Raw genomic sequence first — 121896 nt, forward strand, 5'->3', positions numbered from 1 at the left:
ATTTGTGGAAAAGAGGGGGAGGTTATTGAGGCCAGCATCCAACGTGTTCGCACTCAAGTCTGCTGAAGCCCACAAGATGATCCATTTGGGGAAACCAGGGCTGGTAGCAGCTGTTGAGTAAGCCTTGCTCATTTTAGGATTATGAGAGAGCTGAGGAAGCCTTGATAAGCCGCTAAGAGCAAAGTCTATCTTTGGAATCCTGCATAATTTTCCTGCAGACTTGATCCATGGGGAGCTAGAGCTAGGGTTAGTTAAAATTTAATGCCTATAGGTAGTCAAAATATATTTTAAAATTTTATTTCATCATTTTTTGGCTTTTTTTTCTTTTTGTGGAGAACAAGCCGTCGCTATGTTGCCCAGGCAGGTCTCAAACTCCTGGGCTCAAGCTATCCTCTCCCCTCTACTTCCCTAAGTGCTGGGATTACAGGCATGAGCCACCACCAGGACCTATTTCATCATTATTTATACTGGAAATAAGTAAATAAAGAGTTAAATAAATAAATAAGAAAAACCTAAATATCTACAGTGAACTGCATAAAAATTATGGCACATAGTCCGGGCGAGGTGGTTCACGCCTGTAATCCCAGCACTTTGGGAGGTTGAGGCGGGTGGATCATGAGGTCAGGAGATCGAGACCATCCTGGCTAACATGGTGAAACCCGTCTCTACTAAAAATACAAAAAATTAGCCAGGCATGGTGGCAAGTGCCTGTAGTTCCAGCTATTTGGGAGGCTGAGACAGTAGAATGTTGTGAACCCAGGAGGCGGAACTTGCAGTGACCCGAGATCGCACCACTGCACTCCAGCCTGGGTGACAGAGAGAGACTCTGTCTTAAAAAAAAAAAAAAAAAAGGAAAAGAAAAGAAAAAAAAATGGCACATCAATATTATGGAATAGTATGCAACCAACAGCTATGGGATACTTGAGTTTTTCAAAGGTTATGTATAGAATAATATGTATGGTATTGTTCCTTTTTTGGTTAAAGCAAATAAAGAAAAGAAGGAAGGAAATAAAAACTTATGTGAATATATTTGTCAGAGTAAACATATGTGTGAGTATGTATGTCGAATAGGTTTAGAGAAAAAAATCTGGAAAGCTACATACCAAACCATTAACAATAGTACATCTGGGGATAGTTTTTATTTTTGTTGAATATACTTTGGCATTTCATTTTGTTACAATAAGCAAGAAGTCATTTTGTAAATTTTAAAAGTGAATATATAAAGAAAATATTTAGTCCTTATCAGATCAACTCATTAATTCATTAACTCATTAACTTAGCACCTACTGTGATTCCACAACTGTGCTATATGCCATCAAAAATAAAGAAGAAAAAACTTCTGTCTTAAGCATCATAATCCAGTAGAGGAGCCTATATATACGGATAGTTTACAAATATTTTTCAAACTCAAGTAGTCAAGTCCTTTCTTTTTCATAAGTCAAAAAGAACTGTCATTATTCTTATGTTATAGATGAAGGAAGGTGACATGCAGAGAAAGTGATGTCAGCAAGTGAGAGAACTGGATTGCGATTCCAAATCCAGGAGTTTCTCTACCAAATGCTGATGGGTAAGTGTCTTCTTTCAGGTTTTCTGTTTCTCAGAGTGCCATCGCTAGGAAAAGAAAATATATTTCAATAATAACTAAGTATTAAGAAGCACTTACAAGTGCCTGGGCAGAGATGACATACCGAAGTTTTCTAGTGTAATTTTCAAATGAGATTTGTCAGCTTATTATTACTCATCTTTCTTCTTATTTATTTCTTTAAACAGAATCTACTCCAAAGATTGACCAAAAATCATGGACAAGACCCAGCTATCTTTCATGGAACATTAGAGATGGCAAAGACCTTAGAAATCACCTTGTTTGACACCTCTATTTTAAAGACAGGAAACCGAAGCCCAGAAAAGCCTGAAGGCTGTCATAACCGGTGATTAGTGGCAGAGCTGGGACGTGAATCTACTACTCTTTCAGCCCATCCATGCCATGCTTATCGTTATGAATGACCCAGTGAAACACCCAGCTAGCATTCCTGGGTGCCCCAGTTTACCAGGAAGGTGCTCTCATCAATTGCAATCTGACCTAAGTAAAAGTCTCACTGGTTTAATGGTTCTGCAGATTGGCATTAATGGAATAGGCAGTCTTGCTAATCTAATCATGTCTTTCTTTAAATAGCTTGGGCTGACATGTTGTTTTCTGTCCAGAAGATAGATGGGCAAACACCAGCACAACTAGCATTTATCAAGTATCTAGTATACAGCCCTCAATGAGATTAGCGTTTTTGGTTGCATTATTTTAACATTATCTTTAATAGTCTAGGAGGCATTGATGTCTATCTTATAGCTAATAAATAATGCAACCAAGGCTAAAACCCAGGCCTTAAAAACAAACAAACAAAAAAAACTAGGTCTAGAGCTCTTTCTATGTGTTTCGCCTTCCAGAGTATAGCAGAAAAACCACTGAATTTATCCCAAGGATTGTAGCTTCTTTAGAAGCAAAACATGCCAGTAAAATCTCGGTTTCCAGGGGGGAGTCAAAGGAAATCAAATAAGAATGTATTTCATTCTGTCATCTCCTGACCTATAAAACAGAGTTAGAAGACCAGACTGCTGGAGAGTTGCTGCCATTAGGCCTTACAGGAGGCCGTGCTCACTTCTCATTGTTCCAGATTTTTTAATCTTGTCTTCAGGCCAGTTTCTTTATCTCTTCTCATCACAGTAGCACTCCATCCTGTCCAAGCATAGGAAATCTGTGCTGTATTGAATACATGACAGAACTTGGACTTTAAGCCACTGAGTTTTTTGTGGTGGGCAATTAGGAGTGCTAAAGCCAAAAATGGATACTCATTTAAATCTAAGGGTTACTCTCCCATCCTCCCACCTCCATCTTAATGTCACCTAGTTCTAATCAGGGTCTACTGCTTAATGCAGTAGGAGAAAGATGAAGTTTTGTTTACAATAGGAGGTCCCATTGTGACTGTGTTCTTGTAGTGCAACTCTTTTCAAAGCAACATATAGTGAGCTGAAATTAATATATATCCCCTACTGTTGATTCTTCTTTTAATTTTTTCTCTAAACAGAAAGGACTGTGTCATTGAAAGCATAAAATGCACCTAAAAAAATATTCTTCAGTGAAGCCCAATAGAATCAAGGTGTGACATCCCCAAGAACAGCCAAGTCACAAAAGAGCTAGTCATGCTGAAGGCCAAGTTAAATAACTCATAATTTTGGATCTCTCGGTCCCGCTAGCACCCTTGAGTGTGGGCTTATAAAATTCCTGAACAGGCAAGACGGCCCCTGTTGAATCTTGCTTGACTTGGCCCCTTCATGGGTAACTCTTCTGTGATTTGGCTTTCCCAACACATCTCACACCTTCCCACAAGTGACCTTTTCACTCTGTACTTGGCTTTTCTGTGGTGGGTTAAGTGCCTGCACACATTCACATCATCATGTTCCTGGTGTGAAGATGACGTGGTCATATACGTGCTATTGATCTCCAAATACGCAAAGGACATTGAAGCTCTGCTCAGGCTCCTGCAGTCTTTTCTGGGATAAGTATGGATATAAGGATATGGCAAGATGATGAATGCCCTACGTATACCTATTGTTCTGATTTGTGTAGCCCCTTGTGCTGCACAGCTCTTTTTATGAAAGTGAGCTTCCACATACCTAATGGTGCCTAGTCCCTTAGACTCTAAATCTTAGACCATGTGTTGTTATTTCATACCACCCCAGAGCTCTTTCCTCTTATATAAAATTTCCAGAAATCCATAGGCATACTGCCTCATGTGGCAGTGGGCTTCTGCATTTCCTTGGAGCCTTACGACAGGCCACCCTAATTATAATCACTGGTTCTCAGCTTACCGTCAGTCTGTGTTAAGCAGTCTCACTTTCAACTACTCATCGTCATCTCCAGAAAGCCTCCCCTGAACTTTGGACTGACCCAACTGCTCCCATAGTATCCATGTTTACCTCTATCATAGCATTTCCTCACTACAGTAATTGTTTCTGTTTTCAGTCTGTCACGACACTAGACACATTAGAGCTCCTAAGTTGTATGGACTAGTTGTCATTTATCTGCATATTATCAATGCTTAGGACTATGTCCTGCACAAAATACACATTCAGTACATACTGGTGAGCCACTGTTGAAGGTTTAGTTGAATGGCTTAAGGTAAAAATTGTTTCCAGGTCTGTGAATTAATTCTATTCCAGTGACTCTTTCTGTTGCCAATATTACTGTCATGAAATATTAAGTATGACTTGTTTTGACACTCAGACAGAAGGACATACAGCCCACTCGAGTTATCACTGCAAAAAGGCTAATTAGTTTAACTCTCAAAGAGTAACTTTATTTACCATGCCTTTGTTGGAGGGGAGGTGTTGAAAGGATGACTGACTTCCCCATGATTTCACCTTGTAGGAGACAAGGAATTTAGCAGCCACCTGGGTTGGCCTTCGGTTTTGTCTATACCTCAGTATCCTTCAGTGTTATCTTCCTTAAATCTTCCCAAAAGTCTGTGTAAGGTTTCATGGGCATCACCAAACTAAACTGCCTGATAAGACATATGGACCCCTCAACCTCTGTTTCAACTTTTTATCTATGGTCTTCCCACCCTCCACTGACACACAAGCATGCCTTTGTCTCAGATATAGACGGGGAGCCCCAGAGATAATCTTTACCAACCTCGATATCTCCAGTTTTCTCTGTTCAGGAACATGATAAAGACGTCCCTGAGGGGGATTTTCTATCCCAGAGGTTTGAGCAGAAAACTGAGATTTTCCAACTCTGGATCCTTTGGCTTTGGCCCTGATTATTTTACTAGGGCCTTAATCTTCTCTAATTCTTAACAGTTTAAAAAAGTATTTCCCTTGCCATGGTTGAGAAGAATGAGCCCTTGTTAGGATGAGATTTGGAGAGCTTTAATGAGAAGATGTGTGTAAGCACACGTTGCAAAGAGACAAAACCAGAGTATAGAAACAAGGCTCTGTTGATGAAGCAAAAACCTTCCTGAGACCAGCAGACTCTGGTAATGGAAAATGGAACCAGTGGCATTTTGCTTATTTGTTCTGGGCATCATTCTGGATGAATGGATAGCTAATTTTTCTCTGTAAAGATTAATCAGTGACAGGACCCAAGATAGTTGTTGTTGTTGTAGAGGGTACCTCACCCTGTGAGCTTCCTTTCTGAGGAACACTACCAGCAACATCCTTAGGTCAAAGGCCTGAGCATTGCCACAGGGTTAGACAAAGCCTAATTCCAGAAGCTTAGTATAGAAGCTATGTATGAATATAGTTTCCAAACAAACTGAATCTTTGGGGACTGCAAATAACGTCACATGATCGGGCCTTCCACACTCCTGCCTTGAAGTAGGAAGTGTTAGGCAACGACCTGCAAAAACTACAGGCTGAGCGGAGTGTGATCCTGACACTCTAGAGATGACTTCCATATGCAAGTCATACTTGAGCTCTTTCTGAATGAAACCAAACAAGAGGTGATTCCTATTATACTGTAAGCTTATTTAAGCCAGGGAACATGGCTTGTGTGGCATTCTCAGAATTTTGCCCAAGAAAAGAAATATTTTCTAAAAGCCTGCCTTATCAAATATTAATGACGCTAATGTCAGATTGCCTGAGTGTGACCTTTGGCAAGATTCTTAGTCTTTCTGCATTTTTCTCTCACCTATAATGTGGGTATAATAATAATACTACAGCTTCATAAAGTTGTTGGAAATTAAATAAGACACTGTACTATCTAAGGCACTTAAGCTGGCATGAATAAGCACTTGAAAAATGTTTCTTGTTTTATACTTACCACTTGAGAAAAGCTCACTCTGCATTTTATAAATCCTCGAGATGTTTTAGGAGAATGGGAAGGAATCCTACTAAAAGATATATCTCACAGATGAACTGAACCCCAGTGGGGCAAAGTTAACTGTTCCAGATTGCTTTGCAAAGCATCTGAGAAGCTGGGACTAGAAATTAGCCTTATCTTTGCCTGCTGGGTTTATATAAAGGAAAAGTAGATTGAGATTGGCTCAGGCTAGGTTGGCTCAGGGGCTGGCAGAAACTCCCTGATGCCTAACAAATCTGTTTCCTCTTCTTCCTATGAATTCAGCTAGACTATATTGCCCAGTTTCCCTTGCAGTTAGGTGTGGTCATTGGAGTTCTAACCGTTAGAATAGAGAGGAAGTCATGCACCAACACCAGACTCGGCTTATGAGTATCTCCCATGTACAAGTTTTTATTCTTTCTCCTCATCTGCTAGCTGAATGGAGAGGTACTGAGCTAAGGGCTGAAGATATTGAAGCCATTAAATGGAAGATGATTGTTTTCCTAAATCATTGCTTGGAGAAGAGCCGCTCAATGAGAAACTCCATATTGGGTTGTGAGATGAGTGAGAAATGAACATTATTATGTTAAGATTTGGAAGTTTATCTGTTACCTCATCTAGACACAGCCTAAGAAGGGGCTCTACCTGCCCACGTGTAGAAGGATGCATGGTGTGGGCAAGATGAAGAGAACTCCAAGAATCTTCTTCATGGAGTTCAAAAGCTTCCCTGAGAACGAGAGCTACCAGAGGTTGACTTGGCAATCCTTTGGCAGCCCCCTTTGTCCACTTTGGCTTCACTAGGTGAAAATACTAAAAATGACTCAAAACCCCTTTGGTTTTCTGTGCCTCTGCAGGGCCTGCAGTAAAGTGTAATAAAAGCAGAAACTGTTAGTAGGAAGCATCTGAAGTGGGAAATGCCGTTAGGCTGGCCCATAAAAGATGAGTGCTATGAGCAGTAAAATGAGCTAAGAAGGAAAACATGATGAATGTTTTCTCGGCTTTAAGCAGCAAGATCCCATTTCACCATCCCACGTGGCACTGTGTGCCTGACTGGAAAAAGCAAGGGCCTCTGTGCAGAGCCTGACTCAGGGAGTGTGGCAGCTGAGCTTATCCCTGGGGCCCCAGCTGGGGGAGTGGAGTGGGGTGGAGGTTTTGGGGGGTTTGGGGGGGTGCAGCTTGATTTCTTCGTCACCTCCCAGGCCCTACTGATGCTTTCCAGGTTGAAGGTTCCCATTGAGACACTGGAGGAAATCCTGAATTGCCCAAGTTCCAGAGCAAGGACATCTCACACAGGGAAAGGGAACCCAGAGGTCATGGTGCCAGGAACAGCAGGGAGAACTTCATGAGATTTGACTTAAGAAAATGAATATCCTCTGTTTCAATCCCACTACCATAGCTCATTATACCACACAGAGAACATGCATCTTTACTGTGCTGGCCCCACCCTCACACTAGGACACCATCCTCCTCCTCAGTTTAGGCAGTTTCCATGAATTCTTCGAAGTACGATTCAAGTTCAACTTTCTCCATAAGCCTACCACTTTTTATTATAGTCCCTATAAATCTCATTTTTGGAGAAATATAGTAGTGGAAAGGTCTGGGTTGGAGCCCCGCCTTTGTTACTTGCAAGCTATATGATTTTGTGCACATTGCTAACCTCTGTAAGTTTCAGTTTCCCTATCTATAAAATAGGGATTGAAATATAAATCCTATAGGGTGGCTGCAAGGATTACAGGATATTACCTTGCATAATGTGTAAGACGTAATAAACACTCAATAAAAAATTAGTTTTCTTCTGAAATTTTGCAGCATATATGGTCTTTACCACCAATTTAATACTTTTATTGTTTTGTATGCATGTAGCTTGACTCCTCAACCAGGGTAAAATCTCCTTCTAGAACAGAATGTCTCAGATCATTATAGACTACCAAGTCATATTTAATATTTTTGCTTATTAATTACTGTTCATCATTAATCTGATTGATATGAATTGGTTGGTTGATCACTAGTTTTAACCTTGCACAACGTTAGATAGAAAGGTGTCTCTCATCCTCTAAGAACGTCATAAAATATTATTTTACTCGGGCTGTGTAGAAGATAGATTCACATTTTGAAGAGTCTCTAAATTACTCCAGTCCCAAGAAGACTTCAAAAAATTAGTATCAATACTACAAAGCTATTGTAAAGACAAAAATGCCTGGCCTCCGCTGATACAAGACCAGCTGAGCACATCTTCCAGTGAGGCATGGCTGCCCTCAGCACAACTTACAGTAAGCCAATTCTAAGAAAATGGCTATATTTATACTAGCTCAAACATCACCCTCTGAGAGCAGCCCTCTTAGAAACTCCTATCTAAATAAACCTTCATTTTCATTGCCCAGTCATTCTCCATCATTTTATTATTTTTAATTTCCTCAAAGTCATCATTGCAATCTGAAATTATTCATTTACTTGCTAGTGTATTCAATATCAGTCTCCCACCAGACCATGAGTTCCTTAAAGGCAAGAACATATCTGGTTGTTCATTGCTACATTCTCAGTGCCTAGAGCAGCGCTTAACAAAGAGCATTATATATTTATTGAACTGAACCTGATGAACCTTGACATAGTTGTGGGGAACAAATCTCCAGTTGATGATCATAAGCAAAAAAGCTTTTGTGAAATGCATCTTTGCGGCTGGGTTTCCTTGGGAAGACAACTCTCCGTTAGCTTACTGAATGCAAATTGGTACAACAGAGCTTCTCTGAAATCCTCAAAGTACTAAGCAATGAATTAAACACTTGGCATCAACCAAACAGCTCTGCTCTTGGATCTCAGCTCTCAAAACTCTCACTAATGAAAAAATATTCCATAGAAAAAGATACTAATCTATTGGCTGTAAGAAAGTTCTGGATATCTCTATCTTTATTAAATTGCTCCTTGAATTGTAATGCTATTATTTTTCCTCCAATGTTTATTCATTGTACTGTCTTTTAAAATCTTATTTTGTTCTCAGCTCACCATTTCTTATTTCTATAAAAATTCTGAGCATCCTTAAAAGTTCAATAGAAGTTCTGCCTCACCAATGAAAACCATTAACCTCTCCTTCTTACCCTAAACGTCGTCTTTGAATTTCCAGAGCCTTTTATATCATTAACCTCATTGTGAATGGCTGCCTAAAAAGCAAGCCCTTTCAAGAAAGAAACCATGGTGTGTTTTTTACTCTTCATTCTCTTCATTCTGTATAATGGATGCTTGCTAGCTACTATTTAAATTTATACTAATCTACCACAGAATACTATATGAAAAACAATAAACCTTTGTTAACTTAGGTAGCTTTAACTTGGAGTAAATAATATTATTTAGCCATGCAACCATTTTTTACCATCCTTAAAAAAAAGGCTTTGGTCAACAAATTAAACAGTAAGTATGTATTGAGATTCTATAATAGATCAGGAACTGTCCTAGCTATTGAGGATGCAAAGATGAACAAGATAGCCTTTCCCCTAGAAAAATGAGCAATTGTAGAGCACCTTAGCCTATAGAAGAAGAATCCTTCCAGTAAACACCCCTTTGTGTAATCACTATGCCAATTCCAATAAATGCTCACTATTTCATGAAAGAGAATTGCATAGAGCATATTCTTCACAATTCTTTATCCAGTTTGTTTTTTAAAAAACATTTTTATTACTTCTTCAGGTACACATAGAAACATATGCCATAATTCAATGTAACTAACTTGGATTATTCTAATTAACCCAAATTACAAAAATGTTCTGTATTTAATATTCTAAATGATTACTGAAATTATGATTCTTACTATTGGATGAAAATATGGAGATTTCTATGTCAAGTTTTCTGATTGGCATACTATGATTATCTACCACCCCAAACCTCAAAGGGTGTTAGATCAGTGAACAATGTTTGGTATGCTGCTAAATTAAAAAATAATAATAATAACCATAAGCTTCACATGTAGTTGTTTTTGTTATACCATTATGAAACCAAGGGGTGATGCAAGGTTTCCAAATAGGAGTGGTTTTCTAAGTTTTGAGGCATGTCATGCCCAGAGAGCCTACAATCTGTAGAGGTACTCAGTCAGTCATTGTCCAGCTATTTTGGCAATGATCTGATGGCTAATGGAATTAACTAGCATGCCACCCTCTGCAGTTATTTATAAAACCAGAGCAATGTATGAGGTTTTTGCTCTCCCAAACCAACCTCCATTTCCAGTGAATGGCTGTGGTGGTTGGCAACCTGAGCCCACCAAATCAAACCCTGGTGAAATGGGTCAGTGAGCAACCAGTGTAACAGTCCACCAGGAAACAGTCTGGAGTAAGGGCAAGAGGAGGAGGTTTCAAGTCCTGGCTCTGCTACTTCCCAGCCACTTAAGAATGGGCAGGTCACAGAGTTTATCTTTTACTTCTCCATTTGCAAAACAATACTTCCTGGCCTGTCCACCTTTCATGGTTATTGTGAGGCTCCAATGAAATAATATACAGAAGTTCTTGTAAATGGCATAGTCCTAGCCTCTTTATTAGTCTAACTTGTCAGTTGGTGCATGACAACTCCAAACCACTCTCCTCATGCTGCAGTGATGCATTCAAGGAGGATAGTGTATGCTTATTGTTCAATACACCAAACAAAATCCAGCCTCAGAGGCACTCTCACCTCAGTGCCTTAAGATGTGTCTTATTTCCTGACTGTCCAAGTGCCTCGTGGTACTGCTGAATGACAGTGCTAATTGACCATAGGGTCAGATTGCCAGCTCCACCACTTGGTCAAATATTTAACATTCTATAAGCTCGTTTCTGGATCTATAAAATGATGATTCAAATATTACTTATCTCACAGAATTGTGGGAGGATAAGATAATCATGTAAAATACATGGTATAGTATCAGGTGACACACAGTAATGATGACAATTACTATTAGCCTCACACAGGTTTCTGCAGCTAACACGAAGGCAAAAATCCCATTAGAGTCAAAAGATCTGGTTTCATGTCCTCATTCCCTCTGTGACAGGCTGGATAATGCTGCCAAATTCATTCAATCTCTCTGGAATGCAGTTACTACATATAAAAGGATGCTAATATTCACTTCATGGGGTCTATATAAAGATCACATAGAGTAACATATATAAAACTTCTATACTCACTGTAACGCACGATGAAGATGCACAAGGCTGTTATTTGATTTTTCTGTATGAACAAACATGCAGAAAACAATTGCAAAGATTTTATTTAGCGGCTTTCTGTGCTTGGCACTTAGAAACAGAGTTCCGTGCATAAGGGCAAATTTTTATACACCTTTTCTTCATACATATTTTACATACCCTTTTATTGCCCCCTTTTTCATATTCATAATATTGGATTCCCCACTAGGCACATAAATACATTTATCTACAACACCTCAAAACCAGAAATCTTAATAATATCTGTATTATTTTACTTGGTATTATTTGCATTTCCACACCATTTAAAAATTTTAGCTTGCACCAAGCTTCACTTGCTTTCTTACCATTAAAAGATTTGAAGGGAAAGGGAAAGATGAAGGAAAAAACCCAAAACTTCAAAATGCAATGAACTATTTGATAAAAATGGAGATCTAAGGGCAGGTAGAAGGTATAGAAGACCCATCTGCAATTGCCTGGGACATGAGGGGATTTTTCCTGCCACAGGGGTAGCGGGCAGGCATTCTAGGTTAGGTGTCTGGATCCGGCACTTGGAGGTCAGGCCTCTATTTGTTGCCTCTGCTCTTGGTATCATCTTCCGAGATTGTAAAACTCTTCCTTCTTCACTCCCTTCTATTTCCCTTCCCCTACCAGGCTGCATGCTGTGGAATCAGCACTTCCCACGTAGTGCACCTCTCTTCTGGATCACAGTGGTCAGAGCTGTAGGCTCAGGATGCATTCCTTGCTCTGTCCCTCTGACCAATGCCCTGACCATGCTCAATGTGCCAGAGATGTTTACTCCTCAGTAATGCCATGATTCTTTCTATAGCCTGTAGTGGGGCAGGCGGCATTTGGGGGGACAAACCAAAAACACATCTCCTTGGTGAATTAAAACTCTCATCATTGCTCACACTTTCTTTGTCACTCTTGCTCTCCACCTCTCTCCTGTTCTCTGTTCTTCCTGTTTGTCTTTCTCCTGTTCAGCTGTTCTTTTTCCCTCTTTCCACGGGCACCACTGGGAATATCAATGATAGCACACAAGTGAAGAGAGCCAAAGTTCAAAAGCAATCTTTTTCCGGAAGCCAAGTCCAGTTGTACTGACGTCTTTCCACTCTCATCCATGGGGAGGGTCTCCAGAATACATGGTTCATTCCAGAAGCAGAGGAAGCTGCAGGGAAGAGAGACTGGCAGCTACTGCTGGCCCACTCCATCTAGAGTTGTACATAGACAAATTCTTGGTGAAAGCACCCATTCTGGGCCTCCCTCCACAGAGTTCACCCAGTTCAGAGTCCGTGTGCATGTATGACTGCATGTGTATGAACTGTGTATGAATATATATGTGTGTGCGCATGTATGTATTGGTAGGTCTGTCTGTATGTGGGTGTGTATGTGTAACTTTTCATGGCTGCCACACACTAACATCTCCCTTAACATTATGACGAAGTGATTATTCAGTCTCTTCAAAGGACACGCTGGAACAGACAATGCTTTATAAAACTAAGGTCTGGGAAGGCAGGAGAATGGCCACTGAGTTGTGGATGATTCTACCACAAGTATCCCTCACTGGCTTAAAGGTGTCTCTAGTTCTTGGGGATATGTCATCCTCCAGGAAAAAAAAAAAAAAAAAAAAAACACAGTTCCTGTTTTCTGAAGGCACTGGACTCCCAAAGAGGAGGATCTGACCACGGAGACTCTGGGGCCTTGATTGCCAAATGCTCCGTGGTGTTTGGACTGGCCTTTAAACCATGTGCACGGACATCTGGGAGGAGGAGCCTGGAACTGCCCCATATTGCCGGCCATCACAAGTGTTGGTTGCCTGTTGGTTATTGGGTGAAGGGCTAATCATGTGCATGCTGTGCTCCATCCCTGACGGCAGGTACTGCCTCTCTCCAAAGGCCCCGTTGGAAGGAGAAGAACAGAGTAAAGTGCTTTGAGAGGCGCTCAGTTTTTCTGGGCTTGCAGCTAGTCTAGGGGAAGTGGGGAAATTGTATCCATACAGGTTGTAAGGGTTGTGAAGGGAGAAGGCATTGTAGGAGCTCTGCTGCATGTGGCTGCCCCCGAACATGTGTGGTGATGAGGAGCTGGAGGCAGCATTGCCTGCCTGCATGACATACTGAAACTGGGAAGTGGGGAAGGACCCCAGCTGGCCACCATAGGCTTCCATCTTGCTGTTGCCAGGCAATGAGGGAGGAGTTGGTATTCCGGATATCAGGGATGGAGTCCTCTGAGGCATGAAGGTTTCAGAGGGCTGAGTGGCTGAAGTGGTGCCACTCTGAAGCCTGTTGTAGCCACTGTCACTCAGCCCTGGGTAGCTCTGCAAGGCAGCCATGTTGCTTCGGGCACATGGTGGATAATCAGAGAGGTTTAGATTACACAGCTGGCTCTCTCGGCAGCCCACATTGAAAGTGTTGGGGGCCAGATGAAAAGTTGGAGGAGAACAGGATGGAGATAAAAGATGAGAAGAAGCCGAAGGGGATGGTGTCCCAGTGCTGGAGGTGGTTGGGGAAGTGCCTGTGCTGCCTCCTGAAAAATAAAATGTGAATACTATTGAGACAGAGTCTTTTAAGATGAGTCTGCCTAAGTCATATGCAAGCCATACTGGAGGTGCCTTGAAATGTCCAAGATAAGCCTGATTTTTACAGAACCATTTTTCCTCTTAACTCAGCAGACCTATGCTAAGTGATTCCACCTGTGGACCCATACACAGTCATACAGTCATACACACACACACACTCACACACACATACATACACATTCCAGAAGACCGTGATCAAAAACAACACTAAATTCTTTTGTTTGTTTCTCTTTGTAAGAGCCTTAGTAAGTCCTTTGTATAAAAATAACAATAAACCTTCCAAGATTCACGTTGCCATTTCTCACCATCAAATTCACTTTCTAAGAGACCTCTGATGTCAGCATTAAAATCCACTAGCTCAGCTCTTCCCATTCTTAATGGAAATGCATTAAATATGTATTTTATTCAAGGGCTGTTGCCTGCTTTGCCATTTTTATTCTTCTAGCCAAACATGCAGGACACCAAAGCAGGACCCTAATCTCAGAGGAAATGGGGTAATGGAAGAGAGTGCCAAGTCAAAATTGAGGCCTGGGGGTGCACAGCAGTGGAGCCTGGGGTATGAGATTGAAGTTGCATCACATGAAAGACATTTGGGAACACAATTATAAGGGCTAGATTAGAATAAAGCAAGGCCAACCCAAAACAAAATCATTATGAACCAGAGGCTCTGCTGATCTCCTTTTATGAGATCATGCCCATTCTCAGAGACTGGAAGAAAGACTGTAAATGGAGTCTTTGGAGTTTTGATATTTATGAGAACAAGAAGCTAAACAGGCTTTAAACTGACCTGAAAGTCAGGAGATCTGGGTCTGCTCACAACTCTGCTACACTAACTGCCCAGGTAACCCTGGGCACATCACTTACCCTCTGCAGGTTACAGTTTCTTCATCTAGAGATGAGGAATTAACTTAGATCAGTGGTTCTCAGGCATAGAGGACCTGGCAGCTTTTAAAAATGCTGGTGTTCCAGGATCCTGCCTCGGATGAACCAAAGGAGAGTTTCTGGGCATGGGACCTCCATATCAGTATTGTTTTAAAAGCTCCCCCAGATGTGTAGTGTGGCTTAAGAACCAATCATACAACCCGAATTCCTCATTTCTAAGTACTCAGAATAGTCCTTCCTAAACTTGAGTGTGTATGAGAATCAGCTAGATGGCTTGTTAAAGCATAGATTGCTGACTCCATCCCTAGAGTCTGATTCTGTAGGTCTGGGGTGGGGCCTACGAATCTGCATTTCCAACAAGTTTTCAGGTGATGGTCCAGAGACCACACTTTGGGTTAGAGGAACTCCAGATTCCTTTCATTTCCAAAAGTTCCTGAATCTGTGTTTGAACGAGTTGATCTTACGACGTGTGAATGTTAGAGCTAGACAGGTGGATGACACACCAACAGACTGAGGACCAGTTCAATCCAAGCTACTTCAGTGTGTTCTCAGATAGTTTAAGAAGGCCAAAAATGACCTTTACGAGCCTCCTCTTTCCCAAAGTCAGGAAGGAGCAGTGTAGCATCCGCCTCCTGTCTCATCCAATGGAAGTTAAAGACATGGGTGAGTGCTAGGGCTGCAGGGCCCTTTATTTGAATTCTGGAAAGAGCAGTTGCTTTGTCTTCCATAGAGAATCTTCCATGATGTAACTTCCTCCTTCACAGCAAGGTTAGGAGTTTCCCAGCATTGTCAAGAGCTGTGATTCCCCCAAGGAATGTAATATCCTTTAGATCACCTACGGACTCATGTTGGGACTCTTAGAAGATGAGCATTATAAAAGGGTAAGGAGCATTTTAGGTAGAAAAGAGCAGGAATAAGGTTTTTCTCAGTGAAGAGAATGTTATAAAAACTAGCAGGGGCTCGGCGCACTGGCTCATGCCTGTAATCCTAGCACTGTGGGAGGCCGAGGCAGGTGGATCTCTTGAGGTCAGGAGTTCAAAACCAGCCTGGCCAACATGGTGAAACCCTGTCTCTACTAAAAACACAAAAATCAGCCAGGTGTGGTGGTGGGCGCATGTAATACCAGCTACTTGGGAGGTTGAGGCAGGAGAACCTCTTGAGCCCAGGAGGCAGATGTTGCAGTAAGCCAAGATAGCGCCATTGCACTCTGGTCTGGGCAAAAGAGCAAAACTCTGTCTCAAAAAAAAAAAAAAAAAAGCAGGATTCCAGAGACATTGAAATACAAAGAAACCATCCACAGTGTGCTAAGGACTCAGGGGTCCCAGATGTGTCAATTAAGAGACAGATGCTCTCAAAGAGGAACCTAAGGTTAATTTTTAGCAGGAAAAAAAAAAAAGCATTCAGCTTACAGCCATGGACATAGGTAGTAGTGCTGGCTATAGAAGTACAAATTTGGCTCTTGTTGTTATAATAGTTTATTCAGAGGTAAATTTTGACAAAGCCTAACTAACAACAAAAGAATTTCAAAAGAATTTCCCCCAATGAACTTTCAAGGAAGAATTGTATTTAATAGAGTCATTTCAGAAACTTCTCCTTCCTCATTTCTAATACTCAACTTAATGTAACAAACCTGCACGTTATGCACATGCACCCTAGAACTCAAAGTATAATAATAAAATAAAAAATAAAAAATCCCTTAAAAAAAAAAGTAAAACGATTTTTATTCCACAATTTGAGACAAAGCCAACATTGTAAATACCACTGGGAGAAGGAAGCCAGCAGCTGGCCTTGTTGGAAAGAGCCCTGAGTCTGATTCTAGGCTTATTAACCTCTGTCCAGTGCAGGCCACCTCTTCATTCTCATTAGCTGTGAAATCAGGGACTTGAACCAGTGGGCCTCAGTTTCTGTCCTTCTCAGCATATCTGTAACTGAGGTTTCAAGTAATATAAAGCGTGAATTACCAACAAGTACTTTCCATGGAATTATTTTAATATAATGAAGGATGTCTGGCAGGAGAAGATTCTAGAAGGAGGGGGAAGAACATCTCATCTGTCTTGTTTCTATACAGCTGAATGGCCAGACCTTCTGTGCCTTGCAGAAATCTCAAAGATTTATTTCAAGTGTGTAGTTCTTCTTTGAGGCATCCTACACATTTTCCTTATTTTCCACTCTAAATGCCATGAGCTTCTCTGAAATAAATGCTATGGCACAAATGGAGAAACCTGACTCCAGCTGTAAAGAGATATGTGTTTTATGCGATAAGTATCTGATCACTTCTCTTTGAAAGTTCATCCTTGCTCTCCCTGATCTGGTGTTTATGTGGTCCCTGAGGAGACCACCTGTTCAGCATGCCGTACTGTCCTGTTATAGGTATATTCCATCAAGCACCTGGTTCTAGCCCTGCAGCAGGAAGCATAAGGTGGAACAGACGACTTCCTACAACTCTAAATGGTTTTCTCTGATGGCCCAAGATGGAACGAGTGGTACTGATTTGAGGCCTCAATTGGTTTCACTACAAAAAAAAAAAAAAAAAAAAGGTGGGGGGAGGGTGGAACTATTAACAAGTTACAGGGATTTCTGCTGAGCAGATGAAAGACACATGTTAAAAAGTTTGTAGTCAGCTTGCTTGGGCTTTTAAATGACATTCACTGGAATTGAGACTTGGTGGCCTGCTGAGCTTGAGTGGGTGAAGCCTCCATGTGAACTATTGTTTGAAGGAGGCAGGGGCAAGCCTGTCCAAGAGAAGGTCACCTTGCTTCCATGCACTTTGAAGAAATGCTTTTGGCCGGGCGCGGTGGCTCAAGTCTGTAATCCCAGCACTTTGGGAGGCCGAGACGGGCGGATCACAAGGTCAGGAGATTGAGACCATCCTGGCTAACCCAGTGAAACCCCATCTCTAAAATAATACAAAAAACTAGCCGGGCGAGGTGGCGGGCGTCTGTAGTCACAGCTACTCGGGAGGCTGAGGCAGGAGAATGGCGTAAACCGGGAGGCGGAGCTTGCAGTGAGCTGAGATCCGGCCACTGCACTCCGGATGACAGCCTGGGTGACAGAGCAAGACTCCGTCTCAAAAAAAAACAAAAAAACAAAAAATGCTCTTGTGCACATAAAGTACTCAATACAGATAACAGCTATTTTTCAAAGTCCCCATAGAAAGAGAAGACTATGGTATTCATTTTACAGAGAAGCAAACCAAGATACTGACAAGTCTTTCTCCTCCTATGATCTAACAGCTTGTTAACTGTTAAATAAGACTGGAATTTCCAGCCAAGAGCAAAATGAGCACAAAGAGGAAGCCCATCCTCCTTGTTCATTTTCAACACTTGGCTGACTAGAGATTCTCATCACAGAAAAGCTAGGGCAGGGCGGGAGGCCAGGCCAGGCCACACTGATATAGGAGGGTAAGAGCTGCCGCTCAGAGCAAAGCATGCCTTTCTTCCCTGTGCCCTCCTCGCCTCTGTACCTGCCAGGTCCTAAGTGCTCTGAGCATCTTGACAGAAATTTTATTTAATGGGTGAGTGTGGTCTATAGGGTCAAACAAACCCAGTTCCAATCCAAGCTGTCTTACTGATTAAGGACAGAACCGTAGCAAGTTAGCATCTCCAAGCCTTTTACACTATTAAGGAATTGCTGATATCTACTTTGTAGAGATGTTTTGAGAAATAGATAAGATATAATAACATATGTTACAAAGTGCTCATAACTGTATTTAGCACATAGGCATTAATTTTTTTAAAAATAATTTTTAGTAGAGATGGGGCCTCACTATGTTGCTCAGGCTGGTCTTAAACTCCTGGGCTCAAGCAATCCTCCTATCTCAGCCTCAAAGCATTGGGATTACAGGCGTGAGCCACTGCACCTAGCTCAGCACATAAGCATTAACTATTCTCTTCTATGAGAGAAGAGTGAAGGAAAGAGAAAGGAACTTCGGTTCTAATGTGAATGGCTCTGCAGTGTTGGACTCTGTCTGTGGAGCTAAGCATCTTGGCCTCTCCCCACCCTGATGAGCATTATGTCCCAACAGCTACATGTTTGTTGTAACATGCTACAGGAACCTCCATTGCTGTGAATGATGGAACACTAGGCCAGGTAGCAGCTATGGCCCTACCTGTGCCACATTTCCAAAGGCTAACCTAACTCTGGTTTCTCTCTGAATTATCTGTCCATCCTCCCTCACTTCCAGTTCAGGACAAGAATGGCTGCCCGTGTCTCCATCTTTCCTCAAATGAAGCAAAGTGGAATTGAGAGAACACAAATAGCTGGACTGTTGTCATTCCCACTATCCTTAGAGGTCTTAATTCACTTCTGAGCAGTGATTAAAATATAATGCCCTAAGTAGTTTAAAACTTTCAGGAGTTCGGTAGCATCTGTAGGATCTGTAGGTCCTGTAGGATCTGTAGGGTCTGTAGGATCAATCTCCTACAGCCCCAGCTCCCTTCATCCTATTTTACCCATGGGCCAACATGAGGCGGCACACATGAAAATTCATATATGACATTAACTTGCTCCAATATCCAAGGCTAATGGCCAAAACAACCAAAAAGGATACGTTTAGCAGTAATTCTGTATGAGGACAATAATGTAGAATACACTTCATTTTACCATAAAGACAAGTTAAATGTGACCATGAAAATCCTGAATACTAAACCTGCTGACTTTTGCATCTCTAAATTGATCATTTCCAGATTGTAATATGAGGGCTTTCACATACAGTTTCTTTTTCAATTTATTTTGTTGTGCTTTTCTTCCTCCTCCCCCCAAATTGAAAAACAGTAAGGCGAAACTCCATCTGGGCTAGTAAAGAATAAATTTCCATGTAATTACTTGGTTCCATGAGCCAGACTCTTCTCTCGTATAATTCAATGGCATCTGTCTCTGAGGAGTGCTGATTCACTGTGTATCCCTGAGAAGTCTTCTTTGAGGCTTTCAAACAGGTAAGAGGTAAAATATCAGCACCCTATAGACTGATCCCAGAGAATAAACCTAGAGATCATAAAGTTTAATGAGCACAGCACTGTTCATCTCAACAAAAGAATTACTTAGTTGAGATGAGTACCATCCTCATAATGCAAATGTGAACATTAGAGTGCTAATAGGAAGCGTGTGGTTTCAATCTTAGAAAGATTCCTAATGAATCGTTCTCCATAAAAGTCAAAGGAATGCACAGACCTAAACTCCTTCTCTTTAAAATAGCTTTGAATATATTCATCCAATCCTCATTTTGCACATTGGTCCTCTGTGTTCTGCTTCTTAGATGGTCCTATTTTATACCTACCACATTCCTTAGGTGGACTGCAGCATTTCTTCATTTTCCATTAACTTAATTGTTTTCTCCGCTACTTGTTTTACTGCCTTCCTTGCCGCAGCATGCATCTGTTATCTTCATTTAGAATTAATCTGCTTCTTTCTGGCAACAGTATCTAGTTTTCCCACCACTGCACACTTTCTCCCACTCTCACTGCTTCACCCTTACCTTCAGGGAAGGCACGTGACTCAGGCCTGGACAATCAAAGCATCATTTTCACCCCCACCATAGTAATTAAAATTGAGATGACTCGATTAAAGGCAATTAGACTCAATGAGATTTTGGTAGAAATCTTAGGAGAAAGGTACATGCCTTTTCTCATCAGATTTAAACCTCAAAATATGTAGGTCCAGGGGTTCTGGTAAGCATGTTCATATCATGGGGAACCTGAGAACAAAGTCAGGATGATAGCAAAGTTGAGAAATGGAGTTGATGATCTTTTATGGGTGCCTACATTAAGCTTTGCCTAAAACTGGCTATTTGAGTCATTTCAGTTTCATGACCCAATGAGTTTCTTTTTTGCTTTGCCATTTGGGTTTTATATTATTTACAACAGTAAGAATCCTCATTGATATACCTCCATAATTCTATAGGTAATTCCACTATGAAACTGAAGGGGTAGGAATATTAAGATAAAGTTGGAAGAGACAGAAATAAAAATGACAACGGTAGGACTAGACTGTGAACCACTTTGTCAAATGGAGGCTATGGATGATTCCTTCCTAAGACATGATAAATCACCTATGAGTAGAAACAAGGTATTTTAGCTATGTAAATAGATATCTAGCTCTGTAAAAAATATCTAATAAGATAGTGCCTTTACTTTAAAAATATATATAATCTCTTAAATGGTTGCTGGCCTCATTCTGATCAATAAGAACAGGCTAAACAATGAAGTGAAAATGCTGGCAACTTTTCAAGATGATTTTTTCATATTAGTGTTCATGACAAATAAGGAATATAATGTACAGAATAGAAAAACAACAGCTGCTGTTTTTTTTTAATTTTTCTAAAAGTTCAGTAGAAAGAAATGCACAAATCTAAACAAAAAGGCAATTTCAAAAACCAATTATAACCCCACAAATGGTGAGAAGATAAAAGAGGAGCGTCTAAAGACATCAAAGTGACCATTCTCTGATAGGTTTGTGAAATGCAGTTAGATAAGACATAAAAGGAAGAATATATAAATAAAAGCAGGAAAAACAATGGTGTGATCTTGTGGGAATAACATTAGGATGCCTAAAATTAAGTGAAGTTTGTAGTCTTCCCTAACAGTAATACTCATATTTTTTCTTGCACTGGGTTTCTTTCTTTCAAAGTATATCACTTTAATTAACTATTCTTGTCATTATTTCTATCCCGAGAAGACTTAACATTACCCACAACAGCATAAGAAACACTAATGTTAATCGACTGCATGAGTGAACAAGTGACTCTTACTTCTTAGTACTAAAGCTTCAAGGTCATTTTACTCACTCCCCATATTATACATACTGACAGACGGATTCCTGAGACCATCAATAATTTTTCCCAACTTACTATCTTGTTATTTTCACTTAAGAATTTTGGGGGCCAGGTGTGGTGACTCATGCCTGTAATCCCAGCACTTTGGGAGGCCAAAGTGAGCAAATCATTTCAGGTCAGGAGTTTGAGACCAGCATGGCCAGCATGGTGAAACCCCATCTCTACAAAAAATACAAAAATTAGCCAGGCATGGTGGTGTGTGCACCTGTAGTCCCAGTTACTCGGGAGGCTAAGGCAGGAGAATCGCTTGAACCCAGGAGGCAGAGGTTGCAGTGAGCCGAGATGGTACCACTGCACTCCAGCCTGGGTGACAGGGCAAAACTCTCGTCTCAAAAAAAAAAGAAAAGAAAAGAATTTAGAGTAATTTCTTCATTTATTTTCTTCTTTTTTCTTTTCTAATCATCATGCCCTTCAAATTTTATCCCAAAGTTGTCTCTGGTTAAGTTTTGCCGAACACATTGACATTAGTCCCTATGATATAAAACCTAGCAGAGTTTATTCACTTATTCAATAACTATTTGAGTACTGAATATACACTCAACCAACTGGGAGCGTCTGGACTCAGGGATTTAATCATGTGGGGAAAAAATAGTGAGAAAAATGTGGATAAGAGACATTAATGAAAGAATGACACAAATAAACAAGAGTTTACCTTAAGGAGACGTGGCCTACTCTAGATGGCAGGGAATTTCCCCAAGGAAATCCTATTTAAGCTGTGATCTCAAAGACAGATAGCACTAAGAAGGCAAGTGGGTAGCAAAGAGACTTCCAGGGAAAGAAAACAACGTGGCAGGAAAGAGCACACCATGTTTGAGAAAGGGAAGTAAGATGAGTGATGCTGAAACAACAGAGAGAATGAGGGGAGGTGATATAGGCTGAAACTAGAGTAGTAATAATAGCAATAATAAGGATGATCATAGAGAACATTTTTGAACACTCAGTAAATCCTAGGCTCTTTCCTAAGCACTTTACATTCATTAATTCTCATTGTTGTTATCTCTATTTTAGAGGTGAGGCAGCAAAAGCCAGAACATGCAAGGTCTAGAGACAATGTTAAGGAATATGTCTTTCATAGGTGCAAGTAAACTGTGGCCATTGAGCAGCTTTAAGCAGACTGGAGATAGAAGGTTGAGGCACAAAGATGTGTGTTTTGAAAAAATGACTCTCATTTCTACATGAGGAATGGCTTGGAAGAAAATGTAGAGACTATGGAGGACATTACGGTCATGCAGTGAGAGGCGACATCAGTGCAGAGTGGTATGGTAGCAAGGAAGGTTAGAGATGTGGACAGATTTAAGAACTTAGTAATGGTTGGGCATGGGGGTAAGGCAGGGAGGGAAAATTCCAGGATATCGAGTGTTCTCCTTCCCCGTGGAGAGGGCACCAGGCTGTGAGGTAGATGCTGACTCAGTTTTGGACATGCTGAGCATAAGGAACTTTGGAGACAAAATAAAATATGAAATCAATTACTGTTTGTTTTAATGGATTGAATTGAGATACTCTCTACCCCCTATCAGGAACTCTTCATGATTATAGTGCAGAATTAGGATATTGCTCTTCTATAGCTAAAAATGGAGTGCTTTAAAAAAATTCTATGTGATTATTCACTGGTAAGCTGTACATATGGCCATTATTCCTCACCTCAGCGATAAATAAGATCTGTGTAAATCGGCTATGTTGTGATCATTACAGTGACGTCACAGTTCAATGGCTCACGTCCACCTAATTGTCCTTCTTTCCCAGTATCTTACTTGTATGACTTGATCAGTAGCTGATCCCTCTCACTAACCAACCTCAACTAATACAAGTCAAACTGATGAAAATTCACTCACCAACAGAGATACTCATAATCCTGACCCTTTAACTGCCTGACAAACACTGAAACACCCAATGGTACTGAGCTCTGTAGTGATGTCTGCCAACTCTCTTGGAGAATGGAGAGCTTTTGTAAATGGCAGGTCCCCTCATGTCCACAGATGGAAAGTTGGCAGTTCTGGTGTCATTGGTCCGGAATGATTCCTTTTAGAACAACAGTTATTAAACAGCTTGAAGTCACTGCTGACAAAGCTCTCAGTTTTGCCTACTCAAATAGCTCCATTATATACATGAGGAAGTTGAGGCACATATTTTATTCAAGGATATCCATCAGAACAACAACAGCATTGCACTTAGCTATAACTGACCTGGACTTTTATTTCCTTTTCCTTCTATGTTTATATTGCCTCAGTCACTTTCTCCAAGCATAACTTGCCTGGTTAGTTCCTTTCCCCTTGTCACTAGCAGTGTTCAGGCAAAAGCCATTCCTGAGTTAGAATCTTCATCTCCAGAACCTCCAGCCTCTCTAGACTCTCCAAACACATAAACGTCCTTGAGTCTAACTGAAGACATCTGAAGACCATATACTTAACTTATAAAAAAATAAAATATTGACCTATTGAGAGTTAATGCTCAAGTTGTTGAACAATAAAAACCATTAATAGGAAGAGCAAACTAAAATCTTTGTGGAAAATTAAAGCTGTAGTAACAAAGAAAAAGAAAAATAACGTAATCTGGTGGAAAGGAAACTGTCCTGTCAAATAAGAGATCTGTGTTGATACTCTCAACTTAGTTCTGCCACCGCTTAACTATCGATATGATACTAGACCAGACTCATCCAACCCATGGCCCAAGGGCTGCATGCAGCCAAGAATAGCTTTGAATGCAGCTCAAAACAAATTTGTAAACTTTCTTAAAACATTATGATATTTTTTGTAGTTTTTTTAAGCTCCTCAGCTATCATTAGTTTTAGTATATTTCATGTGTGGCCCAAGATGATTTTTCATCTTCCAATGTGGTGCAAGGAAGCCAAAACATTGGACACCCCTGTATTAGACTGCATCATGCTTCAGTTTCTTTTTTGTGTCAAAGGCAGAAGATAATTAATCTCATGCATTCTTCTCTCTAAAACAACTATTTAAAATACTCTATTCAATGTGATTTTAAAAATAAAAAGATTTGAATTTTTGCAAAACTGTGGAGAATTTACCAAGTGCTTTCCTCGAAGTTTTATCAGCAGATGAGTCTTAATGACAAGAGAAATAAAAGATGGCAGCAAAGCCAGGACGAAAAAAGCATCCTTAACCTCATGTATGCAGAAAGACAGATCCACCCTCACCAGTAGCAGCACAAAACTGTCTAGGACTGCTATGTGACATGACAGATATTCATGTGCTTGAAACAATGAGGTGATATGGACAGTTGGATAAGTCAGTTAATATTTGGCACCAATCTTAGGTTTGGTGCAAACACTGCCAATACTCACCTCATTAAAAGGGAATTACTGTAAAAAATAGACTACCACTGCAGTTTCCACTAGAAGTTCATTCCTCTCTATTCCTTCTAAGATGCAAAGCAGTTCAGCACGCACGGTTGTGTCTCTTCTCTTCATTTTATGAGTGATACTGTCCAGAGTCACTGAAACTCTTAGTTCTTAAGGGAAGAGCGGATGGTGTTGTTGGGTTTACATCCTTTGTTAACGTCAAGAAACCAAGCCACATATTTTTTAATAATGAGAATCTGGATCAACTTCAATGGATATTTCAAAAATATATTCCAATTAAACTATTTAATAGAGTCCTGGCTTTTTCTCTAGCCCCATCCCATCACCATATGTATCCAATAATTCAAGTTCTTTCTTCTCTTCCGATAAAAATGAGGGTCACTGAAGTGTTTTGAAAGTTCAGTTTATCTGAAACCATTGTTTTCAAAATGTCAATAATAACCTTTCATACTGGCAAATTTTTAGTATAAGTACCAAAAAACCTACTATGCTGCACATCTAAGTAACCCATGCAGGCTTCCTGTGTCTGTGCCTGCCCAACGATCACCCTCAATGATTACTCCATATCCATGTATATATACACATTAGGTGATTGTGCTCCAAGATGAAGGCTGAGAGTGGCTCTGCACACCTGAGTCACAGTGCCACCAAGTGATCCCATTCAATATTCACTGGGTACGTACTGGGTGCCAGGCCCTGTGGTAGATCTTGGGGATACAGCATTGAACACAATTGTTGCCATTAATGCCTGCCCTCTGAAACCGGCAATATCACTGCCAACCTTCTCCGACCAACCTCCATGATACAAACTCCTGCTTAGCTAGAGCTTGGAAAGGCAATGAGTAAAGCAAGGGCAGATAAGCAAAGAAGCCATCTCAGAACTAAATCAAATCAATGACACATTTTTGTCTACACAGCATGTTTATATAAATTTCCTCACACACACACAAAAATTATCCCTCTTTTGTAGGTGAGAAAGCTGGAATGCAGGAATAGAATTAAATTGCTTCAAATTTAGAGAATTTGTGACCATCAAAGATAAGGGCCTAGATTTTCCTGAGTCCCTTTAAGCCCCTGCCTCTTAATGGCCATCCATGAGGGCTTCAAACCCGTGACGACACCTTGAACAACTATTGACTCTGCTTCTAATCACAGGTTTGTAGGGAGGAATACATAAAAGAGATGGAAATTCTGGATCACTTACTTCACCAGATCCCTGTGAAAATGAACAGTCTAATCATGTTTTAAATAATTAATTATCAGAAAGGCAATATTCCCTGGTCCTGACACAACTTTGCTTAAGTGTCTACATACAGGGACATAAGGGCCTTGAAGGTGAAGATAATGAGGATGATGAAGACGATAACAAGTAGTATTAAATGCTTACTATGATTTTAAATGGACGATCTCATTTAATTCAAGACTTCTATTTGTTTCTACTTTTCCATATAATGCAGAAGATAAAACTGGGTGTCAGAAAAGTTGAGGGACTTGACCAAGGTCACAAAGCTAGAAAGGATCAGTGATAAGAGCCTAGCCTAGACCTAGTCTGACTCCAGAGTCTATGCTTTTAATCACTATGCTCATCTTAAAACCTGACAGATTTCAGCAATTTAGGTTACAAATCTAATTCAGTGTGCAAAATGTTAGAAGCTCCTCTGAAAAGAGAATGTAATATAATACATGGGTGCTATGCCTGGGGAAGCTACAGACTAAACTAAGAAAATCTGAAATAAGTCACGACCCATCTGGCCACAGGTTTCCCAACCTGAGCTGCAAGGAAAGAAAAACTATAAATTGGATAAAAAGCACAAAGTTCAAAGCAGTAGAGGGGGACGTCTATTTAGTCCACCAGCTGAGGGGGGTGTTGTTTTATATAAGCAAAAAAGGAAAGAACACAAGTTGCAAGATTCAGATAGGCTTGCAGCAGCCCACTCCTCACCTTGAGACCTGATACAATTTATTCCCATTGCCCAGAGCGAAGATTTTGCTCATCACAAAACTTTTCTTATTCTAGGGAAAACTGAGAAGGCTACCATGAGGAATAAATGAAGTTATTAAGAAAATCTCTTCAAATACCAAGGCATATGTGAATGCTTAGCAATATTAATAATAATATCATCATTATCATAATAATATATCATGTAATGATGATATTATAAATACATAACCGCACTGTCAGGAAGGGTGAGAGCATTTTGAGTGCCAGATGAAATGCTGCCTTTGGACCCAGCTTGTTTACCCAAGTGGTGATGCTTTGGTTATTTACAGAGCTCCTGAGTTCTCTTCATTCCAGGAGAATTGGTATAACCCATATCTTGGCCTGAGGCCAGATGTGCTATATTCAGTTGAGCTCCCCACTCTGTCCCTGGCCCTGTCACTAAGCAGAGGCCTTGCTCCAGGGCTTTACCTTGCTGCTTCTGCATGGTGGTGAAGTCTTCAAAGGTGAGTGTGCGCACAGGAGGTCTCCAGAATGCATAAGTCTCCATGATGGCTTCAAGTCCAGTTCTGACGAGAGAAAAGCCAGCAAGGGAAGTCATAAATAATCTCAAGAAATGCAATGACTTTTCAAAGATCCAGAGGTAGACTGTTAAACAGGTAATAAAAACATAGGTACTAAGATCTACCACCATCAGGGTAAATTAGGGTGAAAAAAACTCAAGGTACGATGATACTGGACTGCAGGGGGAATAACAAATTAACCCAATTCAGATAATTTGCAAGCAAATCTACAACTATGATGGAATTTTATTCTGACCCTCCTTTAAAGGAGGCTTGGTCTGCAGGGGAAAAAAAAGCATGGTAAGTGTTAAAGGTTAAGGCCACTAAAATCATGAGTACAGTTGTGGAGAAAGTAACATTGACTGTTTCTCTAGCACAGAACAATGTCGTCATCATTACCACCGTGCACTGACACAGCCTGACTGAGCGTCAGCTGCTCACCTTGGGTATGTACAGAATGAATGGAACTGTCAAACTGCTGTGGTTTTAATGTCTTCTTAAATCAACAGAGATGAGTAGAGCAACAGAAATAAAAGGAGAGGTAAGCAATGAAATAGAGTTGGGTTTCTGCTGTAGTAAGAAACACCTACCTGAAGATAAAGAAAGGGCTTGGTCTCAGAAATTATGGCTCAGGCAAAAAGACTAATACATTTCTCTAAACATTCATCTGCATTTTAGTAACCTAATAATCAACCTAGTCTTTGGTCATCACAAACTGTCAGAGTTCAGGAAGTATATAGTATTTTACAAGTACATTCTTTTAAGGCTCCTGGTTCATTTATATTGGAAATTCCATAAATTGGACCATGTATATACTGTCTTTTTACCCTTCAATTAACTATACCTCTAATACATATGCAAGTGTTGATATACATCATTTTCACATGATTATTGAGGTTATCTCAGATATATTCTTGCTGATATCCATACCCTCAAAACAAAATATCAGCTGGGGCTTTGTTTGAAGCTTTGAACACAGCTTCTAATTACTGATTTTTCTTTTTAAAAAAACTGCTTCACTTAACTAAATAGAGGGAGGAGAAGTGTGGGACTTGTGAGAAAGGTGGGAGGAGAATGGGAAAGAGCAGATGGCATAAATCTTTTCATTGCAAAGTCACTGGAAGGTGGGTGGTATGGCGTCCCTTCCTGAAATGGATTAGCTTTCCCTTTTGAGATGAAACTTCTGCTGCCTGTGCTTCTTTCTTGGTAATGTATTTCCAGAGTTCTCTTCAGCCTTACATAACAAGAATAAAGACATTTTATTTTAGGTGAGAACAAATATCCTTTACTTAACAACAACTATGGGAAACCCTGAGGTTCTTCTCAGATGAACTGTTGATACGCTGATTGACTCTTTGTGTTGGAAAATTTCCTCTCTGAATAGGCCTCACTTGCACAGTTAACTTTCTAAAGTCTTCCCTGGAATCTTGGAGGCTTTAAATACACCAATGTTGGCAAACCAAACTCTGTATTTTAAGAAGAGGTTCAGACAAGAGAGTGTTGCATGGTGTTTATTAGCTGTTAATCTGTTAGAAGTAGGAATAGGAGACATCTCCACATAGTCACTCTACGTTAATGTTGAATACAGTACATGAAACTATTTGTGGAGAGAAAGAGCCCAGGCAATTAGGGAGTTCAGAATAATAAGGGGATAGGCAGATAAAGCCACACTGAGCCTGGATGGATAGAAGAAATAGATAGGCCAGGCTTAGGTCTTACTGCTTTGTTTTGGAATGTTGGCCACCCACCAGAATATCTTAGGATTCCCTTTAATGGCACAGGAGGCTCACTGAAAATGGCAGGGTCTTTATTGTTCCACCTCCTAGTTCATTCTTCCCAGGAACATGTACTGATGATGAGGAAAAAGTATTAGCTCAAGGACAAAGAACAGTCCCTTCTCAGTTCATAATAAAGTACTAGAAGACTATGAAATTGCAATAATATACTGATACACTGCCAATGTTTTATTTGTTGAGTAAATAGAAAATGAACTTCATTTTCTATCCTAGTTCATTTTGTGCTGCTATAACCTACCATATGCTAGGTAATTTATAAACAATAAAGTTTATTTGGCTCACAGTTCTGGAGGCTGAGAAGTCCAAGAGCATAGTGCTGGCACTTGGTAGGGGCCTTTGTGCTGAGTCATACATGGTGAAAGATGGAAGGTCAAGAGAGGGCAAGAGCAAAAGAGAAAGGGTCCAAACTCATTCTTTCATCAGGAACACACTCCTATGTTAATTAGCCATTCATGGGGCACAGCTCTCAGAACCTAATCACCTCTCACCAGCTCTCAACACTGTTGTATTGCAGATTAAGTTTGGAACATATAAACTTGGGGAAACATGTTCAAACCACAGCAGTTTCATTTTCATAATAGGCAAGAAGACTGTGACAAAAGTGTTAACAGTTTTATTTTATTTAAGCGGTTAACTCTATATAGAATAGTGACCATTTATTCATTAATTCAAATCTAAAATCCAACTAAAAGAACTGAGTTGTAAAAGCACAGATTTTAAATCTGGGAAGAATCTTGGATGCCATCTACTATACCTCTTATGATATCATCTTGAATGGTTATCCACCTCTGTTGGTATACATATCCCCAGGAAAATTTTCAGTTTTTTGATAGATCTGATATAACTTTCACCCTCTGGTTCCATTACCAATAAGTAAATAGTAAGAGGACAGGCATTTCCCACAAGGAGTCCACCTGCCACATCCTCAGCAGGGAGACCTTCCTTAGCTAAAGAACGTAATGTACAACATGCCACATATGGACACATATGTAATCCATCCAGGGGTCTGTCACAACAAGGATCAATTTGGTAGTGGAATTGTGTGGGGAGGGTTATGGCTCCCAAAAAAGTAATGGCTAAGACCACACATGCCTAACCATCTTATTAATCCACAGTGGATGTATGTCTCATAAATATATCCTACATAGCATATATATATAAATTATTCTATAATAGAAATGATCCTATAATATATATTATCCTACGGAGAATAATATTGGTCTCATAGATTTATATTATTGATTTTATTTATGTATTCAGTGTGTATTGCTTTTTAGAAAAATTAATCCTATTCATTTACCATATTCCACCTCTTTTATTTGTCCTCAACCCTATTATGCTTCATTGGATAGATCTAATTATTAGAAGGTACTAGTTCTATAAATCAATATTTGGTGTAGTGCCATGCCAAGATTAAACAATTCACCTCTCTCCACCACTAGTATGTTCGCATCTCAAGGGCTTGGGTCCCATGTTCTTCTATGCCCAGTTTTCTAGCACAGTGCTGGTTACAGGGTAAGATCTCAAATGATATGCATTGAATTAATAAGTAGAGGAATTAATGCTTTATTGCTGAGTCATTCTTACACTTTAACAAGCATTCACTGTTCTAAGTCTAAAACTTAGGAACACAACTTGGTGTAAAATAAAGTCTCTGAAGACAGAAAAGATCCTCCAGTATTAGAGATTTGAGAATTGTTTCTATAGCTTATTGTGATTGTGCCTTTATTAACTTCAGGCTCAGAGAGGTTTGCATTTTCATTGTATTTTTTCCATTCCAGTCATAGAACTTCTGAGCTTCAGCAGAGTCTGAGTTCCCTTGCAGGGGCATCTTTTCTTATAAGAGTTCTTGCCAACCACCTACTAACATCTTCAGTCAGTTGGATGTCTAGTCAAAATTTACCCTGTGCTACATATTGTTTATCCATTTGTCATCATTTTACCCTAGTTTTGTAAAATTTTACTCCAAGTTTTTAAAAGTGAATTCATTGTCTCACAGGTGAAAAAAGCAGTCTTAGGTAATGGTATGCCATTAACGTGTTCCACATGGTGAGCCTCTCAGGTCTGCTGAACACCAGAGACCTGATGTCATCTCTGAGATTTCCAATCAGAGAGAGTCAAATTGGCAAGTGTCCCCCTCTTGCTCATTTCTCCCTGTTAGCTCCAGTGACAACACAGGCCGTATCAAAACCACCTTTGTTCAGTGCTTTGGCTATAATAACCTCTCTGGTTTCCAGACCTCTTCTCTTTAGGCTTTTCAGGCTGCTCACTGGCCAAGCCAACAGAATGTGCTGAAGAGAAGGGGAAAGAGGAAGAAAAGAAAGCAAGCCAAGGACCTCTTTTGCAAATTGATGATGCCTTGAAATCAATTTATTTGGAAAAATAGTCAGACTACAGAAAAAAAAAATCCTTCCAACATTTTCAGTTCAAAAAAGATGGCAGGATCATTCCTTCAAAGTTCAACAAATATTTGATAAGTACAACAATAATTATAATAACTTTCATGACCCTACTTGGTAGCACTCCAATACATATTTCTGCTTTTCATTTGTCTTGAGATAGGGAGTTGCTTTTTAATTTTTCCTTTGTTTATTTTCTCTTTAGTTCTGACTTCCTTAATTTTTACTCTTCCCCATACTATTTGCTGGTGACACTGGTAACAAAGGGAACATATGCTATGGGTTGATAAGGTCATTGGTCGTCTCTCAGTGGAAGATAGAAAAAGACTAAGGGAAGCCTACTGAGACAGAGGTCTTGAAGTAATAAAAGAGTTATCCAACCAGAAAAAAATACTTATATGCTAAGTTCAGGAAATGTAAAGACAGAAAAGACACAGGGTCTCTACTCTTTACAACTGTCTTGTTTTTTTAAAAAAGGAACAAGATATAAATGACTAGTTTCTGAACTATGCAGTAAATGTTACACTGAAGATACGTATGCCAAGATGCCATGGAGTATTGAGCAATAATCACTTAATACACCTGAAAAACTCAAGGAAGATTCCACAAAAGGTCAGTTATTTAAGCTTACTATTAAAGAGTACTCAGCCATTTTCCATCTAGAAAAGAGGCAGGAAAAGTTTTTCTAGTAGACTTAACAGTATGTGCAAAGACTTGGAGGTATGCAAGAGAAAGTATGTTTTCAGGACATAGTTCAGGGTGACTGGAGCCTAGGGTACAGAATGGGAGAGGAGCAGTAGACATCATGAACATTTATTCCATGTTAGGTGCTTACATTTTATCCCATGGGTGGTGCTGTGCCTCTGATCCCCTTTATTTTCCCTTCTAGTATTTGAAAGGACATATAACTAGAATATACTGTTCCTTCAGATATAATTATCACATCTCAACATTCATAGATTTTCTTGCTTGGTTGAGGTAAGACCAAACCTTCCATACTTCCTTCTCCTTCACTGGATCTGAAATAGAATTACTCAGATCAAAATATCCAGATTACTCAGGAATTTTATTGTCCAGGGATATTCTAAAAGACCTCCCAGCAGAAGTGTGCAAATTGACTAAAAACCTAACAATCATTCAAAACTTGGCATTAAATAGTACCATAAGTACATCTACATGAGGAAGTAGCTGTCATTAACGTGCCTTGCAATGGCTTGGGAGAACAAGTGTCCAATGGACAGATGCTTGGAGTTGAGTTAAAATTGTTCCTTACCAAGTGATTCCCAACTTGAGAACCCTGTCCTCCCTTGGCATATGAATCAGTAGCAATGGCAGTCCATAAACAGTTTTCACTGACTCAAGAAGTGTAGTAATAACCCATGATCGCACAAAGTTGGTTAACTAGAATATTAAGTTTCTTTGCATTTGACTGAAATTGTCTAACTTTAATTCAGTAATGCTAAAATCACATAAGGGACAAATTAGCATCACGGTTAAGAGCACAGGCTCTGGGGCTAGATTACCTGGCTTCAAACTGCAACCCTGCTGACTATTAATGCAAACTTGGCCAAGTTATATAACCTCTTCATTTCTAAGTCTGCCTATCTATAAAACGGAGATAGTCATAATACTTCCTCCTAACTGTGATTTAATAAATGCAGACTGATTAAAGACAAAATGTATCAAAACAAGAGAGAAAACATAATGAAAGTTTGAGGACCATTGGTCTAACTCAAGTGAAAGAATTCCAACCATTCTGCTCAGATTGTGACCTATAATAGAAGAATATATTCTTACTTCACTGAAATCCAAAGTTCTGTCAGCCGTCTGGCTCTGGATTAAATGTGGAGGGAGCTATACGGTACCTAATTCCATTTTTCATTGTCTTCTCAAAGAAACAAAAACGTGTCCCTCAAGTCCCTGTAGGCCTCATTATCTTGCAGAGATTTCAGACTCCAATATGTTGGCCATTAAAAAGACGTCCCTCTGTTCGATGACACCATCCCTGGGCAAAAGCCACATATAACAAAATGATTGCCAATTTTCTCTGGCAAGTTCACACAGCCAGGAGGACAATGGTGGAAAAGGCTCATGACAAGGGAGGGAGAACAAATAAGGCAGAAAAAAATGTTAAGTACTGGCTAAAAGACCACAGGCCAAGGAATATGATAAACAGCTATGGCCTGCATGAAAAGCAGGAGTCCAGCTGGATCATCTGCCAGAATCCAGCACAGGGCCAGCTATCTTGAACTGTAGATGTGGTAGAACCTGATGTAGCGTCCAGCACGTATTGCTTCCTTAGATCTGCTAAATGGAAGAAGGCACCCATGCCAGGGATAACAAAAGGGTATGCAAAATTTGTGGGGGCTGGTAAGATTGCCAGGAAAGAGCAGAAAGAGATTGGCTGGAAAAATATACCCAATGGCTTTAAGGAAACCAAATGAAAATATAGAAATTGAAAGTGAGATAGACACTTGAGATGTCATGCTGGTTAAATTAAAGACAAGTGGTCAGTTTACTGACTCTAAGCTCACTATATGAGCCTTCAGGAGTGACAGGGAGCCAGAGGTGGACAAAGATACAATTTCTGTTGATGAGCAAGCTATGTCTAGCAGAAGAGAGTTAAATCATTCTCTGTAGGTTGTCATTAGCTGGATTTACAAATTCTTAAAGCTAATACCTCATCGTGTTCAGTCTTACCATCAGTAAAATGGGAAATGGTGCATTGACATCATCAACTTGGAGATTAAAATGGACAATTTGGACCACAGATACTCTATGAAATAATTATTACTATTGTTTGTATACTTATTATTTGAATGGCTAAAAATAAATATATGAGGTTAAACTGTATGAAATTGCTAGCATTTTGCCATTTTAGACCTATAAATACAGTATTTTTTATGTTTAACTTAACTGATAAAGGTATAGATAAGATTTGAGTTACTTGGTATAATAGAGAACTCTATCAGCAAATTTTAACTGAGATCCTCTGTATACCCTTTCTCCTCCCACCCTCAAAGACAAGTTGTTTCAGATTTCAGCAAAAATAAACTGGCCCTGGGATTAATTTCTAGCTGACTTTTCCTTGTCCCTTCTTTTCCTCCTGTTAATATTAGGCACTTTGATTCCTCACCTTACCTTCCACCTTCTATTATTGGATGTTGTGAGGAGGGGCTGGCCCTCCAACAGGGGACTCCTATTTGTGCCCAAGAGAAGTGGTTCTTTATAAACATAGCCATGGGACAGCAGCTGCTGAAGAGGTGATCATGGGAAAGTTCTTTGCTCCCAGATATTTTCTCCACCACCATTAGAGAGAAATTATTTCTCGCAGGTTAAGTATCAACCTCATTAAACATCCTTTTTCAGTGAGCAAATATATCCATTCCCGTAATGCAATGAGTGGCTCCATTTTTAGATCAGCATCCTCTGACACGTTATGTAAAAGGACACTAGGCACCAAGAAGAACTGCCACCAGCCACATTCCCAGCAAACAGCACTGCTGGCTGCAAACACTCTAAGAATATAAGCTCAGACTCAGATGTCTTCTTGCGCCTCATCCTGCAAGCCCTATTGTTTCTTCAGTGAGGGGCAATGCATTAAAACTACTTACCCATTAAAAAAAACAAACAAACAAAAAAAAACTTCCTTGTGATACAGAGCCTGCCACTGACTCCTTTGTGATAGGTTCTAAGTTATAGAATTTGAGTGTTCTGGCTCAGGCCTCCAATGGTGGATTTCAAAGAGAAAAACATACCCTCCTAAGAAGTTGTACCAATTCCCTGGGCTAGAGAAGGGCCATTCCACTTGGGCCCTATTGTGGGACCAACAGCAGTGGCTTTGGGGTATCATGCCAGCTGGAAATATCTGGAGGAAACTGTGTCAGATGGGACAGTCCTGCCTGCAGCCCTACTAGATGCAATGGAGGCTAGGAGTAAGGGTAAAACCCAAGGTCACAGACAGGATGAAGGCTCTGTCAGAGGAAATCCCAGAGTCTTTCACTCCATAGCACGTTTAAGACAAGTTCATAGAACCTTTCACTAACCAGACAGACCACAATCTTAATCATCTTATTTTTATGTATGTGTTTGCTTTGAAGGAAGTCCCTGAGAATTATATAAAATTTCCCAAGCTGACTTGTGCTTTCTGTAAAATCTTGGCAGCCGCCCCATCAAGGACAAAGCTTTCACATCAGATGTGGGATGAAAGATGCAAAGTAGTCTCTTTCCTTCCACTTCTTTGGTTATCTCTTTCATGTGCAGGGTCTTGGCAGTTGTCATGCTCCCTCTAGCTGAGCACGGTGGACTCTCCAGGTATGCGTGCACATGCACTTCCCAGGGGTGCTTCTCGAAAATTAGACCCAGCGCAAAGACTCTTGCCCCTCTTCAGCTTCAGGATCTTTGTCTTCTCCTTGGTGCAGGTTCCCCATTGGGGTGGCCATCCTCAAAGACATAATTTTACCTCTTGGTTCACTACTGCATGGCCTTTCTCAACCAAACTTCATTTTGCTTTAACTCAGTCTCTGGGAACCACTTCTTTTCTGAAGCTCGCAGGCACTGAAAATTGCTAGGTATCCTTCTCCAGGGAGCCAGAACACACAGACATGCTCCAGCTATCCAGAGCCAGATCAGAGGGCCTCAAGGGTATGTGTGTCTAATCTGCAGTTAGGCTAAATCAATGTCTTACAGCAGCAATCAGTCTCTGACTTTCATCAAAATTGTCATTCATTTTAAAGCTAAGCCTATTTAGAGATTTGCTCTTTCTTCCCTCCTTATGTGGTATTCAAAACTAGCTCCTCACTGCTGCTCTACCTGATTTCCCCCTGGTTGGGATAGGGCTTTCTCTCTCTAATGCTTCTGGTTTTTATATTCTGTGCCACTCATCAACACCTTTTTACTGTTTTGTGGCTAATTGAAAAATTATTATTTTATTCTGTATTCCTGGCACCATGAAAAACAAAAATATAAGAACAGAAACCTGGAATAGGTACAGTCCCAGTCTTCCAGGAGCTTATAGTGTAGTAGAGGGGAGAGCCCAGGAACACAGAGCACAAGATCAAAAAAAACAAAAACAAAAAACAAAAACAAACAAACAAAACTCAAGCTGAGAAAAGCTATTTTTTCCTGAAAATGGTCAAGTGTTACTGTCTCCCCCAGTAGGAGAAGTCTCCCAGAGGCAACCCTGGATATTGTGTCTGAGAGCTATAGGCCTGATAACAGGTGAACACTGCCCCCTCCCACACACACACCCAAAGCCAGATTCAGGCCACACAATTTCTAAGAAATCTAGAAGTAGAAACGACTTAGAAAAAAATAAAAAAAAAACAATTTCCCTCCCATTGCAGACACAATGCCTGGAAGCAAAATCTGTCAGTGATTTCACTCCAGAAGAAATGGCCATCTGCTATTCTTCCCCACAATGTGAACACACACATACACCCACTCTTCTCTCTCTCTCTCTCTCTCACACACACACACACACACACAGTCATATACAGTTATACTTATACATGCACACATTCACACACATATTCACACATATATGAATACTTACAATACTTATACAAACACACATAGACACACACTCACACATATACAGGTTTACTTACACACATGCACACTCAACATTCACACACATACACATGCATGCATGCTCCCAGTGAAGACTTCTCATCAGAGGCTTAATTACTTGGTAATGGAAAGTAGCAGTTCCATAAGTCAAGTCTGAAGGGTGGAGCCCTTCCCATGCTTCTCACCTGACACTTCCTAAAGGAGCAGGGAGAACTACAACAGGCTCTAATGACGGTGGCACCACAGGGCTGAAACGTGAACTCACTGGGGCTCCCACTGGGGTCTTACACAGTCCAATGAATATCACCTCTTATTTCACCCAAGCTCAGAATCTATTCTGTGGAAGGCACAGGAGCCTAATGCCATGGAGACCAGAATACCATTTTCACTATAGATAAAGGTGTTTGGGGGTTGTGGCATAGGTGAGAAGGCTGAATGACCTGGCTAGAACTCCCCTGAAATAAGCCGATGCCCCAGAAATGTAGGCCTCCTCTGCTAGACTTTCCACATAGTGGAAAGACAGCTGGGAATGTATGTTCTGCAGGTAAGCAGGCAAGAATCTGGGAAGTTCCTTCTTCCAGACTCACCAATCAGATCTGGTTCCCATTTAGAGGAATGAGAAAGTGATGGGGCTAGAAGCCAGGAGGACTTCTTCATGGATATCCCTGGTTTGTTTTTGTTGTTGTGGTTGTTGTTGTTGTTTTCTTCTTTGAGATAGAGTCTCGCTCTGTTGCCCAGGCTGAAGTGCAGTGGCATGATCTCGGCTCACTGTAACCTCCACCTCTCAGGTTCAAGCGATCCTCCTGTCTCAGCACTCCTAGTAGCTGGGATCACAGGCACACGCCATCATGCCCGTCTAATTTTTGTATTTTTACTAGAGACGAGGTTTCACCAGGTTGGCCAGGCTGGTCTCAAACTCCTGACCTCAGGTGATCCACCCGCCTCGGCCTCCCAAAGTGCTGGGATTACAGATATGAGCCACCTCACCCGGCCGGATGTCTCTTTACATCAACATATGAAAAATGGGAAGCTAGTATGCTCAGCCACAGGTCCCTCAAGCACTCTTTTCTATACTTCAGAGGACATAGCTGTCAGCCAGGGGGCCACACTCGGATGGTTCTGAGTGTGAGAGGCTTATGGGCTGAGAGAGACTCTCACAGGCATTTGAGGAGAGTGTTGTGGGTAGCTGCGTCCTCCCCATCTTTCTTCTCATTCCTCTTTCTTGAGCCTCTGGATTGTACTAGGATGTATTGAGATTGACAAACCTGAACATGTTTTGGTTTGAGGTTTGGCAAACTCTGTAACTCCAAAGTCTTCCACAAATGTTTTGTGTTCTGCAAAACCAAAAAACATTGGACAAGCACTTTCCCCCCTAATTTTTAAGCCCATGTGTTTTTATAGGAAATACAATCCGTATGTTTTGGGTACATTTATATGCAACTCATCAACCGTGCTCCTCTGCATGAGTCACTTGATGTCTAAAATGCATGGGGGAGATCTTAGATTTAAAATTTAAAAATTAGAATTTTTTTTTTTTTTACCACGGAAGGGCAATAGATGAGGTGCTGGATGGAAGGTGGTGAACTGGGTCCTGATTCTGGCGCAGAACCACAAGTTCCCAGAAGATTTGCAAATAATTCTCTATATCCTCATCTATCAATATTTCCCACCTACAAAGTGGCATTAATAATTGTTGCCCTCATCAGATCCTGTGGGTAGCCAGTGAGAATTAAAGTGTGATTATCAGGTAATTTTGAGATATTTAAAGAGAAAAATACAAGGACCCCCTTACTTGCCTTAACAATTTATTTTAATACAGTTTTCCAGAATGCTAAAGGACAAAAATGGCTTCTATCTTTAGTAATTCATCCTTGCCCCATCATGAGACACATGACTTCAATGTTATAGTTTCATCTGCTAGGGAAGGTCAGGCTGGCTTCCCATTGTCTACTAGGAAAACACTTATTTACACGGGGATAGAAAGTTGATAATGAAGTCACGGGGAGTAGACTACGAAGACAAACTAAGAATATACAGTTTGTGTTACTTGGAAAAGCAAATGTTCTAGGTGACTTGAATAGTGTTTTTACACAGATTAAAAGGTAGGATTCTGCCTTTTAGAGTTGGGATTCTGTTCTCAATATCTGTTGAAGATAAGCCAAGTGTAAACTGTTAGCATGATAAAGCACAAAGCATTCAGGCTTTGAAGTCAGGCAGAGTCGGCTTTAATACCTGCTCCAGCTTTACTATGTGACAGTAGGAAAACTGCCCAACCTCTCTGAGCCTCAATTGCTTCATTTGTAAAATACGAGTTGTTTTCAAGATTAGAGAAAACATAATTAAAGGTCTGGAACACAGTAAATTAACTGATAAGATTTCTGATAGTACTTAAAGTAGCCCTCAGATTTTGATGGAACATAATGAAGAATTCCCATGCTATCAGAAAAGAATAAATAAATAAAGCAGGGAAATGAGCTAATGAGGATCCATAGTTCTGCTTTCCTGGAGCCCTTAGAGAGAATAGAGCTCATTAGGAAGGACACACACATAACTGTCCACCCTGAACAGTAAGACAGTCACCAGCCTTCAGGCCAGTAGAAGAATGAGGGCCTCAGTACTTGAACTGAGATGTCATCACAATTCCTAGCCAACAGCAAATTCTTCAAGATACAACAGTCTAATTCTCAAAGTTAAAGAGTGGCTCTATTTCCTACAACATAGATCTAATGCTGGTCAACACTCGCTTATCTAGCCTACTTTTCTGCTATAAATCATGCCTCAGCACCTTCATTCTCATGATGCTCAGTCATGTTCCTGTGCAGGGGTCATGCTTTGTAGTCACAGGGCCTCCTTGATGTATCATAGACATGCCTGGCACACATCTGTCTTTGCACTCGCTGTTTCCACTGCCCCAGAGTACATAGCTGGCAGTTTCTTTTGCAACATTCATGGCATCTTATCAGAGACACCATCCCTATTCACCCTGTAAAAATGTCTCCACCTCTCACTCTACCTCTTAATCTGATTTATTTTTCTTCTTCGCATTTATCAACAATTGACCTACATATTTCTCGATGCCTTTGCAGTGCAGACAACAAATGGTCCAAGTACATTCAGATGGCAATTTCCAAGGAATGGGTGACTGTTCATAGGAAAGTACTTATTTAGAAATCAAATTCAACTTTAGAAAAATGAACAAAAACTCTGAAAAACACGGACTCAAATGGGAGAAAAAAAGCAAAGAAAATAAAATATTTCAAGTGCCAAGAATAAAATAAGCAAATACTAAATGCTATTGGAGATACAGAAGGAAGGAAAAAGAAAGAAGTAGTTTAATAACTAACACCAGGCTGGAACCCTTAAGAGAGAGAGAAAGTTGTATCTAGAGCAGAAATTCTTAACTTTAAGACTTTTTTGAAAATCTGAAGAAAGGTATAGACCTCTCTCCGGGAAAAATGTACATCTATTCATCCAAACACAACCTTACCTACAATATCTGAAACTCCTGAAAAATCTATCCATGTACTCCAAGCTAAGGTCTTAAAAGCCCTTGCATACCATGGCCTGCCTCCAGAAATAGCCTGTCATGAAAGTCCTGCCCCAAAGAATCACCACCAAGACAGGTCTAGGGGCTTCTCTACAAAAGGCCAGCTTCTATTTCTGATCTCCTTATCACTAACAAGGTCTTCAGTTAGCCCACAGTGCAGAACACCTTGGAAAAAAGGCAACAGGAAATGGCTTGCAAGCACATTCTGCTGACCTGGACATGTAAAATAAGCTAATGGGATGGAAGAGGACGGGCCATCTGAAATGAAAGTAATAGGTATTCATTCCTCACTGGCTAAATTTTGAAAATGAGGGCCTCTGTCTTGTTATAAACAACGAATGATCGAAAGGAAAAAGCATTTGGCATGTAGTCCACATGCCTGAGTTCTACTGTGCTCTGCCACTAATTGGTAGTTGCTTGACCAAAAATATATTGCTCAATTTTGTCGTCCACAAGCTGGAAGTTTAAGTGATTTTTACTTTTCTCAGTACATATAATTTTTTAAAATTCTGAGGTAAATACAATTTTATTCAAATCTAAATATATTTTAAACATACATACGTGTAGTAGAGAAGTGATTCATAAATCATTTTGTAAAGAAAATGATTGCCATAACAGATTTTTAGCATAAATCTGGATTCTAATATAATGCACTGCACATTTCACAAAATGTTTTTAAATAAAAGTTTTTGGTTGATTTGAAAACTCTTACAGAGAGAATACTGAAGATAACTCCTGGTAATCTGTCATTTGAATGTAAATAAATGCCCTCAAATTATGGGAAAAAATCTATTAAAATAAACAGTCATTGCAAAGTCTACGCACTTTATGGGACAGATGTGTCACACTTGTGAATTCAATATTGTATATATAAGATGAAATTTTCTGATTGAATAATCTTAGATACAGCTGGTTTCCCTACCCATTTTGATTCTCTCCTAACTTTCCATAGGTAACAGCTTTTAATTTTACATAGGAGGAGTGAGAAAGAATTTAGAGAACAGAAAGAAGTATCATCCAGAGAAATGACACAGTCTGTAAGGACATTTATAGCAGGAGCAAATAGTCCTATAAACTTCAGCAATTCTTAAGAGATTCACTATATAATAACCTAGTTATAATGACTGAGACTAAGTCATCAAGAAAGGGGGGTTCTATAAACTCTCTTTTCTAAAGCAGGAAGCATCTGATATATTTTGGAACTATTTCCCAGGAGAAAAGCAGCTACATTTTTTTTCACACAGTTTTAGCTCTTAAGGGAGTAATTTTCTGAAAAAAATGTTATTTGTCTACAACTCCTTGTTTCCTGGTAATGTGAAATAGATGAGATATCACTGCAGGTGCTGAAGCCACCTACAAATACATATCAGAGAAAAAATGGCAATCTTTTAATGATAATAAATTACCATAAAACTTGTTTTAAGTGACTCAGTTACTAAATATGATACAGGGAAGAAAACAGCATGAGGGATCTGATGTGGTGATTTAGGCTATGCAACAAAGAATTTGATTCTTATGTTAGCTATCCATTTCTCTTTGCTGAAGTGTACACAGTGGCGGAGCATACAGGTGTTTTCTAAAAGGCAGGAATCATCAGCCATCAGCAGGATGTGAAGGAAGTAATGTCACATAGAAAAGAAGTGCCTCTTCCCCGGTGATTCTTACCTGTTTCTCCCAGAATCTCTGAATCCTTTAGCAAAAGGGTTTCGGTCAATTTTTAATCTGGTAATCTAGAAACAAACAAATAAGTATGAATTGCTTTTATATTAACTGATTTCTTTTTTAGTACTCCTAGAAAATTACAAAAATCACTTTTTTAATAACAGCTGTTGCTTTTACTTAATTTCCTTTCAGCTTGAGATTTAATTTGAAGCTGGATATAGAACTTGGCCTGGCACACAGATGTCTGACCCACCTGACTCACTTCTCTATAAAAACTAAAGTTTGCCCAGTATGTGACTCTATAAACTCTCTTCTACTCACCTTCCTTGCCCCAGAGTGGTGATAAATCACTTGCCTAGACAGATATTGAAATGGAAAACTGGTCAATGGTCATATCCATAGTACATGACACACAGGAGGCACTTAAAAAATGCTCGTTGAATGAATTAGTAAACAAATTATGTGCAAGTGAGTTAATAATTAATAATGGACTCAGTCAATTCAGTTAGGTGCAATCAGACCACCAGACAATCTGCCTCAGCCTGAAAGACTCCAAAACTTGACTGCATTTGCCATTTCACTGAAGGCATGCCTTTCCTACCACTAGAAATTATTCATTTAATGACCTGAAATGTTCATGTAAAGGACAGAAAAAGCAGATTTTTTCCGGGTCTTAGCCAAAGGAAAATCCACAATGTGAGACTGAACGGGGCAGGATGCAGTGCATGTCATCCAGTCTCCAAGAATCACAAGCAAATCAGAAATAAAGAGCCAGTTTCATAAGGCTGACCAACCTAGCACATCCAATTGTGTCACCAGCTTGGTCCTCAGGGGACATGTGGTTCAACCTCCACTTAACACATAAGTCCCCATCCATTGCATCCTATCTTAGTTCTGGCAACCCCTGCCATGGTTGTATACATTGCCCTCATGCCTGTAGACTAGAACAAGCCTGAACAACATATTCCATATGCACTCTAGTGTTTCCACTTTCAGTCTTGGTACCTTTGTGTCTGCACCAATTGTTAATGACTCACTACATTCGAGCAATGGAGACTTAGGGATAGGTGCTAGGGAGCTCAGGAAAGAAGGAAGGCACTCTCAGTGCAAGGTGATTCTAAAAATAAGGGAATCTCATTATTTAAGATCATCTTCATATTTTTGATAATTGCAGAACTCATCACTAAGACAGTTCAAGTTGTTTCCTACATTGCAAATCTTTCCTAGTTCTCTTTCACCTCATTTTATCCGAGTGGAATTTCCCAAGACCGCAGTCTTTAAAGGTCTTTTAAAGCAATGTGAGATTCTGACGAACAGACTCTGACTTGAAAGAGTCTTCAAGGCTTCAAAGTTATTTTTCTCCCTAAATATTCCTTGCCTTTAAAATTGCACACTAATTATGCAGCACTAATAATGTAGCAAAGCAATTTTGCATGTATTTTATAGACCAGAGCAGGACCCTAAAGGTTTGACTTTCTAAAGTTGAGTGTCTGCCATATGAATACTGTATTGAGTTTAAAGAGTGTCACTGCTTTTCTGTGTTGACTTAAAATCAGTTCTTTCTTCCTCCATAATCCACAGCAATAAACCATGCACCATATTTTCTTTTCAAGTTTGGGTTATAATATTTTATTTTCTCTTTCAAGTTGGTTTATCCTGTCCAACTCATTTATGATAGGGATTTCTGACACATGACTGTGATGCCATGTTTTGGGGGTCTCCACAGACCCCTGTAAATATAACAGCACTCAACTTCATGGGCCTGGGAGAAATGGTTGAAAATATATTTCCCACAGCTCATTGGATCCCAGGTCAATGGGTATGCATGGAAATTTAATAGCAAATGCCTCGAATGTTAGAAAAAACAGTATCTGTGCACTTGTTTTAAAGCTTTTAATGTGAGAATTAGAGAGCTTTATGAAGAGCATGGTTGTGCCACTTATCATTTATCATCAAGTGCCTTCTGTGTGCAAAGCAGTGTGACAAGCAACACAGGTGACAGAGGGGTGTACAGCCAGTGTATAGCTATGTGTCATCCATTCTTCCTCAAGGAGCTTATAATCTAGAAGAAAGAAGCAGACGTGCACTAACAATTACAATATAAAAAAGAAGGTCATAAAGTTCACAATAAAGGCAAAGTAGCCTGAGAGCTTAGACGAAGTAGGAATTACTCCATGTTGAAGGGCTCTGGGGTTTCATGTTAGAGACAGCATGTGAGTCAGGCCTTGAAAGATGTGTAGGATTTTAATGAAAACACAAGAGAAGAAAAAGGAACAAAGGAAGCATTTCTTAAGAAAGGTACTCTGTAACACAGGATATGATCAGACACTTCTCAAAAGAAGACATGTATGTGGCCAACAAACACATGAAAAAAAATTCAGCATCACTGATCATTAGAGAAATGCAAGTCAACACAATGAGATGCCATCTCACGCCAGTCAGAAATGGTGATTATTAAAAAGTCAAGAGGCCAAGCATGGTGGCTCACGCCTGTAATCCTCGTACTTTGGGAGGCTGAGGCAGGTGGATTGCCTGAGCTCAGGAGTTTGAGACCAGCCTGGGAAACATACTGAAACCCCATCTCTACTTTAAAATACAAAAAATTAGCTAGGCATGGTGGCGTGCACCTGTAGTCCCAGCTACTTGGGAGGCTGGGGCGGGAGAATTGCTTGAACCCAGGAGGTAGGGGCTATAGTGAGCTGAGATTGCACCACTGCACTGCAGCCTGGATGACAGCATGAGACTCTGTCTCCAAAAAAAAAGAATAAAGAAATAAACAATAAAAATAAATAAAAATCAAGAAACAACAGATGCTGGCAAGGCTGTGGAGAAATAGGAACACTTTTCACTGTCAGTGGAAATACAAATTAGTTCAATCATTGTGGAAGACAGTGTGGCGATTCCTCAACTACCTAGAACCAGAAATAGCATTTAACCCAGCAATCTCATTACCGGGTATATACCCAAATAAATAGAAATCATTCTATTATAAAGATATATGCATGCGTATGTTCACTGTAGCACTATTCACAATAACAAAGACGTGGAATCAATCAAAATGTCCATCAATAATAGACCGGATAAAGAAAATGTAATACATATACATCCTGGAATACTACATAGCCATAAAAAGGAATGAGATCATGTCCTTGGAAGGAACATGGATGGAGCTGGAAGTCAATATCCTAAGCAAATGAACACAGGAACAGAAAACCAAACACCACATGTTCTCTCTTATAAGTGGGAGCCGAATGATGAGAACACATAGACACAGGGAAGGGAACAATACACACTGAGGCCTGTCAGGGAGTGGAAGAGGAAGAGCATCAGGATAAATAGCTAATACATGTGGTGCTTACTACCTAGGTGATGGGTTGATAGGTGCAGCAAACTACCATGGCATACGTTTAGCTATGAAACAAACCTGCACATCCTGCATATGTATCCTGGAACTTAAAATCAAATTTAATTTAAATTTTTTTTAAAGAAAGGCCCTATGGAAGCATGAATATCAAAGTGGGAAAGAATGACACATATTCCAGAAACTTTAGCCCATGTCATCATCTCTTGACTGAACTATTCTATGCGGCATTAGAACTGAACATCTTTCTTCCATTCTCGTCCCTGTACAACCTCTTCCCTACCCAGCACCCCAATTGGTCTTTGTTAACATGTAACTGGACCATGTCATTCTGTTTAGTGGCCACTGCCACTCAGAATTTAATTCAAATTCCTTGCCCAGCCTTGCAGAGCCAGCAGGCCCTTACTCTGGCCTGCCTCTCCAACCCATTCACACTCCCTTGCCTTGATCCACAGGCTCAGGGCAGACTGAGCAACTCAGCCAGACTGAGATGCTCCCAGTGCTGGACTGTGCCCAGCCCTTTCTGTGTTCAGACTACTCACATTTGCACTACAACCAGATTTGAAATGCGCATTTCTCTACTTTGCACATACCTGACTCCTCGTCCTAAGTCTCAGTCAAAATGTTATCTCCTGAGAGAGATCTCTGATCATCTCTCCAAAATAGGATAATTCTGCTACTCTTCTTAACTGCACCCTTTTAAATTCCATCTTTGCTCTTAGCCCAATTGGTAATTACACATGCATTTTTGTATTTATATGTTGATTAAATGTAACTCCCCCTGGACCACAGGTAGGAACCATGTCTATTTTGTATACCATTTAATTAAGCAGAATCTAGGGTGACATGCTCAATGAATATTTATTCAATGAGCGAGTGAATGAGTAAATGATGATTTGACAGCTAGGGATCAAGAATCCCAAAACCATGATAAGTTTTAGAGAATGTAGACCAAACAATGCTCTTGATTCTATTTGCTTTCACTAGAGGCATTAGAGACAAAAATCCTATACTAAGAGAACAAGGTCTATTAGTACTACCTCCTGTGTGACTAAAACAAGCCTACTAATCTACATGTCCAAACTTTGCCCAATGATAATGAGAAGACAAGGAAAATACAGAGGTTGTAAAAGCATTTTACTTTACAGATTTTATTTCCATAACCTTATACTAATTTGTATAGTTTGAATTATAGAACACTGAGGCACATAAGGGGGTGGTTGCTGACTTGCCACCATTAATGTTAATCATTGTCACAGACTTCTTGCCTAGTAACATGGAGGCAGTTAATAAATGAGGTATACTTCACAGTGCACCAGGCAGACATAAATAGCACAACCTGAAAAGGAAATGAAACTTGAATATCCTGAGTATGGTTTTACAGTACCAAGGCTGAAAGGGCCTTCTCTTATTAACACTCTACATTATTTTTATTTCATACTATATTGCTTGAAAGGTTTTCCACAAGGGGGAAAACAAAACAAAACAAAAAACCTTAGCCCATATGAAAAAAATTCCACACTGATTTGAGCCAGCAAAACGGCTCTCTAGTTTAGACCATAATGAGGGGCTCAGAAATCCTATTGGATTTGCTCGCACAAACCTGGATGTGGTTTCCGACTTCCTATCTGGTTCATGTAGCCAATTCTCATCAAGAAATAAGACTGTGTTACCTGGGGAGAACAAGGCCATGTCTTTTTGAAATCTAGTTTCCTGTTTGAAAACAAAAATCAACGTTCAGCATTCTTTTTCCCTTAGAGAAGACAAAGGCTTTGCAATGGAAATTTCTTGCTAATTCTGTGAGGATGTGTTGGCGTCAGATTCTTCTCCGAAAAAGCATGAAGTGTTGAGTCACCTTTATTCCCACATCTACCACTTTATTCCCCATGAAGAGATTCTGGGCATGCTGCACCTTTCTCTCTGCCACAGGTCTGCCAAATTGGCACATAGAGAGCAAATAATAGTAATAATAACTTCAGTATGCTAGCAGCCCTAAGAGTCTATCGGTCAGTAAGCAAGGATGAAAGGAAGGAATGGAAAATGGGGAAAGAAAAGCATAACATATTCCATGAAAATAGAAAAGCTCTCTTCACTACTACTTACATCCAAAGAAAAAGAACCCCAGATATATAAAGGAACCAGTGGTAGAGTCGTGTTGGCTAATCATTCATTCAGTTTCCTTTCAGTCATTTGCCAACCACATATATTCAGTGCTATGCAATATAGGTCAGACACAAATATCTTAGAATCATGGAGATGTGCTTCAGAATTTTTTAGGCCAATTCTAATCCCCCTCCCATCATTTGAGGAATCAACATTACATCCCAATTTTTCATTCTACCAAATGGAGACAGTTAACACCTATCTACTCTCTCCTGTCTCATAATTTCATAAAATAGTGACATTTTTATATCTAAAAAGTAGGAAAGACAAAATAAAATAAAGTCTATTAAATTGAGAGTCTACATTCATAAAAGTCTCTATATTTGTATATTTTTCTCATTTTTCAGTGGACCATAAAACCTTCTCCATAGACTAGTACTGATTCAGACCAAATCATCAATTTGTAAATGAGAATACTAAGGTAGAGTGATTTGTCAAAAGTAGTACCATCTGTCAACTGCAGAGTTGGGTCTAGAACTCAAGTCTCCTAACTCCCAACTTCAGGTTTTCTACATCATACTCTTTATTTGTAAAAGGTACAACTTTTGTTCTTAAAAAGCTCAAAATATCAAGAGGAAGAGTGGGGATGCACGCCAAAGTTACAATGTGATGAGGTCGTGAGAGAGTGCAGCCCCCTAACAGTTCTAACTGGGGAGAGCTCATTTGCAGCTGAAAAAAAGGAAGGAAGTGGTAGGGGATGGTATTTTCACTGAATTTTTGAAGAGTAGAAGGAATCAAGACAGATAAAAATGAAAGTGAAGGGCATTCCCAGAAAAGAAAAAGGGACATACAAAGGCAAGGATGCAACAAAGTTCAGGCAACAGTAAAAATCTGACCAGATTGCAACTCTCTTGTAGATGTGTGAGGAGGAATAACAGAAATTGAGCCTAGAAATGTAGTTGGTTTTTAGCTACAGAGGACACTATCGGAAAGACTCGGGGTCCAGGACTTGACTCCCTAGGCACTGAGGAGTCATTGACAATTTTTGGCATAGAAATGGTGCAATTATCGCTGTGCTTTACAATGATGTATAGGATGTCTTGTGAGACATTAAGCTTGCAGTCCAGGTGACCTAACTGGAAGCTATCATAAGAACCCAAGGTCGGGGGCAAGGCAGGAACAGAACAAGGGCAAAATCAATTAGATTAGAAAGAAGAAAATATTCTATCAGTAGAAGCAAAATACATTAGTGGCAGACTGGATGTTGTGACAGCCAGGTGTTCAACCTGGGTGACAAGATGGAAGTTAGCAGGAACACGGTGTTTAACAACGGAAGGCTCACACTCGTAATCCCAACATTTTGGGAGGCCGAGGTGGGAGAATCGCTTGAGCCCAGGAGTTCAAGACTAGCCTGGGCAACAAAATGAGATCCCATCTCTAAAAAAAAAAATCAAAATAATTAGATGTGCATGGTGATACCCGCCTGTGGTCCCAGCTACACAGAAAGCTGACGCAGGAGGACGGCTTGATCCCAGGAGGCCAGGGCTGCAGTGAGCCATGTTCACACCACTGCACTCCAGCCTGGGTTGACAGAGCGAGACCCTATCCCAAAAAACAAACAAACAAAAAATAAAAACAGCAAGAGAACTGAAAAGAGTCACAAATAAACAGTATATTGGGGAATATCTTATTTACAAAACACCATGTTCATACCTTTCAAGTGTAGACGTATTAAAAATGTATTGGTATAGATTATCTGGTGAATAAAAACAATTTTCAGACATAAACATTGTAATAATTTTCAGTAGCTGAAAATCGTGTTGATTGTATTGGTTTGAGAACAATTGCTCCCAATCCTCATTAAAAATCATGCAGAAAAAAAGAGGGATAAATTAGAATTCCTGAGCTAGCAGGGACCTTGTAAAGCACAGGCCAATTCCTCATTTTCTAAGAGAAGAAACTGAAGTGTGATGATTGTAAAAAAAAACACAACTTGCTCAGAGCAACGTGTGTAGCTAGTAGAAAATTTAAGACTAAAACCCAGGTCTCCGAATGTCTAGTTCATTGCTGTCTGTGAAGCAGAACACTGCTTTTCATTAGAAAGTCAGGGTAATGTTCCATTTCCATTACATTCCCTCTATTGTCTTTTCTTCAGTGTTTCCCCAAACAAGTTCCTGAGAACACTAAGGACCTACCACTAAATTTTTTTCTCTTTACTGTTTCACAGGCCTACTAACCATTTCCTTAAAAAGAAATAGATGAAGTAAATAATTTTGCCGTATTGGTTGTTCTCATTCCAGAAGGTTATGAAGAATAAAAACACAGTAATAGGTGAAAATAGCTCACAAAAGAGAACAATTTATGCTACCTGGCATCTTCAGAACAAGTCTGAAAAGTATAGTTAGGTAACAGCTCTGACCTACAGGATGCAAACTTCAGGATCCCTGGGGGAAAGACTCAAGGTTATTTTGTATTACTAGAAGTTACTGTATTATATTAAATCATATCTGCACAGCCAAAGGGAATGTTAAATAAGCATGCTTGTTGATTTATCCAGGGATTAGAGGCTTGTTAAACAGGCAAAAGCTGTCATCTTGATCCCAAATGGGCAGAATTGAGTATGACTCATCTATTTTGAATGTCAGCACATCATGAATTCAACAATATGACATGACGACAGAGAGATCAAAGTAGTTACCTATGGATTATAATTCCTTTGAGAGCCATTGCAGCTCCTCCAATTTCCAACAATGCACTTTTTCCTTAATAAGCAATTTATTCTTTAAAATTGCTTCTATGCCCCACTTTTCATGCCTGTTCAGACCCAGCCACAGAGCAACGTAGGCTGACTACTATTAATTAGATGTCAGGTTTGTATCTGTGAATTTACACACGTTCCCTTATGTAGTCCTCATAGCTCTAAGAGGCAGGCACATTTTCAAGACCGGAAACGCAAGTTGAAAGGAATTAATGCCACACAGTGTCAATGAAAGGATCAGAAATCAAACCTAGTTTATCTGCTGCCAAATTTCATGATCTTAACCATGGTATCCTGCTCCCACTTCAGCCCAGATGTAAACAAAATATTTCTATGATAAAATGTACTCATGTACTAGAACACTATCTGTGAAAGAAGGTAAAGGATGTGAAGAGGCTGTCAGAAATCCATGCTTGGTCCTCTTTCATTGTCAAAGTGAGTTGTAGCTTTCTAGTTTCAACTTGGGTTACAATACTGGCTCTCCTGGTCTCTATAACTGATCTCAATCAGGCAGTAGAATGTTTGTTCTTCAGTGTTCTACAAAGTAAATGCTGATGTTGAAATATTTATTGTCACATCACTGCCTTCATCAGAAACTAACTATTTTAAATGGTGGCTGGAGTACTCTTAGAAAAGTCTAATCAGTTATCCAGAGAACTCAGACTCTTACTCCCCTTCTTCTGAGCCAGAACTAATCCCAAAGTTCCGGTTGCTCCAAAGTCCATGTCTATATTGATGCTATATCTTGTATCAGAGCTTGAAAAATCTTAATTATTACAGTTTTCTGTATGGATCCTCCATGGCTTCTGCATTTTTACTATCTAAGGAATTTGAGACAGTTTAATAGTTTCTTAAATAGCACCCAAACCAAACTAAAGCTCTTCTTCTATTTTTGATGAAATGTAGCATTCACTAGGAAAATCTGAAGTTGGAAACACTTTACAGCTGCTGAGAAGTCTAACACTGTATAGTACTTAACATTTAGTGGACTAAAGGTTGTTGTATGTCAAATTCCTCTGAAAGTAAATAATACCTAAGGAACCTTATGCAGAAGGACCATGAAAGATAGAAATACCCTTTTTATCTGAGTCAATACTTACATAATTCACCTTCAGCTGCCTGGCACATAATAATCACTTGATAAAGAATTAGTAAATGAATGCTTTTCTATATATTGCTTTCACTGTTAGAGCACAAAGCAGAGTATCCAACACAAAAGGTATTGAGTATAACAGTGTACATTCACTTTGCTTCCATAGGCCCCAAATAAAAGTAAGCACAGTTTCAAGCAAGATAAACAAAAAATTTCTTTGTTTTGGAAAGGTTCACTGCAGAGTCTTTGTAATTACATATTTTGACAAATAATTAAATATCATCCAATTAATAAAAATGGCATTCTTATGCAACTTTTAGGGAGTTGTGTAAAGTGAGACCACTTGTAAGTCCACCTAGCCACCTTCCTCCAAAAAAAAATATAAAAACAAAAACAAAAACAAAAAACATGTTTAGAATAACCACAGTAATTCCAGACTTGACTTCTCCTTCCCCCTCTCCTACACATATTTCTTCTGCATTCTTCTGGCTAGTGTGTGTGTGTGTGTGTGTGTGTGTGTGTGTACATCAGAAAAGTGTCAACTCTTCCAGGAAAACTTACCTTATTCCACAAACCAAGAAACATTCTGCCTACATCTCTGTTATTGAGTTAATTCATTTTCCTATCATTATGTATTTACACGTCTTTCATTCAACAAAAATTCTTCTTTTCTTGAACAAAAAATACATCTTAATCAGCTCTATTTCTCTGTTAAACTTGGAACATAGTATGTTCTCAATAAATATTTATGGAATGAATGAATGTATTACAGATATAAACTTACAGATGTTACGATGTGGCTGGTGGTCACACAGAAGTAAATTTAATCTGAAAGTGTAAGTGGAAGTGGTGAGTCTTAAATAGACCCACAATAGCCTGATGACTTTGATGTAGCCTGGTGGAAGGATACACAGAAAATTGTGTATAAGAGAGAAGGCATGACTCAAACCTCAGTACTTGTAAAGGAATTCCAAACTATGAGGATCATTTGCCAGGATGTAGTAGAGATCATGAACACAGGTGCAAGTACAGAGAGACATAAAAATAATTTAATAGGTTTGGTCTTCTCAGTCAAGATCTTGTCTCTGATCTAAACCTAGATGGTGTAAGCTGTTACTAGGCACTACCATATTGTTATCACCAATGCCTTGTGTGTACTGAAAAACTCTTTTCTCTCATACTAACTCTTCAGTGCCATGCAGGACTAAGCATTTCTTGCCTTAAAAAGAGATGTTGCAGAAGACTCTCAAGGGCCACCTCTTACCTGCTGGTTCTGATAGGCCGTAACTGTGGTGAACACAGTCTCAGGAAAGTTGAACGTTTTCACTCCATCCCCAACAGGAACAGGCTTAGTGGGTGAAAGGTCGCTGCTGAAGTCTTTGCGAATCACATGAACTCGAGGCTGGTATTTGTGCATAGAGTGCAGAATGATCTGAAATAAAAAGGGGACTTGTACCAGGCTTGACTTTAAGGAACCCACATTTTGCTCTCATGCAAAATACATCACTAAGTAGAAGCACTAGGAAAAGGACAGATTGGAGGTGAGATGTACAGAAAACTAGAAATCAGTATACTTGCCAGGAAGAACTAAGCGATTAAATAGCATTACATGGAACCAAATAGCAGGACATCCTTATCATGGATGGTAAAAGTAATATGTTTGCTTCAATTGGATAATGCCGAATGACTTCTCTAGTATCAATGGACAACATATCACTAAAAGGTCTCAGAACCTCTGCCATGTGACTAGTTATTCCCTCCAGCTTCAAATTTTCAGCATGTATTCATGCTGTCTTTAAATTTCTACATTCTATTATTTGCATTCATTATTGAATATGTGAACATTATTTTGTTATGTGAGAGCGAATGGTAGATATGGGTTTTCACTCTTTCAGAAAATTGTTATTTCCTTGAAGATGGAAGCAATGGTTTTAACTTATTCAATCTTCCCATAGCACCCAGTATGGGTCCTGCCATTCAGTGAAAATTCAATATGTGTTTCACTGCCAAAGATATATTAATAGCATCACATGCTCCAGTTATACCTGGAAAACCTTAAGATTTAGTCTTCCCTATAAAAAAAAAAATTCTTGACAAATTAGTTGAAACTGTCATTCACTTGTTTCTCTTGTTTTATGGCCTTTGGGTTATTCTACTGAATGTTGTGATTTCTTTTACCACTGGTTAATTTGTCTTGTTTTTCTGTCTTGCCTCCTCGACTAGACTGTAAGCCTCTGGAGCACAAGGACTTTGTCTGGTAAACACAACTTGATGTATAACAGATGTTTGCTAAATGTTAGATTTGTAATAAATGGAATTTAACTGGAAAAAAAAAACACTTTTATGCTTACTTACTTAAAATGACTTAAAGTGGCACAGAGATTCCTTATTTTACCTATTTGAAAAAGACAGGGGCTAGCCAGCTCTAAAACAAACAGGGGAAGAGAGAAAGAAAGGGGAGACAGGATTCTTTGACTCACATGTCCTTGATCATCCAATTCATTGTTGGTGAGCTTGAGTTTGTCAAAACTGACCACCTGTCTCATCCAGGTGTCTCCAGAAGCCAGAGAATCGGGGTGTATATAAACTCTTGGGGGCACAGGGGAATCAGCATTGCCAGCCACCATCCACTTGGAGCTATGATACACATATCTGAGATAAAGAGAAAAAGAGGAAATTCAGAGACAGAGGCAGAGAAGGGACAGAGGTCCAGGAAACAAGTTGAGACAGGGGAAAGGAGAGAAAAACAAAGAGATTACAGGAATGGAGAAGTAATGGGAAAGAAACAGAGAATCAAAGGAGGAAAAGAGAAGGGCAGATAAGCAGGGAAACGAAATAGAGATAGAAATGGACAAAAAGATGGAGTGGGGAGGGCAGAGAAGTGTTGTGGTTAATGATCAAATCTACAGCCCTCGCAAGGAAAACATTCTCACAGCCCCCTTCCTTTCTTCCCTCTCTCCATGCCATGCACCCCTGTGTGCACACAGGCATCCTGAACTCACATGTCTAGCTATAGAAAAGGCATTTTACTGCAACCTTTCACCTTTCAAATGCAAACCATATAATCCCTTGGCCATTTGTTCAGGATTTTGTTCCTTATTAAAAACATCTTCCATATTGTCCTATAAAATGCAGCCATGTGCAGAGCCCTTCCAAGTCTCTCACTGGTTAACCATTTCCTTGCTAAGAATCTGGACTTTGAGGAATTTCTACGACGGGCCTTTGCCTCACTGCAACCTTTTCAGAAACACCACGAAATACTCGCAGTTCACATTGTCTTTGATGAACCTGTTTTGAACATCATCTTCTACACTATTTTCCCACAAAGTCACTGGAAACAAGACGTTTGGTAGCAAAGGAAGTCAGTTTTCCCAACTTTGCCAATTTTCTCGTAGTTCAGAAGAAACATCTTCATGGATCTGGCACTTTCCTGCTTCTCAGTTCTAAAGGACCACATGGGACCTGGACCCTGAGAAATAGAGGCACCCAGTCCAAATCACAGCTCCCAAGATTCCCTAACACAAGCTGGAAGCATCTTTTCTCCTAAGTGCTGAAAGTCAGACCGTGTCTCTCTCAGCCAGCTCTCTCCCTGCTTGCCATACTAGTCCTGGCCTTTTTCATCAACACTTGCCTCCCTATTCATGGGTTTAGGGCCAAGTTCTTAGACTTTAGATATTTCAAAAATGAGTAATGATTTACTGATTTGAGTGAGACCTCAAGAGAACAAATAAGCCACAACTTTTTTTTCTGGCAAGAACTATGTATAAGCCATCCAAGAGACATGGAGATTACATTGGCTTTTAATCAGTTTGAGGGAAAATTACTTAACAATCTCACTCACAATCCATATCAATGAATAATAATTCTCCCTAAGTAGATATTCTTCCTGAAATTTTACCCAGTTCTCCTGTTCTTCCTCTCCATCATCTATGGGGTAATCCATCAAATATACATTTTAATATGCTTTATTGTTCCACCTCTCCTTCCTCTTTCCAAAATAAATCACCCCAATTTATTTAGCATTTCACAAACCAAATTATTCAATATGTTAATCACTTCCAATATTAATTAAATTAAATTTAGACTTAAGATCCACTTGATTTTTGCTACCTTGGGAGACACTATACAGTCCCATTCTATCCAGAGACATGGCAGGGAATCCCAGGTCAAAGCTAACACTTTTTCCACCTGGTGCTCTGCCACAGGCCATTGACATAGTCTCCATTCCTTGTTCCCTGTACAGTATGCATTGTTAAAATATTTCCTCTAAGGAGTTTGAAGAATTGTCTTGGAATGCTGGTGATACCCACATTTCCACATCCCAGTTATTGTTACCTGTATCTCTTATTGTCCACAGGCACAATGTCCATTGCTATGTAGTACTGCTGATGTGGATCTAGGCCAGTGATTTTCACTCTCATGGCAGGAAACATCCTCCTATATAGATGAATAAAACAGAAAGCTCAGAAATCAGAATGGGAGAAGTAGCAGGGGTAAAAGCTAAAACAATGTTTTTTGTTTTTGTTGTTGTTGTTGTTGCTGTTTTTTGATATGGAGTCTCGCTCTGTCACCCAGGCTGGAGTGCAGTGGCACAATCTTGGCTCACTGCAACCTCCACCTCCCGGGTTCAAGGGATTCTTCTGCCTTAGCTTCCCGAGTAGCTGGGACTACAGGCATGAGCCACCACGCTCAACTAATTTGTGTGTGTGTATGTGTATGTTTAGTAGAGACGGGGTTTCACCATATTGGTCAGGCTGGTCTCAAACTCCTGACCTCGTGATCTGCCCGCCTCGGCCTCCCATAGTGCTGAGATTACAGGTGTGAGCCAATGTGCCCGGCCTAAACAATGTATTCTTATTAGATACTCTAAGCACATCAAATTCTAATGTCCTCTAATTCTCAAAGTTGGCCAATTTTTTTCACTTTGGAAATTATCACTACGAAATATACTGGAGACTTATACTACTGAACTAGTATCTCTTCTTAACTTAAATTGACCTATTTGATGATTCATACTCTCCAAGGGTTCAACCCTGCTTTGTATTTTTAGTTAATCTTTGTTGTGATATATATGTATACATAGGCATGTGTGTGGATGTGTGTAGCCAGGCATACATTTCCTATTAGCTATAATCTTTTCTTTTTTTTGTATACTTTAAGTTCTAGGGTACATGTGCACAACGTGCAGGTTTGTTACATATGTATACTTGTGCCATGTTGGTGTGCTACACCCATCAACTCGTCAGCACCCATCAACTCATCATTTGCATCAGGTATAGCTATAATCTTTTTAAAGGTTAGTACAGCAACTTACACTCTTCTTATAATCCAAAGAGCTTTTCAGTTTATTGCAAGTTGCCATAAAATATTTTCAGCTGAGTTTATTTGAAAATGACCACTCTAAAAATAGTCTCTCAAGTAAAAAAGAAAAAAGGAAGGTGTGACCAGTCTCCAAACAAAGAGCCACCAAGATTTTTTAATGCGTAAAACTGTAGAAAATTTTCTGCAAGTTCTCAGGCTGTCAACGTGTGTGTCAGAAGAAGGACCCTGTGGAATTGGAAGCAAATACCAAATGAATTCTCGTGGCCTCTGGGCAATACCTTGTTTCTACCACAATGGCTTGTTAAACTTGCCAAAGCAAGTGAGGTCAGGATATAGCACTTTACAACTTCTCTCATAATTGAAGAGAGGAGGAGACAGAGCAGCCCAAAAGAGGTATTGAGTTTCAATAAGTCTAGAATAAAGTTCACCATTCTTCTTTAACCATAAGAAAGAAGAAAAACATCAAGCTCAAGCTCTTTTGTATCAAGCCGGACATAAAAAGTCCTCAGTTCAAAAATTTGGATTGACCTGAATGTGCTCGAGGCTACTTGTATGCAAAATGTTGCATTAAGCTTAACCATCTGGGGCTAGTTAGTCAAGCTGGGCAGAGCACAGTGCTAATGAGGTCAAGGTCACAGGCTTGATCCACATATGGCCTAATTGGCTTTGCTCCATTTCATGGCCATAGACCATACCCTGACCTCAGACAGCCATCTTGCAAATAGGTACTGGTTGGTCACAGGAGAGGCTCTCTGTGCTAGTTAAACACTCACTACTCATCCAGGAAAAGCAACCCAAAAGGCTAATATCCCCTGGCAGTAGGTCAGTGACATCATAATCATATCTGAGGGAAAGCACAAGAAGGATCACAGTCCTGTAATAGAGATGGTGGCTAATTGTTATATAGTTACAAAATTAATATGTAACTATTTCATCTTTCTCACCTTATTACTCTTCAGAAGCTTCTATGGGTATATCATTTTAAAAATATCATTTCTCCCCCTACCCTCACAATTTTTATTTAAAAGCCTCATACTTTTGTCTTATGGTGGGCTAATGAAATTTGATGATGGGATACTCATATTGACTAAATCTAACATTCACTATAGGTTAGGCACTTTAATTTGCATTAATTAATTCCAAAAATTTGGCAACCTTAATCTATACATTTAAATACAGATAAGTAATTCCCTTCTTAATAACACTGATTTATAGCTTCCCTCTATATGTAAATGTTTGGAGGGCATCTTGCCAGAGATAGGGCAAAAGTCCTCTCACTTATTACCTGAGATAAGAAAATATGGTTTCCCCCAGTCACCTAGAGAGGCTGTATTACATGAAAAAGAGAGACTTCTTTTCTTCATAACTTTACAAAGAAAAATGTTAGATTTTTAAATTCAGTATCTGTTTTGTCTGGAACAGTTATATGACCTTCAATGGAGAAGCTACCCATCTCTTTCCAGTATCCAGCTTCTAAAATGAATGAACTATGTGACTTTGGATAAGTCATTTAACCCCATCACCTATAAAACAAAGGAAATCAACTAGATAATCTCCATGGTGCCCCCCCTGCTTTAAAATTCTGTGACTACCTTTGAATTCTCTTCTTAAAATCTTTGCAAGTCTTTTTTTTCTTTTTGTCACATTTTAGCATAGAATATCAAGTGAAGTCACAACATTCTAAAGGAAAGTTAATCTTTCATGTTTTATAAAAAGAGATGTGTTTGGTTTTAATTTTATGGCTAAATTTAGGACAGTTCTTTTGTCTTCTAAACCCATTAATCCTTGCAAGCACCTCTGTCCATGGTGCTGATTATGCAGGTTGGGTTGGTACACTCAAAGACTAAGGGCTCTATAGACTTCAGTAGCTCTGAATCAATAGGATCACAGTTCGGGGTGTGGGAGGAGGTAGATGTTGACTAAGATCATCTAAGTGAGAAAAAGGAGAGAAAGCCATATATAACTAACATAACTAAGAAGATGGAGTTTGGAATTAAAATGGAAAATAATACTGACAATACTGTACAGGAAGAAAAATGAGTGAGAAGCAAGAAATCAACCAGGGGAATGAGAAGGAATTAAGAAAATTCACAGAAGAGAAAGCCTTATTTGTATGATTCTGAGTTGTTTCAGAATTACCTGAAAAGAATTAGATGTAGTAACAACAGTTGAGACAACTGAATGCATTGATGTAGTTTCTAAACTTAAACACATGATTTCAATTATTACTAAAGAACAAACTATGTGTCTGTCTTGGGGAATATGTAGAGTATCCAGATATTAAGGTGAATTTGTGAAATCAGAGATACTGAAATGAAAATACTGCAGAAGAAATTACAAAATGAGTCACAAGAGGGTTGTCAAAGAGATGCTCAAATGAACTCAATTCACTGAAGGACAGGGAATAAAGGAGTGATGCCAGGAACAAACATGACTGGAATGCACAGACCCAAGAGTAATAAAGTAAAAACCCAAAAAGAAAACTGGAAAATCTTACAGACAAAAAAAAAAAAATGTAATATTTCTCCTCTCTCCAAACCAACTCTTCTACCAAAACCTTAAAAAAATTTTCCTTGAGTTACTTTGTTTCTTCCAAGGCTTTACACCCCAAAATGTGGAACAGAAGTACACTGAGACCCAAGCAACAAAAAAGAGATGGTATTGAACACAATTATCCAGCCCAGCTGCTCCCCCTAGGAAGCCTTTAATGGTTTTATTCACTACTGAGAGGAGGAAGAGAGTTCCAGAAGAGAAAGAAGATAAACAAAATTTCAGCTTTATTTTAACTTCATGTTTTTGTCATATCTTATTGTATTGGGAGGTTTCCTTATATACTTGTAGATAAACTGGACCCAATCAAAATATTATTTTACTTTAAATGGCTATGTTCATGAAAACAGCTCATAATCAGTAAGATGGGATTTTTGTTCCCCATGACATGTAAGATTATATACACTGGCTTTGAAAACACAAAAGTAGCATAATTGTTTTGCTTAATTTCAATGAACTATTCCTATATGCTGAAAAGCTTAGTCCAAAATTTATTTATTTTTTTATTTTTGAGACAGAGTCTTGCTCTGTCACCCAGGCTGGAGTGCAATGGCATGATCTCGGCTCACTGCAACCTCTGCCTCCTGGCTTCAAGCAATTCTCCTGCCTCAGCCTCCCAAGTGGCTAGGATTACAGGCACCCATCACCACGTCCAGGTAATTTCTGTAATTTTAAAAGAGACGGGGTTTTGCCATGTTGGCCAGGCTGGTCTCGAACTCCTGACCTTAGGTGATCCACCCGCCTTGGCCTCCCAAAGTGCTGGGATCACAGGCGTGAGCCACCATGCCTGGCCCAAATTTAATTTTATCTAAACAGTTTCATTTTGAATCCAAGGGGCAAGAACTACAACCATTTCTTAACAGTTCAGAGTTGAGACCACTGTTTTAGAGCCACACAGGTTTATGCAGAATTCTGGAACTGCCTCTTAGTACCCATGTGCCTCAGACAAGCTAATTAATGTCTTTCATCCTCTGCATCCTAATCCATATATGGGATGATTATGTCCAACCTCATAGGATTCCTGTAAGTTTCAAAGATGTGTGTTGAGTGTCCAGCACAAAATAGATACTTAACTATGGAAAGCTGAAACACACCAATAAAGGAGTAAACACACTTAACTAAAAGTGTCTATATCAAGAGAAGCTGTGTTTTTAAAACTTTGTAATCCTAGAAAACCAGTTTTGCAAGAAATTCCATAGGTCACCAATAAAGTTGTGTGATAATTTCAAGTCAATGATAAAACACAATGGACCATCAACAGGGCTCAGAACATGCATCAAGCCAATTCTTTTTTTTTTTTTTTTTTTGAGGCCGAGTCTCGCTCTGTCACCCAGGCTGGAGTGCAGTGGCCGGATCTCAGCGCACTGCAAGCTCCGCCTCCCGGGTTTACGCCATTCTCCTGCCTCAGCCTCCCGAGTAGCTGGGACTACAGGCGCCCGCCACCTCACCCGGCTAGTTTTTTGTATTTTTTAGTAGAGACGGGGTTTCATTGTGTTAGCCAGGATGGTCTCGATCTCCTGACCTCGTGATCCGCCCGTCTCGGCCTCCCAAAGTGCTGGGATTACAGGCTTGAGCCACCGCGCCCGGCCAAGCCAATTCTTTTTTAAAAAATTATTACAAAAGCATTGTTTCTTTAAATACTTTAAAAGATGCAAGTTGTTATTTGGGAAGCAAACTTCTTGAAAGTATTTAATGGTGAAGTAAACACTTGCTTTGGAAATATCTTATTATATTGGGAGGTTTCCTTATATACTTGTAGATAAACTGGACCCAATCAAAATATTATTTTACTTTAAATGGCTATGTTCATGAAAACAGCTCATAATCAGTAAGATGGGATTTTTGTTCCCCATGACATGTAAGATTATGTACACTGGCTTTGAAAACACAAAAGTAGCATAATTGTTTATATTTTGGCTGTTAAGATACCATGGACTTTCAGTATTAGCTGAAATACATTTGTAGGTGGAAAATGTTTGTGATTTACATGACTTACATTTGAATGGCCCTTGGAGGAACATAATACAATCACAGCAAACACAACAGAACCACTTTACCAAGATGTCCAAATGCAGAAAAGTGAGCGCAAGCTGCTTTGGTTTTATTGATGCCATCACAAATAAATAAGAATGGAAGAATGTAATGGCTCCTACTTCTGCAAATTCTTTGAATCTGGCCACTCAAAGGAATTTGTCCTTACCTGCCTGCTTTGGTGATGATCATTTCAGTTCCAATATCATGGAACCGCTTCCAGAGGTCAGCACATTGCAGCTCCACCTGAATCTCCTCCATGGAAGACATGGCAGCAGGCACAGGGCCTGCAGTGCCAGAGGCCAGGTCAGTGTGAGTGCTGAAGGAGCAGGAAGTCCGCTCAGTGAGTACCTCAGAATCTGAACCAGTGCTCTGCTCAGAATCTGCAAAATAAACAATCAAGCCTTAGGTGAGAAACTGCTGAGATCCCCTCACCCCTGGCCCTAAAAGATGGGGGTGGGAAACGCAGTGAAGTGGGGAGAGGGGTAAACAAAAGGAGACTTAAAGCTGGGAAGCTCCAGAGCACAGCACTCAGGGTATTTTATTATTTTTTATGGTTTGTTTTTGTGATTTATGACCTTCTTTCAGGTTTCGTGTTTCCAACATGACATCTGGCATTTTAGTAAGTTTTAGCAACAGCTGAAGAAAATTGGTCCACAACAGGCAATATAAATAGTACTAATGTCACCATGTTGAAGGGAATGAGGCCAAACTGGGTCAACAAAATAAATGCCAAATTAAACTAAAATAATTATAAATTATAGGTCCAAACCTAGATTAGACTACTTCATTTGTGCGAGTAAAGATTCAGTGCTAACAATATGTTCTTCAATTCCATACCACTCAGCGTCGCTGCCTGTCAGCTATTTTAAACACAGAAATTTTCCCTCTACTTACATAAGCTATGGCCATCAAAAGTAATGAAAAGCTGCTTGGGATCTTTAGAAGTACTTTGTCATATATTTGAGTAAATGGTTTTTCCTAAGAGTCTAATCAGGCCATTTTGGATGGGAAAAAAACCTCTGTTGTGAGTCAAGGATGTAAGCATATGGAAAAAGTTACCCAAAAAGGCAGTTGAAACAAAGGGAATAAATGAGTTCAGGAGACACCTTGATTGGTTTCTGAAGTATGGGCAGAGGGGAGGGGTGATCCAAACAGGAAGGTGGGATTGAGAGCAACCAAATAAAAAGTTGGCATGCTGGGCCAGATGGTCCTTTCCTGTGTCTTCTGTACTCCTGAAGACAAGTGGGGCTGGGGGGCAGGGGAAGTTGACTGATGGAGAAGGCTAGAGCCAGATTTACCAGGGAAGATTTTCTAGAATTTAAAATATTTACCTTTAGGAGCTTAATGCCAAGAATTGTATGTCCTAAAATTTTTCAAATTCAGACTATCTAGTATAATTTTCTTAGGTCAAATGATGCTGCAAGTCAAGCCTAAGAATTCATTTCTTTAACCCACCCTTAAATCTAGAATTCTGATTGCTTTCCTTGGATTTAAATATATACATGAGTAAAGGCTGGAATCAAGTGCTGTACTCTGACAAGTGACTTTTCAATGGTGTCAAGGGTCAGAGCTTCTTGAGCATCAGTCCTTGGCACTAGTAAGATGGAAAAAGAACGGGACAGAATGCCAAATCATGTTGCTGCCAACCTCACTTACCTGCAGCAGGTTTACAGCCCTGTGAAAAATACATCCCATGGTTCCTTTACTTTTCTTTCCTTTTGTCACTGACTTTTTTCTCTTGCAACCCCAGGCAGCATTTCTGGCAAGAATATCTAACAGCTGTGTCAAAGCCCACAGAGAATAAAGTGTCCACAGGGGAAAAAAATGTCATTTCTCTCTATCTCCCCAATTCCTCACCTGTCACTTGTGAAGATATTCAGGTTGTTAAAGAACCAAACCAAACTTCTAAATAAAGGGGAAGTTTCTGACCAAAAACTTCAGTTTACCCATAATCACTACTGTAGTCACTTCATTCTCCCTCCTCCTCTGCTCCCCCCAACAAAAAACAACTATAAAGTTTTATAACTAGGTTTTATATGTCTAAGCACATAATTTTATACCTAGGACTAAACAGCAGCTATTTTTTGGTCTTCTCCAAGCACTGAAAAGTAGAACTACTTATCTAAGATGACAGCTGTTGCTGAGTGACAAATCTATATCCTAGCCTGATTCTATACGCCTTTCAGTGGCAGAGCCATTATATCATCACACATTCAGCCAAACACACTAATTCATGTCCCCTGAGACATAGATTCCCAAATCCTATTTTGTTTCCGGGATATTTTAAGAGCTCCTCACTTATCATGAATAGTGTACATTTTTCAAAAAATTCCTCAAAACAAGATTTTTAAAATATATTATTGTCCTAGCTTTGGAAGTGAAGAGCTATGAAATCCACCATAAAGTGCCACAATTACAAAAAAAAAATGAAAACATACACCTTAAGTAGGACCCAGCAGAAATTTTGGACATACGATTTCTCCAATGTATGTTTAGGAAGTGGGAAAGGGAAGGAAAGGTATCACTACACTAAGAGATAAGTATTTAATGGTAGCTAAATTGAGGTTGAGATTGGAATTGGGACTACGGCTAGAGAAGTATGAAATAAGAGACTTTACCCTTAACTCAGTATGTCATCTGGAACAAAACAGGGACTCAAAATGTAACATCAGATGAATTAATGAATAACCTTAGACACGCCATTTAACCACAGGGGGGCCTAGGTCCTCAATGTGCAATGAGAAAGAATGAACTTAAGGATTCCACCTCTAATGACCGGTATGTAAGAATCCTCCCCAGTGCAAGTGCTAACCCAGGTAACCTCAATTAGAAACATCAAATTTAAAATTCTTTGAACAAGACGAGTTTAAATAAGCAAAAAGACTGGGGGCTCAGATTCACATTACCATAGGAGTTAAATAATTGATTGGGTATTCTATAAGGGTTTATAGCTTCAATCAAATCAATCAATAAGCACCTATCAGCATATGGCCTTAGATGAAGTACCATGCAGATAATTAGAAACAGAATCCAAGACCTTAAGAAATTTCCCAGTTAGTGTTGATTAATTATGTGTTTATTGAGTGCTTACTATGTGCCCAGCTCTGTGCTAGATTCTGGGAAATAACGAAGTACACAATGGGACCCCTCTTCAAGTACAGTACAGTGGAGACTAGGAGCATTCAAAAATAATCAGAGAGCAACACAAATAACTGCCACACAGTTTTCCTGTCCCAGACGTCTCTTAGGAGTCCAGAAGAGAAAGAGATCCAAGAGGGCAAGAACACTCCTGGGGAACCCAGGGTTCATAGAAAGGAAATGGGTAAGTCTGTGAAGGCATAGGCAGTATTTGTCCATGGAGAGGATTTTCAAAGACATTTATTTAATTGGAAATACCCTGAACTTCTGAATTTTCACTCTCTCACAAAATAGGATCCAGTGACTTTTATATCAAGAATGTAAGCAACAGCACACATGTGCAATAACGTGAATGTACATGCAATCTTCTATTCGTAATAGTTTCTTAAATATTATAATCTTGAAATAAAGTTACTGTTACTTTTATAGAGGCTTTGTTTAAAAAGCTTCTTGAAGAGTTAGGGGTAAGCAACCCTACAAAACCCTTAAAATAGTAACCTCAGAGTCAAGATTAACAGGCTAGGCAAAAATAAAATTTAATCTTTTGTAAAATACATTTCTAAATCATAGTTACAGAAAATATTTTGGCTAACCAGATCAAAATTTTTAACTGTTAATTAGGATGTATAATCAAGTTATCTAAGTCATGAAGAAACACACGGCTGGTTATTTTAATCAAATTAAATCATCCATTTAGAAATATAATCAGTCAGTCCCTTAAAGATCAAAAAACACCTCTGTATTTTCAAGTTCATTTATTCTTGGCAATTTATGACTTCCTGTCCACAAAAAATAACTATTAGGAACTCATATGAATGATGCAGAATTTCTTGGCTATCAGATACTGTCAGAATAATATTTCAACAGAAGTTTAAGTAAATCAGGAGCATAAAATGTTACACATAACCAAGGCAGCTAAAGAAGAAAACTTAAGTAACCTGCGCTGAGCCAGTTACAAATCACTAGAGAACATTTTGCGACTCACAGGGCCAAAGCAACATATCTATTTTCATCCCCCAAAAAAATCCTTTAAAAAGAGATTTTAACCATCATTTTACTTTCTATCTCTGACCTATTTCACTTTGATAAAATGCATACTGTAACACTAAGTTCCCACAGAAAGTTGAGTTTAGCTTAGAGTAAGTTCAATTCTCACTCTAGCAATAATAATGAAATAACTTTTAATTTATATTTTACACGTTACCTAATATTGTATTCCCATTGATAAGGTAGACATAGCATGTATTTTTACGTCTATTTTGTGGACAAGGACATTGAAACAAGAGAAATTGAAAACTAACATGTACTAGAATGTAGGTCTTCTCCATCCTGATCCAACGGTCAGATCTCCCCAAAAGCATACTAGGTTCAACCCAGCCAAAACAGCTGGAAATTCTGTAACACCCCTTAACTATTTTAACCATCCTCACAACTAAGGTGGCTTAAATATGTTTGATTTTGGCCAAGTCACATGACTATTCTGGTCCCCAATTTCATTAATCTTTATGGCACAGCACATGCACATTTAATTAGAAGTGCTATAAAGTCCCTTTTAACTTGAATGTTTAATGAGTGGATTAGTAGTACAGCTTAGAGACCACCAAGTCTAACAAAAGCAAACCAACTACAATAGGTTTATTTGTTTACCATATATAGAAAATGCCTAAATTGCATACACTTTTATTCTAATAAAAACTTAATATCAAAATTAGACATTTTAAAAGCATATTTTACAGTCCTGGCATCTCCACTTAACAGTTAATTTTGAGGAATTATTCGTTACTACAGTGAACAAAGCACATATACTCCTGTGGCTCTGCTACTGATCAGCAGTGGGATCTTTAAAGTTTCTTTGGTTCACTTGGCCTCAGTTTCCTTATCTTTACCATGGGGGTAGGGGTATAAGATACCTTTCTGCTAAAAAAATAGTTATATATTTATGATAAAGCATAGTGTAATGGTTCTATTGATAATAATATTATTGACTTTGGACAGGGAGATGAATATAAGCTCACAAGAACTAACACAAAGAGTTAATGGCCAACATTATTGAGCTCTTACTATTTGTCAGGCATTCTGCCAAGACTGTACATGCATAACGTCACTTAGTACAGGCAAGCCTAAGAGTTATTATTATTATCTCCATTTTATACATTATTGATGCCAGAGTCCAGGTTACATCCATTCTATTGCCTAAGGATTTCCAGCACAGAAGACTACATTTAATTTCATTTTTATGTCACCAAATATTTCTGCTTTGCCTTGACTAGATTACATATTAATGGACCAAGACAAATAAAATGGGTTCTTGCTCTGAAGGAGCTCACAATTTGGTAGAAAGGACATGGAAACTGTTAAAGAAGGCTGACTGTGACAGGTACTCCAGCAAAGGTGGGGAAAAGTGGTGAGGAGCTTCGAAGTGGAAGCAAGTCAACGATAAGATGATTGAGAAGACTTTATGAGCTAACATTTGAATATGGTCTTGAAATAGAAATTTGAAACCAATAAGCAACAAAATGATAGGGAAAGAATTTCAGATAGTGGGAATAACAATGATTAAGGATTTGGAGTTTTAGAGAATTACAAACAAACTGGTATGTCAGAGTTTAGATTATGTAAAGGGAGAGAGGAAGTAAGATAAATGATGAAGGTGGAAGGTCAGGTTCAACTCAACTAAATGACTGCATATTGAACATTTACTATGTGCCAGTCACTCTTCTAAACTCTTGGGACGTCAGGGAACAAACACAAACTTATGGCCGAGGATCTTGGGTGTCAGGATATGGAGTTTAGACTTTATCATCTACATACTAATGTTTTCTTTTACTTGCAGGTAGTAATAGTTCTGTCTTCTATTCAGACCATGAATTCCATAAGCTCAGTTTAATGCTTTGCCACACCTCCTGTGTGAATGATGTAAGATAGCCTGGTTTCTATGTGAAATGTGTAAGCTGGCCGTAGAGTCAGATAAGAGATGTAGAATGCTCTGAGATTGGATGCACAGTGTCACTTCTGTAAGACTGCAGCTCAGCTGTCATATTTTCCCCAAGGAAGAAAATAGTTTGAAATAATTAAAGGAGAAAAACCCAACCCAGATGATAGACAATTCATCTTACTTTCTTTTCTGCCAAATACTGGTACACAACCACATTGAATGGTGTTTCCTATCTGATATTGGTAGGACAGCCACTTCTTGATCTAGTTTATAAATCCCAAAGCCTGTAAAACCAAAACTCTCATGACTATCTCAGTGCTCCCATTCATAAAAGGGCAGATACCAGAATCTTAAAACCCAGGCAGCCCTCTCTGTACCAGAAGCAAGTAAGTTCCTATTTCCAGAGGACTTCTGCAGTGGAAATTGGTTGTGGGCTATCAGATTTTATCAGGTAGCTTAGAGAATGCTGGTGATGAAACTTTTCACAGAGTAACTCTAAATATGGCAGAAGCGGAGCATTTGGCACTGACCTGAGTACGAACTGAGCCCAAATTTGATACTCAGTCCAGAGCTTCAAGGGAATGAACTATAACCCAGGTTGGATTAAACTAAAATTATGATGATAGCAAACACTCAAATGAGCCTGTTAGATGGCTTTAGTAATGGAATGGTGTCTCTGAGCTCTCCATGCCCTCCAAGTTCTATTTGGGAAAAGGGAGTAACCTGAAGCCTGCAATTTCCATGCCAATAAGCCAATTAAGGAGACTAAGGGCACATCATATCTCACCAGCTGCCTACAGCACTCTCCACTTAACAAGCAGCACCTCTCTCAGCGATACATAGAACCATAGCAAGGACTCAAAGTCATCCCTGAGATCAAAGCCTTTGAGAGAGTCTTTGCAAAGAAGTGGTAGTAGTAATTTTTTATATCTATTTCTTGGTGAGCTGGCAAAGCCTCAATGCCATTAAAGGTTCAACCTCTGTTTTAAGTTACTTGAAAAAGCTTCAGATTGCTCTCCACAGTGGCTGGACTAATTTGCATTCCCACAAACAGTGTATAAGTATTTCTTTTTCTCCACAGCCTTGCTAGCATTTGTTGTTCTTTTCTCTTTTTAATAATAGCCATTCTGACTGGTGTGAAATAGTACCTCATAGTGATTTTGAGTTGCATTTCTCTGTTGATTAGTGATGCTCAGGATTTTTTCCTATGTTTATTGTCCACTTGTATGTCTTCTTTTGAGAAGTGTCTGTTCATGTCCTTTGCCCATTTTTAATGGGGTTGTTTTTTGCTTATTGATTTAAGTTCCCCATAGATTCTGTATATTAGGCATTTAACCAAAAAGATACATGCATTTGTATGTTCATTGCTGTACTATTAAAAATAGCAAAGACATGATATCAACCCAGGTGCCTACCAATAGTAGATTGGAAAAAGAAAATGTGGTACATATATACCATGGCATACTATGCGACCATAAAAAAGAATGAAATTATGTCCTTTGCAGCAACATGGATGCAGCTGGAGGCCATAATCCTAAGTGAATTAACACAGGAGCAGGCCAGGCCTAGAGGCTCATGCCTGTAATCTTAGCACTTTGGAAAGCTGACGCAGGCAGATCGCTTGAGCCCAGGAGTTTGAGACCAGCCTGGGCAACATGGCAAAGCCCTATCCCTACTAAAAATTCAACAATTAGCCAAGCATGATGGCACGTGCCTGTAGTCCCAGCTACTTGGAAGACTGAGATGGGAGGATCACCTGAGCCTGGGAAGGTCGAGGCTGCGGCCAGCTGTGATAGCATCACTGTACTCCAGCCTGGGCAACAGAATGAGATCTAGCCTCAAAAAAATAAAATAAAATAAAATAAAAACAGGAATAGAAAACCAATTATCTCATGTTCTTTTATAAGTGAGAGCTAAACATTTAGCACACATGGACATAAATATGGGAACAACAGACACTGAAGACTGCTACATGGTGGAAGAGGGAGGCATGGGTTGAAAAAGTACCTATAGGATACTGTGCTCACTGCCTGGATGATGGGATTCGTACCCTAAACCTCAGCGTCAAGCAATATTCCCATGTAACAAGGATATCTAGAGGATAGCACAGATATCCTCTAGATCTAAAACAAAAGTTAAAATTGTTTAAAGTTGAAATTTTAAATAAAAGTTGAAATTATAAAAAACTTTGCTTTAGCCTAGAACAATATGCAAAAGTTTCAACCTCTAGTGATCCAGCATGCTTTGAAGCTGGAAATGAACAAAAAGGAAGAGAAGTAGCAAGTACTGTATTAGGCACTTTATATACATTATTATCTCATATAATTTTCACAGAAACCTTTAAAGTAGGCATTATTGCTGCCATTTTATATATAAGAAAACTGAGGCATGACATGAATAAAAGGCTTCTCTCACAGTATATAAATGGGGGGTGTCAGAGTGGGAATTGAATTAGTCTGACACTAGAGTTGATGCTCTTTTCACTATACTCTGTTGCCCATTTTTCAGAACTAGAACTGCAGAGTTGTGCACATTCTACTCTGAACTCAGAAATGCAGAGTTAATGCTCAGGCTGATCAATCAGAAGTTAGCTCTATGGAAATTAAAACTGTCGGTTTTTTGAGAAGGGAAAATTCAAACGAAGGTCTGACGGGAATTTTCCCCTGTCAGTAAGAGGGCAGTTACATTCAGGAATATTTTAGCTCTCTTCATCAACTTAACATTATTAATAAGCAAGTACAAGTATAAAAGGCCTCTTTTTCTGTATTTCACTTCCTATCCCCAATCCAACCTAGGTAAAAGATCCAAATGTGATAGACACTGAAGATCACTCTCAATGTCAAATCACCCTTTTGCTTTAGCCTAGACCAATAAGTAAAACATAACAAGGTACTTGGAAAATGTTTGGACTTTGAGAAATTTTTAATGGAAGCATTGAAAGACAGAAGGCAACTGAAGTGGATCCTACTTGTGCAGAATTTGGTTTATTTAGGCTTAACTTAAGTCAGAGTGTAGGACCCAAACGTTTTTGATGGTCCTAAGTGGATATCTACTCTTGAAGAGAATTCAGCTGATAATAATGTATGTGAAAGCACTTCATAAACAATAAAGTGTCAAATCAACATATAAGATTCTACGCCAATGACCAAGCATATCAGAAAGACAAAAAGAAAGAAAGAAAGAAAGAAAGAAAGAAAGAAAGAAAGAAAGAAAGAAAGAAAGAAAGAAAGAAAGAAAGAAAGAAGAAAGGAAGGAAGGAAGGAAGGAAGGAAAGAAAGAAAGAAAAAGAAAGAAAGAAAGAAAGAAAGAAAGAAAGAAAGAAAGAAAGAAATATGGGTACTGAATTTTCTAAAACAGTCCTAATTTCAAATATTTTATTTTATTCTTCCCACAAAATTAATGTTTATGAGACCAACTTTTGGTTTAGAAAATATTCCTCATGAACACACAGACAGTGTGTTCATCACACTGTTTGCTTATTTTGATGGAATAATCAAAAATTGGCCACAAGTCACATGGAAATGTTCAACCTAAGTATCTCTTGCACCAAAGGTCCTTCAAAAGTTCATTCTGATAAACTGGGTGGTCTTCAAGATTTACCAGTCAATTTCAAGTGAGCGGCTATCAACACAGGCCCCTTCCTAAGGCTCTTCGCATTTTTCCTGGGTGAAGCAATACATTGTCTCATCCCCAAGTCAATGTTTATTTGCTCTTTGCAACCACTACTTCCAACCTCCCACCACCACCTCCGACACCAGCCACTGTCATAGCACCATTATATATCTGCCATAGCGATCTTTTAATTTCTGTGATGTGAAAAGTGGGCCTTTCTCCAAAGGCCCTACAAGCATTTGCTGTATACTTTGTTAGAATGTTCCCACTGAGCACCAATAAATAAACAAATTCATGATGATGAGCTAAAGGGGAAGAACTAAGCAGCCAGTTTCTAAACAAGTATAATTTAACTGTGACTTCTGGAGAGAGTGCCCCTGGTGGTGGCAGTTTCAAAGACGTAAGTAGGATAAACATTTGAGTACAGCCAGGAATGCCCTTCAGATGATCCCAGGAGACCATCAACTACTCCAAGTTTAAAATCTACTCAACTCACCCTGCAAACACAGAAAACCATCCTCTTTAGTAAATATAACATGGCTGACAACAATGTAACAACCTCTTCAGTAATCAAAATTCATCCATTCAATGAATCATTCATTTGTTCAGCAACTAATATTCATTTTCTGGGCTGGGCCTGGCAATGTACTTGGTGCTATTAGGGGCACAAAATTGAATAAGAGATGATCCATGTCCTCAGGAGCTTATACAATCATTTAGGGAGAGAGGATACATCCATAAATAAGTCTAATAAAAGTAGAATAGTCAAAATCCACCATAGCAGACAGCATGCTGGGGCTTAGGATCCAAAAGACTGAGTTCTTGAGCTCATCTCTCCTCTTTCCAGCCATCTAACCTTAAGCAAGTCACTTAACTCTTAAGCCTTTGTTTTATCATTTGTAAAATGAGGATACCATTTGTATCTACTTTGTGAAACTTTTATGAACTATTAACAAGGTGCCTATGTATGTGTATTTGCACTAATACTTTATCAGCAAAAAAGATCCAGACATATGAATGCTAATTTTCAGGTACTATTATCTAAGAGAAATAGCAACAAAATCCTATGGGAATTTAGAGGTGAGAGAAATCTCTCCCAGTCCAGGGATTTTTTTCTGGGCCTAATGAAGATATGTCTGTGAGATGCAAAGGCAGAAATGGGGAAGAAAGAGAGGAGTCTTCTAGGAAAAGGGAATTTTCTGGCAGAGGCATGGCAATAAAATCTACCAAACGTATTTAGAGAGCAGCAATCTATGTCATTCTGACCACATCAGTGTTATTCCTCTTATATCCTCAGCACCTGGAACAGTGTCTGGCACCTATTATGCACTCAATAAAGTGTTTTTGTTGAATGAATTAATGAATGAAATGCTGTAGGTTTAGCAAAGTAAGAGAAGAGATATAGCCAGAGAAGATCTGGGAGGGTAGGCTGGAGCCAGATGAAGAATCTTGCATACCATTCTTCTCATCTTCTTCCAGGAGATAAATATATCCCTAGTAATGAGGTGTCTTAATTGCATGATATGTTCCCAATGAAATCCCTATTAAATCCCAGGGTCACCTCCTGACATTATAACCTGAACTACTGGAATCCTACCAGCTTTTCCTTGCATGACTGTGAGCTGTGTCAAACTGATTGGCGAGGTCTGACCCGAAATCTTTCAGGGGTTTCAACTGAGTTCAAAGAGTTCAGTCACTTCTGTGAGTAGCAGTCAGTCAAACACCTAGAAAATACTCAGATACTAACTCTCCTCCACATTAACCCAAGAAGAGAAGGCGCTTACAGTCATGAGGATAAAATAAGGAAAGGATCAAGTTATTCTACAAATGCTAGAGCTAGTAATGCTAAGGGAGAGGTAGTGAGACAGAGATACCCTTCTCCTTCAGGAACAGAATGACTGCTGTGCTCACCAGGTCCCCTACACATCCAGCGTCTCTGTTGTCTGCAATGAAGTGGGGTTTCCAGAGTGGCTGAGAAGTAAGGGAAAAGATTACAAACCTCCTTTAGAATTCCACAGACCCAGATTATGACTGGGCAAGCTACTTAGCCTTTCTGAGCCAATTTCTTCATCTAAAATGGAGATAGTGGTTACCATGTGTCTCAGTGAAGCCCCTGGCGCACAATAGGAATATACTTAATATAAATGCTTTCCATCATTTGGAACAGAAAATGATCATATGGGTTAAGTCTTTTCCCAGTCACTTTCCTGTCCCTATCAGAGAGGCAGAAAGACGACTTTGAAATGAATAAATGCAAACCTCACTAAAGAAAATGTAAAATATAGAGTGGGAAAAGATCGCATGATGAAGAAAATATTTCAGGGTCTAGAGCAAAACTATCAAAATTGAACGGTGTTAGGAGAAATGGTGGAAAGGCAGAAAAAGGGAAAAGCAGAAGAAACGATGAAAATGCCATGTAAGGAAGCCTGCTTTTGTGTGGGTCTGCTTGAGTGATGCTCTCTTGGTCCACAATGGCTGGCACAATATCTGAGAAGGAAAGTGTCTAAAAGAAGAGAGAAAAGAGAAAAAAAGGTAGATCACTACCTTTTTCTAAAAGAAGAGAGAAAAAGGTAGATCACTACCTTTTTCTAAAAGAAGAGAGAAAAAAGAGAAAAAGATCACTACCTTTTTCTAGAGAAGCAGAGAGAGCAATTGAGGCTGAAGAAGCTGCTCAAAGGCATTGTTCCATGAGAGGTGGAAAGGACAGGGCAGAGCTTAGAAGCTGCAGGAAGCCCTGACTCCAGATGGACAGCCTTGTCAGAAACACTCACCTGGCTCAGGATAAGGAAAACACACTGGGAAGGCAGAAAAAAAATCTAGTACCTAAGTGAGGCTCCCAGGGAGCATGAGCAGGAGGCCTGAAACGTAGGCATTTTAACCCTATTTTGAGACTTCTACAAGGGAATACGCCCACTGTCACCCACCCAGAAGTATCAGAGAGAACAAATTGACCCAAGTCTCTCCCATTTCAAAACTTCACCTCATCCACCATCCCACACCACCTTCAGAAACCCTAAAATCAAATGTTTTGATGGCAGAAAGAAATTCACTTTCGGGGCACAAGGCAATCATTGAGAATGAAATCACTGAGTGTCTTTATATTTACAACGCAACAAACCCAGATTAAGATGCTTGCAAAACTTAGAATCTCACCCTCACATCCCAAGTTCCCAGACCCTCCAGGAAAAGTCTTCCTCCCAAGTCTCTCCTGTCTTTCTTTTTCCTCTAAAGTTCTTCCCAAAGGGGAATGAGTCATCAAAGGATGCTAACCCCAGGGTGGATTTTTTATGATGGCCAAGAAAAGGAGGGTGGGGTGAGGTAAGCAATTGCCTTACACTGTCTTCTGTGTAGAAGGCTGATTTGGGAATCGCAAAGTGAACATGTTATTCTTAACTCCATTCCCGACTCCTTGAGTCATTCTGACCATGTCACTTAATTCCACTCATTCCATGGTCAACACCCTGGCTTCAGCAAGCCTCTGTTTTTCCCCAGGCCTACCTACCTTGAAGGGTCAGAATGACCCTTGAAGAGACAGTGTCCTTCAAGTGTGTCAGCAATTCAGAAACAGACAGCTTCCAAAATAGCTGGTGTGTTGTTGAGTGTCTGTTGCCTTCTGAAAGAGTGGCAGTGTCGCCGAGACAGCAGGATTTCCTTGCCAAAGTTGCTCCTACCCTCCTCCCCACAAGACTTTGCCCTGCCTCTCCCTGTCCCTGCCTAGGAAGACTTTGAGCCCAGGGGCCATGGCATTTAAGCACTGTCAGAGTTCCCACTTCAATTCCCACAGTGGTGCCAGTTCAGCATCTGTCATGATGACCCAGCCTGAACTGTATTTAGAAGCTTGGACATGGCACCATGTTCCAGCCCATCTCAGAGTGACAGGAGATTTCCTGGGCACCTGGGCTTGCGATTCAAGCACTCCTCCTCCCAGGGAATTGGGGTCAAAATGACTTTCCTCTGATGTTCTGTTTCCTTCTTAGGATGGCGTCCTTCTGTTGGAGGCCTCTTCTCAGAGTCAATCTCCATCAATGCTATTACACAATGCTGTTTAAAAATCCATACTTTTTATAAAGTTTGCAACACATAGCAGGGGAAAGACAGGAGAATAGGAAAGTCAATCTGAAAATGAGTTTAGTACTCTGTTCATGGACTATTCTTACAAAGATAAATTTCCCAGAAAACATAGCCTGGGAGTATTCAGAACCTACCAGATATTGCCAGTGAATTGAGAGAGCCTATTTCACAACTAAGTGGGACAGTGTACAAGAATTCACTTCATCTTCTTAGCAGCATTTATACCAGTCTTTGAAGCAGCATACTAGAGTCCCCCCAAAATTGTAAGTTAATTCTGGTTAGTGGTTAAAAATTAAGTCCACTTATTTACATATTCACATTAATCTCCACCCACACAGGCAGACTGATAATTGTATAACACTAATCAGGTGGGCTATAAGTTTTGAGGGTTACTGCACACAGAGCAGGTCTAGGTCCTCAATCTGATAGATCACAGGAGAAAGAAAGGCTTTTTCTCAATTCACCCCAAACTCTCTACCCCACTTTCCCTAACCAGAGTTCCCTGGAGACACCCTGTCATTTAAAAGGCATCAGTGTTTGGCCTCTCCCATTCCTGGGCAAGAACCCAACACTCAGAGAATGTGGTTTTAGGATCATGGCATCTAATCCATTCAAGGATTATTTTCCCCCCCTACTGTTCAGATGGGTGTGTTAATCATCACCTCTCTTTGTTCTGTAATAAATTCAACCCTGGCTAATTCCAAGCCTCTATGCATCACTGGAGTTTAAAGATGGCATTTTGACAGGTCAGATATTCAGAGTCAAGGACCACCAACCAGTCAAAAATCTTTAAGTACTTTTAGGAACATGTGGAAGTAATTTTTTCCAAGAATTTACAAGTCTGGAGGATGAGATCTTATTGACGGTGTATGAGCTGTTGTATATATTAAAGTATTACTTTATATACCATATTCTACATATAATCAACATTGATTTATGAGTAAAGGCAGATTTTCTTTTTTATACCAAGTACTACATGAGTGTTATCAAATGCAAATTACAATAAAGTATACAATATATAGCATCTTTTAAAAAATAAGACTAGAGTAAAACTATAAGTGAATGTGCAATGAGTACAAGTTTGAAATGCAAATGCTATAGGCTAGGAAATTTCATAGATATCAGAATATTTTATATGACACTTGCTATACATGTCCATTTTAACTACAGCCATAGTTAGAGATGAATCTTTTTATAAAGAAAAAATATATATAAAACACTGACTTTTAATTATTTAAATGAAGAGGTTATTAACCTAAAGTCAATGGACAGGCTTTGGAGGTTTACAAGTCACCTAAAATGGTAAGTTCCATTTGCAAAAGCTTGTGTGCTTTTCTGGGGTGAGGATGTATGGGATTTATGAGATTCTCAAAGGAATCTATGACTTTAAAAGGCCTTAAGGACTACACTGGTTTGAAAGGTTTTCTTCAAGTGTAATAAACATCCAACTTTCCAAGCTCTCTTCTGCTGTAACAAAATGCATTTTCCCTCAGCCAGATACTTACAATGAAAGAAAGCTTCAAAAGAATATGGCACAGAATACTAATGCTGCATCTTAATAAAATATATTTTTATCTGTATTATGAAGATGAAGGGGTTGTGTTTCTCTATGTAGTAGTGAGTATTAAAATGACCACCTGAGACCATCTTACTTTCTCTGTATGGTTCCTTATTTTCCATTGACCTTTATTTTAACCACACATACACATATGTATAAGTTGGATAAATTATAATCCATATTCATCTACTTACTTGGGGAAAGCAGATGAGTTGTAAATTATTTTTGAGTGAATGAAAACATGGCTTTTCCTTTGGCCTTGCTGCTTTTACTCTGGTTCTCTTTTCCCCTGTCTCCCAGGAAAACATTAGCGGCACAGGAACCCCAAGCTCACCAGGTTCTTTCTCTTTATGTGTGCCAAAAGTCTGCACAGCAAGTCTGCTGTTGTGGGACTTGCACTCCCATCTCCTCACTGGGGATGTGCTCTTAGTCAATGGTCCCTGTATCTCAGAAGAAATTCCTCCACCTCATGTCCTCTAAGGCAATGTCTGCATCTGGCAGTGGGGTTGAGAGGCAGCTCCCCAGAGGAAGCTGGACACAGTGAGTCAGTGAGGCTGCCCCCGGTAGGCCTGCCAAGGCTTTCCTAAAGGCCATGGCAACAGAGCCTGCCCATGAGAAGAACATTTTGGTGAGCTCAGATTGTTTGCTACCAAGAACCTCCTTGTCCTCACAGCTAAACATCTATTTTTACCGCACTGTGACACTGAAAACTCTCTGCTGTCATTAAAGTGAATAGTAAACACAGTCAACTCTGCATTGTTTGTCATTTTATGGTGAAAGGAACTCTGGGTTCAGAATCAGAAGGTAGGAGTGTTAGTCCTGGCTTGGAATCAGAAAGCAGGAGTGTGAGTCCTGATTTTGACTCTACCTAGAGATATGATCTTGAGGAGCCATTGAACCCTGTGGCACCTCAGTTGACACATCTGTGAAAAGTGGAGAAGGAAACGTACTACTTTCCCAACTCAATGAGGCACGAGCAAAATAAAATAGTGCAGAGGAAAGCACTTTGTAAATTATAAAGTGCCTTATAAAATGTAAGTTATCATTACTACATTTAATCATTTACCCTGCAGAGATTTCTCAGTGTGCTCCAAATACCATGCTTAATCTATACTTGCTAAATCCATGCAGTGCCCATTAGAGATGAGGAAACTGAGACTCGGTGAAGCAAAGTGGTGAAGTGAGAAGACCTGTTTGGTGAGATCCTGGGTTGTCTCCTCAATCTTGTCCCTATCTCCCCCAGCAGCAGTACTTCACTTACTCTTGCTGAGCAACCTTTGCCTCATTTTTAAAATGGTGATGTTAACTGCATGCTCCTATGAGACAAAGATCTAAACAAAATGACCTCCCCAGCATCTTGTTCCATGATCTGTGATTCTGCAAGATGTGAGCAAGGTCATGAGTTATCTTGTGGTGCGGGGGAACTAGCAGCTAAGTGTGCTGACCAATGGACCCCATTTTTTCCTTCGGTTTCTGAAGCATAGCACCTGGCCATCTCCCCAGTGGTGACTCAATGAAGAATCAATACAGTCAGGGTCTCCATCATGCTAAGTGCCTTTTCCTATATTCTGATTCTCTGTTAAGAAACATATGTAGCAACTTTTCACTGATCAAGCAAAATAACCCATTTTATAATGGGGGGAGGCAGATAACATCTTTAAAAGGTCAGTTTACAGTCCACACCAAGAGATTAGCTCTATAATATATCCTCTTATACCAAGGCCTCTAGGCTGCAGGATAATTAGTATAGCCAAATTGCTCTAATTATTTTCAGCAAAAGGCGGCTTTGCTCAATCCAATGGCAAAATGTTCCAGGGACTGACCCTATGGGATTCTGAGACCAGCAACAGAGCTGGCCTTCTGCTCCCTCCTAAAACAAAAGTTAGTCCCAAAGAAACCTCAGGTTTCACATAAAGTTGCGCAACTTCTCTAGGGTCCAACCTGCCTGTCTCTTTTCCCCTCTGGGCCTCAGTGCTGTTCTTCTCTCAAAACATACCTCACTTTGCCTTTACCTCACAGAGTCACTGTGGTGGCAGGACTCAATGTTTACAACTGTTTTTCAACTCCACAAAGAAACACCTAATGAAAGATCTTACTATTGACTCTCATTTCTCAAAATGATCCTCTGAAACATGCTGCTTGTTGCCTCAGAGGAAGTGACTTTCCTTCCCTCTGCAAAGACCCTACCATGGTTTGAGTTGTGATTACACATCTTAATTCAGTTCACACAAGATAAATATTACTATTTAGAGATAAATGTTCTGCTAACTCAGTCCTTAGAAGAAAGAATGTAACATGTTTCTTGTCATGCTCCTAATCTACCTGTGAAAGACCTCCTTCTTGTCATTATTTACAATTTAACTATGAGTCAGTGTGGACCAGGATAAAATACAACCTCTTAGTAAGGGAGAGCAAATGAGTTTCAACACACGTCAACTCTAGCCATTTGAATGTGGCATTTGAGAGCTTGAAATTCAGAAGCATGAGGCCCAATCCAAGCTCAAAGGGAAGAGTACCAGATTGATTAGTGATGTCTTTCATGAACACAGGAGTAGGGAATAGCAGCATATGCATTACATATTTATTATCATATTATTTCTAAGGTCTCTACTGGGATGCTGCTGTGCATGAATTGTCACAATATCCTTCTTAACTGCCTTCAGGAAATAAAAGCTATTGTGTCATTGTTCATCTTTTATGTTATTCTTTCCAAGTGGCCCAGATTTTCCAGAGGCATCTGAGAGGCCACTAATCTCTCCCCTCTAGAAATAAGGTCATCATGTTAGCAAACTTCCTCTGCTCTGACACAGTTGTGGTTTTAATGGAGAACTAATGTCTTCATCAGTATCTGTGCTATTTCACACTTCATTTCCTCCCCAACTCTTGGATGAAAACCATCCAGTCCTGGTGATTTACTTTGCGGGAGTTTCTTTCAAGTTTGTTTCCTTCTCCAAAGATGTCACACAAGCATTTTCAGGCTCCAGCTGGGGAGCACCCAGCCTTGAAACATCAGTGTGTGATAAAGTCACTCAAGAAACCCAATGTCCTTGGCAGGGACCTGGCTGTGAGGCCTCTTAGCCGAGGCCCTTGAGTCTGAGGATAAGAGAAGCAGCTGCTACTTTTCCTGCTTTTCCGTCAGCACTAGTTCAATGGCTTAAGATGGTCCAGATTGCCAGGACCCCAGAACTGGGAGAAAATGGGAGAAAAACACAGACACCTTGAACTCATGATCCACTATTCAGGTTGTCTCCAGATCGCTCAGTGAGTTTCACAAAAATCTCAAAACAACCTTGAAGAAAGAATAGTCTTAAAGTTCTTTTATATGATCCATAGTTGTAGCCATCCCCCGATCCAGATTCTCCAAGACAGTACTTATTTCCCTTCTGTGGTCTTCGAGATACATTTGCATTTAAAATAATCTCCCACTATCTGGCTTGAAAAACCATGGGCACACAATAAATACCTTGCTTTTAACTTGATAAAATTCTGGCTACATGACACAGCTCAGAGAAGCAAATAGGGAGGGTGAAGGAAGAAATTGTAAAAGACTGATTTTCAGTGGCAGAAGGCATCCCCTCTTCATGTTAATAGTCATATACTCTCGGGGTCTAGGCATATGTGGCTTGTAGAGGAGAGATTTCTCTGCTGCTTTGAGGCCTCTGGCTTCATCGGCACAGGCTCTTGTCTGACTTGTGCTTCACTGAGAGTGGACAAAGACAGGATTGAGGATGCAGAACCCAAGATGAAGCCAGCTCATGCTGAGCCAAGACTCACTGACATAAAGAGGAGCTCTTTCTTCATGTATCCTTGGGGCAGAGGCCACATGATGTGGTCTCATCTTTGGCCTTAAACATAGTTTAAATGAGGACAAGAGCCATGTTGGACCATTAAAATATCTCCTAATATCAGCTGAAGAAAATATATAAGCACCTTCCCTGAGAGCAAACTCCAAGCACAGGGCCAAGCTGCGGCCTTCCCAGAAAAGCCTGTTGAAGTGGTAGTGGACTGAGCTGCCTGACCTCTCATGTAGTTTGGTTGTTGTTCTTCTGTTTCTTAAATGAACATCTGATATTCACACCTTGATAAGTATGGGCCTTTATTATTCTCTGATAGGAAAGCTTAACTCAGAATGTCAGCTATATTTCAAAGACCATCACAAAAAAAGGAAGAAAAAAAAACAGCTTCAGTTCTCAAGCTTGCCTCATAGTTCTCATTGGAGGATCAGGTGGGTCAGTCCAAACATCAGCATGTGGTCTTGGTTCCTTACCAAATGAGGCAGTGGTGATAAAAGAAAAAAGTCCAACATGCCACTGTGCACTCTGAAAAGACACTAGCATCTACTGCCCCCCAAAGAGCAATGCACAAGAACAATTTTCATACTGCAACAAATTTAAAGTTTTAAGAAAAGATAGAATCATTACACCATTCAGATGCCATGTAGCTAGCTATAAAAAGAATAGGATACTACAGAAAACAAACTACAAACTATGACTACATCTTTAATGTCACAAAATACCTGGCTTGAAATAAATTTCTTTGACAGGAGAAAAAAGATTCCTTTTATCCAGAGACCAGAAATGTTCAAACTCCAACTGTCATAAGGATAACAAAATCATGAGAAAGGAGTTTACCTCCCAATGGAGAAGACATTTCCCTAATTGGCTTGGCATTCTAAATTCTTGGAATACACAGGTAGCAGCTAACATGCAATTCCCAGAATAAGAAGCAACGACAACTCTCTCCTAAGAAATAGAGGTAACCTGTGCCACCCCTACCTCTGCCAGCTGGAGAAAGTCCAGTGGAGGGGTTTTGAGTAACAATAATAACACTCATCGGCTGTGAGCCCAGGGCAGGAGAGGCAGGAGATCTGTGAAGTCCCAGAACCCTGGTCCTTCCTCTCTTATTGGCAAGGTCTCCAAATGGTTCCTGAGCTCTTCTTGGCAATCACTAAAGGTCACCTGCCGCAACCACAGGTGCCTTTTTCTACTTTGCTTCATGCCCTCGGTTGCAACATCTCATTGTTCCTGATTCCAGGTGGCAAAACCTAAAGGTCACCATTAACCTGAGCCAAAATTGCTTCCTGCTCCCATTATCTGCCAATTCGCACCACACACTCAAAAGGTCACCAACTTGATGTTAGTGTCCCAGCCCTATCTGGGCCTCACTGCTTCTCCACAGCTACAGCCCTAACAAGGTTATGTCTCTTCCCTGTGCCATCCCTGGGTAAGGGTGGGAGGGCTCTGCTTCTGCCAGTGTTCAAAATCTGAATGTGACTCTCTATCCGTGCCTTCAGCTTGCAGGAATGTAGGGCTGCAGTGGAAGTTGATATAAGTACAGTTGACCCTTGAACATCAAGGGTTTGAACTGTGCAGGTCCACTTATATGTAGAACTTCTTTTGCCTTTGCCACCCCTGAGACAGCAAAACCAACCCCTCCTCTTTCTCCTCCTCTTCAACTACTTAATGTGAAGACAATAAGGATGAAGACCTGTGATAATCCACTGCCACTTAATGAACAGTAAATATATTTTCTCTTTCATGAGGTTTTCTTAACATTTTCTTCTCTCTAGCTTACCCTATTGTAAAAATATAGTATACAATACATGTACAATATATGTGTTAACCAGCTGTTTATGTTATTGGTAAGGCTTCCAGTCAACAATAGTCTATAGCAACTAAGTTTTGGGAAAATTGAAAGTTATATCGAGATTTTTGGCTACACAGGGAGTCGGCATCACAACCTTCACATTTTACAAGGGTCAATAATATAGAAATAAAAATTTAGAAAAAAATAATTTTCTGTCCTTAAATTCAACCATGTCTTTAGATTCAAACCAAGACTCTAAATTCTCAGTTATTTTAAATGTGGGTTCCCATCTCTCTCAGTGCCCTCACTGAGTGTCAACAGTCTTATGCCCTTTTTTTTATAAGACATTTTACAATCCTGGGCCAACCATCAGTTTCTGATGTCTAATCTCTCCTTCTCCTAGGCACTCTGCCCTTACCTAGCCCTAAATACCTATAGATGCCCAGACTAGGCACCTGCATAAAGTATGGCTAAACTTCCCAAGTGGGCTAGCCATAGTAGTTTTGACCAATAAAATAATAGTAACTCTTTGGCTCAGAAAGGTAATAAGGACTTTTTCCTTGGCCAAGAAACTACACTAGGAGCCACAAGAGACAGAAATCAAGTATTTACTTTACTTGAAATTCTGCTATCTCGGAAAACAAGTACAGGAAACCACCAGGAAAAACTGTCATCAGCCAAGTGTCTTTAGCACTTGAAGGAATGGTACATCCCATATTTAGATCCACCCACAGCTCAGGCTTCTTAAAGCAGAATAGAAATAGGAAAATATGGCCTGAGGAAAGAGAGGCACTTCACGTTTTTTAAATGTATAAACCCAATACTGACATTTTTCCATGCTGCCAAGGACTAGTTTCTGAAAAAAATAAAAAATACACCTGTGGCCAACTAACCATATTCTCTTTAAGATTTGCTTTTGTGACTAAATTAATTAAGGCCACTGGTATTTTTTTAGACTAGTGATTTTTTTGGTTGTCCTCTGAACCTAACCCTCATAAATGAGTCACTGGAATTTAACTCATTCTAAGTGCTACTTTTTATTTTAACCCTTATAACACCTGACTTAGCCAACCAAACATAAAATACAAGATATAGAATAAATACAAAATAGAATGTACATATGAGAAGAGATAAAATAGAATCTTGGCGAATTCCAACTGCTCCACATCCCCAAGAGAAACATTTGGTCTCCGCTGTTTCACTCATTCCCAACCTCCCACTCTGGGCCTTGGGACCCTTAGAGCCTCATTCCAATTAGAAAGAAAGGTAAGAATGACCCTCAAAATTCCAATTATAAAACACATTTTGAAGTGAAATTTCATTATTTCACAACTCATACAATAATATTTCAGATGGGAATGGAAGTGAGATGAGAAGGGCCATGTGCCTATAATATGTTTGATGTTACACATATGGGAATTATCTGAAACCCATGTCTTCCTAACCCACCACCAACAGTTTATACACAGGGTTGTTCCAGGTTTTTTCTTTTTTTAAGCTTATTGGTTTTCACTCTCAAGAAAGTCAACAATTCTCTTCACTACGTGAAATTTTTTGATGAATGTTCTTTTTCCCCCTACAAAGGTAGATATTATTTCAGCAGATCTGAATTAGTTTTAATAAACAGTCTGAAATGAACAGTCAAGTTGTCTTTATTTGCAGAGGGAGTGAACTGAACGAGAATATTGTAAGCTATCTATAGTGTCCTTTGCCTACCCTTCTAAGTTCTTATAACCAGACAAGACCTAATAAAGCCAAGGTTCTATCCCTCAAGATTTGTCACATGACATCCAGGTGATCATGGGAGAAACATTAATCTTCACGTGGACACTTAGAAGAGCATCATTCTAAATAGCTATTTTCCAGAGGCTGTCAAATCCTTCTTCTTCCCCAACATGTAATCAAATCAAACTCTAATAGGAAGACTAAATATCACAAACCAACAGTCAGATGGACCTCTGGAGACCAAGGAAAGCTAAGGAGTTTCCCTGCTTGGCTAGGCAAAGCAAGGATCAAAGGAAGCTTGGAGTGGTTGGAATATCACAGCCCTGGAACAGAGGTCAGGTATTTGGCCTTTTCCTGGCTTCCAGTGATATTGAATACAACAGATAAATTAAGATCAAGGCACAAGGCAGTTCTAAAAGCACCAGCCTGTCCCCAGGAGATCCCAGGAAAAGAGTCATCATCTACCACGAGCCAGATCTTATCTTTACTTGGAGGAATGCCTGTCTACTTGAGAGTGGATTACATACAACAATGTCTAATCAGAAACCCTACAACATGATCACAGAAGGAGGCAAACTCATCAAGAGCATTCACTTGGCCAAGGAGGAGATCCTAATTCAGGCACAGGACAAAGTCAATGAAGTTCACTATACTCCAGCTCCTGATTAACCATATGTGTGTGGAGAGGTGATTACCCAAAATAGCAAGGGAACTCAACTGTTTACAGGAAAATCTGATCCTTTAAGTTAAGGCAAGAATGGCCTTCCAGCAAATCTCAAAGACAGGAAATATTTCTGGGATTAATAACTCAAACCAATATTCATTTCAGGTTGGGGGAATTCCCCAATCCAACTGTTGGTTTCCACAACTGATGCACACAGGCATCTCAGCTGGAAGCACTGCATGATTTTATAGGCCTTTGTTGAGCATACCCCTCAAGTTCCTTCAGAGCCTATCCCCATCATAAAGAGGGAAGAGTCCCAAGCACCACCTTGGCTAGAAGAATTACAATATATCAAGCTTCAGGCTTCATCAGGCCCAAGAGTGAGACCCACAAAGGGAGTGTGAAGAAGGTAAGCCACCTTTCCAGAATCCCTCTTCATGGGCAGCATAGGAGTCACCTACATGGCATCACTTTAGGGTTGCCAAGAAGGCCTCCCTTGCCCTGTTTGCCTATACCTCACCATGGAAGATCAGTTAGCCCACAGGTTTATTTTTATCTAAAAGGGGCTTTTAAATATGTAGAAACTCCCTTCTTTTAAAAGGCTATCTTCTCTTTAAACATGAACAATGTGATTTTTAAAAAAGGGATGTTTAGGAAAAGTGAAGTCTGGAACTGCTATAGTGATTTTGCCTGTACAAGGGAAACTCCAGAACCACCCAGGGTTATAAAATTAAGCTAACACAGAAAAACTTTATACTGATATACAAGTCAGCATCTCACTATATCTCCCATCTCACATATCCCAAAGCAGTTGGGGTTGTTCCAGAAAACCAATCAATCCATGAATAATGGGAGATGCAAATAAGAATGATTCAGGGCCCTGCTCCCAAGGCTCTTGCAATCTAGTGTGTAGTTAGTGTGGAAATACAAAACTATTCAGCCAGAAAAAAACCTTGGCCTGCTTTTCTGCGAGGCAAGACGTTTTCTGCTACAGTCTAGAAAAAGAGCTCTCAGAGCCATTTTACAAAGAGTAAGAACTCCCTGCTCTAGAGCCATTAGAAAGTGAAAAAAGGCAGAGAATCACATAAGGTCATCCTCTTCTGTTTCAATTCCCTGACACTATTCTAGACTTTATGGAATGCTTGTGTATGGAAATTTAGTAAAACCCAAGGATTAGTTACAACAGCCCACTCTTCCCTATGTGTGCCTCATGGAGATTTATAGTTCAAGTATAAAAGATCATCTACCAAATAGTTATCCTTCCAGGCCAGGTAAATGAGCACAGAGTTTATCCTAGGTCTTCAAAGACCTCTCATCTTAACGGTTATGAGCTGTGGGTCATGCCTGGCTTCTCCATCCATAACCTCCTTGAAGATCTCTAATTAATAGGATTAGTGCCCCTTATAAAAGAGACCCCAGAAAGTGGCCCTACCCCTTCTACCACATGGAGACACAGCTAGAAGGTGCTATCTATGAATCAGGAAGCAGGCACTCACCAGACACCAAATCCCAAATCTTCCAGCACCTTGATCTTGGACTTCCCAGCCTCCAGAACTGTCAGAAATAAATTTCTGTTTATAAGCTACTCAGTTCATGGTATTTTTTCCTAGCAGTCTGAACAGACTAAGACAATAATCTTGAATTAGCTCTTAGATTAGGTAAAAAAGAATACTAGTAATGGATATTAGGACAAATGGTAAAATGTGAATGCCAACTGGGTTAAATAACAGATTGTATCAATGCATGAGTCTCCAATTTACTAACAAATAGTTCAGAAAAAAATTTGGTATTTATGTATAAATGTTTATACAAAAACACACACTCACAGAGAGGGCAAATGGAGCAAAATATAAACAATTTGTGAAACTATGTAAAGGGTATACATGCAGGAGTTCCTTCTAATAGTTACTGTACATTTTCTGTAAACTTAAAATTACATCAGGATTAGAAGTTCAAGAATGTTTAATCATTTTGGAAAATCATCCCAAAAATTTTGAAAAAATAACCACATCATCAGAGAGCTGAAAAATATTCACAGCCTTTAAAAAATAGATTAAATCCACTAACATATCAAGATTGCAGAAGTCACAATAAAAGAACATTCAACCTAACAAAGCTGAAGGTTCTGAATGGGTTCTCTAGTTCCTGCCTACCTCCATTCCTATGAGAAATTTAGAAAATTATACTTGGCTACTGAATGTTATATTTAACTAATTACTGTAATGTTGAATAAAATTCAAACTATTGTGGAACAATGAAAATAACTGAGCATTGAAAACACAACCATGCACTTGACAATAATCAAGGAAGAAAAAGGAAATGAAGAATTTGGTCAGAGTCAGACCAATCCAATGAGGGTCAGACCTTGCCCCTTTGACTTAGAGTAATGCCTCAGCCCCTTGCTCTACTCCAAATCTAAGAGGTGGGTTTCTCTAGGGCAGGACCAGGACTGGAGTGAGGGGGGCAATGCACTGCCCTAGAGTGAAAAATCTGAGGGGCACCAAAAAATTCAGCAATCAAGATAAATAATATTTCAATGCAATATTTTTAAAAATTAAAATTAATGCAAAAATTTGCCATGAATGAAGTTATCACAAAATATTTAATAAAATAAAGATAGTGCTATGGACTGAATGTTTGTGTCCCCACAAAATTCTTATGTCAAAACCCTGACTTCCAATGTGGCAGTTTTTGGAGACAGGGCTTTGGGGAGGTAATTAGGATTAAATGAAGTCGTAAGGGTAGGAGCTGGTCCAGTGGGATTAGTGGCCCTATAAGAAGAGGCAGCAGAGAGTTCGTTCTTTCTCTCTACCATGTGGATGGACACCTGCAAATCAGGAAGAGAGCTCTCACCAGAGCCCAGCCCTGCTGTACCTTGACCTGGGACTTTTAGCCTTCAGAGCAGTGAGAAATAAATTTCTGTTGTTTAAGTCTCCCAGTCTATGGTATTTTGTTGTGGCAACCTGAGCAGACTGAAACACACAGGATCAGTATTCCTGATTTTTCCTTTTGCTTCAGGTTCCAATATCACTTCGATATTTTGATGTTTAGTTCAACATAGTTTCTTTTACATTAATTCTGAATTTTTAAAATACTGCACTAAATATTATTTAACTTGATTAGTGATATAATTTTTGCCTCACCGTAGTCCTGGCCCTACCCTAACACAGTCTAGCACTCCATTCCCACTGCAATATCCTTCCATATTCCCACGAGCCCCACCTCCCACCTCCCAGAGAAGTAGCTAAATCCTCATGGTTCCTGGGACTGCATTTCACCAATGTCTTGCCTTATTAGGCATGTTGAGATGCTCACCAATTAATACCAACTCTACCTGGCCACTACCTCCTCTGCTTTCTGATGGCCTAGTTCAAAAGAAGAAAAATATTAAACAGCTGTCTCACCCTAGAAGGAGCAAAAACAGAGGCTGGAATAGTAAACAAGAAGGAAGATTGGTAAAAGATGGGTAGAAGACCATTCTTAGTGTTTCAGTGTTATAAATACTAATTAATAGGGAGGCTCTCTAATTTGGGAAGAAAATATCTTAGTGGTCATCAGAAAGTATATCTATCTATCTATATATATATATATGTATATATATATAGAAAGAGAGAGAGAGAGAATGTGCGTGTGAAGTTAAACATATACTCTGCTAACATTCCTTGTGGGAGAGGGTAGAAATTAAGAACAAAGGAGAAAAGGGAATGTGGAATAGAGTGGGAAAGGTCAACAATTAAGGCCTCCTCTGCACCAGGAACTGTGCTAGATACTTCCCACATTACCTCACTGAATCCTCCCAACTATGAATGCTGGGCTGTGGAGGATACACTCTGATCCATGCCAGAAAGCCTTCAGGCGAATAAGAATATGTATTTATAGACATCTGCAAGAGAGACCATCAGCTCTCCTTTGGAAGGCAGACAGCTGTGTTCTGCCAGGTGTTCAAGGCTTCTGCATCTGAACATGAAATGTACAAGGTGTTTCAGGCCTGAGAGATGATGGTCCTTGATATTTCCAGTACCTAACCTCTGTCAGCACTGTAGGGGCTCCAGTCTCTGTAGCTGGAAAAAACACAACAGCCCTGCCAAGCTGAGCTGAGCCTTCCCTGGAGTTACTGCCACTGCAGCACCTGTTTCACTGCTATTGTGTTTTCCCTAAAACCACCTTAACACTCTGAGCATCAGCAAAATAGAGAACTTTGTTCTCCAGAACAGTGTCAGTCGTACTCCAGCCCCCTAATTCATCATTGTTAAATACTGAATGAGCTCAGTTCAGTGAGCAAGGGGAGCTACATATAGACCAAATGAGAAAGAGATGAAATCTGACTTCAAAATCAGAATAAGCACAAATGTCTGCAATAAATTCAGTACACCCAAAGATGCTCTGATTGCAACTAGAGTTAGGAGGCAATTTCTTCTCCTTGTACAGACACCTGAAATATAGTACCTTGGGGTGGAGCAGAGAGGCATGTTTCCTGTGGCTTCCCAGAGAAAAGTCCTAGACCGAGACCAGCTTCTCTGAAACTCTCCTGCACTCCAAGAAAAGGCCCAGCAACTTAGAGATTGGCAAGACAACTGCAGGACTAGCTGAAGAATCACTGGAGCAAAACAAAACTTGAAGAGAAAGAGAAAAAAAAAAAAGAAGAAGAAGAAAAAAAGGGAAGGCAGAGCAAGGGAGAAGAATGTCTGGCAGGAGCCTGTGGTTTGAGTGAGGCAGGATGGGGGACCCCTTGGCTATTTCTGCCTCTGCTTTTGGCGGCCTCTCCATCTTGCTGTGTTTATGGGCCTGACGTGACTTTCCACCCAAGTACACCCGCTAGGCTCGCACTGGAAAACTTGCCACCTTCCGCTCAGTTCAGGTTTCATCTGATTCACACCAGGAAGCTCTAGTTTCCAAAGCCCCATGCATTTTTTGCAGCTGAATGGAAACAACTGGATACAAATCAGACCTAGAGAACACCTACAGCTCTTCACTGCCCTTGCACCTCCATCTAACCTTTGAGGCGAATGGCTTGGGTGGCCAGACTCAGTGACTGAGCTTCTCCAAGCTTTGACATCCACAGCTGCCAGCTTCCCAGGACCCAGAAGAGGAGGTCAGTTCTAAAAAGTACCAAAGTTTACACAACAAAATTAAGCAACCAGGAGGCCAAACTGGACAATGAGAGGAAGGGCTGCAGGGAAGGCCTGCCAGGGTAGAAAGCACAAGGTTTAATTTATAGAAGATGACACAGCCTCCCAAGCAGGCTACTGAGTGAGCCGGCAGAGTCTCCCTCAGGATGAGGGCTTCATGTTCCAAAGTCCAGCTGGTGTGAGGAAATAGGGACAAGCGGCCACTCTGACTCAATCATCCCCAGTGTTTGCTACTTGTTGCTTTGAAGGGAGGAGGGAGGGCAGAGCCGAGGTCTGGTCAACACAGCAGTGGCTCAAAGTGCAATTTAATCATCCTGGACTTGGCTCAACCCATCCTCTTGGTGTGAGGGAGAAGCAATTTGTTATTGCTGCTGTCATCAACACTGGGTAGCCATGGATAGAGATCTGCAGGCAGCAGCAGTAGCAGGAAAGGCTGGGGAGCAAAAGAAGGGGGTGGCAGTTGTGTTGAGCTACAGGAACCGCAGGAGAGTGGTGGCCCCCAAGGACAGGGAATTCATGCAAGTTCCTTCTTCATCCAGACCCTGCTGTAGGAAACCTGTTGGGAATCAAGAGACTATAAACGATTTCCTGGCTCCCCCTTCCTAACTCAGGCTCTGTGCTCCATACTCTGTGCATATTCTGTCGAGACACTCATCACCCTGTGTTTCATTTGTCTGATTATGTATGTCTTCTTAAGAGCAGAGAATGGTGCTTATTCATCTTTATACCTCCCAGCACCTAGTACCATGTTTGTTGAATAAGTGAATCAACTATTGCTATGATGAGAGTGTGATTCATTCTCTCCAATGAAATTGAGCATGTACTCTTGTACAGTCTCAGTGTTTGCAAAATACTGCTGGGAATAAGGAAGCCATCTTCCCTGGGGAGAAGGAGCATTACTCAAAGTGCATGGAGGGAAGGGAGATGTCAGAAGAATGCCCCAATTACTATGTAAAATTCAGGTTCCTAGAACCTTCCTCTGACTCTCTGAAGCAGAAGCTTGATGATGGAGGTCAAATAAGGACGAGAAGTTTCATCTCACTAGATCCCCATATTAAGTGTGAATCCTGAGGCCTAGGGAAGAAAAGTGATTTGCCCAAAATTTCCCATCCAGTACTTGCAGATCTGGGAGTATCATCTGTGTAACCTCATTCTTTCCCACTACAAGCTGAATCACTTCCATGAATATCTCCTTGGTACCTGCTACCTGGGGGACTCTCTGGTGAGCTCTGAGGGGTATGCAAAGATGATTAAGGCACTATCCCTGTCCTCAAGGTATGTACAGTATAAGTGCTGAGATAAGACCCTCTCCTATAATCAAGACAGACTATGGTACCCATGCTGAAGCAAATGACAATGGCTTTGGTCTTCCTACAACCCAATATATGGATGTTTACAGAAGAACTTTTTAAGTTACAGTCAACTTCTACTTTCCAGAAGAACTACAAGAAGCCAGGATTAACATTTATATCATGAGGATATGCCAATTTTTCAAAAGTTCTAGTACATCAGGGCCAAATCCTAGCGAACAAAATTTCTTTTTTCTATGAGGACAGTGTTACACAAAAGGCACATTCATTTTTTGCAGAACTCTAAGGAAAACTCTGTAAGGGTCAATTACTACAGACCAGCACTGATAAAATGTTTGGCTATGTGAGGTTAAAATTTGTTCCAATATCAGATAAATAAAAAATTGACTATAGCTTTTTTAGACAAACCCTAAAAACAGCCTTCAACTTATGGTTGCCTACATAACCCCAAATCATGCCTACATTTCCTCGATGCATAATGACAATTCAGCTGATGATAAGGGTAACCATCATCACTTCTCCCAAAAGTAAAACAGGCTACTTACTCTTGTCTCTGTGGCCAAAAGCAACCAACAACATTCCCTTCTGTATTTAAATGACAGTGATGCTCATCCCAAAACCTCAAAATATCCTAGATGGACAAGTGGAAAACTGATAAGTCTTCATGAACTTCAGTGAGCCACCTCGCTACCTCTAATCAGTAATGAAATACTGGTGCATTATATCAAAGTGCTCTCAAAAATGGCCAAACCAAGTGCTAAACTAAAGTTTTCATGTCCCCAAAAAGTGTAACCTCTAGGATTTAAGGGACTCTCTCTACCCCTTTACACAGTTTCCTCACTCTATTGGTTTATTTAGCTATACAATGAAGCCTTCAGTCGGAATCTAGAAAATTGATGGCAATGATGATCTTTGGAAAATATCCATCATGAACACTGCCACTTAGGTAACTGAATTAATTTAGAAATGGTTATTACATAATTAAATTACAAGTTGGTAGGAGAGATCTCAAAAGCAGAAATAGTTCATGACAACCCCTCAGTTCCATTAAAACTAAAACTTTCTAGAAAAGGGAAGAATTAAACTTTTAAGGAATTTGCTTTTCAGGAAGATGGCATATTTGGAAAATGGAGATAAGAAACAAGTCACTTTTAAAAGTTTATCCTTCAGGTTTATCATTACATTGTCTAATCTCTGAAAGTCTTTCTAACCTTTATGCTGTAAAGCCTAACATTCTTGTTGAAAAAGAAAAGTAGAGAACATACATCTAAGTAAATAAAATAATCCATGACAGGACCTCACATCCTTAGAGCAAAATCAGCTATAATATTAACTCACAGAAATAAAGAAAACATGTGTTTTTATGAGGTTAAAAAATACAGCAGAAAGTTGATTTAGGATATCATTTAATCTAAACTATTACTAACCAGGTATTTGAAGCGCTCTTTCATTGAATCGATCCTCTCCTTTATAATGTCTTCCTAAACGCTTTGTTTCAGACCTGCATTTCTGCTTACCTGGACCACCACAGGCATCTTCCCTAGTGACAATAGAAAAGATTTCTAGTTTCATTCTTACTTGTTTCCCTCTCCTGAGCATCAGAATACATCGTTAAGGCCTTCTGTACTTAGACAGAGCTATGATTAGCTTTGGACTGCGACATATTTAACTTACAGGCTAAGGCCCCAGTGTAACCCTCTTCCCTAGCCATGGCGATATTGGAAGCCATGTGTTGAGATGGCGAAACTATAAAATGAAAGCAAACTGGGTCCCTGAGTCATCACTCAGAAGAGAGCCATGCTGGAAGATGTCCAGATTTCTCACAGTATTACAGACTATTACATCAGTGGGTCTAAATTAATGAACTCTTCTTCTCAGTATTTGTACTGTTGTACAATCACCTTCCACACTGACGCTGAGTTTAGTAACATGACTTGCTTCAGCCAAGTGGACTTTTGTAAGCATGATGCAAGGGTTGATACATGTTTGCACACTGGAGCCTGTCCTCTTAGAATACATCCTCTTAGAGTCCAGCTTACATGCAGTGACGAAATCCAAGCTAGCAACATACAGAAGCCACATGGAGGAGAAAGAGGAGACCGTCTGACAGCCAAAATGGAGACTATAGTCATACATCCCCTATTAGGTCATCTCTGCCAGCCATTTAAGCCACCCCAGCTGAGGCCCCATGTATCATGGAGCAAAGATGAACCATCCTGCTGTGCCCTGAATACCTGACCCACAGAATCAGGAGCAAACGAAATGGTGTCACTAAGGGTTTTAAGACACTAAGTGCGGAAACTGATAACTGAAACAGTGAGCAAGAAATAAACTTGTCTATATTAAGCCACTAAGACTTCAGGGTTTGTCACTGCCATGGGGCCTAACCTATCCTGACTAAACTGATATCTCCCCATTTCTTATCTTTCCCCATTCCATGCTTTAGCATCCTATTTACTACTGTGACATGAATCTTCCTAAGGCATAGCCCTGATTATGTAATAGTTACTGACATTAATAGATCACTAATTGTTGATGACTTTAATTCTTATAACAAAACCTTTATAGATAAGTAAATGGAGGTCAAGAGAAATTAAGAAACTTACCCATGTTTTCAGAGCTAATAAGGATTAGAGTCACAATTCAAACCCAGCCTAAGCTCATAACCACTCTCCTCCTTGAAAAATTCCAGGGGCTCCAAACATCTACTCAATTATCCTTTCTGCCTAGATTGTAAAGTTTTTAGGGCAGGGACTATTCTTTACTCATCTACATATTGCAAGTGTTCAATAAATAGTTGTCAAATTTAATTGAATGGGCTATTTGTCTCAGGCCTCTTGTAAAAACAACCTGAAGGCTGTGCATGGTGAAAGAAGGCATATGCACTGGGTCAGATCAGCCACATGGCTCATAGCTGCTTGCAGCCACTCTTTGGAGAAAGGTGGGAATAGCCAGCTGGAGTCATGGTTTGGGTCCCCCTCCAGGCTTTTCCAGTGGTTCCAATTCTTTCCTACTACAGGAAGAGATAAACACCCTTCATATATTTCCTCTCACCCCCAACTGCAAGGAAAACAGTAACACTAATTAGTTGTAACAGGGTGTTCATTTCACACAGGTCTCAGCAGGTTGCCCTGCCGTTCTTTGAAATGGTCTGGAAACAGCCTTTATTTTAAACATCTGAAGATAATTGAACCAAAGTTGCACCCAGAAACCCTGAGTGACATGCCTTTTATTCTCTCCCTCGCTAACAAGAAATGCTTGCTGCCATTTCTTATTTACTCAACACCTTGAAAGCCTCCGGCACTGAAGACTTGCACTCCAGGATCCTAAAAGAATAAGTTAAAATAATGATCAGTAATAAATGGAGGAACAGGGAAGCCTGAGATATTAAACAAAACCCTATGCCTGTTTAAAGGGAAGAAGGAATTACTCTACAAATCTATAAACTTAAGCTCTGTACCTGGAAAAAATGGGAAGGTTGGCGGGGAGAACAGAAGAGAATTTATGATGAAATCAATTTGCAAGCATTATACCCTTCAAATACAAGGGTATTAGGTAGCAAAGACAAAAATATTTTCTAATATATTGTTGGCAAATGGATAGGAAAATGGGCTGTCATACACTGTGGGTGGAAGTGTAAATTGAACAACCTTTCAGGAGGGTAATCTGGAATATCCATCAAAATTGTAAATGCCATGACTTCAACTGTACAACTCTACTTCTAGAATTTATTCTATAAGTGCTATCACAAGAATGCCCAAAAATAATCATGGAACCTTATTTAAAGAAGGAAATGACCAGAAACAACCTGAAGGCTCATCAAAATAGGTTCAATAAACATTACGATAGATCCACACGACGGAATTCTATGAGACTTTAAAAGAGGGGGAAGTGGAGAACCTGCAAGAATGACTATTTGACAGTCTCCAACACAAGTTCAAAACTAGAAGTATAAAGTCTAAAGTACTATATGTATTATGCCACAATTTCTCTTTTCATTTTAAAGGTTTGTACATATACATATGTGTGTATGTGTACATAAGGACTCATATATATCATACATGTATCTGGAATGATGCAAAAGGAAACTGGTAACAGTAGTTATCCTGGGAGAAGCTCAGAAACTAGGGATGGGAGATTCCTCTTTACTTTATGCTTCTCACTGTTCATTTTGGGCTATTTGGATTTTTAAAAGTATACAAATTATCTGAGTTATTTAATTTATAAGTAAAAAAGGAGAAGAAGTAAAAAGTATCACAGCCTATTAGAGAATAGAAACTGGGTCCAACACAATCTTCTCAGGCACAGCGGTGCACCTGGTACTTTAAGATGAAAAGAATAGAACCAATGTTGTGACTCTAAGGTTTTGATTCAGTCTTTCAGGGAAAACCGGAGGCCCATGCACTGAAGAAGATACCTAATGGGCTGTCACCCAGCAGCGATTTCACAAATCGTAAAGAGCAGGTGCTCCTCGGTCTGCTGGGCAGCAGCTAAGGAAACACAAAGGTAGGCATTCTGGGCTTAGAAACACGCGATCCTCAAAAAAAAAGTGAAGGAACCCCTCCATATCACTACTATGTACCTCTAGGCCTGGCCCTCAACCCAATTCCTAGGACCAATAGGAGAAGACCCATTGCACATTCAGAGGCCCTTAGAATGTAAAATGGTATTCGGCCTGCCTCCAGCACATCCTCTAAAGTTCCACCCACACTGCCCAGGGTAAGAAAAGGAGGTACGGAAAGGAGGAGAGTATACTGAGGAAAGGAAGGTATACTGAGGCTGGGCATTTTAACAGGAAAGCAACAGATCTATCCCAACAGCTCTGCTCATACCTGGCTGTGATCTTGCTTAAGCTGTCTTCATTTCCTTTCCCAATTCTAAGATAAGACTAGTAGTTTCATCTTCTATGTTTTAGAGAGAATGAAATAAAATTGTCAACATGATTTTCCATCTTGGGACAGACAGTACTTTGAGAAAATAAACTAATATACAAATACAAAATATTAGCAGTATTATGCAAGTGATCTTTTTGGAGAAAAGCCAGTGATTTGACTAAATTTTCTAGCCAGCTAGTTCAGTCAAAACAGTTAATCTGATAGCTCAGCACAGACAAAACCCAAAACTATGATTATTCATTAATTGCCACACGTTAATTAATAGAGCACTTATTGCAAGCCAAGGATGGTGTGAAGACTAGACATACAGAGATAAAGACAGACTCCTGACCTGTAGGAAATACCAGATCGAGTGAAGAAGACAGATGTAAACAAATAATTGTACTCCAATACCATCACTGCGGTATACTATTAGAGGTACAAGCAAAGTGCCAAAAGAGAAAAAGAAAAGGGTTGACCTCATGACACCTACATTATTGACCTTCACAAGCAGACTCACCAAATCTTTATTTTTTATTTATTGCTTTGTATTGTTTTCACTTAGTCGAGCACCTAAGTGAATAATTTCAAAAATGAAAGACTAAAATTGTCAAGATTTCACAGTGGTCAAAATGCTATATAAAAATCATAAAAATGACCTATAAGTAGCAGCATAATTAGGCAATATTTCAAATGAAATGATTTAAAACAATGTGTTTGCCACCACTGAGCTAAGATTTTGTGTTCTCTTTATGCCTGAAAAAGATAGCTATATTCCATAGAAACTGCACCTCATCTGCCAACTCAACAAATCAAATCCATCAGTTAAGCGAAGGAAAAGGACAAGTAGAAGATAAAACAGTCAAAGCAGTTGTTTAAAGCCATGTAGACAAAAGAAGAGGTTACCCAAATGTTTCACTTTTAAACTTGTGTTTTATTCGATTTGGTGTTTCATTCAGGTCTAAATATCATGCTAAGAGTTGCAAATGTTGAGCATAGCTCCCAGAGTTAACCTGCATAAAATTAAATTTAATTCTAATTTAATTCATTTCCAGAAGGGTATTCTGTTGTCAATGTTAAAATCCTGAAGGAGTTTCATTTTCCATGACCTCTATAAAATAACAAGCTGCATTTGCCACAACCAGAAAAACATCCCAGGCCTCATTTGCTTAGGGAGCCTATAATCGGATATTACTTACCGCCCTCACGTTATTTCAATAGCTACAAGTCACTCCTATTAAAACAAAAAGTAATTTTCTGACTTAGCTACAGTAATGAACGTTCTCGGTTAAGACATTTATTTGTATACTGGTAGAACTATTACAATAGCATTACAAATACAGGTTCCAGAACACTGTGACCATTTTTGCCAAATGTACACTTCTCAGTCTTTTTCTCCTGGGAATTCCTAAGAAAAAGACAGTGGTACAGAACAGTGTTTTCCAAACCTGGCTGCCCATCAGAATCATCTGAGGACTTTCTCTTTTTTTCTTTTTTGAGAAAGGGTCTCCCTCTGTCACTCAGGCTGGAGTGCAGTGGCATGATCTCAGCTCACTGCAACCTCCATCTCCCAGTTTCAAGCAATTCTCCTGCCTCAGCCTCCAGAGTAGCTGGGATTACAGGCATGCATCACACTATTTTTTGTATTTTTAGTAGAGATGGGGTTTCACTATGTTGGCCAGGCTGGTCTCAAACTCCTGACCTCAAGTGATCTGACCACCTTGGCCTCCCAAAGTTCTGGGATTACAGGTGTGAGCCACCACGCCCAGTCTTACATCGTCTGAAGAATTTTCTGAAAAACAAACTTAAATGCTTTCTCTCAATGGCATATATATATACACACACACATATATATTGCAAATATATACATATTGCATTTGTGAGTTAACCAGCTGTTTTGCCAATGCTGTTGGGTGAAGAAAGGAAAGACCCAGAAGTTCTCAGCATGGAAACTAGTTTGAGGGTCTGTTCTGATTTGGGCTCCAAAAGAGGGTGTTAGTGCTCCACTTCCCATCTAAACAGAACCATATGATGTGAAACTTGGATTACAGTCTACAGTGAGCCCCAGAGCCAGGCACAGGGAGCTTCCCTGTTTGCCCAGACCCTCCTTTTGATAAAGACACCAGGCCTCTGTCTCCATCGTAAATACCAGGCACTTCAGCTTCTTTGAAAACTATAAGTACCGTTGGGATTAGAAAGTAGGTTTTGGGGTTTTCCTAAGATAGAACAGCCCAAATGGCATAATTAATACGTCACCTAGCATGGATTGTTAACAAGATCTGGGTTAGAAAATCCTTCTTGCAAGTCATGAAAAGCAACTGGCACAGCAGTCAGAAGATCCCTTGCCCCAGAGTGTCTGCACCGTGTTTCTTAGCATCATGGACAAATGGACTTACTCCCTGTACCTAGTGCAGCTCAAAGGCTAGACATCTCCCAGTAGCCTATGGTTCAGGTTCATCCCATCTTCTCCTTCACTCAATAGGACCCACTTCACTGTGAAACAGAAAATAGGGGAGCTCAAACTGTGTGATTATTATAGGGGTGTCAAAGCAGTCACCTTCTGGGGTTACTCTCTGGAGTTGTTGATTCTGGCCTCTGGACCATGAAAGACCTGAAGGGTAGCCTATAAGAGAACTCTATAAGCCTTAAGGATCAGCATACAGATGAATGAATAATGAACTTTCAAATCTTTATGGACAATATATATCCTCAGAAAGCACTTCAGCATCTGAAGGGACTTGTTGTTTTCAGAGGCATCAAATTGGGTGCTTCATGACCTATAATCAGATCTTGGTAAGTCATCTTGTACAACCCTTCTAGGGTTGAGTTCCTGGGTCATATTCGCTTTCTAAAGAGGATACAGAATAAGAACCACGTTGGAGTGGCGTTCTCCCAAAAGACACCAGCTCATTCAACAATTCCTAGAGTCTGTTGGCTAATAACATTTAGAGACCCACAAATGTATCTTGAAGAAGTATCCTCCAAGGTTCAGGATCAGGGTTTCTCAACTAGAGAAAGATAGACTAAGTTATTCTGATTATTTACATATTAAGTGCAGAGAAACGCTTTTCCCATGCTTGGAGCTCAAGGCATCCGTTCACTTTAAGTCTGTTGGCCTTTGATATAGTTTGGCTCTATGTTCCCACCCAAATCTCATGTTGAACTGTAATACTCAGTGTTGGGAGAGGGACCTAGTGGGAGGTGATTGGATCATGGGGGCAGATTTTCCCCTTGCTGTTCTTGTGATAGTGAGTTCTCACAATATCTGGTTGTTTAAAAGTGTGTGGCACTTTCCTCTGTGTGTTCTCTGTCTCCTGCTGGCATGTGAAGACATGCTGGCTTCCCCTTCACCTCTGCCATGATTATGAGTTTCCTGAGGCTTTCCCAGCCATGACTACTATACAGCCTGTGGAACTGTGAGTCAATTAAACATCTTTTCTTAACCAATTACCCAGTCTCAGGTAGTTCTTTATAGCAGTGTGAGAATGGACTAATACGGCCTCCTTTTGTAAGTCTGGCCCTCCACGCCTGTCTCCACTTTGCAGGATTTAGAATATAACAATGGCTTGGAAACCACCACCCCTGCAGAACCCCCAATGACACTGGGTCAGCGTTAGCAGTCCAGTGTCACTGTGGGCACACTAGCTGAGAGTTCACACTGAATCAAGGAGACCTTTATCTTCTAAACCAATGGATTGTTAACAAGATCTGGGTTAAAGAGAAACCCTCTTGCAAGTCATGAAAAGCAACTGGCATAGTAGTCAGAATATCTCCTTCCAAGCAACAGCAGGAAGGCAAGTCATAAGGCATAAAAGAAGAAAGGAAATAGCAAAGTGAGGCTGTTTTCCTCCTTGACCAACTGCATCAGAACCAAAACAGTACTAAGGATTTTACATGTAATTCGACAGGACCAAAAAGCACCTGGCACTCTGTGGATCTCTGCTGCTGACTCTTTTGACCGTGCAGTTTTTTAATGCATTCTTACAGAGTTGCCTTACATTTCTCAACCCTCCATTTTGCTCAGTGATTACCTTGTGTTGGAGAGGGTTTTCCTCCTTCCTTCTCCTGACAATCTTCCTTCCCTGGTACCATGGGGCTGAGCCCTAAGCTGGGATCTCCTGTCAGTTCATGCACATATCCCCCACTGCTCTTGGGAAGGGAAAGCCAGAAAAATTTCTGTCATTCTGCTTCAGCTTAACCCAATTCTGCTCTCTCAGGCAAACACACACAATCTGTCTTTCATTTAGAGATTTTTTTGCACTTCTGTTTAACACTAGATATTTTCAGATTGCCTTTTATTCTATTTCTTTTCCTCCCTTGCTGGGCAGAAAACAGAGGCTGCTGTGGTCACAATCCTGAAACAAATAGGAAAAGAGGAGGCAGAGAGGTTCCCACAAACTAATTATGCTTCTAAATGCTAACACCTCATCAGGCAAAAGCTCCAAAAGAGACTCCATGAGCATTCAACAATTTCTATCTACAAAAATGTTAAATGTCCTTTCTTTCTTCTCTAAGTCCAGGATTCTTATTCCTATTATAGAGATTCCAGAATATAGAGAGATCAACTGACACATTCAAGGTCACACCTACAGGTGACTGGCAGGCATCTCACGCTGGGCTCAAGGATCATCTTGAAGCCAAGTCATCTGTAAAGTGGCTGTAGTGGTCACAAAACCCATCACTAAAGTTTGACAACCACCAATTCAGTTTTACAAATGTTAACTGAGTGTCAACAGGAATTCAAAGATGAGTAAGACACAGTGCTCTCCAGGGTTTTCCAGTCTAGTTGGGGCTTGTAAAATAAATATTTTTTCCAAAAAGTTATAATTCAAGCAAAAACATGTTGGATGTCATAAGAAAGGTACAAAATACTAGTTTTCACAGGCTTGTAACTTATCCATTCATCTGTGACGAATTCTAAAATGTAGAAAATATCAACCAAAACCATTGTGTGAGTGTGTATATGCATTTACATGTGCACAAAGATGGCCACAGAATAAGAGGGACAGCCAAAGCCAACAACCCTTTGGGTACAGGCATCAATTGCCCAAAAGTCTAAAGGTTAATGCCAATCTAATAGGGAAAAAGGAATCGAACAGGTGTGCATCCTGCCAAGAAAATAACAGGTTAAAACCAAATGACTGTCCTGTTGATAGTGTAAAGCCGGCAGGTATTCTATGATGATAAAGGCAGGACAAGAGCCTTGATTAATGGTCAAGTCAGGTTACTTGGTGAAGACCTCCTCCCAAGAGAAGCTGATGATGATGGCCAAAGGGGGACCCTTGTATTTATACAATCTTAGCTACACCTTTGAGAGTTGCAGAAAACCTAACTGGAGCTCTTTTGTGACCACAAAACCACAGAAGCACCCTGGCGCCATTTTGAGAGGAAACCAAAAAGACATCCCTAAAAGAAGAGCTCCCTTTAGCCAACTCCAAGTTAAAGGTAAAATTGGTGAATCCAAAGACTTTCCTCCATTACAGTATATCCAAACATATGAGCTCTGCATGGACATACGTAATGTTCTGAAGCCATTACATGTTTGGATTTATACATCATGTCAATTAACACTTATATCAAATTGCCCTTTTCCATCTTAGAATACTCCTGTCATATTTGGTGTCAAGATAGATCTTGAAAGTAGAATAAACTTTCTTTAGAAAGAAATTTATGGGAAAAAGCAGGAGGAACGGTGCTCCAGACAGCAGCAATAATGGCATGGAGGAGGAAAAAAAGCCGTGTGGAGAGGAGCTGTGATTAGGGCAGCAGTAGAAAGTAGGCAAGGAAGGTAGTTTGGTAGTTTGGGACCAGGGACCGTCTTGTGCCAACACTCTCCAAATAGTTTCTTTTCCTTTCTTTTCTTTCTTTGTTTTTTGTAGATGGAGTCTCACTCTTGTCACCCAGCCTAGAGTGCAGTGGCGCAATCTCGGCTCATTGCAACCTCTGCCTCCCAGGTTCAAGTGATTCTCCTGCCCTCAGCCTTCCAAGTAGCTGGGATTACAGGTGCCCACCACTGTGCCCAGCTAATTTTTGTATTTTTAGTAGAGACGGGGTTTCACCATGTTGGCCAGGCTGGTCTTGAACTCCTGACCTCAGGTGATCCACCTGCCTCAGCCTCCCAAAGTGCTGGGATTACAGGCATGAGCCACCGCGCCCAGCCAAATGGTTTCTCATAAAAACACTAAAGAGTGTCTGAGTTGTCTCAATGTATGAAAAGTGTAATTATGAGCAAGGTAGACAGATGATAATATTGAGCATTCCCTAATTTTGCACCAAATATGAGAGGAATATTCTAAGATGGAAAAGGGTAATTTGATACAAATGTTAATTGACATGATGTATGTACCAGGTACTATGCCAAGCACCTTAGATTTGTTATCTCACTTAATTCTCACAAGAACTCTGCAGCAATATTATTGCCCTCATTTGACATGTACACAGCTGAGGTACAGTGTGCCCAGGTCATGTGTTCAAATTCACAGCCAGAAGAGTTGCTCAAATCAGGTCTCCCTGACTCTTCCCTGCAGTTCAGTGCTACTTCTTTGGCCTCTATCTACTGTCTTAGTTTCCCATACCAACCAGCTTTCTCCGCTTCTGGTACATGAAGGCTGTCTGCTTTCATGCTTTCATACTCACACTCACTCTCATCTCCCAACAGAGGCCATCGATTACACTGCAGGGTTAGTAGTCAGCTGACAAGATGATGGACAAAAAAAAAAGCCCTCAGAATTCAGAAAAGGTGCTGAATAAAAAATCCCTCAAAAGTCTAAACCTATATACATGCCCAAAAACTGCCCTTATAATAAAGCAGATTTTTCCTTCTCAGCACTGACCAGCAATGAGCCACACAGCTGTGGAAGCCTAACAATTTGGGCAGGAAAACAGACAGGCAAAGAAAAAGAAGAATGTAGTCAATCCCCAAAGAAAAAATGTTAACATCCGGAACCAATTCACCCACGCAGGCTAGGGAATTGTTACACCCAGTTCTCCATAACATCCCTCAGCACCGCCCCCAACACTCCCCTACACACATATACACACACACTCTCATACACACTGGCTGAGGCTTGGCTTACTCTCTGCTCACCCCTACAGCCACCAAATTGGCCTGTGTCTTTAGGAAGCACCTCCTGCAGTACCTACCACCCAGTCAGAATATCACAGAGATGCCTTAAATCTCTGTGTTGTCACAGTCTAATCTGGGTAATGCACAGTTGTACCAGATGGGATCTAATGTTCCCAGGATTAATGTTGGTCATGCAACTAGTGCTCTGAACACTGCGGGGAAAATGAAATGACCAAGGCCTGGCTAGTTGCATACCTTGCAGAATCTACATTTCTAATGTGATAGATCTTATGGATGAGATCCAGTAAATCACCCAAGATTGCAGTGTTCATCTCATCCTCTGCCACACTCTATATTTCAAGAATTTGGCTCTCTATGGGTTCCTTGGGAAAGGAAATGGACCCAGAGATTCATATGCTTCTGTTGCTGCAGGAGCGTATCAAATCCCATCAATCAGTTGCCTGCATAGAGTGGTGCTGGCAATAGGAGAAAGCAAAGCTTTAAAACAGAGATGGATTTTACATCTTTCTCTTTTTCGCTTCTAAAAGCCATTTTTTTCATCACTGGCCACAACAGACAGGAATATGACAGACTATACAACTAAAGAGCCAAGAAACACATTAATGCTAAAATCCACGCACCAAAACAGGGGCAGGGGGCTGGATTTTCTTCAAATCCCTGTTGGAGACATCAGACTTCCTAAGAGAGGAAGGTTACTCGGAGTGGAGAAAAAGTGATGGAAAGACAGTGAACAGGTGCGCCAGAAAAGCATGAAACCTGTTGTTGAGTTCTCTGAAACTCACTGCTGGCATCTCATCCACTTATAGCATTGGAAGAGTAACAGAGCACAGGGTGTAAGTGTTCGTTGAGATGAGAGACTTCTGCAAGTAACTGAGTACCATACCAAATAAGGCTACTCTAAATAGAGCTGTTACAAAATAAATGAATCAGAGCAGTCACTCAGAGGTTAAAGTTAAAACCTCTACCCTAAGGCGGGTGTACTTGCCGTGGGTCCTCAAGGCAGTTTCCTAATCCGAAGGCATTAAAAAGAAGCCACTGTGGAAATCAGAATCTCTTCCTTTGTAAATTCAATCCATGGCAAAGGGATTTCAGCTGTGATTACTGAGTTTGAAAAAAATCAACAGTACTTAGAAATGCACGAATTGCCCATCATTGCAACTGATATGTTTCTAAGCTGTTCCATTTTGAATCAATTACCAATAAGATTCCATCCATCCCGTTGTGAATGGAGAAGGGAATGGGTAAAACAGAACAGTTAAAGTTTCCCCCAAATTTCACTGCGTGAGGAGATTTAGGATGGAGAGGTTTTAGATAAAATTCAATATGTAGTCACTATACTTCAGACACTGAGATTTTTGTGCATTAAAGTCAAAGAAACGCAGGTCAAGTTGGGAAGGCTGCACGTGCACCATTCCAAAGACCACGGTTTAGAAAATCAACCCTGTATCACTGCCACAAAGAGACCTCTACTAGCAGGTATGGAAAAGTCACCTTAGGAGCAGAAGAACTAATAATGACAAGCAAGGAAGGAAAAGACCTGGAAACTATAAATAACCTCTCTCTCATTCACAATTTAACAATTTCTGTTTTGGTGACAACGTGAGCAGCAAACATAAATTTCCACCTACAAAGGTTCAAAATTCTCCCTAGAGCTCTTAAGAGTCATCTACAAGACAGGCAATATAATCTAGTGGTTAAGGATATTACTCTGGAGCCACACACGGCTGAGTTTAAATTCTGGCTGGGTCACTTAAAGTATACTGGAACTGTGCAACGGTGGGTGAGCTATTTAATCCGTTGAGCCTTCATTTCCTCATTTGTAAAATGGGGAAAGAATTACCTTCCTCGAGACCTATTGGGTAGATGCAATGAGAGAATGTGAATAAAACCATCCACACAGTACCTGGTACAGAGTGTGCTCTCAATTCATGAAAGCTACTGCTGGTTAGAGTTGTGGACACTGAGCAAAGATAATGCTTGGAAAATTGGAAAAGTATAGGAACATCTGTCTTGGGGATAAAACATAGGGCAGAGTCTAATTTGAACACTGAGACCTAGATTCCAGAAGGAAAGGGCAGCTCCCTTTTCCTCTGGATGGTCAGGACCTCAGCACTTCTTCTTAAGGGCCCTGGGCTGCTTCTTGAAGGAGACTGAGGAGAGGATCTCTTCTCTGTTCCTCTTTCCTAGGGAAGCCACCTTCTCCCTCTGTTGCCAGGAAATAATATAAACAAAGTCTAGGGTGAAACAAAAATTTTTTTAAAATTAGTAAATTATCAAATCCAGGCTTCTGTTTTACAGAAGGAAGAAAACTAGGCAAACCAGGGCTGCCAAATGTAGGTTGTCCAGTCCTAAACCGGGCAAATCAGAGCTGAGGTTTCTGTTGTTTCTCTAAAAAAAGACTTCCCAATTTCCTCTTCCCTGACATTCAGCTCAGTTATAGGCTTTCTTTTCATTTAGTCTCTTTCTTCTTTTATTCTTTTTGTTGTTGTTGTTGTTGTTGTTGTTGTTGTTGTTGTTTTAATTCAGCCAAGCAACACCTACTAATCCTTTATGGCAGCTTCAACTAACTGGTGCAACTGGCTCATTTTTTCTCAGAATCGGGGGGGGGGGGAGTACATTGGAATATGGCTTTGCAAACAAAGAATGAATCCTCCTATTTCCTATCAGGTAAAGTCTGGATTCTTAGGGATTTCTGAGCTCTGGGAAGAAATATCAAAAGCTAACCAAAGAGAAACATGCTTGTGTTATTCCACCTCCCTGCATTCAGAAAGGCCTTCCTGTCTTCTCAGAGCAGAGTTCCTAGGGAAGTTGGTAAGGCTGAGTCTCCTCAGCCCCGCTTCTGCTCACCCCCTCTTCCTACTGTAGGCCAGTTAGCTACTCCCCACCCCTTCCCCAGATGCTCACTCAGGTTAGCATTTTGCCTCAGTGGAACCTTCAATAGCAACAGCTGTCAAAAGTCCTTTCGTCTTTATTAGCCACAGGTACTCAAATTCTGTACTGTTTCTAGCCATAGGCTATAAACAAAGTGGGGATTCCACTTCAAGTCCCAAACATTCCATTTAAAGCAAAAGAATGGGGGAGAGGCGCAATGGCTGCTATAGATTACAATTTGCAACAATTTCTTATCCAAGCTGCTCACTAAGATGAGTAATCGCTGTCAATTCAATTGATAGGAATAATAGGCACTATGCTAAATCTTGTGTTCCTGTATGTGAACCATCTCATGTAATTCTCAAGTAATCCTTTAGTGAACACATTTATTATTCCAATTTCATAGATGCAGAAACTAGGGTTGAGGGTGATTAACTAACTTGCCCAAGGTCATACAACTAGCAAGCGTTAAAACCAGGGCTCAGACACATGCAGTCTGACCCCAAAAATCTGATCTTTTAACCACTACACTGTGCAATTCATTCATTCATTGCACCAAGTAGAAATGATAATAAGATACAGTATTTTGTGAGTGTTTTGATATACATATAATTGTTATATACACATATATATGCACATATACATAGCATAGGGGCTGGCACAGAGTGCCTATTTAATAAATGTTGCTGTTTGTTATCATGGTTCTTATCATGTTATCATTATTACAGTTTTATTATTTATTAAGTGCTTCCTATGTAACAGCCATTTGTCCTTGGTTCTGGAGATACAAAAACAATGAGGACAGGTCGTTGGCCTACAGGGGCTGCGCAGAATGCAGACATCAGATGAGGGTGAGGAGCCATCACTGGAGTTTGAACCCACCTGCAGAAGTCTGTAAGGAAATAAAGCCCTACAGATAGAAACACAAGAAACCCTCCTAGGTGTGTGCTGGGCACAGTTTTGCATCTGACCCTGCCCTCAAGTTCAGCAGCTATGAATAGAGGCCTTGAATGCTAAGCTGTCTTCTGATCTATCTTGTTGACAAGCGTTTTGCCTGTTACTAAGTCATCCTTTTAGCATTCTCACATCTCTGCCAGATCAAGATCTCGGCTTAGCAGACTAGACATGGAAAATAGTTGCTAGTGCTTTCCATCAGGCTCAAATAGTAATGAGGGGGCAACTGATTTTTATTAGCCCACCAATTCAACTCACCAGTGATGAAGTTGCTTTTTTCAACCCTCATTTTTCAAATCCAGAGTTTTTCCAGTTATTTCTAGGAATGGCACAGAAAATGTTCAAAGCATAAATAACTTACATTTCCTTTAAATTCGCTAATGCCGTAGAACCCTTTCAACAGCGTTCACGCAAGCAACAATAGGTTACATCATACACAAGGACTGGAAATCACTGATCCAGGACTGCTGAACATGTGATATTAATACAAAAACTTTTTCAAGAACTTTACCAAAACTTTCAATTCTAGCTCTAAAAATCTCTCTTTTTAAAATTTTTTGGCCTTGTGTTGCTATTGCTGTTAATTTCTACAACTGCAGTAAAACTCCTTCGTTCCAACAAAGTAAGGATGGGTCAAGTGATGGCCAAAGTACTTTAGGAGAAAATGTTAATATTTCAAAAAACAAAACCAAAGTTAGGATCACAGAATCTTGTAGCTAAAGGGGCCTCACATGTCATTTGAGCCTCATCTCCCTCATTTCACAAATGAGGCACTGAGGCCTCATCAGTGGCTATAAAACAATTTTGAAACTTTTTTTCAACATTAATATGTCTGGTTTTAAATCAAATATCCCTGGTTCCAACATCAATTGCAAAACTAGCACTAGAATCTAGGACTCCTAACTTAAGCTCCTCCAGCCCTCTTTCTACCATAAAAATATGGATATAATACAGAACATGAGGGTCTGTGTTGAAAGCTTTGCAGGAAAGTGAAGACATACATATCCACATAAGTAAGCAAAGTTTCTGATATATTTTACAATTCAGTATTTCTCTGTAAGTTTGTTTATACCTGTAATTTTCTAACTAAATCCTTCTTTCTAAATAGCGCATAGGTATAGCCCCTCCCATCCTTTGATGCCAAAAAAATCAAATTATTAATTAAGTTTCTAAATTGAGAAAACTTTTCTGAACCCAGGGAAGACACCGCTGTGTTCACAATCACTTGTTGGCTCAAATGTTTGCCCCTCCCCACTACGAAATTCAGTTATTTATTTTTCAGGAGCAAGAGTGGAAGCACTAAAACACCCAAGGCACCTAGCCCCTAGGTTTACAATTCTGAGCCCTGTATCCTGGAGAGATTAAAGCTTTGGAGCAAGGATGCATCGGGACAGGACTTCGCTTCAAAGGGAAGCCATTCCCGCCGGCTTCTTAAAAGAACGCAGTTACTTCAGCTACTAGTAGTCACTTCTCACTCTGCTTTTACACTTGGTTGGTTTCTTTTTCTTTTTCTTTTTTTTAATAAAAGAATGAATTCATCGTTTTTTAATCCCCCAAGAGCAGCGTGAAGGACAATCATTTGATTTTCTTTGTCTCGGTGGGCAATGCCCGCTTTCTGGGCGTGAGCATCCCTGTCTCTTAGACACCCAGGGATCCTCCATGTCACGATCTCACAGGATGACTTTCCTTTTTAACAGACGAGCTACGATATATACTGACCCTAGATTTACCCATTTGGAAATGGTTAGGGATTAAAAGTTCTTCAAGCCATGGGATTCTTGGTTTCTAATTGCTAATGTTTGAAGTCAGTTTGATTCCTCGGAAATTTGTTCTGCCTGATGAAAGCAAAAGCTCGAACTCCCCTCAGGGCGTGAGGTGTAAGACCCTTGGGTTCATTTGCATTTCTGGTTTGCTGTTGGCGGGTTCCTGATTTGTTTTTGTTTTGTTTTGTTTTATTTGGGGGGGGGGTGTCTTTCACCAGGGCCTTCCTGGTTAGCCCAGGGTCCCCACATTTCTCCAGAATGTAAATAGAGCTCAAAACAGCGGCCATCCCTCAGGGTTTCGGGTCCCGGGTTTCCAAGGCCCCGCGATAACCCCGGGCGCACGCGGCGCGGCGAGGCCAGGCGAGGCGAGGCGAGGCGAGGCGGCTGGGCCAGCGCGGAGCCCCGGGCGCGAGAACAGGAACTCGGGCCGGCACACTGAGGCGGTGCAGCCCAGCCGCGCCTGACCCGGTCGCCGTTCCCGCCCCGCGGCGCCTCCAAGGCCCGGCCGAGGGGCCGAGGACGGGCAGACGCGGCCACGGCCCAATTCTGACTTGTGAAGGTCACCGAAACTGCTCTGTTTTCCCAGAGATGGGTTGACGGAAAGAGATGCAATCCCAGTTCCTTCTGGGGCGAAACGGAATTTGAAATTCTTGGAGAGGGGGAAGAACTGGACGTTTTCATCGTGCGTGGAGGAAAATTGGGGGAGGGGAAGTGAGTGGCAAGTAAGGGGGTTAACTGCTTCCCGGACCCCTATCCGGAGCTTAAACTACACCTCCCCAGGTGTGGGACAGTAAAAGAGAACGCAGCGGTGAGGGGATTAGGAAAATCGGTTCATCCAGTTGAGAACTAGGAGCTAAAAAAAACTCCAAGGCTCCGAGCTAGGTCTATAATAAATACCTAAATCTCTAATGTTCCCTTTCCAAGGGAACTCTACTCACCATCTGTAGTGGGTGGTTTGTGTTTTTGTTTTTTAATCCTCTAAAGTGTATGGCAACATTTTGGAAACTGTCAGCTCATTTGAGCCTTGGCAACTATATTGTAGAAAATATACGACGACAAGTAAGAGGACGCTTTTACATACATTCTTTATGTTCTTAAATTAATTTCCCCAAATCACGATGTTTCTCTAGTTATTTCTATAAGCCATTTTTATTATTAAGATTTCTTAGTTATTCCGTTTGCTTTCTACATGGAAGAACAAGAAACCACTTTTTAGAATAAAAAGCACCATTCTGCCCATCCAAAATTAATACAAATTACAAAATTAAATTTAGTTACAAAAATTCCACTCTCCCTGTTCCTTTAAATAGCATCTGTACAGTCTCAATTTCTGGTATTTTGACTGGTACTTTTTTTTTCCCCCCCCTTCTTTTTTGAGACAGAGTCTTGCTCTGTCGCCCAGGCTGGAGTGCAGTGGCAGGATCTCGGCTCATTGCAACCTCGGTATCCTGGTTGAAGCGATTCTCCTGCCTTAGCCTCCCGAATAGCTGGGATTACAGGCCCCCACCACCACACCCAGCTAATATTTGTGTTTTTAGTAGAAACAGGGTTTCACCATCTTGGCCAGCCTGGTCTTGAACTCCTGACCTCGTGATCCACCCGCCTTGGCCTCCCGAAATGCTGAGATTATGCCTGGCCTTGACTGGTACTTCTGACTTTGGTCACAGTCATCAGTTTATTTACAAGTTAAATGACAATGCCCATTACCTGGAAGTTTCAAAACTGGGATACTCTAGAATCGTCCCATGATACCTAGGGGTGACAAAACTTTTGGCCTCCCAAATTTTATACATTCCCAATTTGTTAAACTGGTCACACACACACACACAATGGCAGTTTCTTGTCCCAAATTTTATCTACATCCAATTCAGAACTGACATTTTGATGTGAATATAGTGTTCTGGTGATATTATGGTGTTCACACACATAAGTTTGTGTATAAACACATACATTTGTGAACATATGTTTTATACACTTATCCATAAAATATATAAAACACTAGCTAATATTTAAAGTATAAAATGAAAAGTAGTCATTTGCAAGGCCTGTTTTCACTTCTGGTATCAAAAGCTCATCACCAGTTTTGCAGTCAGCAAGATATCTTGCCTAAAAGTGAAGCCATTAATGGCACTGAAGAAATGTTGATTGGTCCTCACCAGTTGCTTGAATTCCCCTTTTCCCATTTCACAGCGGGTCCTCCCTACCAAATCACATTTTCCACCTCTGACACTTAGAGCAAGGGCCTCACTTAAATTAACTAATGATTATCCTTCCCCCAAGAAGTGTAAACAGGACCCTAATTTATAAATTTGCTAATTGCTGTTCCCAGTGCAGACCCCTGAGTATCTCAGTCATGCACATATAAAATTCCAGACTTACTAGAAACCAGGAACAGCGAAGCAAAAATAAACTACACGGATGAGAAAGAATAAGGAAAAGAGATTCCACATTCCACCAGTTCCTTAGTTTTCCCTTTTGTGAAAAGTATCTCAAAAGGTCAAAACATAAATCTCAGATGGGAAAATCATTTAAATATTTTCTCCTATTGAACAACTTTATCTTTTGAGAATATGAAAGCAATAACCAGCTATGCTCCCAGAATAATAATCGAATGGAATCCTGTTTCCAGAAAGGAGAAAGGTATATAGCATGGCAATCTGCCCTTTATCCCTGTGGAATTTGCACAGTTTGGCCTTGCTTTAAAAAACAAAAAACAAACAAAACAAAAAACTATAGACACCCTGAGAAGGAATTCACAGATTTAAGAGGTAATTGTTTTTCTCCCGGGTGTGAGAAATAAAGTTCTGCCAGAGTCTATAATCAGGATCTCAAAGCAGTCCTCTCATCTTGTAATTTTTTTTGGCAATAGAACGATTGCGATGGACCTGAAATATTTCACTCAATAATAGCATTGAGTGACCTAAGAGAGGACTGGATGAACACAATGTTTAGGCCTTCTAAGCCAAAATGTATTTGTCCCTTTCTCCTTGTGGCCTAATATGAGCGTTAATGACGAGGGGCTCGTTTCCATGTTTACACTCATGAAGAACAGTATACAGATCAATGGAGAACACAAACCACAATACCCAGTATTTTTAGTTTTGGTCCCCAGTTTAGGCATTGCATGCCATTCTTCACTCTCTCCTCACATGCTGTCTATATTAAAAGCTATTTTAAACGAATTTTCTTTCATAATTAAAAGATTTTTATACCATTTGAAGTCATTGGTATGGGAGGTGTCAGAAAAATGTCAGACAATTTGTGTCACCATCATTGCAGTCTGAATTCCTGCTTAAGAAATTTAATTCTCCCTTCCTCCCTGCATGAAGGTTGCCCCCATGAAACTTTCCTTCTAGGAATTTCACCTATACAAATCAAGATACCCAAAGTGGCAAGCTCAGAGCCCAAATATAGTGCTCAGTAAGAAATAACGTTGAGTTGGGAGTAGAAGATCTGAATTCAGAATTGCAGCGCCCGTAGACTGTGTGTGAAGTTGCCTGGAAAGCCTTCGCTGCCCATGAGGTTTGTGCTTCCCCAGCGGGTCTCTGAGGTGCAGAGGTGGACGCCAGAGGCGGGTGAGGGGTCGCCCTGCACTTCGTGGCAGCAAAGGGAGAGACCTGCACACCCGCTTGTGATCCCTGGGTCTATCATTACTGGCTTCTGAAGCGCGGGAACCTAGGGTGGGAAGGGACCTTTGGAAATGCAAACCACAGACCATTTTACCTCCTCCCCATCACAGTCCAAACTCTGCATCTGGGTTTTCCCATTCACTGAACTTCCCATTGCCCTCGTGCAATTTTCCGTGGTCACTTCTTTGGGTGGGAACAGGTTACAATTACTTCCCTTTGCCTACTGGTTTGTATTGTGCCACCGCGCAGGAGCCGGAGTTTTACCTAGAATGTCTTCATAACCATCTCAGCTGCCCGGGAACCCAGCCCCGCGCACCCAAAGGGCTTCTAATTTGGTAAGATCAGATCAGTGCGCAGAAAAAGGCCCTTGGCGGTCATCCTCTCAGCGAACAATACTACTCACTGGCCCATGACAAATTCGGGCCTTATCTCCCTCTCGCTTCCCTTCACACAAGGTCACTTACCAAAAGGGTGACCTCCGCGGAAGACCGTTTTAACCTGACAAGCGAGTGCCTTGCGTAGGTCCACCAGGCCTCACCCTTGACTCCTCGAAGCCACGAACCTCCAGGCCAGCACCAGTGCAGGGGCGTGCACAGCAGAGACGAACCAAGGTTCCTTATCCCTGGACTCTACCCCAGCAGACCCTCCGGCATCTCACTCTACGCGTTCGCGGAACACCCTGTCCCTGCGGTCCGAGCTCCGGCCTGTGCCCTGGCTGGCGCTTGCCCCGCGCAAACACACACACATTCTCCCCCGCTGGCTTGAACTCATCCCTTTTTATTTGTTACTTAAACGTCAGTGAAGAGTCACTTCCTCCGTGTTCACCCTGTTTCCCTATTGGGGGTTGGAGGTGGGTAGAGAGGTGATGTCAGAATTAAAATCTCCGAGTTTTATTTTGAGCAAACAAACCATAAACTGGCAGATTAATTCATATGACCACTTGATCTAGATAACTCCAAAGAAAAGAGTGCCCTGGGGCGGCCGCGCTTACTGCACGGGCTCTTCCTGTCTCATTTCACTAGGAGTTGAGCTGTCGGGGCGCGTTCGAGAATGCGAGACCTGCCACGTGTGCACGTGTACGCGGAGTGTCAATCTGCCTGCGTATTCTTGGGTGTGCCTGTCTAGGTGCCCACCCGCACGCGCCACCACCTCCCCAGGCCTCTGGAGTGCAGCGGCTGCCTGGCCCGGCCCGAAGTCTCTGGAGGAGGAAATCCTTCCACAGAAGGTTTGAATTATTTCGCTCCGCGGGAGACCCGGCTTCGGCCGCACTCAGCAGATTTTGGCGGGAAAGGCCCAAGCCCTAGCTGAGGACTCCTGGTGGTGCCGGGGCTGAGGTCCGAGCGCAGATGGCGCCGCCGAGCGCCTGAAATATACTTGCAAGGCCGCAGCCAGAGCAGCTGTTCCAGCCGATCCTAGCTCTAAAGTTCCTCTGTTGCTCTGGGAGAGGGAGGGGACGAGCAGGCTCCAGAGCCAGGCCGCTCCGAGGCTGGTCTTGAGGCACTCCTAGCGGCTTCTCCAAAAGACGAGTGCCGGCGTAGGTATGACAGTGAGGGTACCTCACAGACCCTTCTCCAAAGTCTGGCGGGCCTTGGGGTTTTTCGGGGCCACCTGGCTCGGTGGAATTTTTGAAACACTTTCGAAATACATAGTTTCCTCTGTGGAATGAGTGCCTACAATGCGCAGGCCGGACAGATCCCGCGTTGCTGCAGGTTGGTGCCCCAGGCTGCGGGTGCTTGGGCGCCAACTAAAGCCAGCTCTGTCCAGACGGGGAAAGAAAAATGGGCTGTGAGAAAGCAAAAGGCCGCGATTTTGAATGAAAAGGCCACGTTTTGAATGAAAGTTAAACATTAAAATCTGACCCTAAGGTTTTCTAAAGATCGCAGAATTTTGAGGCTCAGGCAGAGCGGACTAAAAAACCGTGTCATGAGAGATGGTGAGAATACTCTAGGCATGAACGTGTGCGTGTGTGTGAGTGTTTAATTCTTCCCCCAAAACAATTTTTTGTTCTTTTCCTATTCCAGGTTTGTTATCGGCCTAGGGCGGGAGAGCCACACAGCGGCTTCTTGGCCCTAAGAAGGAGAAGAGAGTTGAAACATAATGACGCTCACCTGGGAAGAGACGCTGCCCTGGGCACAATAGGGTCGTCTGCGCTACTCCTCCATACACAGATCTTTAAATGTGACCCTGTGTGTGTTCGTTAGGGTGCTACATTACAGCAAAATAAAGGCCTAAAAAGAACTCCAGCCGCGGTCGCGCCTTTCGCTACTGCCTGAGTCTGGAGCCCACAGCGCCACCTCTTCTGCTCCCTGGACCACTGCGTCTCCACGCCAAGGTGCCCTTTTTACTAAAAGATCTTTTCTCATCCTATCAGCAAATCGTTAAAAAAAAAGTCTTAGCCATTGCGGGGGCTCCAACTTAAGGATTCCCCCGGCCCACTAAAAGGCTAGGCCCCGGCCTGCAGCCCAGCTCTGCAAGAAGCCAGAGAGTGCTGGGCTTTCAGCTTCTTCCTCCTAGACCCTTGCCCCACAAATATATTTCGTTTTCTGTAATCCAAATACCCATCTTTTTCTTTAAAAAAAAAAAAAAAAGATAACGTAATGGAAAATGACCACCCGAACTCTGTTACATAAAGTTAGTTCTGTTAGATCTTCCGCCCCACCCCCATCCCGCGGGAGAGTAAATAGAATTCGGGAGCTCAGCTCCCCACGTTTACGCTCTGGAATGGTCTCTTTTTGCCTCATTCCCTAACTTTTCTCTCTTCCGCCTCCTGAATGGGGCTCAGGCTGAGGAGAACCGCAGAAAGAGCAAACTGTGATCTGAGTCTCTAATTATGACCCCATGTATTACCCCTTTTGAACATAAGGCCCTAGACGGGCTCCGTGCGAACTGGGGCCTCCCAAGAGAAAGCTTCCCGGGGACAGGACGTCTGCCACGCGCAGCTAAAAAACTTCTGTTTTTTCCGCCGTGGGGAAAATAAAAGAAACTTAAAAATTCTAAGGTGTCATAACCCCTGCAAGAACTTCTAACTGTATGAAGGCCCACGCGAGATTTTGACAATAGATAAATGAGGTGAGGAAATAGGGTCTGGCCAGGGAAGGGAAACACACATTAGCCCTGGGTCCCTTTCTGGAATGTCCACGCAGGGGTCCGCGTGGACAAGCACTTGCATTCAAATACAGGAAAACGCTCGGACGGTCGAAATAAATCTCTTTTTAATTTTCTTTTCATCGACTAATAAAAATAATTCCCCAGCACTAAACTCAAATACCGTAACGGGCCACAAAAACACGGAGAATTCATAAAACTCTATCTCTGCAGGTCACCCGCTAATCGCATTATTATTAGCCTCGGGAGCATGGAAATTGAACTGTCACTGCCTAAAGAGAAAATGTAAGCGACAGCTGTCCCTCCTCTGAGTTGGACAGCTTTGCGGTTGGGATCCCCAAGTTCCTGAGCCCTAGGCCGTCTCTATCCCAGTGCAGGCCGCTGCCCCCTCCCCAGGCTTGCCAGCGTGCGAAGCGGGGTCTACTCCCCAGCTCTGGCTGTTCAGCAGGAGCACCTTCCAGTATGGTTTTAGAAGTCCGAGCTGGAAAGCTTCTGAAACCGCTAAACCAAGTTTCGAGCGTTGTGTGTGTGTGTGCGTGCGCGCGCACACTCAAGATTCTTCCGACAACAGCTGTTCCCCCGGGCTGTTTTTGCACAGTTGAAATCTTGGCACTTAATACAAAACGTTAAAGTTGGCTTCTCCCCTCCTAGGGTTCTGTTAAAATACAGACACGACATCCGCCCTGCTTTTTTCATGTTCCGTGCACATAATATACATGGGTTACTGTAGGACCTGAGACAAAAATCAATCGTACCCACACCCTAAATACACAGAGATGTGGGCCCTGAAGAGTGGCCCAGGGAGTAGGGGGTCTAATACCCATTCTTGTTTCCGTAAACGCCAAAGGAGTAGAAATATAATTATGTTCCACCATCGAAAAGTTGGTGGGAGAAGGGCAAGGACGAGGTTGAAAACTAAATGAGACAAACTGGTCATTCCCCCGAGACTGAGGTATTGGATTGAAGAACGCCGCGCCAGTCCTCCCGAGTTCTCAGAAGCTAGTCTCAGATCTCGACTCCCGTCGTTGCCTTCGGTCCGCGCCCCTCCCAATCCCAGGGACCGGCAGCCCCTTCACCCACGGACACCCAGAAAGCTGCGCTCTGCTCCCAAAAGAAGGAAACGCAAACAAAGAGGACTCCTTGCTTAGGTTGCCCACCAAAATGCAAGGCTCAGTTCAGCCCCAAAAATTGGTTCCGGTAAATTTAGGGAGGCTCAGGGCATTTGCGCGAAGAAAAAGAAACCTATGTTGGGTCACGGCAGGGCGTCAACGGCAAGGCCTAGCTCCTCACCGGCGACTGGCGACTGGCCCTTCGGCGTCCCCTCTCCGCCCGCCTCCCGCGGTCGGCTGCGACGCACTCACCCGGGTGAGGCTCCAGGCCGTGTGCCGCCGCGTCCTCCGTGTCTCCGAGTGGGCCCGCGGGGCTCAGCGCCTCCATGGACAGGTCCAGCCCCTTCTCCTCCCAGTCTCGCAGTTTCCGTTTTTTATTTGAGCCGATCAAGGCTTCAACGGAGAAGGCATGTGCTCGCGAGCTCAGGGCGACTGCAGATCTTCTCCTTTCACTCATTTTAGCCGCCCACACCCCTGCCTCCGCTCGCCCCCGTTACCGAGGGAGCAGCCGGCGCCCTGAAGCTCGGAGCGCCCACCGGGCCCGGCCCGGGAGAGGCAGAGGCGCGGCGGACGAGGCTGAGGCGGCGGCTCCCGGGTCTCTGCACCCTCCCCCTGCGTCCTCCTCCGCCCTCCGCTGCCGGATCGGACCTGCGCCCCTACGCTGGCCCAGCTGCTAGGAACTAGCGCCCCGAGCGCCGCCCGCTCGCTGCATGAGCGCCCGAGTCCTGCTTCCCACCCACCGGGGCAGGCGCTCACAGGCTGTGTCCCCTGAACTTCATCTTGTTTTTGTTATTATTATTATTCTCTCTCTCTCCTCTCTCTCTCTCTCCCCTCCCTCTCTTTTTCTCTCCTCCCTCTCTCTCTCTTCCCCTCTGCCTTCCCGTCCTCCCTCTGATCCAAACTTCTGGGAAACTTTTTTTTCCGCTGAATTCCTCCCTTCCCGAGGAACAGGGGGCAGGCGGTGCGCTCCTGTCCGAGGGGTGAGGGAGAGGGAGGGGGAGGAAGAAAAAGACTGAGGGGGAAAAAAGCCAGCCCCCAACCAATAGCGAGGAGGGAACAAGAGAAACCCCGAGAGCGCGAACCAATGAGAGGAAGGGAGAGACTGAGGCCCGGGCCAAGGCGGCGCGCCAGTCGTCCCCTGGATGCTCCTGGGCCGACTTTAACCCCTGGCTTCCCGGTTTCCCCATGGGTTACTCCAAGAGGGAGGTAGGACAGTTGAAAGTCCGGGTCTGATCTGCGCCTTTACAAACTCCTGCAAATCCCAAATCCATACGTTTTTCTTCCAGATCTGCTGGGTCTCATAGATGCTGCAAGCCCAGAGTCACTTTAGTTGCAGATCTGGAATTTGGGGACTCTGGCAAAATGTTAACCTGTCCAAAACGCCAGAAAACGATTATGATAATCTCGCATCAGCCCCAGGTGCTTTAGAATATGCTGGTTCCTCCTGGATTTCGCCGCACAGGTTTTTAATGTTCCTATTGAACGTTTTCTAAGCAAATCTGGGTAAGGCAAAAGGAAACAAACAAACAAACAAAAAGCTCTGTTACTAACCAGGGTCTTGTAACTGAAAATTCAAAGACCGCTTCCTCCTTGCAGCTCTACCTGGTGGAGAAGGAGACACAGGCGCCTTGAGAGCAAGGAGCGGGCGGCAGAGCGCAGCGTTTAGGGAGAGCTCCTCAGGCGTATTCCAGCTGGGCCCCGCACGCTGCAAATAAATACTCTTTCCCTATGGCCCGAACGCTGTGCTGAGCTTCGCCTATTCCGGGCTCTTGTTCCGGAGAACCTATGGAGAGGTGCCAGGCGAGAGCAACTAGGAACTTTAACATAAGAGAAGGAGCTTTTTCAAAATTCCCTGCAAATCCCGTTACCTCAAGAGCCTGGCTTTCCCGGCCAACTGATCTCCCCGCTGGCCGTCCCCCGCCTTTTTCAATCTCTAAGGACTGCATTCAATATGGATTTCTAAGGAATTTAAAATCCAACGCTCCTGGCCGTTCTTAATTCCCACACCCCTTCCCAAGTTACGCCACTGGTCGAGGACGGCAGGAGACCCCCGAGTGCAGAGAAAGCTCAAACCCGCGGCGAAGTCGGTCCTAGCCAAGCTGGAAAAACGTCTCAGATTTCGCGGACAGCGGCCTAGACACAGCCCGATCTTCAAGTCCTAGCGCCCTGGTCGAGACAGTTCTATCCTTTTGCAAAGAAGCCGGAAAGAGCTGGGTCCCGGGGGCGGGGGACAGACTGCGGGGCCAAGCAGTCCAGTCGTGACGACAGCCAGGCCCTGAGAAGTCTCCAAACCTGAAAGTTTAGGTTAGCGGGCCCACAGCCTGTTAAGATTTTTCGTTGTTGTTTTCGCGAGGCCCGGGAGAATCAGCTCTCCCACCTTGCGGCAAGAAAAGATGACTTGTCAGGCCTCTGAAACGCCGAATTCTCTGCCGGACTGCGGAGGGACCCAGGGAAATCTAGTCTTTATTATTACAGTTGGAAGTGCTCTGGTGCTGAAGGCAACCACAGTGTTGTGAATGCATCTTGGGCCTCTTTGGACAAGAGGCTATTTTTGCCCCCCACCTTCGCCCCCGCCTCAAATTAGGATCCAACCAGGATGTCGGGAAGCTAGCATCCCAGTGAATGCAAAAAGAACAATGGAAAAGTCACCGGATGAGTGTGATTCAGCCAAACCTGACCTCCCCGGAGCCTGTGTCTCAGGCTTGGAGGTCCCCAGGGAGCACGAACATGCACTCTAGGGAGCTGGAAGCAGGGTACCGGTCCCCGTCTCCTGCCGCTCTGCCCAGAGGACTTCGGGAGCCCGGATGGAGAGGCGCAGGATCTCCCACTTCAGTCACCATTTGGCATTGCTTCCAGGAGTCGTCGCTGAAAGTCAGCGCGCATTCACTGCTACCGGGCTTCAGCAGAGAAGCTGGAGACAAGGCAGCCCGGAACCCGCAGTTTCCTTCCCCAGCGGCTGGGGCTTCTCTCTTAGCTCCCAACTCTGGTGTCGCCCGGCGTTTTCCGCCTGCGGCTGGAGCCTGCAGCTACCAAGCTAGGTGGGGTAGCAATAGGGCCGGCCTCTAGACTTTCCCAGCTCTTTTCTCCTCCCCATCGCCGGTATTTCCCATCTCTCTCTGGCAGCCTTTTTCCTTTCACAGTCTCTCACAGGCCTGGTTTGGACTGAGAAGCGGGTACACCATAGGCCTCACCCTCCCTGAGACCATGAAATTTTATCAAAAAGGAGGACTTAGCCTGGGCAACATGGAGAAACCCCATCTCTACAAAAAAATACAAAAATTAGCCAGGTGTGGTGGTGTGGGCCTGTAGCCCCAGCTACTTAGGAGGCTGACATGAGAGGATCACCTGAGCCCGGAGGTCCAGGCTGAAGTGAGCCGAGATCCGGCCACTACACTCCAGACTGGATGACAGAGTGAGAACCTCTCTCAAAAATAGAAAGAAAAAAAAAAGGAGGACTTTTTGGTTATCCAGGAACCTAATTGCAGGTCTAGAGGCTCTATTGTTCCTGTGTGTCCAAGGACACAGCATCTGAGAGGCATACAAAGAGGAATAAGCAATGCCTTCAACAGCATGCATCTGCATCCTCCCGAAGCCTGCTCTCAGCAGAGTCAGTAGTCAGCGGGTAGAGTTCCCACACCCCTCCTTCAGATTGCACATAGGCTGCTCCCACCCCCATTCCACAGACACACATATCCTGGAATTGTAGGTTAGGCCACTAAAACCAATCGAACCCAAATGAAAGCAGGCTGGGTTTTAGCAGTCTTGAAAATAAGGGGTTTCCTCTAAGTAAATGGGAGGAGCAGTGAAAACTCCCGTGACTCTGTAGGAGTTAATGTAAGGTTTTTACCAGAAGCATGCACTCCTTGGTGGGTGACTCTGCTGATGGGGAGGAAAGTCTGGAGAAAGAGTAAGTGGGATGGCTTAATATGTGTACTTAGGTGTACACTGGTGTGCAGCTGAGGGAGGGTTTGGGAGATTACATGCAAGAACCTGGAAGTGTGATACAAATTTTTCTTCTACTGATTACATCAACGGGCTTTTAAAATCTCTCCTCATTATTCCAGTTTCTCTCTCTTTTACCCTTTATGGGTGGGGTGGGGTACCCAGTTTATGAGGCTAATTCCCTAGGCACTACCTATGTTTCCCTGCTACAGGCTCCAGCTTTTCGCCCTGAGTGGATCCTACAGGCGATCCACCCTGAAATGACTGAATTTCAGGGCTGTTTTAGGCCTGAAACTGGTTGACAAAGACCAAGCAAGATGTCTGCCTCCCACTTACTCCCTGCAGCCCCCCCAAAAGGAAGCGAAGGTTATTGGGTACCTGGGAAGTCTGAGGAGCCCTGGGGTTTCACAGGCTACCTGCAGGGACTTACAGGGAAGTGGAGGTCCAGGCCTAGTCTTGGAAGAGGAAAAGTTAGAAAAAGAAAGGCAGTACAGTAACTGTTCACCTACAACTGACCATGTCCAGATATTTTGATTTTTCAAAGGAAGAGCAGAATCATGCGGCAACAGATCAGAGTCATAAACACAAATACGCCCACATCCTCCACATACCTGTCTTTTCGTCCCATTACCCCACACTGAATAGCACCTTAAATAACACCACTGCTAATGCCTCAATACCAAGGTGAACCACCAGCCGGCTTTGATTTCGGAGTTTTGAGTGAGTAATTGAAAACAAAGTTTAAAATAGTTGGCCAGCGGGACATATTAGGCTGCCCTTAAACACGTGGGTAGGACACCCTGTGGGGGTGAGAGAATTACAATGAATTCGCCCATCAACGTAGGTATAAAACATTATGAGGCGTCTATGGGGTGGGAAGAAACCATATAGACTGCGAGGCGAACTTGAAGCCTAGTGACCAGGTCTGGTTCACCTCCAAACTGTGTGACCTTCGGCAAGTCGATTAATGGCCCATGCCTCAGTTTCCCTATCCTCAGAGTGAAGGGGTTCTTAAAACTTTACAACTAAGAAGAGCAGGCAAGGTCATCGACCCTGGGGCCGGACAGACCTGATATTTTATTATTGCTGTGATCGAATCTTCTGGGAATGTGAGGTCAACGATTCCACTTTTCACGTATTTTGCCAAATCCATGCCCCTAAAGCAAAACAAAGCAAAACAACACAAAACAAAACAAAACAAAACAAAAAACACAGGAGCATGAAATGGGACAGCATAACTGATCTGGAACCCTCGGGCGTGGTGAGATGGGGAGAGGGAGTGGATTTCTGGAAACGCCCGCCCAACGCCAGTTCCGCGGAGGCGGCGTGGGCCCACTCTTGCAGACCGCACCTCCAGTCGCTCCTTCAAGTCGCAGAGAGCTGCGGGACCCGCATAAGTCGTTAACTATTCAACCACCCCCTCACACTTTTTAAAAATAAAAGTCCGTGGGGGTGAAAGGTCTTTAATGATGTTTTTTTGTTTTCACGAAATAAAATCTTTTATTTTTATTTTAAACCAGCAGCGTGCCCATCCCTTGGTCCTTCCAG

At 41.0% G+C, this 121896-nt stretch overlaps 1 protein-coding gene across 2 annotated transcripts; it reads right to left on the bottom strand.

Annotated features, from left to right (window-relative positions):
- Positions 1–11026: 11026 nt before the first annotated feature.
- On the bottom strand, positions 11027–117400 carry TBX15 (T-box transcription factor 15). 2 transcript variants are annotated; one of them, XM_003892484.5, is made up of 8 exons: positions 116659–117400; positions 61453–61666; positions 55716–55817; positions 53861–54032; positions 52645–52812; positions 42069–42133; positions 26999–27096; positions 11027–13506 (listed from the first exon to the last, which is right to left on the bottom strand). In XM_003892484.5, the coding sequence occupies exons 1-8, from the start codon at positions 116861–116863 to the stop codon at positions 12722–12724; spliced, it is 1809 nt and encodes a 602-aa protein (XP_003892533.2). In that variant the 5' UTR covers positions 116864–117400; the 3' UTR covers positions 11027–12721. The 2 variants fall into 2 exon arrangements, with proteins under 2 accessions (XP_003892533.2, XP_009214825.1); XM_009216561.4 differs by lacking the exon at positions 116659–117400 and adding an exon at positions 74474–74733.
- Positions 117401–121896: the final 4496 nt, after the last annotated feature.

This window comes from Papio anubis, chromosome 1 (genome assembly GCF_008728515.1).
Source record: "Papio anubis isolate 15944 chromosome 1, Panubis1.0, whole genome shotgun sequence".
Taxonomy (NCBI): Eukaryota; Metazoa; Chordata; class Mammalia; order Primates; family Cercopithecidae; genus Papio; species Papio anubis.

Bases quoted from the DNA above. Each gene is read 5' to 3' on its own strand.
- TBX15 (XM_003892484.5), bottom strand. From the start codon at position 116,863: ATGAGTGAAAGGAGAAGATCTGCAGTCGCCCTGAGCTCGCGAGCACAT. The intron at 55,818-61,452 runs GTAAGGACAAAT...TCATCTATATAG, and splicing joins ATCATCACCAAAGCAGGCAG to GAGGATGTTTCCTGCCATGA. The intron at 13,507-26,998 runs GTAAAGCCCTGG...TTTATTTTTCAG, and splicing joins CACCATGCAGAAGCAGCAAG to GAGGCAGCACAGGCACTTCC.